The sequence below is a fragment of the Bicyclus anynana genome, chromosome 16 (genome assembly GCF_947172395.1).
Source record: "Bicyclus anynana chromosome 16, ilBicAnyn1.1, whole genome shotgun sequence".
Taxonomy (NCBI): domain Eukaryota; kingdom Metazoa; phylum Arthropoda; class Insecta; order Lepidoptera; family Nymphalidae; genus Bicyclus; species Bicyclus anynana.
Window position 1 is genome coordinate 3,691,859 of NC_069098.1, and position 144,179 is coordinate 3,836,037.

Sequence of the window (144,179 nt, forward strand, 5' to 3'; positions counted from 1 at the left end):
ATCAGTATTCGTTTTCCTAATGCGTAATTTCGATTTGGAATTCCTTGTGACTACCGCTGACTTTACGTTTTTCTTCATTTGGAACGTATATTTATTTACGCATTTGTTACGTATGCGCAGAATTTTTCCGTTCGGAAAAAAACGTAGGTACATTAATGTATTTCATATAGATTGGATTTGGAAAACGAATACGGAAAACGAGAGTGTGCGATCAGTCTAACAATGCTCCTTCCAGTAACACTCCCCAATGTCAGTATTGTTGCGAGCTGGTGGCGTTTTTTAATTTTGTCCAATTAACTTTATTCCCGTCCTTGGTAGCTTGCCGAGCCAATTATATTAGCTACACGAGTTGTGAAAATTGTAACGAACTGAAAAATAAAAATCATGTTCCCACAAAAAGTAACTCGGCGTGTTGCCTCGAAGCAAGCTCGGAGCTTTGAATACTCGACTACGACATGTTATTTTTAACCTACTTCGAAAAGGAGGTGTATCATACACTATGTATTTATAAAATTGATGGACCAAGCGGCCAGTGAACAACTATCTATACAAATATTATAAAGAGGTAAAGTGTTATATGGAGTAATCTCTGGATCTACTAAACTGATTTTAAAAATTCTGTTACCGCTAGAAACTACGATAATTGTGAGTACCATAGGCTATGTTTTATCCCTGTATTCTAATGGGAACGGACACTACGCGGCGGGGCGCTTATAGTAGGGCAGCCGAAGATGGGGTTCTTGCAGTTACTCGATATAAATCCTTGCATGTTGTTCAGTATCTCCACAATGTATGGCCCTTCATATTGGTGGGTACGTTTAGGGCAACCAACAAAACAAACTAACTTCAAAAATACTCAACCAGCACGTCAGATTAAGATAAGGTAGGCGAGTTGATAGCTAAAAGGTGTGCATTTTGAAAATCTGACGATTTGAGCGTAACGTAATGGAATAATTCCGTCAATTATGGACCGATTTTGAAAATTCTTTTTTTGTTTTGAAGGGTTTACTTCCAGGGTGGTCCCATTTTTTTCATGTCAGGATCTGATGATGGCATCCTGGAGAAATTGAGGGGAACTTTTGAAAGTTGTAGAGACGGCTAGTGCGTTTGTTAGTGTTTCCATAAGGTATTTTAAACCACTACAACTTTATGAAGGTTTGGAGTTGGTCTGATGATGGAGCCGAAACGCAGCCGATGGAACTCGTCAAGGATTTACAGCAGTCACCTTTTGTTTGGGCTTGATTAATTTGTATTGATGAGTACTTTGCACCTATATGTGTTGTGACTGTATTAAGGGTCTGGTGATGAAGACGAGGGACAGTGAAGAGAACTCCTCGACGGTTCACAGTAGCTACCTTGTGTTTGGACTTGATAAATTTGTATTGATGAGAACTTTCCACCTAGATGGATTGTGACTGTATGAAGGGTGTGGTGATGAAGACGAGGGACAGTGAAGAGAACTCCTCGACGGTTCACAGTAGCTACCTTGTGTTGGGACTTGATAAATTTGTATTGATGAGAACTTTCCACCTAGATGGATTGTGACTGTATTAAGGGTCTGGTGATGAAGACGAGGGACAGTGAAGAGAACTCCTCGACGGTTCACAGTAGCTACCTTGTGTTTGGACTTGATAAATTTGTATTGATGAGAACTTTCCACCTAGATGGATTGTGACTGTATGAAGAGTCTGGTGATGAAGACGAGGGACAGTGAAGAGAACTCCTCGACGGTTCACAGTAGCTACCTTGTGTTTGGACTCGATAAATTTGTATTGATGAGAACTTTCCACCTAGATGGATTGTGACTGTATTAAGGGTCTGGTGCTGAAGACGAAGCACAGTGAAGAGAACTCCTCGACGGCTCACAGTAGCTACCTTGTGTTTGGACTTGATAATTTTGTATTATTAAGAACTTTCCACTTAGATAGGTTGTGACTGTACACACGCAGTAGGTATGCTAACACTAAAAATAAAAAAATAAAAATTTTAATAAAAAAAATTCAACCGACTTCCAACTCTAAAAATAACTTTAACTAAAAAGCAAAAAATAACATCTTCTGATCAGTTTGAAGGCGGTGCCAAGCCAGTGTCGTGTTTTAATTAAAGCTGTTTCTGAAAGAACCACATAAATGTTGTAGTTTAAACGTGTTTAATTAAAACATCACTGGCTTGGCACCGCCTTCAAACTGATCAGAAGGTAGCACATAGGATGTTATTTTTTGCTTTTTAGTTAAAGTTATTTTTAGAGTTGGAAGTCGGTTGAATTTTTTTTATTAAAATTTTTATTTTAAACTAAAATAAAATATCATTAACACTTTACGTATTAAATGAAGGGTCTTATGTCTACTCTTAGCCGTGTTGTTCTATATCTGACTCCTACAAAGTTATAATAGAGCCACTTATTATATTAAATTTAAGATCTAATCTAGCCGCAGAAATTATTTAAGTAGGGATACCCTCTTGACTTTTTTTGTAGAACATAAATAACACGGGATGAAAAATATTCTCGGGAAGTTAAACTTAATTATAAACGCGGCAGTATACTTGATTTAATTTAATATTATCTTGCTTGTGATTTTATTTCAATATTATATATAAATATTTAAAAAAAATGTGTTTGTTATCAAAGTCCTCCGAAGCGACTGGACCGATTTTTATGAAATTTTGTGTGCGAATCGGGTAGGTCTGAGAATCTCCCAACATCTTTTGAACATCTACATGTTAGGGGTGTTTACCCCAAATAAATGATTCCTAGAAATAATGTGTACCTACTAGCGGATGCCCGCGACTTTCTCAGTTTCTCTAAAAAAGGATTTTCCGGGATGAAAAGTATGTATTAATGCAGAGTATAATCTATTTCCATTCCAAATTTCAGCCAAATCGCTTTAGTACACACAAATTTTCTCTTTAATCTCGCCAACCCGCATAGAAGCAGCGTGGTAAATTTAAAGTCAATATCTCTATAAGAAGGGAGGCCTGATGGTATTTTTCATAACCTCAATCGGCCCAGCCGGGGATCGAACCCAGGACGTTCTTCTTGTAAATCCACCGCGCATACCACTGCGCCACGGAGGCCGTCAGGGTAGGCTGATAATATATTTAATAAAATCATAAAGTATGAACAAGTTCACCTCAACACCAAGATATGCCGAGCCTTGGGGGAAATCAGAGTCGCGATTCATCGGACAAAAGTGATCCGATCCCTTTATGTATTACGACTATGTTCCGTAATTGTGTAATTTAAGTTTCGTACCGTACAATCGAGTGGAAAAGTGCTATAATTTTACAAACTTAAACGTAACATGCTTTTGTTAAAATTAAATATTTTATTAATCATGAATTTAATTTTAATATTAGAACGAGAGGCTATGATAGCCGGATTTTATTTTATGAAGGCTAAATGTTTGAATAAAGGGTTTATTTTGTATTAAGGATTTATTTTTTAATCAAATTGAGACAACAAACTGTCTCCGATCAGGATTGTAAACAGTACAATAAAATAACAACTTGAATTCGCCATTATCTAATAAAATTTTACCTAACGTTTTGAAAGTGCTTGTAAACTAAGCCTAGTTGAGATAAATGAATTTTGACTTTGACTTTGTCATTGAAAGCCCATGCTCCTACTATAGGCAGGAATAGCCTTATATGCAGTTTGTGCCTTATATAGAGTATGGAGTAGCGTGTGTTAAGTATGAAAATAAAAGTCCAATTTAACCTTTAGAAAGTACTTCAAACTTAGCTTAGTTTGGAGTACTTTCTGTGTAATAAACACTCGTATTTCATTAATAATGGATTTGGAGAAAAAATATCCGATAGTAATAAAGTTTAGCGCTAAATTCCGAGCTTCCAGTAGATAGTTAACAAATTGTTTTATTATATTGTAAACAGAAAATTATAGAAGACCTAAATAATTTATTAGGCACCTTATTTATTGAAGTTCAGATCTGGCACATTGTTAATACTTAAGGGAGATCCAGTCTAGCTTACAGTGATTTATTACTCAGAATAGGCGAGCAATTTCTTTTCGGTGTCACGGTTTCGCTAACTTTTGATAAATTCTGTAATCGAGAATGATAAATATTCTATACAAATGAATACAATTGCAGTGTCTGTTTGTACTTTAAAATGCGCAGCTTTTCAGTTAATGCGTATGACAATATTTATTTTTTTGTTCAATGATAAAATATCCCTTGACTGCGATAACCAGACCTGAGCAAATTAAAAAAAATATAAGCCCGTAACCCAAGGTGGGAATCAAACCCAACTGTGCCAGAGAGGACGAAAATTAAGGTAAAACCTCTAAACCGGCTTTATCTGTAAGAGTCACAATGTTTACATATTATGCAATGATGTCGTTAACTGTAACAGTTTTCAACTCTTAAATCATGTTTTATTATGCACAAAATCCATATTTTGTAATGCCTCTAGCCAGTGTTTTATAGCACAAAATCTATAATTTGTAATGCCTCTACCCACCGATTGGTTAAAAAAACGTTGACAAAGTCTTCACAAATTATATAGAATCAGGACCCGCGATAACATAAGAGAAAATCCGAAATTAATTCGAAGATATTTCCTGTAATAAAACCATCTAACCTGTGCTATGAATACAAAACTATGGCCGGGATAACTTGCGATTTTCTAAATTTGACTCATGAGTCATGCACGGAGGCAATGTGAACGCGAAAATTCGCCAAACCTTAAGGGAAATCAAAGTCGCGATTCATCAGACAAAAGTGATTCAATCTCGTTGCGATAATATACAAGTGTTGTACTTATATCCAGTGATTGTGTAATTTAGGGTCGGCATTACTTGGTTACTTGTTAATGTAAGTACGTTACATAATTTCCAATTATCTACGACTATGATAATAGGCAGTTGTAATAATTGTAATGTTATCTAGGCTAATTTTTAATTTTTTTTATTTTGTTTTTTTTTTATATAAAAGGGGAATATTTGAAAAATTGTAATACCTGATTTATTTTAGTGTAGTAGGTAGTTGTTTATTACCTCTTTTTGGAAAATCTGTTCGCCAATCTGCAAAGATCTCTTCCTGCAAAGAACTTTTCAAGCAAGTATTTATCTAGACACTCTTTAGTCTTTTTTTGACGTCGCGCCTCTATTTGGCGAACCATTGATCCCCTGTTGAAGAGGCTCACGTTTGACGCGTTGACAAGTGAATATTTTATTTATTTATTTAATACACTTTATTTGTACACCACAAAAATAAAAGAAAACAAGCAAAACAGAAACACAAGAAAAAGTAGAATACAAAAGGCGGCCTTATCGCTTAGTAGCGATCTCTTCCAGGCAACCTTAGGCTTAGGAACTTATTAGGACAACTGTAGGTGGTGTGTACGTAATAATATTGTACATATACATACATACAAATAACTACACACTAATACATAAACCATAATACACAAATTATATAATAATTATAAATATCATAAAATAAACTATGACACTTATGTATATTGCATATCATAGACATTAAAAAAAGAGCATCTTCAAAAATCTTATTCCACTCCTATTGAAAGGCAAATCACACACTCAATTATAGAAACACGATAAAATAAATATAGATTTTTTCGTCTTATTCACCTGTATCCAAAAACCTTTAAGACAAAAATACCCTGAGAATTTCACTGTTTCTAGATACACTGAATTGTCATAATACGACAGCATTGCTATTGAAAAAAATAACATAAAATGTCATTAAATTTTTTATGACTTTTCTCGGCAATTGTACCACCAATGTGATTCCATACAAAATCGTCGAATGTGCAATGACAGTGTCCAATCTGACGAGGGTCATGCCCGGGGCCGCTGTAAGGAATCCCGGTTAATATGCCCGTTATTCCTGATGAGAATCCGATCTTAAACTGAACGGCCCAGTCAGTGTGGACTAGTAATAAACTTTATACATTAACTCTAGTATTGAGTGGGAAAGTAATAAAGTTTCTACGTTAACTCTATAGTATTGAAATTATAATTTTGATTTGAATGAGTTATTGGGAATATTGATGGGATCATGTAAATGGAAGGTAATATCTGGATTAATCAAACCCAAATTTAATAGACTATCGATTTCAATGGATAGGACGTAGAAGCTATATTTCTATATATTTTGTATAATGTAGGTACATGAGATGTTATACAAATAGGTGCTAAATTAACTGTGAGTAATTTTTGCCGTTATATTCCGGATGGTTTAGGTTCGAATAAGGTCCGGAGCATGCACGTCCAACTATTCAGTAGTGTGCATTTTAAGAAATTAAATATCTCGTGTGAAGGAAAAACATCGTGAGGAAACGTGCATATCTGAGAATTTTCTTAATTATCTGCGTGTGTGAAGTCTGCCAATTCGCATTGGGTCAGCGTGGTAGACTATTGGCCTAACCCCTGTCAATCTGAGAGGAGACTTGAGCTTAGCAGTGACTGAATATGGGTTGGTAACGATACGAATGATACGATCTGTAAATGATGTTAAAAAAGAAAAACTACCTAGGAATTTGCTTCATTCTTAGTATATTCTACTAACCGAACAAATAGTAGTTCATAACCCAGAATCAGGACTCAAACCTCTTTTTCTTTTTTTATTCTTTACAAGTTACTCGTTGACTACAATCTCACATAATGGTAAGTGATGATGCAACCTAAGACAACGGGCTAACTTGGTAGGAGTAGGATGAAAATCCTACATACATCGTACCGGAACGCTTAATCGTCTTTGCCGGTAGGGTAACTAGTCACGGCCGAAGCCTTCCACCAGCCAGAACCTGGGATTTTACGATAGCTTTATAACTCAATAAGTTAACAACTGGACTCACGAACGTAGCAAATGAACGTAAGGCTGTCACTTAACTACTTTAATTTAAAACGTAGCACAAAATTAGAATTGCGATGTAATTATCCTTTTCGCATTTAAAACAGGTTGTATTTTTCTTTTAGGATTTGCTTAGAGTTTTGTACTTTTACATTCGCTCGTGGGAGCGTAAAAAAATAATTGTAATTATCTCTGTGCTTTTGATTTTCCGGAAAGAACATTTTTATATTTGCAAAATGACTTTCTGGAGACAATTTTGAAATTATTTTTTGATGAACAGTTTGTACAAGGCTATTTTTATTGGTGTTGCTAAACTTTTGACGAACAGAAATTTTTGAACAGATTTAGATTTTTATCGAAGGAGGTTTTGTGCGTAAAATACATACCTTGTGTTTCCAAGTATTTTACCTCGTTGTATTTTTAAAGGAGTTGAGAAGTTTTGCTTCCTAATAGGCCTTAGTTTTTCTCTTTCCATGTTAACATGCTCGATACATGCTCGATCGATATGTTACATGCCTACAAAATCACCGCAACAAGTGATCATTCAGCTACTCGCCTTCGCACTTGAAAGGACAGTATTACTCGACCCCACCAGGTGGACTGACGACATCAAACGACTCGCAGGGATTCGCTGGATGCAGGCGGCTCAGGATTGTGATGTTTGGAAGTCCCTATAAAAGGCCTATGCCCTGCAGTGAACCTCCATCCGCTGATATGATGATTGTAGTGTTTGTGTATATTAAATAGATACCTACAATACTACATACACTATCTCATGTACATTGGTAGTGGGGACAATGAGTCAGTCTATCACGGGCGTTCGACCTGAGTGGTCGTGCGCGGTCTGCTTGCCTTACCAGTGTAGAGATGAGCCAGTGTTTAGCTTCTCTTATAGTAAGGACACTACTACACACACTTCCACGCAATGATCTGATAGATTTAGTTTCAATCTTAAACCTTGATAGAATAAACGCAGGCTCTTTTTATAATATAAACGTACAGCGAAATTAATCCCCCTTCATCTGGTCCCCTTCTAATAAAATGGCCTGTAATAATAATTTGCTATCTCAGATTAATCGGCAGCGCTGACTCAAGGGCCACGTAATAATAAACAAGTGTGCTCGAGATGTCGGCCGATCGAATATTCATGGCGATATATTTCGAGCAGATCCGACCAAACTTGGGAGAAGAAAAAAACAAATTTGTCAGTTCTAAGAGGTGTCAGCTCGTTCAATGAAGAATATTGATTACGGTATATATTTTAAACTGCTTTGGTGGTCTAAACTAAGCTCTAAGTTAGTTTCAAATATACGTATATTTTGCGGTTACAAATATACTTTCTTAATTTAGAGGTGCAAAATATGATTATACAAGATTTTTAATAGATGACGTCACAACTAGACAATGTATATAATTTTTAAACTTCTAATTAATGAAACCACAGCCCTACGAGTAAATTCAAATCCGTAAGAGAGTAAGTTAAGTTACTTAAAAAAATTTGCTTAGACAAAGTCACTTTAAGCCCCAAATCTTCTTTCCTACAAATCAAGACCTGAATGTTTATGATATGACCTGAAATAGTTGCATTATACAGGCCTAACTACTTCTTCGCTAACTATGGGCCTCATGTTTTCATTGTCCCAAAGTGCTTGAATGGTGACCCCGTACTAGTAAGCGCAGGGTTGATGGACTCCCAACCAGGCAGGACTAACGACATCAAGCGAGTCGCAGGGATTCGCAGGATGCAGGGGGCTCAGTATCGTGATGTTTGTAAGTCCCTACAAAAGACCTATGTCTTGCAGTGGACGTCCATCGGCTGATATGATGATGATGATGATGATGACTATAGGCCATCAGCAACAGTAGTTACGCCAAGGCCTTAACCCCTAAGCTCCAAATTTTCTTCCCTTTAAAGAGTTTAAAGTACCCTGACCTTGGAGTGAGCTATTAAAAATGACTGATTATGATGCTGATGACATAAAGAAGACATTGTATTTGCACCACGTAAATTCTATCAATGCCTACGCTGAAGATACCTGTGGGCCTAGTGCCTGTTTGATACTGTTACTGTCACGTAATGTAAACGCGAATTTCTAAGGAATTGAAACAGCGCCATCTAGTGGCACTACTGCACAACTGTTTCAATTCCATATAAATTTGCGTTTACGTCCCTCCCTCCCACTCCCACTAGGCACACTGTACTTTACACACCATTTACTCAGAGTCAAACTTACAGCGTGTAAGTCACAAAATACATCCGAATGTTTACAAAAACGCTAATGCAAATAAAATAACGGTGTCGTGCAAATCAGGAATGACGGTAAATACATCTGAGGGGTGAAATCGAAAACCTTTTCACGAACAAGGGAGCGGAGTTAAATGAAATTAGGTACTTAGTTGCCAGGTCGCTAGTTGATTGATTGAATACACTAAGTACTTGTTTTTAGCTAAAACTTAGAGGCTTAAAAAATTAAGCCAGCTGTAACTTTTTAGACTTAATCTTTATTATTTGTATTTTTTAAGTTAAGGAGTTGGGGTCTCAAGGTGCTGGAAAAAACCCCGAACCGGAAAGCGCAGTGTTAGTCGATTCCCCACCAGGTGGACTGACCAACACTTCACTTTCTAGTGCGGGGTCACCCTTCCAGCAGTAATTGTATTGTCAGTCAATCTAGAGATCACATTCACAAAGTCATATGTCATTGTCATCAACTCGCGAGTCAAAAACGATTGATTTGAAATTAATTGGAAATAGAAAGCTATTTTTATTTTGTGATGTAATCTGTAAACCCAATTTCGCCGTATTTCAATTCGAATTGCAATTGACGTGCGCATTGTAGTTTAAATATTATGGTTTTATTTTCACGAGGACCGGTGTTAATTAAAACCCTTTTAACCGAAGAATAATAAACAGTTTCCACTGCATGCACCAGGTAATGAAAATGTTAAGGTTAGTCTACTTTCGAATAGTACAAGATCCGGCATAAGAAATATATACCCTCATCTGTTATTTATTTGGAATAAGAAATAAATGTTAAAAAATATTCACATTCACACATTGCAAAAAGGTTTGACACTCAATTAATCAATCAATTTATTTATTTGCAGATACATGCATGATATATATACAGGTGGTCGGTATATGTAGATGTTAAATGTATCTTGCCAATTTGGCATGCAAATTATTTATTAAGTATGTGTAAATTCATTTATAACAATTTCATCATTTAAAATTTACATCTTTACAATAATTTTATAAGTAAGCATTTTATAAACTGAAGTAAGATTTACCGTATGTACGATTATAAATTACAGTCAGTAAAATGACATTTCAGTGACAGTTGCACTTGTCATTTTAGTGACTGGAATTATTAATCGTACTATAAATGTTTTTTTTTATTAAATTTGTTTAATCTACTTCTCTCATTAGTAATTTAAAAAAGTAATATTATTTATATATACAGTCATCAGTTATGTAATATGTCAAATGACAGTTTATTTTATGTTTAAAGCAAGAAAACTCACAGGTATGCAGGTTTCTTCACGATATTTTTCTTCACCGTTCAAGACAAGTGGCATTTAATTTCTTAAAATGTCTAACTACATACTATTCTACTACTAAATTAGCTTAATCACAAACAAACTTATTTCCACATTTATAATATAAGTATTGAATGCATTTAACTGACGAACTACACCGGAAGCAATAGGTGTTCGCGTTAATTATTTCGCGAGCGCATACGTTTCAATACAAACAGTGCTTGTAGATTGCAATCTAGCACATGTGGATTGTAATTTACGTGAACATTATTTACTGAATTCATATACCGTTTTACATGTATACCAAGCGTTTGCAATTCCATTAATATCGCCTTTATATTGTAACGTTTTTGGTAGTAGTGAATGGTGATAGTTTTCGAATGAAAGCGGCAGTTTAATTTAATACAAACCGACGCCACGCGATTTTACTGGCGTAGTTTCCGTTCCCATGAGAAAACGGTGATAAAATATAGCCTATGACATTCACAAATAACGTGGCTTTCTAGTGGTAGAATTATTTTTAAAATCGTTTTAGTAGATCCAGAGATTACTCCCTAAAACATCATACACTTTATCTCTTAATATTATTTAATAAATGGCTTTATTAGGCTCGTAGTTCATATCTATCTTATTAAAATTAGTATTTAAGTGTTTATCTGTGACTTTAAAATATAATTCCAATACTAAAATTTAATCGACAAATTCATAAAATAAAAACGGGAACCGTGAGCTTTTCTGTATAAATACTCGTATATACAGAAAATCTATACTAATATTATAAAGCTGAAGAGTTTGTTTGTTTGGTTGAACGCGCTAATCTCAGGAACTACTGGTCCGATTTGGAAATTTCTTTCACTGTTAGATAGCCCATTTATCGAGAAAGGCTAAAAGTTATATATTGTCTCCGTATTCTTACGGGAACGAGAACCACGCGGGTGAAACGGGCGTCAGCTAGTATAAAATATTGTGTGAAGTTTTGTAATACAAGCAATAATGTTTGTAAAGATTATTGCACCAGTACCTTAATTATTGCCTATTGTATGTACATTAAAATAATGGAAAATCATTAATTTTATGCAAACAAAATCAAGGTCGGTAGCAAGTAGTACCTACTGAATAATAATTGCCAAAGTTGCTAAAAATTTCGCAAGTAATCTAGATTTTTAAATCTAGATTACGTGCGAAAACAATTTCGTTTTTCAAGCCTTAGGTATATTTACCTAGTTTGGTGTATTTGGATTATCCTAGTCTACAAAATTATTTTCCAAATCTAAAATCTCGGGAAAAGAAAAAAATATATAAGATTTTTTTCTAATTAAAAGCAAACAAAATTGAAAGTGGCTTTTTATGTTTTTAACTTTATTCAAGAAGCAGAGGGAACATAAACACCTGCGCCATTAAAATTCTGAGATAAAAAGTTTAGGGCATCATCACGTGGATCTTTGGGATATTGTTATTTCATAAATCTTGAAAGCTTTAACTTGATATCTTCTTAAAGGAGAACATTTTTAGTCATAATTGTCTTAACAAAACACTCTTCCTTTATCAAATCGTTACATTCACATTCAAAGTCATTCTTTTCAGTTAATATAGACCCATGGGTAAACAATTAGGTTATTTAGCGATTTTTGTAAGTGTTTCAAATTTGATTTTTATATTTTGTAAAAAAAAAATGTGTAACTTAAACTAGACAATTACCTAAAATAAAATATTGAACAAAGAAATAGCAATGTTATATGTAATAATAATAAGAATGGGATTCTCAAATATCTGACCGATATCAATTGCTTACCTAGTAAATAAATTGATACTAAGTTATCTTGAAATACTGAGTTTGTAAGCGCATTAGAACCCTCGTAACTATAATTTTATGTTTTCGACTTTAATTTTCACCATTATATAATAACAATAACCTGACGTTTATATAGTGCTTTTAAATTAAACCTAATTGAAATAAAAAAAAGAAATTTTGGCTTGTGACTTTGACTTTTGATGATGATCTTGTACTTATGTACTAAATTTCCCTTAGTAATAAATAAATTATTATTTATAATATTAGGGCGAAGGTTTGAATCCTGTCCGAGGCATGCACCTCCAACTTTTCAGTTGCAAACATTTTAAGAAATTAAATATCACGTGTCTTAAACGGTAGAGGAAAAAAAAGTTTCGTTAGGAAACCCGCATACCAGAGAATTTTCTCAATTCTCTGCATATGTGAAGTCTGCGAATCCGCATTGGGTCAGCGTGGTGGACTATTGGCCTAACCCCTCTCATTCTGAGAGGAGACTCGAGCTCAGCAGTGCGCTGAATATGGGTTTATAATGATAATGATGAAACTTCAACTTGACCCACACTTATTAATAAAATAGGAACAAGCAATAATGTAGTCTTATAATATTCACCGCACCAATCCAAGCAGGTATTGTCAAGAAGGTAGATAACGATTTTATTTTTAGGGTTTTGCCGCGTTGTACCAGCGCGGGTAGTGGATACCCTATTACGTAATTTGCTGAGTTGATCCCTCCGGCCTCGACACTAGTAAATAGATTGGATTGTGGTTCTTTGTGTTTATGTGTATGGGGAATTATCATGGGATAATATTATTATGTTGTAACCGAACCTTTGAATGTTTATCAGTATATTTTACTTTTGCTGACCATTTTTATAATCTGAACTAGATTTTAGATTTCCCTGTTAGATCTATTCAGCTGGCTTATCACTATCTTCGACGTATGCTAGTTGACATATACGAAATTGAGATTATTTGTAAAAAATGTCATCCGGTGCATACTGGTGGATACCACATATTAGGTAAATGACATATTGTCAATTGTTTTATAGTTTATTTTAATAGATTGACAATAAAGACCAAAATAGTGAATAGGCCAGCCGGAAAGATTTAGATTCTTCATACGTTGAATTATATGGGTATGTTATACAAAATCCTAACTTGACACTATAAATCTGTAAATTTTTAGGCATTTTGTAAACACATATAAAAGCATATTTTATATAATAGGTATATGTTTGGGGTGCTTTATTGCATCATAACTTTTCACGTCTCCAATTTTAAACATAGTTGTTTCCAAGTAATAACCAAGTAGTAAACTCATTATTCAGATTCAGATTTAATAGAAAGGTAAAGACATTTTTAGATAAAATTCAAACTGGCTACCTTTTCATAAATAAATAAAATGTTTCAAAGCAAAGAAACATAATCCAGGAAAGCGAATATTAGGAAATGATTAAATCCGATGTTCGCTCTTGCAAAGAGACGTAGGTGTCTGTAATGCTTATAAAGCATTATGGCGTTAAAGATTTTCTCGGAAATTATATAAAGCTTTTTATATAAAACGTTTTCAATTCGAACATCCTGATGTATATACTCTAAGGTATAATATCACATACGTAATAGTATGATCATACGTGTTATAAGCTACTTGCTAGAAAATCGCTGCAGAAGTAATTCACTATAATATTTTTATATCAAACAGTATAAGCATAATATGGTCCTCCAGTCTTAGAGGTGCTAAATAGGTACCTTAAGTTTTAACTCCGCAGTTATAACTGTACAGTTTTATATAATCGAAATTTCAATCAAAATCATCAGCCAAAACTGACGGACACTATACACGGACGATTTAAGTGAACATTTCAACTGTTTAGTTAACACTGCGGGTTGAAACTAGCACGGGTTGAATGGAAACCATTGCATATAACAGAGGTTTTCAAAAAAACGACAGAAATACAATATTGCTCTGCACCCGGCATAGTGTGTCTATTTATAAAGAAAATATATACCTATTTAATATTGTTACTTCCTCTATGATTTTAAAATGCATGGGATGAATAAATGTATTTGAATTTCAATATGAATAATCATTATGCCTTTCTTATGACTTCAAACATTTGATTTTAAATGACGGTCTTTGTACAAATATTGAAGCAACTTACATCCAGACTACTTTGCAACTAGGTACATTTTTCTACAGAGACTTTAACCGTTTTTAACACGCTAAAAAGTGACACCATTGGCAATGTACATTTTTTTGCGCACTTATTTAAACAAAGTCCTGTGTTAGACATTATTCAATTCAAATGATTGAAGCTAAGTGTAGGCATAAGACATAACTCGTTCCTATTCCATCGTGACTAATGAATAAGATCCATTAAATGCCTTATATTACTTTATTTAATATAGTTAATTAATATTAAGTATCACATGAGTTTTGGCCGTGTTTGAACGGCTAAAACTCACTAATTGTAGCCGTTTCATAATAAATTCATATGAATAACACTTACCATAATTTAATTTAATTAAAAAAAATCGGTTGTCTGTAAAGTCGGTTTACTGACGATAGTTGAACGTGAAAAAATACTGATGAAATGGTTGCATTAAAAGAAAATGTTCGTTAGTTTAAATACTGTTTAATAATCTTCATAGACCAGAATTTATTTCTTGTAAAAAAAGTTGGCAACCCTAGAGCGAGGGAACGACGCATGACGTCATCTTTTTCGAGTGTGGAGCTGGGTCCATTAAATTATAAGACATTGTCTCGTCAATAATATAAAACAGGTATATTATTCGTTATGAGAAACGACATAAATAGTAATTACAGCTTATAACTGTCACAGTCAATCGTTCGGCTCACGGAAGATTTTGCTAAAGTGTGTCAGTTACTTGTTCCCCAATCAGCATTTGGAACAAATTTTGTGCGCCATTCATAAGTAATGTAAATGCAATCTACGCATATGTCGCTGGTTATTAAGAAACGTCATTTATAGTAAAGTAAACAATTTTTATTGTCATCAAAAACGTACAATTTACCGAATAAACCACAATTCGGAAAAAAAATCCTATGTATGACAATTGTACTTCCTAGTTTAGTATTTTTATCAGCTCTGCCGCTGGAGATTCAAGAAATTTTTCATGTAAATTTTATGCAAACGCTATTCAACATTTTTGTGAAAGACCTCTTCATAGGCGGACGCAAATGTAATTCCTCTTTAGTTGGCCCAAATTCTTGGAATATGATTTGTGTGAACAGAATTTTTACCCGTTACCTACTTTGTGGGTTTGATTGAAATTTTTCGCTAAATTAAGTCTTTGTTACTTTTCAAAGAATCTTTTATTAGAACCAATATTGCTTGAGCGTATTATGAATGAAATTTTTGGTAAATTAAAGCATTTTCTACGTGTGTGAAGTCTGCCAATCCGCATTGCGTGGTGGACTATTATGAGAGGAGACTCGAGCTCAGCAGTGGGCATAATATGCGTTGATAATGAATATTCCAATATAAATAATATTATAAAGCGAAATGAAATGAAAAGACGCTATCAAGTCAATGAGTAATACAAGTTGTCGTTTTAAGCAACGAAAGCCTTCGGCCGGAGTGAAATTAAACAATGTTACGTGAGACAAAGGGTGGAGTGGTTAGACCTCAAAAGGTCTTTGTTCCTCAACCCCATCGTACCGGGGTTGCCGAACAAAAAATATACCAAGTCATAAGCGGAAGTAGTATTCTTGCATCTCATATCAAATCCCGCGGGAACCATGGATTTTCCCGGGATGAAAAGCCTTTGTGTTAATCTAGAGTAATCTATTTCCATTCCAAATTTCAGTTAAATCGGTTCAGTAGCCCACTTTCAACCCCCACAATTTTTAAACGGCTTAACCGATTTTCATCAAATATGTCTAAGTCTTGTCCGTAAGTCATCTTTGATACAAAATAAACTAAATTGAAATCGCTTCATCCGTTCGGGAGCTATGGTGCCACAGACAGACTGACAGACAGACACGTCAAGCTTATAACACCTCTCTTTTCGCGTCGGGTTTAAAAATGTTACCAAAAGGGTTTAGTGTGAACACACCCGTCAATCGACTTATATCGTTTCTTGACACTTTTAGTCGTTCCGAATACCAAAACATGAGCCAGTGGATATGACCTCTGCCTCCGATTCCGGAGGGCGTGGGTTCGAATCCGGTCCGGGAGTGCACCTCCAACTTTTCAGTTTTAAGAAATTAAACATCACGTGTCTCAAACGGTAAAAGAAAAACATCGTGAGAAAACCTGCATACCAGAGAATTTTCTCAATTCTCTGCGTGTGTGAAGTCTGCCAATTCGCATTGGGCCATCGTGGTAACCCCTCTCATTCTGAGAGGAGACTCGAGCTCAGCAGTGAGCCGAATATGGGTTGATAATGATGAATACCAATACATTATCGGACAGTTGCCTTAAATAGCTAAATTTCTTATCAATGCTAATTTATAATTTTCTCCTCTAACTTGGACCATATCATATGCCTATTCAAGGGAGGTAAGAACCGCTCTCTTCTTTTAACAACAGTATAAGATTTCTACAACGTATATAACGATCGTACGACGTAGACATCGCTTAAACAACGCTCTTCAATTTCGCCATGTTTTATTAAGTACAAAGTGAGAGGGAGATGGTAAAGATGATGAAAAGGTTGCTTTGCGCAATAATTATTACGAACTAGCATATACCCCCGGTTTTACGCGTTCCATCTTAGATTGCATCATCACTTACCATCAGGTGAGATTGTAGTCAGGAGCTAACAATATGTAAATAATAAAAAAGTGTAGTTTTTGAATTAATAACAAACAAACAAATAAAGAAACAAAAAATCAAATCTAACGCACGCCTTTGTTTGGAAGTTAAGATATTATTTTCAATTATCAAATAATTTACGTTTGTTATAATCACAGTCATCAGTTTATTCTTTATGAATAAAATCTTTAAAGTGGGAAAATTAACAGACTCCGTAATCTTCAAAATACAACAAAATAGGTAGGTAGTTTTCAAACCTAAGTTCTACCAAATTGCTTTTCCAAAAACTCTGACTAGCACACGTCCGCACCTCCACGTGAAAATCTGTTAATCACAAATTCCGCAGGAATCAAAGATTTTGTACCAACTTATCCAACTTGTCAATGTACCTCAATTATCAAAATTCAGCGGCTTGTGAAAAAGGTAACAGACAGACAGACATACAAAGTTACTTTCACGTTTATATAATTGGTAATTAGTATTATATTAGTAAGAATGAGATGCAATTTTTAACCGACTTTTAAAAAGGAGGAGGTTAACAATTCGTTATCAATACTCGAAGATTACTGAACCGATTTGAAAAATTCTTTTTTTGTTTGAGAGGGTATGCTTACCAGTTGGTCCAATAGTAATCATTAGGTTTATAATTTACCTATTAAAGGTATTAATAATATTGTATTTAATACTTTTTCATTCATCTATTTTGCCGTAAATAATATTATTATTACAAAATCTTAAATACAGTCTACTTATACATTCAAAGATTCCCTCTTTACTTTAAGATTGTTATATTTCTAAAGAGCTTAGTCAATGTAGAAGAAATAATAAGGCTTTTGAAAGACTCTGCTTCTTTCTATTGTAGCTTTTAAAAGTCAAGCGCAAAAAGATACAGTCTTAAGAAAGTCCTAATTAACTGATTGCAGCAATTACTTGATCGAGCGACCGGTTTCTCCAACGTAAGTCATTGATCAGATTAGAGAAGTAGATTACAATGGCGTACCTTAATTGACGTTTATAAATTTTAGCAAGGTTGACTAATTCTGTCATAAGGCCCGCTAATCATCGCAGTAAAAAAGCATTCTTAAAAAAATTTTAACAAAAATACTGAGAATGTGACGTTGACGCAGGGCTCTATTGCGTTCTAATGCTAAATAGATAATGTCTTCTCCAATACAGGTCCATAATGAGTTCAAAGGGTAAGCAGTTCATTTACGCATCTACATAGTGCACACCACTGAATAGTGTCTATAGTTACTATAAGACTTGATTACAGTGCTAATGAACGTAGTATGAAATATAAATAGACTTAGTTATTTACTACTTCATAGATATCGATTTTTAAGTTATTGCCGATCATTACGACTTTGTAATATGTAGCATTTAGTTTATTGTAATTAAATAAAACTACAGTTAAACAAAGTATTTAAATTACTAAAAATTTAACTAAACAGTTAACCAGTGATTTGATTACGCACTTAAATAAAAGATTCTTTGAACTAAGAAATGCTATTCTTTGTTTAAATCGTCCGGATTGTAACACGTTTAGAGAACGTTTTGTTTTTTTAACTGTTTATACGCTTTTAGTATCAAACTTTAATACTATTTTTAACTAGTACTCAAAAAAAAAAAAATATTTACGTAAATGAATATAATTTAGCAATAATTCAAAACTGCTTTTATATATTAACTATAAAATTATTAGCTATTAATATTAAAAAATATTATGTATATAAAAATTGATAAAAACTTCAAAATTATTCTGGGTCCACCTTTGATGAAATTATTGTTTTCTCTTTATAGCTAAACTTTCTTAGTTTTTTTGCTCATTGTTGTGGATGACGTTAAAATTATAATCGGAAATAGGATTTTTTAAGAATAGCTTATTAGTTCATTTAGAGTTCTACGATAAAGCTACGAGATTTCGTAGCCATTTCTCGTAGCTAGCTCGTAGCTTGAATATGAATGTCACATTCCTAGTTCGTAGCGCACTTGTACAGTAGTTTATTGTTGTACTCGTAACATTTGTTGGTAATTAGTTACTTCAAAGTTCAAGTTGTAAAACTTATGCGTGCTGCGGTTTTGTGACCAGTTGAAAGACCTCAACCTCCTGTGATTTTAAACATTTTTCGAAAGAATGAATTTTTGAGACGAGCTTCAAGTTGTTATTATTATTTATTATTTAAATATAAATATACATTTTTATAACTATTCTTAAATAACATAGCAGTGTGACATAAACTCGATCGAGTTTCTCTGCACACTGGCAAACGTCGTCAGCACTCTGAGTTCTCAATCAATAAGCAACATATAAAACAACAGCATACACAACACACATAAAAAATAATATACATACCCGAAAAAACCAATTAGATTTATCAAGTGAGGGTATGTGCGCGCATTGGATAAATACCACATATTATACAGGTTGCTCCGATTCTGTACCTTGTAAAGATCAGTTATTATTAGATACTGAAGGAAGTATGTCTTGAGTTTCTCCTTTATGTTTCTGGGGCTGATCTTCTGCTTCAGCCTGCAGGGCATGCCGTTTAGTAATGTTGGTATAACATACTCTAGCGTTTGCCTACCATACAAATTGTTACATTGTGGTGTGCTGAGTTTGCCTTTTGATACACTACGAGTTATTTTTGGAAGTTCCAAGCTAGTTGACTTTTTTTTTATTCATTACAAGTTAGCCCTTGACTACAATCTCACCTGATGGTAAGTGATGATACAATCTAGGATGGACGCGGGCTAACTTGTTAGGAGGATGAAAATCCACACCCCTTTCGGTTTCTAAACGATATCATACCGGAACGCTAAATAGCTTGGCGGTACGTCTTTGTCGGTAGGGTGGTAACTAGCCACGGCCCAAACCTCCCACAAGCCAAAACTTGCTTGGAACCCTCGTAACTATAGTTTTAAGTTTTCGACTTGTGCACTTCATAATTCAGCTTGGTAAACTAAGCCTAATTAATATATTGAAATTAATGAATTTTGAATTATACTATAACATTAATCTCAATTATATTTTTCCTCAATACTACTAATACAATATGCTAACTACAAAATGTAAATGGATTCTTGACTTTGTTTGCGTTGAGTTTAGATCAACCTCTAACTATATGTCCCCGTTAAAACTGTATAAATTTTTCAACACAAAAACCAAAGTCCGTAATGTGCAAATTTTCATTATAACATTTATCAGTTTAGGATCTCATAGGATCAACAAAGTGGATAGGATACGAATTTTGTTTTTCCATTAACATATTATCATAACACGAGTATATTTTTTAATTCTTGTGATATATGACCCATATGTTATCCACCTCTGTTCAGTGTTTTTGTATTAATAGGTGACAAACATACAAATATATTATTATATCTACTAATGTTATAAGCAGTTAAAGTATGTCTAAGTGGTATATAAAGAGTAATCTCTGAATCTACTAAACCGATTTTGAAATTTTTTTTACCACTAGAATGCCACGTTATTTATGAGTAAAATTTATTTTATTAGATTTATCATTATTAATATAATAACATCGAGCATAGAGAATAATGGCTGGAATGAGAAAGACTTTACTTTACACACTTTGGACAGATATGTACAAGTACAGAAGATTCACTCCGCAAGGTCATTAACATAAATAGCGACTCTATCTACGACACAATACGGCGCAATTCAGTTCGAACAAAATTATTAGACTACCGTTTTACTCACCTACAGCTATTTATTATTACATCTATACAAACAATGTAAGGGTTGTCTTCAAATACAAAATACTTAATACTAGAGTTAACACGCGGCTATGTTCGCGTACTTTGTTGATAAAAAAAAAGTAGTGTGTGTCATTGATTGGATAAACCATACATCTACATATAGCTTTTAATAATAATATTCATCCACATTACGTAATGCAGAAAAAATTAAATATTTTACATTGTTTGCCCTACTCTACGAATTATCGTAGAAACAATTCCTACCTACAACATACGGTAATATGTTATCCCTGGATTCTAACGGTAACGCGGGTGAAACCGCGGGGCGTCGGCTAACTATGTATAGACATAGTATAAGCTCTCGTATTTATTAGTAGAAAAGTAGTGCCTTTTAGCACCTAGTGTATAAAATTGCTTCATCACTTGCATTTATATTTCAGATTGCAATCAACCGCTATTTTGTCGTACATTCTACGAGTATTTCTAATGTTATTAATCTCGAGCGATGCCACTAGAAAATATAGTTATAAGGTATTTCGCAATTTTATTCACAGCAATATATTTATAGCACATGAATAAAGTTGTTAGAGTTTTCTGTTTTCTTTCACTCACGATGATATAGGGGTTTCATCGCAGCATATTAAACAATATATCACTGAATATTTATGTGGGAGTAGTAGTAAATTTTATCGGAGAGCCGTGATATCCCAGTGGATATGCCTTCGATTCCGGAAGGTGCAGGTTCGAATCTCGGTACGAGGCATGCACCTCCAACTTTTCGGTTGTGTGCATTTTAAGAAATTAAATATGACGTTTCTCAAACATTGAAGGAAAACATCGTGAGGAATACCAGAGCATTATCTGCATGTGTGAAGTCTGCGAGGTGGACTATTGGCCTGACCCCTCTTATTCTGAGAGAGGACTCGAGCTCAGCTGTGAGTCGAATACGGGTTGATAATGATGATGATGAGTAGTAAATATCTGTCTCGTTAGTTAAAAGGGTAACTGCACTCATGACATCCTGGCTTTGAGTCGTTGGTTTCCTTTCTACCAAGAAATTTTCAGTAAACTGCCAGAGTAAGATGATGATGGTATTACATATTGATGCCTCACATAATACGCCAAGCTATCACTCCTGGATACTATCGGTAATAAACTACAAGCCCTTGAATAAAATTACCTGTGAAATGAACCAACGTGAATAACGCTTAGAAGGCTGTTACTATATCAGAAAATATCTCTGAGCACTATGCCGTCACTTCTGAGTGGTAAAGGTGGTTTTTTCAAGGGTTGTAGTCTATAAAATCAGGTAGTGATTACAAAGTCAAACATTACTACCATAAGCCCATCAACTCTTATTAAAGCTGCATGGTGGTTTACGTTTCAAATCTTCTCTTCTCCAAAGTATCACGAATTAATACATTCAGACAAAATACTTCCACAAAATAGAATTTGTAATATCCTGTTATTTCAAAACAGCTCAAATGGCATCAACAACACGCAACAGTGAGGAGTCTAAACAATCCAATGCCTAGCGGCTTACTTTTTAAAAATCCATACATAATCATAATTATAATTTATTTTATATGCTCGAAATATTTATTAATATTACCTACCAAATCATTTTTACAATCTTTACAATAAACGCCTGCGCGAAAAACAACACACGATCGGGTTACCTTTTACAAAATTTCAGCTTTCGCTACTGGTGTGTTAGTATGTTTATTACACCATAACCCCTAAAAGCTTGAACTGACATTTATGCTGTATCGTTAAAATCCTTCCATCATTTCGTGTGACACCGGCTATAAATTTCAGAGTTATAATATTTGTGGAATTCTTGTTTGTTAGTTGATAGTCTTGTGAATATGGTCAAGTTATTGTTTTGTAATCTTATGTTTTAAGGATCATTAACAACCCATATTCGGCTTACTATTAAGCATGAGTCTCCTCTCAGAATGAAAAGGGTTAAGCCTTAGTCCACCACGCTGACCCAATGCGGATTGGCAGACTTTACACACGTAGAGAATTAAGAAAATTCCAAGGTAAGGTTTCCTCACCATGTTTTTCCTTCACCATTTTTGACGGCCTCCGTGGTGCATTGGTGTGCGCAGTGGATTTACCAGACGTAGGTACTGGGGTCGATCCCCGGCTGGGCTGATTGAGGTTTTCTTAATTGGTCCAGGTCTGGCTGGCGGGAGGCTTCGGCCGTGGCTAGTTACCACCCTACCGACAAAGACGTACCGCCAAGCGATTTGGCGTTCCGATACGATGCCCGCTGCCATCTAAGATTGTATCATCACTTACCATCAGGTGAAATTATGGTCAAGGGCTAACTTGTAAATAATAAAATAAAACCATTTGTGACAAGTTATATTTAATTTCTTAAAATGCACATAACTGGAAATTTGGAGGTCATCCGTTGGGATCAGATTCGAACCTATGCCCTCCGAATCGAAAACAGTCTTATCCACTTGGCTATCACGTCTCTGTTTTTAGCCATCCTCTTTGACTGAGAGTTACATGTTTGTTCCTTTTGCAGTGGACACCTCTGGGTCATGGAGTTATAGCCAAAGGAATTCTCCGAATAATTTCACCGCGATTAGATGCATCTAAAATATGCTGTTACCATCTAAAGATGTTTTATTCTACGTTCAAATTAATTGAATATTTAAACAAATGACTATTCGTTTTCATTAATACAAGCACTTCATGAATATACAGGCCGTAATTTAATTTTTTTCAAAATATTGTTTACACGAAATTTGTAAGAGGAAAAGTGACATATGGATCTAAACCGTTTGAATATGTCTAATATGACGTTTTAGTTGTAGTTCTATTAGTCCTGCTAATATTATAAACGCGGAAATGTATATGAATGTATGTTTATTTGTTACTCTTTAACGCCGCAAATTGAACAAATTTGGCTGAAATTTCGAATACAAATAGATTTTACTCTGAATTAACACATAGCCTATGTGTTAATCCAGAGTAGAATCTATTTCATTCCTTAAAAATCCATGGTTCCTGAGAGATATGTGAATATCTAAATTCCACGCAGACGAAGTCGCGGGAGTCCGATAGTTTTGTTTATAGTTCTTTACTGTACAAGAAAACGTGGCATTGCCTTGAGGCATTTTCTACCATGTAGATGTAATTTAATCAATGAAAAATATGTATAGAAACCGATCACTATGAAATCTGTCTTTATTTCATAACGTAACCCATATCCGAAGTCAAGAGGAGAGCGTCCAACAATAACGGAGATGCCTTTGTAGTGGCGACCTAAATATTGATAATAATAAGCGTTCTACTACAAGACCTTGCTCGTGTACATCCAGTTTTATGGAGATAAAATAACACAAAAGTTAGGCTGTTGTCTCACTGGCCAACGCCATTAAACAAATAAAAACACATTTTGTAGAAAATATTTTGATTGTGTTTATTTTTCAATTAATTTTTATTATGAAAACTCAGCTTTTCTCTTAAAGCCCGGGATTCGTGGAACAAATTTATAAGTGATTACTATCAAGTTAATTTTCCGTGAGTAAACGGAATTTAATCTAGTCTAAGTAATCTGTCTAAGTAACTTCATCATAATGAGACGCTTAATTTTTTTATTTATGAAAATTCTTGATTCTGGTAGCTAACTGGGTTACCAGGTGATACCAATTTCTGAGCGTCGGCAGGAGACAATGTACCACTCAATTTGTAGGACATTGTGGTTGTTAAGTTGTATAACTACCTACCTAGATCTATGAATTTCTCGTGTAGCGGTGTTTGTTACTCTACTAAAAACTCCACCGAAACGACTGGACCGATTTTTATGAAATTTTATGTGCATATGATTTGAGAATCAGGTGATATTACTTTTGGTACCTCTAAATGAATAATTCATAGGGCAAAACAACGTTTGATGGGTCAGCTAGATTTTTATTTATGCATATAGCATAGAATCTTTGAAATTACTTGGAAGTGTGATAAGTTTTATACTAATTTACAAACATCGATAGATGTATAAGATTTAAAGGTTATGGTCCACTATAGTGTCATATATTTTTTTAATGATTTTTTATAATAAACATTAATAAAGATGAAAACCGATCCAATCTATACTAATATTATAAAGCTGAAGAGTTTGTTTGTTTGATTGAACGCGCTAATCTCAGAAACTACTGGTCCGTTTTGAAAAATTCTTTCAGTGTTAGATAGCCTATTTATCGAGGAAGGTCATAGATAAATATTATCCTCATATTTTTACGGGAACGGGAACCACGCGGGTGAAACTGCGCGGCGTCAGCTAGTGTAATATATTGCGCATAGAAATAGTCATATATGTAGTATTTTTTATTTTATTAAAATTATCTTAGAATTTTCTTACTAAAATTTATACTAACGTTCAGCAGTGTACTTTAGCCTTAAACGAAGCGTCAATAAATATCGTACGAGTTTGAAAATTTCAGGTAAATCGCATGCAATACGCCAGATTCTCGGGCGCAAATCGTGCTTCTCCTTAGTTAGTCCAGTTTCAAGTCCAATTCAATCCAACTTTACGAGCGAGTGCGCAACTGACTGAACCCGCTCTCAAAGTTTTCTATAAATGCCCAAAGGTGTTTATTATCCAGAAAAGTATATTTAATAGTTATTTTATATTTTTAATTTATAATAGTACTATAAAGAGAAAAGATTTGATTGTTTGTTTAATTGCATTGAAAAGGCTTTCAAACTATTGGACCCTATGAAAAATTCTTTCAGCATTGGAATCTTCCAGTATCACGAATGAACATGGACTATATTTTATCAACGTATTCCTACGGAATCGGGTAATACGTGGGTGAATCCGCGTGACGTCTGCTAGTATATAATATACTCAGAGGCACAATTATTCGCCTACTTTAATATGACACAAGTGGGCGGATAATTGTGCCTCCGAGTATATTTTAATGACCTCTTTGGCGCACTTAGTAATGATTTCTTAGGTTTATCCATAGAAAAGTCCTGGTAACCTGTCAGCTAGGGAGTAGTACCAGATTTTATATTTTTTAAATTGACTCAAGTCTAGTCTGGTAGCTTTATACCCTACCAGCAAATATGTATCTATCGTTAAGCTGTCTACGATCCAGCGTTACCGTAGGTTTTCTATTGCATTCTCTTAAATCTATGCTAATATTATAAAGAGGTAAAAATAAAATGGGCGGATAATTGTGCCTCTTAGTGTATATTTAAAACATTTGCTGGCATATAAGTAGCTATAGACGAACCACAAATACTTTTCCAGTAATGAATTCTCCACATACGCGGATGTATGTACAAACAATTCCTTTTAGCTTTTACGTCTTCACGAATCAAGCTTTCCCTTTACCGTTCCGATCAAGTGACAAATCTCTACGTTTACTCTGAGCAAGGTCGAAAGTCGAGCGAGTGTGAACAGCCTTAAAGGTTCACATTTGCAAGTTTTTCAAGTTAGCGAAACTACTTATTTTATATAAAAAAAATAGTATTACCAATAGTCGAAAAACCTAGACCTTTCCAAAAAAATATCATCATCATTAGCAACCCATATTCGACCCACTGCTGAGCTCGAGTCTCCTCTCAGAATGATAGGGGTTAGGCCAATTAGTCCACTACGCTGGCTCAATGCGGATTAGCAGACTTCATACACGCAGAGAATTAAGAAAATTTTCTGGTATGCAGGTTTCCTCACGACGTTTTCCTTCGCCATTTGAGACACGTGCTATGTATTTTTTGCGAAAAATGCACACAACTGAAAAGTTGGAGGTGCAAGCCCCGGACAGGATTTGAACCGTCACCCTCCGGAATCGGTCATATCCACTGGGCTATCCGAAAAAATATGAAAATATTATCCATGTTCAAAATGTGCAGATAAATAGCAAATGTAATGTAATGTACAAATAATTAGCTTCGTCTAATTCGTTTGACAATTCGACAATATAGGTCTCGAGTTTGTATTTATATATCTCTCTTTCTAACACGATACTATAGATAGGGAGAAATAGATACAAATATAATCCTCATCACACTGCTGAGTTATAAGAATAATGATGCATTTAAACTTAAACCCTGATGTTAAAGAAACATAATTCCTAAGACGACTTTTAAGAGTTTAAGTATGGCATTTATAGTATGAAAATTGTTTCTGAAAATTGACTTTTAAGAGTGGCATGTTTTGGATGTAGTACAATTTTCATATTGGAAATATTATTTACAAGTATTTTAATCTCTAAAAGATTCCTTGAAGAACAAAGACGCTTAGGTTTTGCATAACTTTTAATTAAATTTATATATGTTACATTAGTGCAGACAGCTCAAGACCGTGTTGTTTGGAAATCCATCCTATCTATGTTCAGCAGTGGACGTCCATTGGCTGTTGATGATGATGTGATGATGATGATGATGATGATGACGATGATGATGATGATGATGATGATGATCATGATCATGATCATGATGATATATTAATTACTGCCTTGCGTAATGTGTGTGTCTCGCACACAATCTATGTTTAAATATTAAAGAGTTAAAGTTTGTAAGATTGTAGGAGGTAATCTCTGGATGTACTGAACTGAAACTTTTATCAATAAAAATCCACATTATAAGTGTCATAGTGTTCATACGAGAACAAGAACTAAAGGGGGAAACCGCGGGGCGTCTGCTATTTTATATACATTACATTACGTTACATACTACTACTACTACTATTTTACTACTTTTTCCAGCGTTACGTTCGTTCGTCATCAACCCATATTCGGCTCACTGCTGAGCTCGAGTCTTCTCTCAGAATGAGAGGGGTTAGGCCAATAGTCCACCACGCTGGCCCAATGCGGATTGGCAGACTTCACACACGCAGATAATTAAGATAATTCTCTGGTATGCAGGTTTCCTCACGATGTTTTACTTCACCGATTGAGACACGTGTTATTTTATTTCTTAAAATGCACACAACTGTAAAGTTGGAGCCGTGCCGTGATAGCCCAGTGGATATAACCTCTGCCTCCGATTCGAACAGAGGGTGTGGGTTCGAATCCGGTCAGGGGCATGCACGTCCAACTTTACAGTTATGTGCACGTTATTACATATCTTTATTCTAATTTATTGTTTACATTGATTTGATATAAGTATCTTGCTTTATTTCTGTACGTGAACCGTTTTATCCAAGTTTCAAAATAACATAATCATGCTCCTTTATTACTAAAGTTTCCAACAAATTACTATCTGTTACTTTAGCGAACTTCAAGCGTTCGTACAATACATCTCATGTTCACGATATTATGAGATTAACCCCGAGTTTCATCACTGATCAGTGATCAATGATCAAATTATCAAACTGGTACTTTAATCATTGTTTATGACACATTTGCTCGTAAAGTATCTCTTATTTCATATAATATTGTAATGTATCTCATTACGCACATGTGCTGTAATGTAAAGTAAAACGTACAGGTGCTGTAATGTCATCTAAAACGTTTATCATCCGGCAAACAAACGAACGGTACTTTATAAATCTTAACAAAGAGTTTTTATGGCAGAAAAGTGCTCAACATTTTATGAATAAAATTAACTTTGTAAGATAAAATATATTAAAAAACATTGAATCTTTTCAATTTAATAACTTTCATAATAAATGACAACCATGTATCTGTAACAGAAACACGAAAATATTAATTTACTTTATTAGTAATACTGGCAGTTTTTGGTGTATTTAAAAAAAAAGTAAAGCTCTAAAGCTCTCGCCTACGGCTTGTGTTTGAAATATCGACTCGGCTATAATTTTCAACTTACCGAACTTATACTCGTATCATAATGTACTTCATACATTACATTATATTATGTGAACTTTACAAAAATGCTAATGACACTTGCTACTAAAGTTAAATACAACATTTTGATTTTAATTTTATAATAAAGCAATTGAATAATGTATTACCCAATATAATGTTTTATGTCGAGCTAAATCAATGCACAATAAAACTAAGCTAAATAGGTACAGATAAATTTCATTATAAATTTTAATGAGCTTCTATTGTAATAAATTTTCAATTACTTCGTTAGTAGATATAGAAATTATATTTTCGGAAGACATTTCGGCTTTGGATGTAGTAGTAAGGTGACAACTGAAAGTACAAACGAGTGTGTGTGTCTTAGCACTGGGAAGCGTCTGTTACCTGATAATGTGCAACTGTTGCTTCATTACTGATCTCAGACGAGCTATATAGGGACCTGCCTCGCTAGACATTACCCCTATGTCAAAGTTTAAGATCAATGCGTTCATAAAAAGTGTTTCTATAGAATCGATGTTTCATTGTTGTGATCGGTTTCATTATGTAAAGAAATTCCTAAAAATGCCGGTTTGTGCACATAAAACGGTCAACAACTTCTAGTTTACTAAAAAATTAAGTTATGTTTCATTTGTAAGTATGTCTAACTTAATTTCTAATGTGTAATAAAAATTATATGTAAAAAATCGATTCTACAACCGGAACCGCGAAACATCGATCAATTTGTAATCGAATAATCTGTGTAACGCGTTTTAAGCGACATATAATTTTAACACAGACGAACAATCGTCTGTGTTAAAATTATACGTGTGTGTATTGAGAATCAAATATATAGTAGTGTGTAGTATAAGGACACAAAATATATTTATTGGTGTTAAATATCTTCGATGTGTGAGTTTATCTCGTTTCCTTAAAAAAATACAGACAATTTTGTAGGTGTATTTGGGTTAGATGCATCTCCATAGTTAATTACTCTATGTTACTAACAAACAAAATTAAAAAAAAAATGTTTTACTGACGCTCCTTCAGTTTCATAAACCACTACAACCAAAACTAAAACATCTTTGCGAAATAGAATATCCTTACTGCAAAATAAAACAAACTGTTTTCCAATTCAAATCTTCGAATAACGATAATATTGTTAGCTGGAGTAATAATTGCTTAAATTATACCAAATGAAAAACAAGGTAAGGCATTATCAATTTACCGATGCAGTACTAACGGCTGATCTATTTATAGCAGTAACCTACATTTGAAGTCAAGAGGAAAGCATTCGATATCACCCGAGAAGCAGGAAAAGGAATTTTCCATACAAACATTTAAATCATTTCACTCCTTCAGGCGACGACGATATTGGGAGTACGTGAGAATCGCGTGTGTGAGTTTCGTTATTATTCTGAAATTCATCATCATCATATCAGCCGATGGACGTCCACTGCAGGACATAGGCCTTTTGTAGGGACTTCCAAACATCACGATACTGAGCCGCCTGCATCCAGCGAATCCCTGCGACTCGCTTGATGTCGTCAGTCCACCTGGTGGGGGGTCGGCCAACACTGCGCTTACTAGTGCGGGGTCGCCATTCCAGCACTTTGGGACCCCAACGTCCATCGGCTCTTCGAATTATGTGCCCCGCCCATTGCCACTTCAGCTTCGCAACTCGTTGAGCTATATCGGTGACTTTGGTTCTTCTGCGGATCTCCTCATTTCTGATTCGATCACGCAGAGATACTCCTAACATAGCTCGTTCCATCGCCCGCTGTGTGACTCTGAGCCTTCTTATGAGGCCCATATTCTGAAATTAAAATAACGATAAACTATACTTTTCAATGCTTGTGAGACTGTTTTAAAATAAGAATAGTTAGGATTATTTTTTAAATATATTCAACATATAGAGGAAGAAAGATATCGAGGATAGGAGTTCAAGTGATGTGAGTCATCATCTTATCATCATCATCATCATATAAGCCGATTGACGTCCACTGCAGGACGTAGGCTTTTTGTAGGGAATTCCATACGCCACGATCCTGAGCTGCCTGCGAATGCCTATGACTCGTTTGATGTCGTCAATTCACATGGTCGGGGTTCAACACTGCGCTTTCCAGTGCGGAATCGCTAACCCAGCACCCTGGGACTCCACAACGGAGTATGAAAATATATAAATAATAATATTAAAGGAAATATTAATAAAAGTAAACTCTTCAACTACATTAAAACAGCGTGGTGTTTCTAAGCTTCAGCGTGATCCAGAAATCTCAACCTCTCGATTCTTAGCCATATTAGCGGTGATATTGGGGTAAATAATATCCTACGAGTAACGGCGTATTAGAATATCGGCTCGCGTTACTAACTAGAACATTTGTAACGAAAGTCCTAATTTATGGAAACGGTCGCCGGGTTCAAGCAGAAAAGTCTTGAAGGAGCTAATGCGGGCCTTTCATCAAACTCTGAAAGCCTACACCCGCGTAGAATTACAGGTAGTGTTTAAGGGCTGCTATAAACGACGCTTTCAACGCGATTGACGCCGTAAACGAAATACATATAAAGAAAAGAAAACAGAAATAAAAGTTTGGCCTTGCCGGCCTTGATTATTAAATCCTATGAGGTCGTTAATACGCACGAAATATACGAGTACTTTATGTTTTTTGGTGAGAGAAATAGACAGTTCAATCGATGATAAGTGGAAAGCTTATAACTAAGCAAAACCACTAGAAACTTATACGTATTTTGAAACAACTGCCTTTTTGATGCAGTTTTTAGACTTTGTGGACTCGGATAATGAGTCCTTGGATTCAAGTCCTGGTTCAGGATAAAAAATTTCGTAGGTTTTTTTAGAAATTCTCTTAAGCAGGCCTGAGTTAGGAAGTTGGTCGTGTGCTTCACCTCGGAGATCACGTTAAGCCGAGCCCAATATAATTGAGCTCTAAGTTCTCTATATTATAAAATATGAGACCTGTAGTACGCTATTAATTTAGGCTTCGAGTATTAAATTTTAGGGCGTCTAAAACGCCTAGTCTGTTGAGGTTTAATTTAAATAAATTGCCATCACTATTAAATTACATTTTAGAGTGGGTTTATTATGAATTTCTCGGAAGTAAAATATTCATACACCATCTAATTGAATAAGACGTTTTAATGGGAACTCGTTAAGATCTTCAAATTACGACATTAAACAGTCATGTAGATCTTGTTTCCCGTCGTTTCCCCGAAAATGAGATTACTGTTAGTTTACAAGTAAACAAACGCTCTAGCTTCTATTTTCCTTTAGTTCCTTAATTGTTAATTGGTTAAGGGTTATAGCACACATATCGACTCGGAAAGGGATCATCAACAACTCATTAACAACAACAAAATTTGTATGAAACTCCTTACTAATAATAATGACTGAAATGAATTTTAGCCTCCGTGGCGCAGTGGTATGTGCGGTGGATTTACAAGACGGAGGTCCTGTGTTTATTCCCGGCTGGGCAGATTGAGGATTTTCTAATTCGACAGGTCTGATTGGTGGGAGGCTAAGGCCGTGGTTAGTTACCATCCTACCTACAAAGACGTACTGATAAGCGATATAGCGTTTCATCATCCATCCGATAGGATTTTCATCATCCTCCTAACAAGTTAGCCAGCTTCTATCTTAGATTGCATCATCACTTACTATTACGTGAGATTGTAGACGAGACACGGGGATGTGAAACCAGCAACGTTCTAGCTCCAGGCTGCTACTGTAAATAGGTATTTTAGAAGAAAAAAAAAATTAATAACCAGAATCAGGACTCTTAACTTAGCACGTTATAATCTGTAGCCCGATAGGGTAACTCAAACAACTGGCCAAGACTGCTACTCCTGTACAGGTTCTTGCAGAACTTCTGTTATCCTGCTCGTAAGGTAAAGACTTATAATAAAAATAACTTAAAAAAAAAATCAACCGTCTCCAAAATCACAAAAATGTGCTACCTTCTGATCCCTTTGAAGGCGGCGCCAAGCCAGTGGCGTATAATTCAAAGCCGTTTCTGAAAGTACCACGGTAAAGAACCGTCTAAAAATCCTGAAATTTTATGATTTAAACGGGTTGAGATAATGCATCACTGTTTTGCACCGCCTTCAAAGTAATCAGAAGGTAGTACATATGAAAAAAGGTCCAAGAGAGATCTAAGGAAAGACGAAGTTGGCAAGCGATAAATTAAAAGTGGTAGAAGAAGTTAATTAATTATTAAATGCACATTTTACTTTCAGTATTTTCGGTTCGTCGCAATCACGAAATATTTTCCCCGGCAAAAAGCGAGACCTAAAAACGGAGAGCGTCGAAAAAAAAGGCCCAAAAATTAAAGTGCTTCAATAACATTTTGTACGTAATTTCAAAAAGATTCCGCGGCACTAAACACACAGCGCGCTACGAATCCGGGACCATTTAAAAGCAACGTCTGTAAAATTTAAACACGGAAAGTATTTTCGAGAACATTTTATAATTAAATACAGAGGATCTACCCTCACACCTCGACTGGAGTACTTTTTGCTCGACGAGCTGGTTTTCCACCGACATAACTATGCGAATTGGTTTTTCTTTCCATAAAGAACTAATAAAAAATACGCAATACTATATTTTGCTTTTTTAAATTAAGTACACATTTTTATAAATATGTAACAAGTCATCATTGTCAACCCATATTCGGCTCACTGCTAAGCTCGAGTCTCTTCTTAGAATGAGAGGGGTTAGGCCAATAGTCCATCACGCTGGCCCAATGCGGATTGGCAGACTTCACACACGCAGAAAATTATGTAACAAGTACCTACCGTCTATTGAATGCCAAAAACGCTATCCCATAAAAATTAAAAAAATATAATTTTTAAAATAATTTAACTAAATGGTACAAATTAATACTTTTCTTTAATAAAAAAAGTGTTTTCATAAAGTATTTTTTTGTTAAACGTATTAAAATTAAAAAAAAAATAATTTTGTAAAAAAGCATTTTAGAAAAACCAAGCATTACAACTATACTAAACTAAAAATTACCTAATCTTTCGATATATAAGCCCAAAGCTGCTAATTTCAAAAGATTAGCGTGTTAGAGTGATATTTTAAATAAAGTTAACCAATACTTTATTAAAAAAAAATATATAGTATCAAGTATAAAAAATCTGCCTTTCGAATTGGTGGTATAGTTGATTTATCAAAAGCGCTATTTGACATAACAAGTACAGTTTAAAAGTGTTTTTGAAATTCCAACTTAACGCAATTAAATTTAAAGTTAATATCGAACTTAAACAATATTTTATCTATCGCGTTGTAGTGGAACATGGCCCGCATACTTCTTCATGCTGTTCGGAAACACAGAGTAAAAATAAACTCAACAGCATGTTAGCATAAAAATAAAATAGGTATACGCAGACAAAAAACCTCTATTTTGTTTTATAGAACCCATTGTACACCTTGTATTTACCACGGAATTATATCTTCTCAAGAACGATGGAAGTATCTACGAAATATCCAAATAACACAGATATTTGTAAGCAAGGAAGAGTATAGTCAACTAAGTCCCTAATAGGCCAGGATCCGTGGAACATTTTTACAATTGATTACTATCATGTTAACTTTCCGTGAGTAGCTTCATCTTGGTAAGACGCTCAACTTTTTTATTTCCGAATTTTATTGATTCTGGTACATAACTCCCATATTCGGCTCACTGCTGAGCTCGAGTCTCCACTCAGAATGAGAGGGTTTAGGCCAATAGTCTACCACGCTGGCCCAATGCGGTTTGGCAGACTTCACACACGCAGAGAATTAAGAAAATTCTCTGGTATGCAGGTTTCCTCACGATGTTTTCCTTCACCGTTTGAGTCACGTGATATCTAATTTCTTAAAATGCACACAACTGAAAAGTTGGAGGTTCATGCCCCGGACCGGATTCAAACCCACACCCTCCGGAATCGGAAGCAGGGGTCATATCCACTGGGCTATCACGGATAACTGGGTTACTAGGTAATAAAAAAATCTAAACGTCGGAACGAGATAATGTACCACGCAATTTGGAGAACATTGTGGCTGTTAAGTTATATAACTATGAATTATTCAGCAGTATGGATATCATCAGGTTACTAAGAACTTAATAACCTCGTTATTGATACAAGTTGGGAGGAGGCTACGCCCTCCGAATCGAAGGCAGCAGTCGTATCCACTAGGCTATCACGTCTCTCTACGTGCCTAGTATTAAATGGAAAACTAAAATTTTCATACTTGTCACTTTCAGTGTAACAATATCCTTGTTCAATTACAAGTTAAGTCGTTAAAGCGATGATTTTAAAATTTTGAAAAACAGTCAAAGTTACGAGTAGCTAGAATAACGACATTTTTTATAGAAAAATCCCGATTTGAGTGCTGTACTCGTATAGTGTGAACTGCATCAATGAAAAGTTTTCACACATCCTGATGACAAATCTACATTAGAAGAAATACAAAGAATACAAATGAAGATAGATAGTTACGGAAAACCCTATTACTACAGAATAGGGTTCATAATCGCTCGCTCCTTCGAGATGTTTTGATCGCATATCTATTGTTATTGTTGTGATTTGGCGAACTCCGTGGAATAAACAACACGCGTGTAGGCGGTCCCAGAATTATCTGACTATAATAAAAAAAACAGCATCCAATTATGTTCAACCATTTCAGAGCTATGGTGCCACAAACATTCACAAATACACATGGCGGTACAAATTATAGCACCCTTTTTTTGGAAGTTATAAGTTAAGTCAGAATAAACATAATGAAGCAGTTGACCCTATCCGCTTCAACTTCCCAAATTGCCGCCTAAGAGGATTAAATGCCACCCTAATGTTAATAACTCCGGATTTCGGACCTAAAAATTTATTGTCCCCGCAGATTTTCCCCATATAAGGGTAATTTTTGTAATGAATTCATTGAGTGCGTTAAATATGTTATTATCCAGGGGGGGAATTCAAATAGGTATAAGAATCTTCTATATAAAGCGTAGTGTTTAGTTACCCTGCTTTCTGTAGAATTTCTGTAGAAGAATGTCTTTGTGTGAGACGAGTATGTGTGTTTTTCAGTATCTGGGTGTGTTTTAACCCGACTGCTAAAAAGGGTTATATTCTTCACGCGTATCTTGTATGTAAAATAGGTAAAAATAATATTCTTTGTTACCTCATATTCCCTTCCCCTTAACAGATTAACGTACTAAAGATGTCGTTAGATTTTTTCTGATAACCCAAGTGTTCTTAGACAGGCGAAATGAAAAAAAATTTACAGGATGACTGTGAGACTCTATATAATATGAGAACTCTATAAAAAAAAAATAATACTGCAATATGGGTATTAAATTAAAGAGCTCATCGTGAGGACTTTGTTAAAAAAATAAAATTAGAAAAACGTTATTTTTGTATCATACTAACTAGGCAAACAGTGTTTTGATTTATCGTTTTAAAAAAATAGGGATTAATGGTATAAGGATCAAAATCACTAACTACCTACCCCCGCAACACCACTACCCTACCCTATGATACTTCTACCCTACCCCTACCATATACGTAACCTATCCCTTCGATAATTCTACTCCTAACCCTACTCTACCACTACCATAATAATATCAGTTTTATCTATCATAAATGAAGTTTCATACTTCTAATAAAACTAAAAATATACTGCATCGCTAAAGTTTTTAACAATAATTGAAAGCTTGCAAATTAAAAGAGCGTCCGTCAAGCCATTTGCATAAATCCAAACTTCAATATCAAATAAAGATTGGCGGGAAGCGAACGCAATTATTGAAATTAACAATTTGAAAACCCCGTAACTGGTGGTTGTCATAAAAACGTCACTGCTTTTTGCCATACTCCCGCCAGTTTCAATTAACCAATCAAACGTCCGAACCTACTTAATACTGCGTTTATTTATTAGACCTTATTTTATGGGGATTAAAGTTCAAAATAGATATCATGAGACATTTTTTCGAGAATCGCGTGCAGTCATAAAATCATTTTGGTTACCGCCTCAACAGTTAGACGTTGTTTTTGTTCTCCACAAGTTAGCTCTTGACTACAATCTCACCTGATGGTAAGCGATGATGAAAATCTATGGCGGAAGCGTGTTAACTTGTTAGGAGTAGGATGAAAATCCACACCCCTTTCGGTTTCTACACGACATCGTACGGAAACGCTAAATCGCCTAGCGGTACGTCTTTGCCTTTAGGGTGGTAACCAGCCACGGCCGCAGCCTTCCAAAAGCCAGACTGGACTTATTAAGAAAACCTCAATCGGCCCAGCCGGGGATCGAACCTAGGACCTCTTGTAAATCCACCGTACAAACCAGACTGCACCACGGAGGCCGTCAAAAGGTAATGTTGGAAAGATCCATCCATCCCATTCATTCGACTCGCATGAAACGTTTCGCATCGACGATTCTAATAAGAACAGCTGAATATATTTCCAGCTCATGTGTTTTACGACACGTATGATTTGTACCCCTTCAAAGCAAGAGTGAATAGGCATCTTCTATTGTTTTTTAGCAGGTATGATTGTACCTACATAGCACATTGTAGCACATACCTACTTAGTTGGATGTTTTTAATAGAAGATTTTCTTCCATCACCAAAAAAGTATAGTGGCTTTTATAATTATTAGGACATAATGCTTGTTGCTTACATAAATGCTCTTTAGTCATGCCATTTGTTTTCTGATTGTGTAATTGCAGTATGCTCCTTAATAGGAACTCAGCGGCGTCACCGGGGATTTGGGTGAACGCAGAATCATCGCCTGTCGGAGCCCGAAGCATCCTGCCTGATCGTATGCCATGCCATGCCTCAAGTCTAAAACCTTCATGTGTTATGTTACCGGTAACTATACTTTTTAGAGCGGAAATATACTGTTTGGCGAGACATAATAGCAGTAATACTTTTCCGAAAGAGCACTGTCATAGAAAGCTCTACTACTATCACTAATACTGAAAGTCACATGTTAGGAAGTATTTGAAATGATTTCCAAGTTAGTTTTCAGTTTCACTAACTTCAAAAGGCTCTACGCTTTTATGAAAAAGCTCTTCTTGAATAACTACCAAAAGTACCAAAAGCTTAATTTTCTCACCAAGTAATGTATTGTGAAAATTTTGCCCAGCACTGCGCATGTTTGAGGCACAATGCATACGAAGGTTCCAAGTTTAAATTCAGTTGCTTGCCAGCTTTCGTCGGTGACGGATGTGATATCTGTGTTGACTTGCGTAGTTCGGTGGGTAAACTTCGACTGTGCGTGATTGTTTGAACTATCGTGTAGTTATTGTTGTTTCTTTATGGATTGTAAAGGTGAGTTAACGTATTTTTCCTAATTAGTTTTTTTTTACAGTATTTTTATACTATTAGTAATGATATTGTAAAGCAGATTTTTATAATGACTTTGATATTTAATATTGAAATTAATTTTACTTAAACACTTTAATATTATTTTGAAGCCCAGTTACAAGCGTTGAATCGATAATTTTATTCATCTAAGTTGTTCAGTTATTTAATTAGGAAAAATTTTGTATTAATAACCCTTATTTCATTTACATAATTGGTACTCTCTTCAGATATTTTTTATTTTCTATTTTCAAGCAATGACATTTAAAAAAAAATTAACATGGATTTGTGATTACCTATACCTATACCTAATACCAATATATTTGAGACACCTTATACATAGCATTTTTCAAAGTTTACGATTTCTCGTTTTATTTTTATTATTAAGTGCTAATTTTGACTGAAATATGTACCATTTTGTAATCTTCTATAAGTATAAAATGAATGATTCCCAAAAACTTTGGTAAGTTTGGTTTTGGCAACATTTTCTAATGCTTTGATTCGGTAATTATAAAATTTCCCTAAACTATTTGCGCTAGAATAATGTCTCCACGGCTTAGAGTAAACAGCTTCCTAAAACACTTATAAGCGGCGTAACTATAAAATCCAACCGACAAAGCTGTTAAGCCGACCGGGCGTCCGTAATGCCTGTTACATAAACACTTAACTTTAGGTGTCTATGGTCAGTTGAACGTGCCATATTAAGTGAAAATCTTTGCCTCCATATTCAAACGGAATATTAATTAATATTTTCATTGTTCATACGCCTTATCGCCCAGTTGTTATTCCTTTGGTTTTCAATACATCTTGAGTTCGATGCCCAGTAAGGGTAATGGTGTGCACAAGGTTTGTAACTTTGGTAAAAATTGTACGTAACAGGTACGTAATGAATCCTCACGGTATGAATTGAGTTTGAGCATCTATGAAGTGCACACCACTTTATATTTTATACAAGTCATTCCCGTGAAAATACGGGAATATAATATATCCCATAACACTAACAAATAACGTAGCTATCTAGTGGTAAAAGAATTTTGAGAAATTGGTTTAGTATTTCCAGAGAATACCCCATACAAAACCACAAGCTTTACTTTTTTATAATATTAGTATAGATTTATTATTTTCTAAATTGTATCACATAACACAATATGGTGGTAAGGGGTGGTAACCATATTGACCGTGGTTACTCGTAGTTACCACCCTATCGCCAAAGACTTATTATAGTCTAAGATCCCACTATAAGACGACTTGAGGGTATGGGGCCATGAAACCTGACTGACGGGACAAACTACATATTTGCTTAGATCAAACCTCAAGGATCAACTAAACGTATGCGTCCACTTATCCGCGTCTTACGATCGTACGCATTGCATCAAAGGGATTCTTAATTTTACAGTGGATAAAATCCGTTCGATGCATTCCGTACGATGCGGATAAGTGCGTCCACTGTTATACTTGTGTAACTTTCAATATAAAGAATACTAAAATTGATTTGGTGCGATACATCCGATGCAGATCTGTGGACGCTTACCACAAAGGGTTACAAAGCTAAGTATCTGGCGACTGGGGACATTTACTTACCTACTGTCAAAAATTAAAAATAAAACTTTTAAATCTTTAGAGTATGCACTACTACTTGAAACTTGCTAACGGTCCTAACTTGCCTATTGCAGAAGACTCTTAGTTATTCACTAGTAGACGCCGCGCGGTTTCACCCGCGTGGTTCTCGGATAGGAAGACGGGGATAAAATATATCCTATAACTTTCCTCAATAAATTGGCTATTTAATACTGAAAAAATTTTTAAATTGGATTAGTAGTTCCTGAGATTAGCGCGTTCAATCAAACAAACTCTTCAGCTTTATTATATTATAGTATAGATGACAGGCTCTTAGATAATAATTCATTAGATTGAATAAACATTAATATATGATCTGATACGAACTAAAAAAATTAGACTCATACGAAATGAAAAAAAAATAAAGGTTAGTAAGTACTGTTCCATTAAAAAAACAGAGAATTTAAAAGCTTTCATTACATTAAAAACATGAAAGCTAAATATTATTTTCTTAGGTAGGTACTTCATATTATTAATTCAATTTCAGTATTTAAATGAACAGAAAGCTTTTTTAGCCGCCTATCAATAGCAGATCGTTTTCATTTAGTTTCAATTAATTAACCAAACGCCCAAAGGAATTTACGATTCCAGACCAAAAGCTTCGCCCGCTGACCTAATTGGTCTCGAGATCCTATCAAATATTGGAGGCTGTATGATAAATTACAGTCCTGTCAAACAGAGTAACTTGCGTAGATGATTATTGCGGTCTCTACCCTGCCAATAACAGAACGATTTGTATTAGTTTCGATTAATTAGGCACATATCGGGTGGTCATTATTTATGTTTTGGGGCGACTAAGGGCTAAACCATAAATAAAGCCTTAATAGCTCAATGGAAAAGGAACTGGATGGCCAAGAGGTTCTAAATATTGGATAGAAGCTGGCGTTACTTTGCGGAAGTTCATCATGAATCATATAATAATTTATTAATTTTGCTATTATCCGCGAAAAGCCGACGAACCCACTCGACAACGTCACCCAGGTCCGACAAAATACTTTGCAATTGCACGTTGTAGAGTCAACATCTCCTGAGGATGCTCCGATTTCGGGGTGAAACGTACGTAGAGAGCATTTCGTCGGACCTGGGTGACGCTGTCGCGTGGGTTCGTCGTCTTTTCGCGGATAATAGAAAATAAATAAATTATTATACATTCAAGATATTCTAAATTAAATTCCAGCCCTTTGGACTATTTTCGTACCCATTTGCAGGAGCATAGGTTTTTTATTGGTTGAAGAGTCAGTCAGAGTTGGTCATGTTTAAAAGACTCGTTGTCATTGTAGATCACATCTAAGGCTTAAACCACTAATAAAGCCTTCATAACTCCACGGGTAAGTCTGGATGGCCAATAGATCAGTCCTCCTACAACAGGCTTTTCACTTAGTTGAAACAGAAAGAGAATATTCGTTACTGTGCACCTGAACTGGGTCCTAATTGAAATTCAGTGCTGCATACTTTTTTGATAGAAAGTATGTGGCAAAATGCTGAGTTAAAGCCTTTTCTACGCTATGCCTTATAACGCTCCACTGATTAAATGGACAGTTAGGCCATAATATATTTTAGAATTAAATTTTATGAAATATAGCATTACTCATCGATCGTAGATCGTTAGATGGGCCTCAAAACGTCGCGGAATTGTCATTAGTTTCACATTTCATCACTCGTAATACATTATTCATGTTGTGACTTGTGTTTTTACACTTCCAAAATTAACACGAAGGCATAATTAAGGGATTAAAATAAAAAAAAACAGTAAATCTTTTTTTTAATTCCACGTCCACTCACAGCATGCGCTTGTTACTTACATAAGACTTGCGTGCACGTCTTTGGGTAATGACATAAAATTGTGCGTTCTTTAGTATGGAGAGGCTCATCTAACGATTTATACCGATGGCATTACTGAAAAATAACGACCTTTCTTTCTTTCTTACTCTTTAAAGCAAATACCATTTGATTTGTGTACTGACATACTTGTCAGTTACTTGTCCAATATTGTATTGGTTTTAGTACTATAATAACTCAGAATGAGTTTAAAAGTCGGTATTCTAGAATACCAATTCATACATTTAGTAAAATAACACCTCTATAACTATAGTAACACTTCTAAGATATAGTAAGCGTTGCTTTAATTATTAACACGTCCATCAAATCCAAGTAACTTGACCAATATTTCTAATTATAAGGACCGCTCATATCTGACCTGTCAATAACAGAATGCCGTGGATTAGTTGTAATTGATTAGATATTATTAATAATGCTCATTGCAGCGACCTGTTTAGTAAACTGACTTGATTGATTTTGAGTACTATGCATTGGTCTTTGTTGACAAGTGACTAGCTAACCACGGTAGAAAAGCTAATAAACTAAGCGGGAAATTTCATAGGGTTTGGTCAGTCATTCTCTATGAACAATATTTTTTAAATTGCTTGCCATTTTTGAAGATATACACATTATTTTTAAATAATATGTATGAATTAATACCTCGTAGCCTGATAGACTCGTAGCTACGGAGCCTTGTAGCCTTGGAGCCTCTTAGCCTCGGAGCCTTGTAGCATCCTACTAGCTATAGAGCCTCGTAGCCTTGGAGCCTCGTAGCCTCCTACTAGCCTAAGAGCCTCGTAGCCTTGGAACCTAGTAGCCTCGGAGTCTTATAGTCTCCTACTAGCCATAGAGCCTCGTAGCGTCGTAGCAATATCCGCATTGAAGCAGAGTGATGGGTCTAAGCTACCATATCCCCTGTCTTTTAAGGAGGGAGGCCTGGCCGGCCTTCAGTAGGAAGTTAAAATAGGGCTGATAAAAATAATAATTTTATGCTATAGATCGGTTACGTCCCTACAAAATCACCGCAAAAAGTGATCCGTACAATAAGGTACAAAACTGAACGCACTCGTGCACAATTTTGTCTTTAATTCCATTATTTATTTATTTACATATAGTTTTTACACTTCCTGAACGCACAACTGGACATTGTAGACGATATTTAGGTATTATTTTGTTTTTTTAGTTGTCAAGAATTTTATAATTTTTAATTTTAGTATTTAGTTTTTTTTATTTTGGCTATCAATATGGTAGAACATCTTTTGCCCAATCGGCTAGAATTTTACATTTCTATTGAAAATCTTCTAGATATTTTAAAATAAATACTTCTAGAAAGTGTTCTACAATTTGTCTTTATATTAAAGAGCAGGTACAATATAATCCTACCTATTTATTGTTTAAATGGATATTTACTGACAATCTATACTTGTTGTATAGATTGTCAGTTTGATTGAAAGCACGGAACTACTAGTCCTATTTGAAAAAGTCTTTCAGTGTTAGATAGCCCATTTATAGAGGAAGGCTATAGGCTATATTTTATCCCCGCATTCCTACGGGAACGGGAACCACGCGAGTGAAACCGTCTACTAGTGCAGTATAAAAACAGTAAAAATATAATCATAATAAGAATGAACTGAGCAACAAGCCACACTCAAAGAATTTAAAACAATTGGCGATTATTTCTCGTGCAAATTGCACATTCTCCATGCTTGCTGTTATAGGGAGCAATATTTCCCGCGACAGAAAACTTCTATTAGTCGAGATAAGGCGGCACTTACGTAAAGTCCTCGCAATTTCAGAGGCTGTAAATAAAGCGAGGAATACCAGCTGTCCTATCGACGTTTATCAGAGATTACCGCCCGCCCCGGGCCGCTGCAGTCGCAAACTTGACTTTACCTACACTGAATAAAATATTGTCGGCAAATATATATTATTATTTTTATGTTATATAGGTTTGCGCTTGATTATAATCAAGCCTGATGGAAAGTGATTATGAGGTCTACTCGTAAGATAGCGCGCTGGCCTCAAAGATGCCTTTTCTTTACTACAATCACACAGATACTACAATCATTTTCTTTATTACCACAGAACAGATATCGCTAAAAGCTAACCTGATAGTAAGTAATGATGATGATGATGATCACTTTATTGCCCATCTGCCTATCTCAAAAGCGTGTGGAAGTATCGACCTGAAATCAAAAACATATCTTACTCAATGGACCTCATTGAGTAAAATATGGTCCATTGAGTAAGATACTGTCCCTGGAAGCTGTGAAAAAATTAACTATCCTCGAAAAAGTTAATCGAATGGGGAAAATCTAATATTCGATCGAGATGTAAGCTCCAAGTTGCGGCAATCGCAAATATTTTCTCTGCACATTATAAAGTAGATAAAGTTGCCAATGAAAAAGATTGAACGTAAAGCTTATGCGGAAAAATCACCTGCATTTTGTCGTTAAATTAAATCGAGCTATCAATATCACTTACTAGCCGACGCCCCGCGGTTTCATCCGCGTAGTTCTGTTCCTGTGAGAGTACGGAGAAAAAATTATAGCCTATACTCACAAATGACGTGGCTATCTAGTGGTAAAAGAGTTTTTAAAATCGGTTCAGTAGATCAAGATATTAATCCCTACAATGTCACAAACTTTACCTCTTTGTGATATTAGTATACATTCATGAATGAAAAATTATTTATAATATATCTTTGTTAGCCACGTTTCATGGCCCATGGCTAAATAAGAAAGAGCTTAAAGCCATTGTAAGCCTTTGTCGACCTAATCACATTTTTATGTTGATTACAAAAAAATTGTAATCAACTTTAAAATACTGCATATTTTCAGCAGTTTTTAATATTAACACATTGATTTACAGACATACAGAAAATAATGAGCTGTGATAGCCCAGTGGATATGACCTCTGCCTCCGATTCCGGAGGGTGTGGGTTCGAATCCGGTCCGGGGCATGCACCTCCAACTTTTCAGTTGTGTGCAATCGGTGAAGGAAAACATCGTGAGGAAACCTGCATACCAGGGAATTATCTTAATTCTCTGCGTCTGTGAAGTCTGCCAATCCGCAATGGGCCAGCGTGGTGGACTATTGGCCTTACCTCTCTTTTTCTGAGAGGAGACTCGAGCTCAGCAGTAAGCCGAATATGTAAAAAACATTTTGTATAAATATTTTATACAAAATGTTTTTTTTAAAACAAAATACAATAGGAAACATAGGCTTATCCTAATAACTATACAAATCATGTCCATGCTTATCATTACGAATGATTCTTTTTCACCGCCGCATTTAAATTTTTAGTCATTTTAATCTACTATAGATAGATTTAAAGCCGGTTTCGTTCAGTATTCAGCCAGTATTGATTCTATGAATATTTTAAATGGAAGATAAATTGTTATTGAGGGAAATTTAGATAGATTTAGAGTGAAGCTTCCGAGAAAATCACCCTATTTTTAAAGTTAGTAAGTAAACCGAGCAAAGAATAGCAGCCGTCTAGATAGATACTTATCAGAGATGACTTGCTCCGTATCCCTGCAACGGTTAATAATTTTCTTCAAGGTATGCATGGCTGGAAAGTTCTATTGGAAAAGATAAAACGGAGTTTATACAAGTTATTTCTCTTGCAATTTGTTCTTTGCGATGTCCCGAGCGTATACTGCCGGGGTTTTGCGTGGATGTACCGACTTCTTATCTGGGGATATTTTATTTAGCATTTCACAATTTTCGAATTGTCTCTTGACTACTGTCTTACTGTTGAAGTAGTACGACTATTGATCATTTAAATTCTACCAAATTAATAATAATATTTGTAATTTGAAAAGCTTCGATCAATTAAGAAGCTTTCGCTTAACTGTTAGATCAAGAGTCGGATACAGAAGGCAGTGATTCTTGAGGCGGCGCGTATTGTGAGGAGGTTCCTCCCTCTGGAGCCCTGACCACTGGTTGCTTGGGCACTCAAATGACCCTCAGTGGGAGGGTTGAATTTTATTTTATAAATTATTAATAGTGTTTTGTATTTGTAACATTGTTAAAAATTAAAAAAAGAACAAATAAATAAATGAGAGAAAAAATAATATATGTAATATGAAGAAACTAAAATCACTATTATTAAACGAGTCGTTATCAACCCATATTCGTCTCACTGCTGAGCTCGAGTCTCCTATCAGAGTTAGGCCCTAGTCCACCACGCTAGCCCAATGCGGATTGGCAGACTTCACACACGTAGAGAATTAAGTAAATTCTCTGGCATGCAGGTTTCTTGACGATGTTTACCTAATTCATAATATCATTCCTTTTTAATTTTAAAAAAATTAAAAAATTTTATTTTTTAAAAATAATACGAGTATATCCACTTAATAAAAAATTTACAAATATGCTGTTATTATATTCAATGGCAAGTAAAAACATTGTTAACTGCAAAGTTTTAGCTATAAAGTTGGAATACTGCCCTAATATACCACTATAACCACTTTTTAAGACGTATTATAAAAAAATATCCATTTGGAACCTTCTCCATTTTCAAGAAGGTTAAAAATCCTTTCAACATTCATTCATTGCAAAAAGTAAATAAACTACAAAATCCAATAGTCTATAGACATAGTGTTTGCAAATTTGCCTGCAAGTTTTAACTCTCGATAACTTGTTCAGTGCAAGTATAGGGAAAACTACGATTTATCTCAAGATTTTAGTTTTTAATGAGAATTTAAAAGGTTAAGTTGAGTGTTACTTAAGTTCTGAAGTAGTTCTTATTCTGTTACGAAAATAGGATAACGAATGTATTTACAGTTTGTAATGTACTAAGTACGTAATATTTTCCGATGTAGGATTATTAATACTATTTACATAAATGAGATTATAAAAATATTTTATTTATTCTAATATTTATTAAAGTTACGAACTTCAACCTTTTTTTTACGATATCGTAATAAAATGCTGTCTATGAAAAATATGCAAATAACAGCCGAATGAGTATTTGAAAAATATGCGCGATGTCCCTAGGAGTACAATAATAATTATTTTTTACAGTTTTTTAAGATTTAAATGTTTTTTTTTGCATTTTATTAGGAAACATACGTAAAATTCTAACATTAAACTGTCAACAATACAAAGTTAAATTTCATTTTCGAAATTTAAAAATGTACAATATATACCTAGTATACAAAGATGGTCATACCAACAAGAATTGCTTCTTTAAATTATTATAATAGATATAAAATAGCTGTGTAAATTAGTGTAGTTACATGCAGTGTAAATCCTAGCTTACAGAACTAACTCGGGATACAGAATGATATAAATGCTTGGATACTTTTATTAAATAAATAAAGAAACGGGGACACTCAAGGAAAAGTCTCGTGCTTTAGACGGTAAATATAGCGAGCGTGAAATACCAGCTTTCCAACGGACATTTGTCAGAGATTACTCTCAAACCATTCCAGTGGAAAATGGCGGAAGGCACCAGTGTGGAGGAATCTCGTGACGTCACAGTATTGGCTATGAATTCTCTCTGAGACACTTAACTAATATTGCACCGCCGGATGTTTTATTTATAGAGTCGATATATCACCGGCGTGCTACGACACTATTATGTTGCATTATTGTAGCATTAAAGGGACGTTTGTTGAAGATTACAGTTTTATGGGACAATAGCTGACTCTGTGACCTTCGTACCATATAGTAAAACTAGCGTTTTCATACAAAATAACCGTTTTAGTTTAGTTTAGTTATAAGACTATAATCTCACCTGATGGTAAGTGATAAGCTGTTAATCTGAAATGGAAGCGGGTTAACATTTTAGGAGGTGGATGAAAATCCGCACCCCTTTCGGTTTCTACACTACATCGTACCGGAACGCTAAATCGCTTGGCGGTACGTCTTTGCCGGTAGGGTGGTAACTAGCCACGGCTGAAGTCTCGTACCAGACTTGGACCGACTGTTTCGGCTGTTTCTTTGTGTTCTACTTTTTCTTGATTTTGCCCATAAACCTACCTACATATATTATTATAGTAGGTATACTTATAGTTGCTATAGTACTTTGTTGTGGGCTTCTTCTTAACATTGGGCGTGTTTGAAATGTACTAGTAGCTTTAATTTCGAATTTACGACTACAATTTATCACTATTACCCTGAAACTACAAAAAAAAACATTTAATAAATTTAATACTGATTTAAGAAATTAAAATCACGTGTCTCAAAACGGTGAAGGTAAAACATCGTGAGGAAACCTGCATACCAGAGAATTTTCATAATTCTCTGCGTGTGTGAAGTCTGCCAATCCGCATTGGGCCAGCGTGGTAGACTATTGGCCTAACCCCTCTCATTCTGAGAGGAGACTCGAGCTCAGCAGTGAGCCGAATATGGGTTGATAATGATGATGATGATGATGACCGATTTAAAAATAAATTTTTATTATAATTTTTTTTCTGTAAACAGAAACATAAATGGTAAAAAAAAAAAATAGTAGCTCCAACGGGATCTGTGAAAAACTGAAAATCACCCGGACGAAGTCACAAGTGTCAGCTAGTCTATACTAATATATAAAGCTGAAGAGTTTGTTTGTATTTTTGATTGAACGCATTAATCTCAGGAACTACTACTATTTATCGAGGAAGGCTATAGGCTATATATTATCCCCGTACTACTACGGGAACGAAAACCACGCGGGTGAAACCGCGCGGCGTCAGCTAGTATTATAATAAGTATAAATTCAACAAACCTTTCGTGCTGCAAGTAGTTTCTTTGCATTGTTTGACCTAATTAAGCTAAGTTTCATTAATTGACCTCATATTTCAAACATACACAACACTATAATTATTATTATCGACCACATGATTACCTACTTGGTTACTACAACCTTCGTGATAGAGTGATTATCAGATAATAAGTAACATAATCTTTTTATCATGAAAATGGAACCGACTTCAAAGACGTATATTAGTCATTTTGATGTTAACACAAAGTGACTATACCGATTGTCATGAGAATGAAATGGGACTAATCTGTAAGTAAATTCTTTCAAAGAAAAAAAGAATTTTCAAAATTTTTTAATAAATGACTAAGTTATGAGGTAACAAAAATTAAAAAAAAAACATTCGCATCGAATTGAGAACCTTCTCCTTTTTTTAAATTTTTTTGTTATAACTAGTAAGTATGATGTAAAAGACTCATTTTTAACCAAATTTATAAATTCCATGTCCGCCTCTGGGATTTTTTTATTCCTTTCTATTTGACGTGTGAAGATTGTCTTAGTGAATTAGTTACATATTAATCTTTTTAGTTTATTACTACTTAGTATTAGATAAACAAACAGATCTTGTACCTACTTGATGTTAAGTGGAGACCTATCGCCATCTAAACAACACAATGAAAATCATTACAAAAAACTGTACACCACCACATTTTTACGATCGGAACACGCCAATGCTGCGTCGCTACAGATATAAGCATGACGATATTACCTCAAAATAGGGTAAAAAGCTTTTCTCTTGACAGCGGTCAAGGTAGTCTGGCTCAAACCTTTCTATTTCATAAGCATTAGCGAAGTTAGTAGTGTCATTCCGTGTGAGACAAGGGTCAAATGTGAAAATCACATATATACTTAATATCTATACTAATATTATAAAGCTGAAGAGTTTGTTTGTTTGGTTAAACGCGCTAATCTAAGAAACAACTAGTCCGATTTGAAAAATTATTTCAGTGTTAGATAGCCCATTTATCGAAGTCTATATTTTTATATCCGTATTCTTACGGAAACGGGAACCACGCGGGTGAAACGGCGCGGCATCAGCTAGTTGTAAGTAAGTCTGTCTATCTGATTATTACCTTTTCACAGTTAAAACGCTAAACTGATTTGAAATGGCATGGCATAGCTGTAAATTGGACCTTGGAGCAAAATTAAGGCTACTTTTATTTCGGAAAAATAGTTCCTACGGTATTTGTAAAATACATAATTTCATGATTATATAATGATTTATTTATTTTGCCTGAGGATGCTCCGGTTTCGGGGTGAAACGTACGTAGAGAGTATTTTGTCGGACCTGGGTGACGTTGTCGCATGGGTTCGCCGAATTTTCGCGGATGATAGCAAAATAAATAAATCATTATATAATCATGATGAACTTCCGCAAAGTAACGCCTGCTTCTATCCAATACATAATTTCACGCTAAATAAAATCATCACGCTGATAGAAATTCATAAGACCTATAATATATCCTAAGGATTACGACATTTAATATTTTTCATTTTTGCGTCTTTTATGTGAATTTATCTCAGTAATATATTCTCATGCAGATAAATTTAAAATACTAACTTTACCTAAATACTTGTGGTCACAATATTTCATTTAGAAATAGCGACTTCGACATATCTTTGAAATTAAAAAAAAAACATTTAGAATCGAACTGAGAAGTTTTTCTGGAAATACGGTAGAAAACATATTTTTTCTCTTAGAAATGGTCAAGGAATTCCATTTACGTAACATCGGGGAAGTTAGTAGATGTCATTTTGTGGAAGACGAGGGTTGATGCAGGGTCAGGAGTGAAACAGTGCCGGCCCATTTCACCCTATAAAACCAATTATGATAATGTATTCGTATATACATATAGTACCTACTTATAGTTTTTTTTTATTTAAATAATAATATTCTAAAGAAGTAAAATGGTATTACAGGGGTTATATCTCTGGATCCACTGAATCGATTTTGGAAATTCTTTTACCACTAGAAAGCCACGCTATTTGTGAATGTTATATGTTATTTTTACCCCCGTATTCTTACGGGAACGGGAACTACGCGGGTGAAACTGCTGGGCGTCGGCTGGTTATGTATAAGCAAGCGCTTAGCTGCAATCACGCCTGGTAAGCGATGATGCAGCCTATGGTGGAACGTGCTTGCCTAGAAGATGCCTTTTCACCCTTAATATGAAGATATCCATATTAAAGGTAGTGGGAAAAACGTCAAAAATATTAAAAAAAATGTGCAGATATTGTTCGAAACGAGATTTTACAGTGCACATAACAGAAAAGGAAATTAACACCAAAGAAATATTGCATAGATTTTATAACACCATGGAATACATTAAGCCAGTTTGGTGGCTTTGAACTTCTGAAAGTGACCGAGTTAGCGAATACTTTGGAGTTTCACTATGGTAGTTCACGTTCCTGTGAGAATACGGGAATAAAATATTGCCTCTATCACTCACAAATGAGTTGTTAGTAAAACGTGTAGAAATAAGCAAACTAATCATCATTATCGACATCACAGCGTATTTTAATGGCGCTAGACCGTCTTTAGGTTATATAGAGCTCGATTTGTATAAACTCACCACACTGCTCCGAGACGGGTTGGCGGGCTTAGTGATTTTGTCTCTATATCTAATGTCTACGACCATAAATTCTTAAAGTTTCTTCCAAAGCAGAAGAGTGTAATACCGACGACTTCCTAATTCCAAGCTAGGTACTTCTTGGACGAATTAAAAACGCAATATTCCATCCAGGACTCGAATCTAGGACTATATGATCCGAAACCCCTAAAACTAACCACTGAGCTAACGAGAATATAATAATATTAGTTAGGTTTACCCTGTTGTAACCGCCAAAACTTTTACGTGCATTTTCCGTTTTCTTTTTTCTGCACCACTAACTTTGTGTTTTAATGTCTCGGGAGCACTAAGCCGAGGAATAGCGGCGTGTGGTAGATCTTTTTTGCAAGCAACTGCAGGTTAAATGGTAGTTAGGTTAAATCTGCAGTGTTTGTAAAAGGTCGCTTACTTGTACCACTGTATTTAACTAGGGTTGCATGTAATACAGTTTGCCCGGAGTAGCATAAGCCCTCATTCACACGAGATTTTTTTAACATACATTAAAAAAGCATTCAAATACAACAAATGTATTCCCAAAAACAATTCACACGACAGCGTTTTAAAAAAAAAGACGACGCTTTTTTATCGAGCTTTGTTTGCATTAACAATTTTGGGCGTTGAAAATAGACCATATACAACTTCATACTACGCTACGCCCGCCAACGCTGGCTTTTAACGCATCGCTTTTTAACTCTCGTGCGAATGAGGCCTTATAATTATTTTTGCTGTTATTCAGAAGTTATAGCAATGTAAGACATGATAGCCCAGTGGATATAACCTCTGCCTACGATTTGGAGGGCGTAGGTTGTAAACCGGTCCATTGCTTGCACCTCCAAATTTTTAAGTAATGTGAAAGATATTAAATATCACGTGTCTTAAACGGTGAAGGCAAAACTTTGCGAGGAAACCTGCAAACCTGTCAATTTTCTTATTTCTTTACGTGTGTGAAGTCTGCCAATCCGCATTGGGTTAGCGTGGTGGACTGTAACCCCTCTCATTCTGAGAGTATAGACTTACTCAAGAGCTCCCCTAGGAATACGGGGATAAGATAGCTTATGACACTCACAAATAACGTAGTTTTATATTGGTAAAAGAATTTTCAAAAGCGATTTAGTAGATCCAGAGATTATAACACCACAAATTCTACCTCTTTATAACATTAGTGTAGATTAAAATTAAAGAGAATCTAAAAACTATTGAAACTTATTGATAAACGAAGTTTCCATTGTAACTCACCCCGAGGGTAGAACTAAAGTGTTTTATGATAGTTCTTTGTTCGTATACGCTTCGCTAATTAAGCTGAACATGCTTGAAACTTAAATTTGAATCTTACAACGAATTTAAGAGGCGTGCGGAGCAGTTTCCCGGAGTTCATAGTCCCGCGAGATCAAAGTAAAACCTGTTTGTGAGTTACTGGATTGTCTAGTGTGTTATGTGCTCTGTATTTGTACTGCATATCTTCCAATTCAACCGAAGCTCAAAAACTTACAACACAAAGCAAACAAGTGTCTTAATAATTAAACTCAATACATAAATCATTATTCATCATCATCATTAACGAACCATTTTCGGCTCACTGTAGAGTTCGAGTCTCCTCTTAGAAAAAGAGGGATTAGGCTTTAGTCCAACACGCTGCCTGGCGTAGGTTTGAATCAGGTCCGGGGCATGCACCTCCAACTTTTCAGTTATGTGCATTTTAAGAAATTAAATATCACGTGTCACAGATGGACAAACATCGTGAGAAAACCTGCATACCTGAGAATTTTATCAATTCTCTGTGTGTGTAAAGTTTGCCAATCTGCATTGGGTCAGTATGGTGGACTATTATCCTAACCCGTCTCATTCTGAGAGGAGACTCATGCTCAACAGTAAGCCGAATATGGGTTGTTAAAGAAGAAGAAGCTTATCCTCAATACATTGCTTAGGGATTTTCAACTTTGGATCCTCAATAGCTCAACGGTAAAACGGTCGAACTTAACACCGAGGATTTGTGATTCGATTTTCGCCCCATTAGACTATTGTCGTAACCACTAATAATAAATAAAGGATTCTAGTAAAGGATCCTAATAAAGGATTTCCGGACTAATGGGAGGAGATTGGGAATATTGGAATGTTCTTTTTAAAAAAAAAATCTTTCATGTGTATAGTGGTACCGCAAAACCGCACAACAAAGAACATAACGCCGTTACCTACAACCCTTTGGGGACGCATTAAAAGAGCCAAGTAGTGTCGCAGATGTCAAGTGGCAAACAAAATAGAAAGAACTAAAAGTGTTCTCAAGTTTTGGGGTTGAGAAATGGAAGCTCCATGTCTACGAATAACACTGACATTTATCTTGTGGCAATGCGGACTTTTATATACATTGTGAACATGAAACAGTAATAACCATTGCTACAGATAAAGCTGTTCCCATCAATTCAGATATTTTTAGAATGTGTTCACCTTTTTTTAAAAAAAAAAAAAAAAGAATACTTGCCATATCTTTTATAATATGGCCAATATTCCCCGTTCCCCTCCAAATAGTCGAGAAAGACTGTGCTAGGAGTGGGTACGACAATAGTCCAACGGGGTGGGGATCGAACCACCACTCCTCAGTGATGAGTCCGACCGCTGTAACCGTGGAGCTATTGAGGCTAAAGGCTTTGAAGTATTAATTATTTCATTACACTAATATTTTTTTTATTTATATACTTTCTTAACTCGTACTATAAAAATGATACTAATATGTAAAATACAAACGTATTTGGTGTACCTAAGTGTACTTATTTGACTTTTTGGTTTATATAAAAATATTTTCATTTTTGGTTACTTGACGACCTCCTTGGCGGAATTACTAGTAATTTGAAGAGAGGTCGGTTTGACGGAGGGGTTCTGAGTTCGTTGCCCAGCACGGTAAATCTTCGATTTAGGAAATATTTTCTGAATTGGCTCAGTGGCAAGCTTCGGCCGTGGCTAGTTAACACCCTACCCAAGCCGAGCGATTTAGTGTTACAGTACGATGTAGAAAGATCCTCCTCCTAATAAGTTAACCCTCGTCCATCTTACATAGCATCATCACTTACCATCAGATGATTGTGGTCAAGGGCTAACTTGTAAACATTAAAAAAAAGATTAAAAAAATTTGTATCTCCAAGTTAGCCAACTTCCATCTAAGAATGTATCCTCACTGAACATCAGGTGAGATCGCACTCAAGGGTTAACTTTTCATATAATAAAACGAAAACTTCAATTTTAGCATTACACTGTAAGTGGTCGTACTTTGCTGGACTAAAGCAAATGTATATCTTTGTTTCAAAGTAATAAACTAATTTAAGCGCCTCACGTTCGTACGAAATACGAACAATACATTTAAGCAAGTAACAATGTTAAATTATACGACATCAAACAATATCAAAGCGTTCTCCCCCAAAACCTTATATACCTCATATGTATTACATTGTACGTCATAATCACCTCATATAACTAGTAATGGCGAAACTTTATCCCATTGTAGCCACAAAACAAAAACAATAGCCACCGAGGGTACTTGCGAAATTTCAACAATCGTATCCAAACGCAAACAAAGAAAGGCGTCGGGCTATGCGCACTAAGTTGATTTATTACCCTTGGAAGGAAGAAACGGGAATTAAACACAATTGCGAGGAGATAAATGGAAGGGAGAGGGGGGTGTAACAGCGAGTTTGATGCAAACCCAGCCTCTCCTAAGATTTATTTTTGATCCGGACTTAATCTCTTTTAATCCGTATCGCTCAGTCGGAATGTTTAATCAAGTAGTTTGGGGGCGGAAAACGAGAACTAACTAACGAACTGAAATGCTTACCATTTACACTAGTTGGATAGGATTTCGTTGGTTCTATTTTCGACAAATACTGTTTGTTAACACAACTTGGTAAAAGCTCAAATACTTTACAACGAGAGCGTAAGATGGCAAGACTTGACTTTACTTACTTACTTACTTATGTGCTACTCGTACAACCCTTTGAAGGTCTTGGTTCCTCTACCACTTTTCTCTATTAATCTCTTTTTTTCACGTTTTTTTCCACACAGACAATTTTCTCATTTTGCTAAGTCTTCTTACCAAATACTAGAGGCGAATTACAACGAGAGCGTATGATGGCAAGACTTGACTTTACTTACCTAGGCGCTACTCGTATAACCCTTTGAAGGTCTTGGTTCTCCTCTACCACTTTTCTCTATCAATTTCTTTTTTTTTCACGTTTATTTCCACACTGACAATTTTCCCATTTTCCTAAGTCTTCTTTCACACAATAGAGCCTTCTTTAGGTCCTTTTAATCTTTACCTGTGGTCTCCATTTTGTCATCTGATTGTGAAATTATAAGGGTTTCTTGTGGACTACGAAACCCTAAAAAGGACAAATAAATAAATGAGAGAAGAAACAGCTACTTCTATTCAATATAAACAAATAATAATTGTTTAACGAAGTTTACATTTCATATAGTGCTGGTACCTACTAATAAGTACTAGACCTGCTTGTGAAAGTCCCATAAATATCTTGAATCAAATTTAAACTCCTTTCTTTAAAGTAGGCTTAGTTTACAAGCACATTTGAAACGTCAACTATTTGTAAAGACTACTGAAAAGTTACCTACGTTTTATTACCCGGAAATTGCTTTACATCCGCGAAATTTTCTTTTACGACATGCAAAATTTCAGAAGTAATAAACACTTTTATGTCTACGTTTTCTTATTTTAAAAACTCATATGCACATGGACGGAGAAAATATACCTTATTTCTCAAAATATTTCTCCGTAACGTGAAGGAAAATTATTTTTATTCAATATTCACGCTCAGTTGATCTAATCTCACGCTCACATAATGTAGGAGAAGCACAGGTAGCTGGTAACATCTGGGCTTCAGATGCAGTCGCGTCCAACCTAGCGACACTAACGTATTATACTAGCCATGATTTTAAAGCTAAGAATTTCTGTTACAAAGGAGTTTTCTGTTACAAATAAGTTCTTACTTGGAAAAGAGTTATATGAACTACTAGTCGGGAACCATGGATTTTTACACAAAAAGTGTTATCCAGACTATAATATATCTTTACTTAAATTTTCAGGTGATTCGGTTCAGTAGCCGAGGCGTGAATGAGTGACAAACATTCATACCATCAAAATCATCAGGTTTTCGAAAATTTCGGGAATCCATGGTGTTCCAATCCATTCCATTCCAAATTTCAGCCAAATCGCTTATGTAGTAGCCGCGTTAAAGGGTAACAAACACGTTAACAACCCAAACACTACCTTTTTAACCGACTTCAAAAAGGAGGAGGTTCTCAAGTTGATTGGTATTTTTTTTGACGACCTTTCTGGAGCAGTTGGTAGAACGGTGGTTCTCAACGGAGGTCCTGGGCTCGATTTGCCGCTGGGGTTGGTTTAGGATTTGATTATTTCTAAATTGACTCAGATCTGGTCTATCGATAGTTGGCATCGGCCGTGACTAGTTACCACCCTACCGGCAAAGGCATTGAAACTATTAGAGGTATCGGTATAATAAACATGAACCCCTTCCAAAAAGCCCGTTTTCATCTAAGACTGCATCGTCACTTAACATCAGGTGAAATAGCAGTCTAGGTTAACTTGTAATAGAAAAAAAAAGTTAAGATACTGTAATGTTTGCACACACTCTCTAGTGATCGGTTGATCACTCGATTAACCACTTCCTATTGGAACACAGTATCCTGTACTGTACCCAAGTGCAACTAACTCCATCTTGTCCGAGGCTTGTATTTATAGACTAATCTATTGACAGCCTAGGCTGTTGACATATACTACAGATACCATAACCGGTACTTCATATTCGAACAACTCTTTGCACTTTCAGTATACAAAAGAAAATCTATGCGCAATTAATATTTATTAAAATGTACTAGCCGGTACTAAGTCTACCAACTAAAGCAGAAATAACAATGCCCATACAAAATTAATAATTTCCGTTTTTCAGTTTTTCGTTTGAAAATTTCCTATTTTTTTCTCTACGCCACGCTAACAAAACAAAAAATCCTTATATCCGTCAAAACGTTTTTGAATTTCAACGAGACGGACAGCAATTCAATTTTATACACAAAAACTTTATTCGTATAACAAAGGAAGAGCTTTTTAGAAATAACATTGATGCAGTAAATAAGACAAATATTTTCTAATTCCAAGTTAAAACAGTTATTTCTAATGAACGGAAACATTTTCTTTTTTCTCTTTCATTTGTATATATTATACAATGAGAAAAAACGAGACAGAGCACGCAATCTGTTGCTTGTTTAAATTCAAGTGTCAATTAGCTGCTTTATTAGGTCCGCATTTACATAGAAACGATGCAAATGGCGTCAGTTTGTTTACGACTTCCATTATATCACATTACCCTCGAGCTTAATTAAAACGTAGGGCCTGAGAGTTCGTTGCGTTGCAGATGTGGTTGTTTAAACGTAATTTTGTTTTAAACGATGAAATAACTATGATTATTTAAAGTTGGGTTTAAGTTGAATGGATCATTTCAAAGGGGTTCGAAGATTAGAGGCTATTTAGAAGTTTTATGAAAAGGCTGCCGCGTGTTGAGACATTTATATGTCACTAGCAGACGCCCATGACTTTGCCTGCCCTTCTTAGACGTCCTTTTCGTCCTAGAGGACGTCTACAAACTATAAAATACATATTTACAAGCTTTGTTGATGAGTGAACTTTCGCTTTTATATAAATAGAGGCGTAATAAAAAATGGCGTCACTGCCCATGATTATAAATATGTTCGAAATTCAAATAGCCAAGTTAGTTCGCTGCCATCTTAGACTTCATCGTCATTTAACATTAAAAGAGATCGCATTCAAGAGCTAACTTGTCATTACAGAGTAAAAATCATACAGAGTGTGTCTTTACACGCAGCGTGGTGAAGCCGCTAAAACACATAAAAAAAAGAAACGTCACGCGTCTCCTTGACATCCGCATATACAAACTAATCTCTTAATTTGTATTTCAAAATTAAACACTAACAACTGACGCGATGCTTCGTGTCGCACTGACTCGAGAATGTATTCGTTTTTGAATTTTGTATTTAGCGGGGCTACGACACCGCCGTGTTCCGTGCACTCCATCTGCCTATTATTGACTAATCTGTGCTTATCATAAAATAAAAAAATAAAGAAAAATCTAGATAGAATACTACACAAAGTTAATAAGCGGTGCGTAAGCAACGATATTGTTATAAGTTAGGCACTGTTTATGTTAATCTTGAAAATTTAAGCCCAAGCACGCTCCAATCTTAATGAAGCTTATTCTGTTTTAAAAATATTAGACTTTCGAGATGGTTTTTAGCCGCACTTGATGGCGGTTTATAGTTTATTAAAATTGCTCGCTTAAATTTATTCTTTTCAACAATTTCAATATTCAAATAACGGTATTTTCATGATCATATCTTATTATTATTTTTCTCTCATTTATTTATTTCTCCTGTTTTTTTAATTTTTAACATTCAAAATATACAAAACTTTTAAAAATTTATGAAACAAAAATTCACCCTCCCGCTGCGGGACATTTGAGTGCGCAAGCAACCGGTGGTCAAAGCTCCAGAGTGAGGAACCTCCTCACAATACGCGCCGTCTTAAAAATCACTACCTTCTGTATCTGACTCTTGATCCAACAGTTAAGGCGAAAGCTTCTTAATGTTGATCGAAGCTTTTCAAATTACAAATATTATTATTAATTTTGTAGTTACTTTTTTAATTGTTAGCTAGACTAAGATTGTTTTTTTTATTCTGGGCATTCATTTAAAATTGTTTTTACATCTTTCAACCACAGTTTATCCAGTTGAATCCCTATATAAATATCCTTAAAATATTAGTATAGATTGACTTTCCTTTTCTGTATCAAATCCTGACGAGGTGAATGCAAAACATTCAAACGAACATAATAAAATATGAATCAATATTAAATGTGCATGCTACGTAAAGATATCGGTACTTCAATACTCTAAGATACGACATTCCTAGAGCATTATTTAACAAAAATATTTTTTTACAAAAAATATCGCATGCAGCTCATTCGCTAAATAATTTACTATTTATACGAAAAAACTTTACGAGCTATCTACTTAAAGATACAACAGAAAAGTATTGTATATTCTATTTGTAACTACTTGTACTCCGAAAGAATAATAAAATATAGGTGTTCTTGTTGCTAGGAGTTGATATTAATATTATATTCTCCGTATTCTGGAAGTGGATCAACAATAAAAGTACTTTAGCATCATTTCCTATTCTATTCATTTCTACTCACTCTCCCATTTCCTCTACTTACATGCTTATTTTTTTCTATCTACCCGTCCATTTTATTATTACTTCGCCTCGTATATTCCGCGAAATGCCCAAAAAAAGAAGCAAATATGACCCGTTATCTCCTTTATTATTATATAAAGTTCCCAGGACCGCATAAAAAGGATACGGGGAACAAATAACTTTTCATTATCTAAGAGACACGATGAAGACATTGTACTGAATACAAAGCATGTAAACAATATACCCTCTAATAAATTTACGGTTAAGGATTAAAATCGCTTGGCTTGTTCATCCTAAACTAGATTTAGGTCAAGACATGACAGGGGTATGTAAAACAATGTATGACAAAGATTAGTTTTGTGTCCCTATTACCATAATATTTAGGTAATTGTGCTTTGTAATTAATGTTTTAGAAATTCATTGTAAACCACATCGCTGACTGGCTTATTTGTCCGGTGATATACAAAGTAACTTAATCTTGCTTTCTTGTTTATTTCTACCGCTAAACAGCATTGCTGTGTATTAATTGATTATGAAATAACGGCTAAAACTCACGTGATATTAGGTCCGAGTATGCCTGACTAGTTTCGTAGTTTGGTGCCGCGATGCAAGAACCAGCTCTTGACTAAGGGCCCCGTATGGGTTCGAAACCAGTTGGGCATACTCCGACCTAATATCACGTGAGTTTATTAATATAAATAACACTCATGATAGTTTAAATTCTAAAATAGCATTGCTGTGTCGCTGTCTGAAGAGATGTCTGTAAGATGACGAAGCATATTATGGCTTGTACTAGAAGATATTATATACTTTGATAAACAACAGGCATTAATTACTAATATATAAAACACTAGCGGACGCCCGCGACTTTGTACGCGTGGAATTCACTTTTCACAAATACCGTGGGAACCATGGATTTTTTCGGGATGAAAAGTAGCCTATGTGTTAGTTCAGGGCATTGTCTATCTTCGGTTTAAAATTCAACCAAATCGATTAAGTAGTTGCGGCGTTAAAGAGTAACATATATCCATACAAACATTCGGGTTTATATTTTTGGTGAGATATACATATTTTACACAAGAAAGATAGGCACACCTCTTTTTAGCGTCGGGTCTAAAACATTTTCTAACGATCTGTCAAACAGTATAGTACTAGACTAGACTAGACTAGATAGACTTCCCGCACTTTTGGAGATACTCGTAGAGAAGTCGTTGAGAAGCAGTGGAGAAAGTGAGCTTAGCAAATTCGTTCATAACACTCTCGATGGTCAGCGGGGGCCGGGAGGTTGTAGCGATGCCCCGTGCGCACGACTTCATACCCACGCAGTCCTTCCCCTCCCGCATATCATAGAAGTGGCATTAACGAACTTGAAAAGCTTATAGCTGTAAGTCAACAGACAGTAAAAATTCTTATGGCTGGCAAGATTGTTCAAATGCACACAATTTTCACCGTTTCCGAGTGAATTCCGCATGGAAATCATACGTTTTCATCTTATTTGCATTAAACTAACTCAAACATTTGTGTCTGTGGATTTTACGGTCAGTTAAATCGGAATACATACTCGTCTATTTGTGTATGTATGAATAAACAACTTACATATAAGTAATATTTTTATTATAATGTGTTTTTGCACGTGTATTCTTTGTAATGTAAAGATGAAAGATGTGGGTTGTATGCCATCTTATGCTTTAGAGAAAGTGGCATCGTTTCAATTATAGGTTCTCAATTTTATTTTTCGCCCTGCTTTAAGGATATTTCTAAGTGATTTTTCTCTCATTTATTTATTCCTCCTTCTTTTAAAATTTTTAACAATTTTATACATACAAAATATGCAAAACACTATTAAAAATTTATAAAAAAATAACCCTCTCGCTGCGGGACATTTGAGTGCCCAAGCAACCGGTGGTCAGGGCTCCAGAGTGAGGAACCTCTTCACAATACGCACCGTCTCAAGAATCATAAAGTTATTTTTAATTAATTACTAACATTACTTTGGTAATGAGAAAATACAAAGCGGAACCTTTTGTATTTTCTCCTCCTAACTCTTAGCTCCTAAATTCCCTTGATTCCATAACTACTAATCAACCAATGTTTCAGATTTACTTTTCTTTGTGTGTTTGTAACTCTAGATGAAACACCACAGAGCTCAATTTTGTTTTGTCTATAAGTGTTTTTAAAAGTTATCCTTCAGTATTACCCTGGACGTTGGTATTTTGTTTTGTTTGGGCATAACAGTATTCAGTGAAGTGGCTAATCTCAAACACCCACAAGTTTTATAGTTTATTGATTAACATGTAAATACATGAAAACATTTAACATAGATCTCTAATTTCCACTTTAGGATTTCCTGTGTTCTGGTAAACTTTCTTCCACAGTTGTAAAACAAAATTAAGTTGTAGTATACTGTCTAAAAAGTATGTGACAAGGTTAAGTTAGGTACGTAGATATATTCTTGTATCTGAGAATTTATGGTTTAAGCTGTATTCATCATAATCACCATGAACAACCCCTATTCGGCTCACTGTTGAGCACAAGTCTCCTCTCAGAATGAGAGGGGTTAGGCACGCAGAGAATTGAGAAAATTCTCAGGTGTGCAGGTTTAGTCACGATGTTTTTCTTTCAACGTTTGAGACACGTGATAATTAATTTCGTAAAATGCACATAACTGGAAAGTTGGAGCTGCATGCCTAGGACAGGATTAAAACCTACGCCCTCCGAATTGAGGGCAGAAGTCATATGCAATGGGCTGTTACGTCTCTTAAACTCTACTCAACTGTTCAACGACATTTAATTAACATGAAGATGTGAATGTATTATGGTAAAGAGTAAGTTAATATCCATCCTTCATCCCGCACATCTCCAATAGAGTTGTATACGTCAGTAAACCGTAATACGTAATACGTCGTCGTTACGTCATACGTAAACACTTTCTTCCACAGTCGTGAAATAAAATTAAGTTATAGTATACCTAATCTCGTAAATCGAGAGTCGTGATAGCCCAGTGGATATGACCTCTGCCTCCGATTCCGGAGGGTGTGGGTTCGAATCCGGTACGGGGCATGCACCTCCAACTTTTCAGTTGTGTGCATTTTAAGAAATTAAATATCACGTGTCTCAAACGGTGAAGTAAAACATCGTGAGGAAACCTGCATACCATAGAATTTCTTAATTCTCTGCGTGTGTGAAGTCTGCCAATCCGCATTGGGCCAGCGTGGTGAACTATTGGCCTAACCCCTCTCATTCTGAGAGGAGACTCGAGCTCAGCAGTGAGCCGCATATGGGTTGATAACGTATACCTAATCTGAAAAGTATGCGACAAAGTTAAATTAGGTAAGTAGCTATTCTTGCAGTTGCAGTTTGAACCATAAGATATCAACTACTACAGTAAGTTAATATCCATCGCCTATTCCGCGAAAAGTTTGTAAACTTTGCAATTTCACGTCGTAGGGTCAACATCTCCTGAGGATGCACCGGTTTCGGGGTGAAACATACGTAGAGAGTATTTTGTCGGACCTGGGTGACGTTGTCGCATGGGTTCGTCAGCTTTTCGCGGATAATAGCAAAATAAATAAATTATTATGTATTCATGACTCAGACCAATTATTGTATAGGACCTGCCTCGTTAGACGTTAATTTTCTGTCAAAGTATATGATCAACGATCTAATGCGATTATAAAAACTGCCTCTATAGAATCGATGTTAAATAGTTGTAATCGTGTTCGTCGGTTAAAGAGCTCTGTAAAAATACCTTTTTGTGTAATTGAATTGTGTAAAAAACGGGCAAAAACTTCTAGTTTAGTATAAGATATATACCAAATCCAAGCTCGTTTTCTTCTGAAAATGACAGATAATTTTGTTCGTGACTATGAGTGCGATACAGGTCCTTCTATAATTGATCTGAGATTCATGATGAACTTTCGCAAAGTATCGCCTGCGTCTATCCAATATTGAAAAGTATGTGACAAAGTTAGATTAGGTAAGTAGCTATATTCTTTTAGTTGATATCTTATGGTTCAAACTGTACCTACTACCAAATTTAATTACCAAGAAGATGCGAATGTATAATGGTATCCATCCTTATTCAGCGCATCTCCAATAGAGTTGTATACGTCAGTGTTCAATGTGGCCGAGCTAACCATTAGTTAGGTTAAGCAATGCAGTTGTTTTATCACCGACACTGTCTGCCGCGGCATTGCGGCCGTATATTGGACACTATGTCTGCATAAACGATCGTTTTAAACCAATCCAAAACTGTACACTGCACAGAACATGCACTTAAATTTAACGACTGCCACTCGTAAAGTGAAGCTGCAGTATTATTAAAGTTTAATACGTTCAAACTTATTGCTACGAAGGTTTATTTAACTGTGTTTGTATAAGGATGCGTGAAATTCAACGAATTTTCCTTTTTGTATGCAACCATCTGACGCTTGGTTTTAACCACGTAGTGATCCTGTGAGAGTAGGTACGATTAAAAAACCCTGTGACACTCTTTTTTTTAACTCTTTACAAGTTTGCCCTTGATTAAAATCTCACCTGTTAGTAAGTGATGATGCAATCTAGATGAAAGTGGGCTAACTTGTTAGGAGGAGGATGAAAATCAACACCCCTTTTGGTTTCCCATTCGCTTGGCGGTAGGTACGTCTTTGTCGGTAGGGTAGTAACTAGCCACTGCCGAAGTCTCAGCCAAAACTCACAAATAACGTGCGTTTCTAGTGTTAAAAGAATTTTCGAAATCGGTTCAGTAGACCCATAGTAAAATACTAGTCTTTTAAATCTATTAAAGATTTTAGCGCAATTGCCGTTTCAACCTATATTTGTATGAAAAATGTTTAAAGCTCAATTTTTATAATTTTACTTTTAATTAGTAAAGATGACAAGTTACTTGACTGCAATCTCATCAGATGTTAAGTGACGATGCAGTCTAAGAAGGAAGCGGTATAAATACTTGAAAGAGGTATAAATTAATTTTACGGTTTTTTACGCGGAACGCTTTTCAATTTAGTTTTTCGCGAACCTGTGTTACCAATGGGTGGGGCACATAATTTGAGCTGACGATCATCGGCGTCCTAACGTGGTGAAATGGTGACCCCGCATCGGAAAGTGCAAAGTTCGATTCCTACTAGGTACCGGAAAGTGCAATGTTGATCGCTTAGGTGGACCGATGACATCAAATGAGCTAGGGGAAGCTTATCGATAACAGGCAGCACAAAACTTCAGACTTGATGCAATGGCGACCCCGCACTAGAGAGCGAAGTGTTGGTCGATCCCCCACCAGATGGACTAACGACATCAAGCGAGCTGGGATTCGCTGGTTGCAGGTGGCTCAGTATCGTGATGTTTGGAAGTCCCTACAAAAGGCCTATGTCCTGCAATGGACGTCCATCGGCTGATGATGTTGATGACAAAACCCTTGTGTTTGAAGGTTTATGTCCAGCAGTGAATATATATCGACTAAAACTTATAACGAAACTAGCTGACGGGTTTTGTGAAATTTAGTTTTTCAAAAATTCCTCGGGAATCATCGATTTTTCCGGGATAAAAAGTAGCCAAATGTGTTAATCCAGAGTAAATCTATTTCTATTCCAAATTTCAGCCAAATCGGTTCAGTAGTTGCGGCGTTAAAGAGTAACAAACATCCATACAAACTTTCGCGTTCATAATATTAGTAAGATAAATAAATGAGACAAAAATTTTGAAAATCTGCTTTGATATCTCAAACTATTATTGCAAAGCAGCAGACAAACGGTAATACTTAACAAAGCTGTAGATATTTTATGAGCCGAACATAATTGCTAAGAATTAATTATAGACATTCAACCAAAACTTCGTTCTGGCGAGATTCCAGTGAGGCTAAAGTGGGACACTCCCTTTAATTATGTGAATTAGCTGGGAAATTTTAGTTGGAATTAATTTGGTTAGACATTTTGTCATTATGTCCTTCAAGTCCAATACTAGCTGGTGTGAACTGCGTTATTAGTTCAATAGTTAACTCGTCTCTGTACTCTGAATTCGAGCCATAAAAAGGGGAATGAAAATTACTTTATTGTATTTTTAACCGACTTCCAAAAAGGAGGAGGTTCTACGTTCGGCTGTATGTATGTTTTTTTTTATGTATGTCCAGCGATAATTCCGTTTTTTTGTTTTGAAGGGTTTGATTCCAGGGTGGTTCCATTTTTTTCATGTCAGGATTTTTCATGGCATCCCGGAGAAATTGAGGGGAACTTTCGAAAATTGTAGAGACAGCTAGTGCGTTTGTTAGTGTTTTCATAAAGTATTTTAAGCCACTACAATTTTATGAAGGTCTGGAGTTGGTCTGATGATGGAGCCGAAACACAAACGATGGAACTCGTCAACGATTTACAGCAGTTACCTTTTGTTTGGGCTTGATTAATTTGTATTGATGAGAACTTTCCAGCTACATGGGTTGTGACTGTATTAAGGGTCTGGTGACGAAGACGAAGGATAGTGAAGAGAACTCCTCGACGGTTCACAGTAGCAACCTTGTGTTTGGACTTGATTAATTTTATATTGATGAGAACTTTCCACCCATATGGGTTGTGACTGCAAAAGGGGTCTGGTGATGAAGACGGAAGACAGTTAAGACAATTGGTTATATTCATATTAAGTGTGGATAGAGGGGGAGTTAAATTTTGTATATGAGTTAAGGAGTATATTTAAAATTGGGATTGTAGGTACCTTTCATAAGAAAATAACGTTTTAGCTAATTGCTTGAGTTTTGTTCACACGCAGTAGGTATGCTAACACTAAAAATAAAAAAATAAAAATTTTAATAAAAAAAATTCAACCGACTTCCAACTCAAAAATTAACAACTAAAAGCAAAAAATAACATCTTGCCTATATGCTACCTTCTGATCAGTTTGAAGTCGGTGCCAATCCAGTGTCGTGTTTTAATTAAAGCTGTTTGTGAAAGAAGCACATAAATTGTGTAGTTTAAACGGGTTTAATTAAAACATCACTGGCTTGGCACCGCCTTCAAACTGATCAGAAGGTAGCACACATGCAAGATGTTATTTTTTGCTTTTTAGTTTAAGTTAATTTTTGAGTTGGAAGTCGGTTGAATATTTTTATTAAAATTTTCAATCCGAAGATTCGTCAATGATTTTTATGAAATAAGCCTCATCTTAAGAAAAGCTACTTGGTGGTCTTAACGCTGGAAATCGAGTCCCTTTTCAGGTCGTTCTTAATAAGAACAATTTTAAATTATATGAGTAGGTAAACAAAAAATGTAGATTAGTATTACAAAAAAGCTCAGTAAAGCCTAAATTCGATACGCACACAATATGGGATACATTTTTTTATTAAAAGTATTTCTGAATGTTACTAAATTTCAAAATAAAATAAAAAACCTAAATTCACAAATACTTTATCAGGAGCTACAAAATAGTAACAAAAATGTATTTGAAATTCTTCACAGATTAATCAATAATATACAGATGGAGCGTACGGAACACGAAGGTGTCAGCACACAGTTTGTAAAGACTCACTGTGGTTACTCTGTGAAATTCTTACATATTTTTCATATTATCCTTCCTAAGTTAATCAAACTCTCAATCAATTTGGTTCTCATACTGATTTTCTCTTCACGATTTGTCACGTTCATTTCTTTACTTCGTTTGAACAACAAACGTCTGGAGTATGTGTTCAGACTTGTTCAGACACGTTCCGCTGACGCATCTTTACAGGTTAAACACAAAGACCGTAGGAGTAGCGATTTCCTTTGTTAGCTGCAATACGTTTTCTATTGCCTTCCCAGAATTTGCAGTTCAAACTAGAGTGGTTTTTATTAATCTGAAAAGTATTTAACTTTTTTTTTATTTATCTTGCGATCTTATTTGCCACAGACACAGATTAATCAAATATACAGATGGGGGCGTACGGAACACAACGGTGTCACAGCCGTTCCAAATACAAAATTCAAAAAGTAATACATTCTCGAGTCAGTACGACACGAACCGTCGCATCAGTAACATTCAATATTATTCAAGAAAAATGGCGTCTTATGTTTTTAAATATTTTAAAAATTGTTTACAAAAACTAAAGAAATAAGATGGAGTATTTTTTATTGCTAATTATTGATTATTATATTGATTTACGTAATTGTTGTTAGTGTTAAATTTTGAAATACAAAATATGAAAAAAGTTTGTATCTACGCAGTCAAGGAGACGTTTGTTTTATTTAATGGGTTTAACCGGCTTCAGTACGTTGCTTGCAAAGACTCACTATGGTTACTCTGTGGCCACAGACAACATAATCAACATAGTCCAGTTCCAGAACTAGGTATAGCCGCATTCCGGGTATTCATCATAAACAACCCATATTCGGCTCACTGCTGAGCTCAAGTCTCCTCTCACAATGAGAGGGGTTAGGACAATAGTCCACCACGCTGGCCCAATGCGGATTAGCAGACTTCACACACGAAACCTGCATACCAGAGAATTAAGAAAATTCTCTGGTATGCAGGTTTCCTCACGATGTTTTTGGTTCACCGTTTGAGACGCGTGATATTTAATTTCTTAAAATGGACACAACTGAAAAGTTGGAGGTGCATGCCCCGGACCGGATTCGAATCCACACCTCTGCCTCTGCCGGAATCGGAGGCAGAGGGCTTTCACGATTTCGGGTATTAACCGTAACATATCTATCAAAATATAAATTTATAAGCTTTGTTAAGATATATCCGTTTCACAGTACCGTGTAATAGATGAAATTTTAACGTCGTACCCAAAAATTAAAGCTTGTAACGTTGATCCCTTGAGAAAATGCAAAATAAACAGTGACATTTCTGCGTCGACAACTTGGCCGAATTCATAAATCAAGTCCCGGTGTTCTAGTTACGTGACATTTTCCAAAATGGCCCCCGTTTTGCGGCGGTGTCGAATTTTAGATGTCTCGAGTTTTGCTTCTTTACCCACCCTACAACTAATTATGCATATCACACATGAGGGTATTATGTAAAATATTTTCAGTGCTAATTTGTTAACAGGAACTTTACTATATATTACATTTTCGTATACCTTGAAAGCGATAAATTACTGGAGTAACGCTTTTACGATGATTTTTTTACATCTTTTAAAAATGACTAACATTCCTCTTTCGCCTTCCAAATAAGGTAAAATAATCAAGAAAATCCAATCTTAGGAGTTGGCATAACAAAGTCGCTTAAGCGGGCCTCGAACCCAGGACTTCTTCACTTGTTTCATAAATCATTCTTCACATCAATTTTTTATTTACATACTCGTATATGTATCTTTATTTCTAAATTCTTTAATTAATGTCCTAACTAGTAAATATTCAACTACGAACACATAATTACTAGATATGGGATTGTATGAATTATTAAAAAATACCAAAATATCCATGCAAATATGCACTAAAAAGGACGAAGCATGCATTATATAATATAACCCGTTCGTTTGGATTACAATGCATTATTTAGCAGAGTGACCTTTTAACTCAATGGAATGTGGTGGACTTTAGAAGATTACGCAATTGTTTTCTTATGCACATGTATATATATCTATATACTCGTATTTATTATCTATATATTTATTAAACATAACGACCTTTGAACGCCGTGGCCCGCGCAATAGTTGTTAAACATTACGTAGGGTCGACCAAAGGCCATTACGATGCCCGCATCGATTTAACAAACTACCTTCAAGGAGATAAGTCAGTAGGGTAGCTCCTAGTAATAAAGTGCTCTATGATTACTTAACAGAAGTGGAATTGTTTGCCCTTATCGAGGCAGAAAATTCCATTTTTGTTAAGCTCATCAAAACGAGTGGTTAGTACTTCTGCAACGAGCTATGAAGTACAAAAATTTGACACCCGGATTAGACCATCAAAAAGTTGGTAATACTTTAAAGGTTGTTTTAAACTAAACGGAGAAACAATTTGATGAAGAAGAACATTCTTTAATATATATTGTAAATAAAAACGGATTGTTGAATTTATAAGATTGTGTATATTTATACATTATATAAGTATTTATATGTAGCATATAAATGTATATTAATATTATAATATCAACTATCTTAGCGCTCATAACACAAGCTACTCTGTATGCTTACTTTGGGGCTAGATAGTGATGTGTATTGTTTAAGTATATTAACCTATAGTATAGGTCTAAGGTGATAATATAGTTAGTTAGTCTATATAAGCACTCAGGGATAGTGTTACTTCCCAACTATGAATAAATTCTTCAAATCGGCTTAGTAGCTACAGAGCCTATTCAATGCAAACAAACAATCAATCAAATCCTTTCAATTTATAATATATGTTTAGATTTAGATCAATTTCAAAACAACCTTTTTCTCTCAGTAACACAACCACCGCAAACAGAACCACGACATTGCTCTATCTCTGCTTGCATTGAAAAAAATTGAGGGACAGAATGAGAGATAGAATAACACCACAAATCACTAGAAATACTCCATAATAAGTAGTTTAACGACCTCCGTGGCACAGTGGTATGCGCGGTGGATTTGCAAGACGGAGGTTCGACCCCCGGCTGGACCGATTGAGATTTTCTTAATTAATTCAGGTCTGGCTGATGGAAGGCTTCGGCCGTGGTTAGTGGCGGTACCGACAAAGACGTACCGCCAAGTGATTTAGCGTTCCGGTACGATGTCGTGTAGAAACCGAAAGGGGTGTGGATTTTCATCCTCCTCCTAACAAGTTAGCCCGCTTCCATCTTAGATTGCATCATCACTTACCACCAGGTGAGATTGTAGTCAAGGACTAACATGTAAAGAATAAAAAAAAATAAGTTAATAGTGTAATCGTTTAGTGGAAATGCGCCTTTACGTGAACGCGTGCTTCGTCAAAATGGTAGCGGAAGTTCTGACACAAAGTAACCTTTGATCTTTTAGTTTATGAGTCACCACTACTCAAGAGGTGGTGAGTGGTTCTAGAGAGCCATAGAGACGTTTGTTCTCTTTGTATATATCGTATGTATACAATGGTGAGTGTTCTGAAGAGGTGTTTGAACTTATAACACCCTCCGGTTTCTTGGACCGAACCATGCGCCATGGAAATATTCTAACAACAATATATATATATAGTTTTACCCGACTGCGTCAGAAGGAGGGTAATGTTTTTAATTTTTGGGAATAGATTTATTTACCCACAACGCAAAGAGGGGTGTTATAGGCTTTGTGTGTCTGTCCTTGGTAATCTAGCACTTAAACGTGTCAACCGATTTGGATGTTTATTAACACGCTTATATTAGTTTTACTCGTAACTATGTATGTAATAAAATCTTGGAAGCTTAATTTGACCCACTTGGTCTTCGATTAGGATTAAATTTTGGACACGCTCTGAAGTCTGATGACAATATATGTCTAGCTATGAAAAGTCATTACAAATCCAATATGGCGGCCTCCCCAAGATGGCGGACTGACTGTTTGCAATCTACCCCCATTATATGGATATCAAATGAAAAGGTTTGTTGTCAGAAATACGAAATAATGGTCACGTGACTTAAATCCAATATGGTGGACGTCCAAGATGGCGGACAGGCTATTTGAAATGCACCCCCATGATATGGGTATCAAATGAAAGGGTTTGCTGTCAATACGAAAAAGCTCTGTGTAACGCGGCAAACTCAATATTTTTGGTCGCGTCAATATGATAATATATCCCTCAGTACCTACTTACCTATCCCTGCCGAATGATTCCGAACACACGAGACGCGGGACGCGAGAGGGGTAAGAGCCCGATCTTAAAATCGAAGTAAAGTCCAATTCAGTGCGCCTGCGACCGCTCTAAACGCTACCCGCGCATTCGTGAGGCTCAATGCTCCGAACGTATATTAAAATGTACCTACCTATGTTAATGTACGAATGTTAAGTGCCATCAGTAAATCGTCTATGTCCCATCAAAAGTTGTTTAATTTACAATAACAATCCGTAAGGGTGAGTGCTCGTAGAAGACCCCCTTACATCTGTTTTTATTTTTATTTGAAGGCTGGATTTTCAGCAATGATTTTATAAAATCTGCTAAGCCGTTTACCAAGATATATAGGGAGTGTAGAAGAACAATTTATTTTTTCAAATAAATGGAGAGGGAGGACTGCATGAAAGAGTACAAAATTTATAACTAGTCATATCATTTTATTCATTGAAAAATTGTTAATTTATAAAGTAAACAATAATCACTCCTGCCCTTAACTTAGTATACTTTATAACTGAACATTGTAGAATTAACAGCTAGAGATGACCTAAATTACAGTGAAATCCATGAATCGCAGAGGATTTATATCGAGTCTTGTAAGCAAAGTTTGCTTCAACGACACGTTAAGAGGAAAAGAATTGTCGACCAATAGCTGTCCCATTCCAGCTCTTTTACCCTAACGCGATGCATTTGTTGTATTTGAATGATTTTTTAACGTCCGTTGAAAAAGCTAACGTTGTCACTTGGATTTGCTTGTCTGTCTTTCACAGTAAGTAGACAGTTGCGTGGCGCAGTGGGTAGGGACCCTGCTTTCTGCATCCACGGCCGTGGGTTATCTGATAATATCCGGTATGACCTACCCTTAACACATGCTATAGGTACGCTCACTTAGGGGCTAAGTAGTGATGTGTGTGTATGGCTTTGTTTATTTATTTAATCACTAGCAGACGCCCGCGACTTCGTCCGCGTGGAATTTAATTTTTCACAAATCCCTCGGGAACCATGGTTTTTTCCGGGATAAAAAGTAGCCTATGTGTTAATCCAAGCTATAATATATCTCAATACCAAATTTCAGCCAATTCGGTTAAGTAGTCGAGGCGTGAAAGAGTAACAAACAATCATATCATTAAAATCAGTTTTCGCAAATCTCGGGAAGCCATGGATTTTTTCGGGATAAAAAGTAGCCTATGTGTAATCCAGAGTAAAATCATTATCATAAAGAGTAATAAACATCCTAACATACATCCAAACATCCATACAAACTTTCGCGTTTATAATATTAGTAGGATTAGTAGGATTTGTACATTATTATTTATCATAAATCGTACAACCGTAGCAAAATAACGCATGTTATTTAATTTAATCACTATTAAACATTTAAAGTACAACGTTGAGTATTGTATCCTCCATAATGAAAACGCAAAGTTCCTAACACACCTTTGACATCTCCTTGCGTGTAACTAAATTTCCTCGAAAAGCAGAGACCTTGTTCCGTGCGCTAGTGAGATAACTTGTCGAAAACTTGACTATTACGTTAACTTACTTAGAACATAGTATAATCTTTACCTATTAATTACAAGTATATCGTACTTGTAAATTTGACCTTTTGTCACTTGCCTGAACTACAAAGTTTGAAGTAATCTATTATTAATTAAACTATACTTGATAAGAACGTCCGGCTAATGGATGATAGAGTGAAATACAGTAGAACCCGCTTAAGACGATTACGCTTAAAATTTCCCGCATATTTCATTTTACGCCAGTCCCTACAACTTTTTATAATATTTTCATACGTTTCCTAACGCTTAATACGATTTATCATCCCGTTTAATACGCCTACAGCAGGTCACACGCGTGTAATTCCAAAATAAATTACAACAGACAGATCAGGACATCATAAAGGCCCTTAAACAAGGTTGCAGGACAAAACTAATAGGTAATATCATAAAGAACTGAAAGACAGCAAACGGTCATAGGTTATATTTTATTCCCGTATTTTCATGGGAGCAGTAAATACGCGATGAAAACCGCAGGGCATCGGCTATAATATACAAAACAAAGTTGATAAAAAACTATACAAATACATACATACGGGTCGCATATGCTCCTTTTTTATTTCAAAAATTCTATAAATTATGTAGGTACCTAAGTAAAACGTAAACGAAGGATATGTATGTTTCTAACTTAGTCAGAAACTAAATTTAAAGTAACTATTATATTGACGTCACTTCAATATACTTCCCACAAATGTGAGTAAGGTTCGAACAAGCGAGGAGTAGGTATTAGGTAGGTATCTAAATCTTATGCTTGATTCAACGTTGACGCAACGACGAGTTATCCTATATGAAATTTAACGAAGTTCTATGTTTTGAAATGCAAACTGTTGAATGTTATGGCTAAAAAAAATAATTATAATGTCTATTATTTTGATGATGTATCTAACTGTGAGATTTCACGAAAAAGTTGTTAAAAATAGCAATAAATAGCAATTGCTACTTAGCTGTTGTAGTTTTCCTTGTAACTTCATTATATATTCTACTCTCGTCAATTTTTTCACATATCCTTAAACAACAGTTCAGCCGATAGAGGGTGAGGACACTTGACTCTAACAAAAATTAGCTCTTAAAAGCTTCATATTTTACAAACGGGTCCCTAAATCGAAAAATGTTGGAAGATTATCCCTCAAAGACCTATCCAATGATATACCTACACTATAAAAAAAACAACCTTATAACAACCCTAAAAAAATATTTTTCAAGATTTTATTTTACGACTTAGTACATATTTTTAATGTATATGCTCATGCTAATTTACAGCTTTCTAGTAGTCTCTGCGGTAAACCGCAGACGGACAGACAAACGGACATGGCGAAACTATAAGTGTTCCTTGTTTACCTAATTTAAAAATACCTATTTTTTATTTTAGTAACAGTTTGATTAATACTAAATTAAACTACAATAAAAATTTAAAAAAATATTTAAGATTTTAATTTAAAGATTAATTCGTCGATGTTCATTTTTTTTATAGAATATCACGACAGAACAAACTTACCCCAGATTAATAGTAGTAGATGAATGATCGATGGATATTATGAGAACCTCATATAATGGATATTAAACTTATAATGATGGGCCCATTCTACGCTGCTAAGGAGAAGGCTCTATATTTCACTGTTGGCATACATTTTCATTACGATAAAGATGCACTGGAACATTTCATTTAGGTGATTCGCAGGGGAAATATTTTGAAGTTATAGAAATTTTCGTCTTGAATATTAATTCTACACCTGGGCATGCGATAAAATATTAAAAATTACAAGTTTAGATGTCTGTCCATATCATTGTGAAAGTAAATTAAGTTTTATTTTCTCTCCTGATTTAGTTATGTTAGTAATTTTTATTAATGAAAGAAAAATTACTCTTATATTATCTTATATTATATTATAGAGTTGATATTTGGTAGATTTTTGTAGCACACACACTAAAATACTGACATTTATTTCGTAACATTCAATTGAAGTCAAGCAAATCTACACAGTCAGCTACCATGCTGCTACATTGCAGTATTTTTAGGGTTCCATATCTCAAAAGGGACAAACAGAAAACATTTAAGATACCTAGGTATTCTGTCTGTCACAGACATTGTGACAGACGTTCTGTTATTACGTATGCAGTTAGTAAAAACTAGAAGTGTTGACGATTTTCAGCAGCTCCATCACGAAATTTTGAAAACCGTTTGACGTACAAAGATAAAATTTGCCAGTGAGGTAGCTTATAATTAGTAGGTATGTCTGCTAAGGAAGGATTTTGCGATAGGACCGGATTAAGGAGGTCACGCTAAGACTTGAAGTAAGCACAGTGAGAGAATGTATTCAGGTGCCAAGTAAAAATAATTTACATAGGTAGTATGCCCTATTAGTTTATGAACAGAACTCTTTATGTGCAACTACGACTCACACTTGGCACGTTTTGTCACTGCGCCGTGCTATTTTACGTGCTCGTATTGTATTAGTATCGTATTAGTGGTATCTGAACTACTGTCAGAAGTTTAGGTCGTTACGTATGCAGTTAGTAAAAACAAGAAGCAATAAACGTTGACATTTTCAGTAGGTACATAATTACACAGAATCTAAACATGCACAATATGAGTTTACCTAATATAAACAGATGTCAAATTATTATTGATCTGAGAAGCCTTATTCGTTTTTTGTTTGTACAGAACCCTTTATGTGCAAGTTTGATTCACACCTGGTCGGTTTTTTGCTGCGCCTTGCTATTCCATGGCTCGTATTTCCAGTGGTATCTACTGTCAGAAGTTTAGGTCGTTACGTATGCAGTTAGTAAAAACAAGAAGCGTTCAGAATGAGAAGGGTTAGGCCAATAGTCCACCACGCTGGCCCAATGCGGATTGGCAGACTTCCCACACGTAGAGAATTAAGAAATTCTCTGGTATGCAGGTTTCCTCACGATGTTTTCGTACCGTTTGAGACACGTAATATTTAATTTCTTAAAATGCACACAACTGAAAAGTTGGAGGTGCATGCCACGTACCGGATTCGAACCCACACCCTCCGGAATCGGAGGCAGAGGTCATATCCACTGGGCTATCACGACTCAAGCACAGTGTGAGAATGTATTCAGGTGCCAAGTAAAAATAATTTGCGTATGTATATGGAATAGTATGCTCTATTATTTTAAAAAAAATCAAAATTCATTTATTTCAATTAGGTTTAGTTTACAAGCACTTATGAAAGGTCAAGATTATGTCATAATTTAATTTAATCTAATGGTGGTAATAATAGTCGAAAACTAAAAATTAAAGTTACGAGGGTTCTAAACGCGCCTTGGTCTGAAAAGAGCCCACAGCAAACTCAGCCAAGGTTTATTTTTTTTGTTTACCACCATATTACAAATTTATTTAATTTAATTTATGAACAGAACCCTTTGTTTACAAGTACGACTTACACCTGACCGGTTTTTTGCTGCGCCTTGCTATTCCATGTGCTCGTATTTTCAGTGGTATCTACTGTCAGAAGTTTAGGTCGTTACGTATGCAGTTAGTAAAAACAAGAAGCGTTGACGTTTTCCAGCGGCTCCATATATAACAGTGCATTTTTCCGCGCTAAAATGTAGTTTTAACAATGCAAATCCCAACTGAACTTTTAATCCGCTTGCGAACTGCCAGCACCAACTTCGGGTTCCGAATCCTTTAAGCCGACAGTGAAATATATTAGTTTGTCACGGCATAACGTTAAACAAATTAGCTTTTGGAACTTAATTAGGTTAATTATCGCTGATGAAAGATTATGATGATAAATAAACATGTATGGATATTCATACGCTGTATATCGCGTGAATATTAATATTAATAACACCTCATGAATGTTCAACGTGAGTTATGTTTATTTACTAATTACTTGTAAGCCTCTGTTATATAGGTAAAGTGTGTTCTGTCATGCCAACTTGCAATAAATAAGCGGAATTACGTTTTCAAGTTGGTAACTTTAAAAAGTTTGCTGACATTTTAGGATCAATGCCTAATGTTTGTGGCATATTTAAAATAACAGTCTAACTTACGAGTAGTTAAGTAAGTTTATTACTAGAAAGTTGACTGTACAAGCATTCTGCAAAGACAAATTTCAAAAGATTTATAATCCCAAGAAATGCCGTCTACAAGATAAAATTGCGTTTTTTAAAGAACTAGCTGACGCCGCGCATTTTTGCCCGCGTGGTTCCCGTTCCCGTAGGAATACGGGGATATTATATAGCCTATTCTTTAACCTTCCTCAATAAATAAGTTATCTAACATAGAAATAATTTTTCAAATCAGACCAGTAGTTCCTTCAATCAAACAAACAAACTCTTCAGCTTTATAATATTAGTATAGATAATATTTTATTTGGTATATTATGATACTGTGTGTATAATTATTATTTTAATACATTTATTTTTCGTTTTTTTAGATGAATTTTAAGTTGCAATTTTTCGATTTAGGTTTTTATATTTTCTACATTGGCTAAGGTCTGATCTGGTGATATGCTTACAAGTGATCAGTGACAGCTCTACCGGCACACTCGTACCGTCAAGTGACAAAGTGGTCGTGTACTAAACCATTGGTATAAGTTGATTAACTCCTTTGAAGTGAAAATGATGAACCATTAATAATAATACGAACTTACACAAGACGGAATCAACCGTTTAGAATCCTTCAGTTCATCAATAAGTAAAAATGATTCCCGGCCTTTGACCGTAAATGAGTTACTATCAAGAAAATTTCTATTACACGAACATTAGACAACTTTTCTCATTACATTCTCCTACACTTATAAAACTTTATATTAACTTAATAAATTTTTCTGCACTCAGCAATTTTTAACAGAAAACTTTTTCCATTGTTCCAGATTAAATTGTAATAACATGGAAGAGATTACCAAGTACATCGTAATCATAGCATCGCTAATGACCGCTAAGCTGACAGTCACGGAGAGTAAAAACGAGACGAAGCCCAAAATTGATAGACGACACTACCAAATGCCAATCTTCATCAATGTCTGCGACATCGTCGATAGGCGGTCGAAAGTCCATTGCTACTGTGACAATAATAAGCCTAAACTAGCAACTAGAGCTGACTGTTGGATTTTCGATGGAGGATTAACTGAGGACGATGCGATTTGGCCGAGTTTTACATCGCAATCCGAAATAGAACATCTCATGTTCAACGTCCGCGTTGACGATGCGTTAAAATTCATCCCAGCTAAAGCTATAGTGAGACTCGACAGACTCAAACATCTAACAATACAATTCGGAACAATCAAAACTATTTATCCATACGCTTTCACTAATTCATCCACAATTAGGCAGCTAGTTTTGAAATCTAACAAGATCACGAATTTGGAGAAACATTCGTTCGCTCAAATGATGATGCTATCGAACCTGAGCTTGGACGACAACCAAATATCTGAACTGAAGATGGACGTGTTTTTCAACCTACCGAATCTCCACATCCTGCATATATCCAATAACAATATAAGTTTAATCCACGAAGGATGTTTCAAGCACCTGAACAATTTGATCGAACTCAAGTTGGACAATAACTACATATCAGTAATAATACGGGAAATGTTGGCCGGGTTGGAAAATCTTTCTCGATTGAACTTGAAAAACAATAAGTTGGAAATGATCGGAAACTTGGCGTTCACAGAGCTGTGGGGCTTGAAAGAACTGATGCTAGATAACAATGCTATAGAATTTATATCTGAGAGAGCGTTTGGGGGACTCACGCAGTTAAGAAAGTTGACCCTATCTGGGAATAAATTAACGACTTTCTACGAGTACATTCTCGAAGATATTAGAAGTCTTGTCATGTTAGATCTGAGGGACAATCTCCTGACTACGATATCTTATGAGACAATACGAACCGTCGTGGAAAATGATAAGTCGCTTTCATCTGTAGTATATCTAGATGGTAAGTACGAGAAAGGTACCACTAATATCACATTAATTACATTTTACATGATTAAAAAAGTTGTGGAATATTATGGTTACATGGTATTTTTTTGATAAATATTTAAATACTATACATTTTTTTTTCATAAGTAGAAATCATAAGATACTTCAGTTGTTTTTGAAAACGTTTTCGTTCTATTATCAGCATCATCATCATCATAACAGCCGATAGACGTCTACTGCAGACCTTTTGTAGGGACTTCGAAACATCATGATCCTGAGCTGCCTGCATCCAGCGAATCCCTGCAACTCGTTAGACGTTATCAGTCCACCTGGTGGGGGTCAACCAACACTGCGCTTTCTAGTGCGGGGTCGCCATTCCAGCACCTTGGGACCCCCATGTTCATCGGCTTTTCGAACTACGTACCCCGCCCATTGCGACTTCAGCTTCGCGACACGTTGAGCTATGTCTGTGACTTTGGTTCTTCTGCGGATCTTCTCATTTCCGATTCGATCACGCAGAGATAGCATGGCTCGTTCCGTCCCTCTGCAGAAGCTGTAGGTGATTATTACGTCACTACAGGCTGCGTCTTAAATTGATTCTCGGCTTCTGACCTAGTTCATTGCGGCATCCTTTAGGTCTATACACATTTATGTTTAGTAAACTTCGATAACAATTGACGTCATATCCTGAACTAGATAATTATATGTGTATAAATATGAAAGTTCGAAGTATATAGTAAAATAATTACAAAATTCATGGACGTACTCTTGAAACTTTTTTACAAATGGTCATAAACTGAAAAATAAACTAGAATCAAATTTATTTTTCATAAAAACCCATTGATAAAAAAATGTTTACTTTATTTTTTTAAGTATACGACTGTATATTTATCATCATAAAGCATCATAAATTCTACAAACACTCAACGTTAACCGATTGCTTATAATTTAAATATGTTACCAAAAAAAAGAAAAGACGATTGAAAATTACTAAAAAAGGTCGCGATGCAGCAGACTCTCCTTGTCTATACTAATATTGAAAAGTTTGTGGTTTTGTAGGTGGTAATTTATGGATATACTAAACTGATTTTACCGCTAGTAAGCCACGTTATTTGTAAGTGACAAAGGCTATATTTTATCCCCGTGTTTCAACGGGAACGGGAGCTACGCAGGTAAAACCGCGGAGCATCGGCTAGTATGATATAATTTTTTTTTAATAATTCTTAATTCATTTATTGCAATTTGGCTTAATTTACGAGAACTTTTGAAACGACAAGCCATGTCATGATTTAATGGTATAGTCGAAAATTTAAAATTAACGTTACTAGGGTTCCAAACAAGCCTTGGTCCGAGAAGAGTCCACAACAAACTCAGCCAAGGTTAATTTTTTTTTGTTTACCACCATTTTACAAACTTATCTAGAACTAAGTATACAGTCGTAGAGTGCAGATCAACACCAAGCTTTTTTATCATTTAAATAATCATTAATACTATAATAAGACTTTTATAAAAGCTTGCGTTTAAAACGAGTATGTATTAAACTATCTCTAATACAACAGTACTAGTAATAACTAACTTTAAAGTTTTCTAACGTCAGCATTTGATAAGTCGTGAGCTATTTACGAAGCCCCTGCTATGGCAAGAAATGCGATTAATGTCACAATACCATTCCACTCGGGTACTTCTCATAAAACTTATTCTCTTTAGTGGAAGTAGGTTACACAAGTTACAGATAAACGCGTTTATAAGCAAAAAAAAAAATACTTAGAAGTCATAACCTACAAGTTGTATGTACCTTACTACTTCTATATAAATGGCAAATAGGTTGTTTGTTGTTGGAAGCTAAGCTTTATTATAGTGAAAATGTTCTAAAATTTAAGAGTATTTTATGTAAAGTACTTATGCATTTTTTCAGACATGCTTTGCTGATGAAAATAATTAAAATAACGTTTATTGCTTTGTCCCATTCTAAAGAGTATCATCATCAGCATTAGCAACCCATTTTCGGCTCACTGTTGAGGAAGAGTCTCCTCTCAGAATGAGAGGGGTTAGGCCAATAACCCACCACACTGGCCCAATGTGGATTGGCAGACTTCCTCACAATGTTTCTTCTTCATAGTTTGAGACACTTAGTATTTAATTTCTTAAAATGCACATAAAAGTCGAAGTTGCCCACCCCGGGCCGGATTCGAGCTTACGCCCTCCGAACCGAAGGTAGAGGTCTTATCCACTGGGCTAACTAACACTAGGCTCTCTAAACTCGAAAGGGTATTATAGTTGCAGGTAGATCAGGTCAACGGACATTGTAAGACGTGTTCCTTATATTTATGACCTGCGAGATGTTCCTCTATTATAGTTAATGATTTTTCCTTTAACTTCTAATATTTAGCTAAAGAACTATCGGATTGTTAAATCTATTCAATGATGTTAAATACTGTGTTATGTGTTACTAGCGCATGAAAAATGAGGCGCTCAAAAATTTATACACAACTCAATGTTAGTTGTGGTCAATGAAAGTTATTTAAACAAATAATACCTAAGTATCGTCTACGTCGTGTGTTGAGGAAGTGTAATACTATATATACACATAAATGATGCAATGATGAATACAAATAAATATTTTATGCACTACTAAAACTTTTGGTATCATAAACATTGATGACTCGTAATGAGTTGAGATGTTTTCTTCCATTCTTTATTTATTCTGTCTTTATATACATATACAATATAAACTTACTAATTTAATAACTTGAGCATCGCTAACTTTAGCTTTTATGCAACCTAAGTTTAAAATTATAACATTTTAATTTGAAAGTGTACTATTTATCTTGAACCGTATTAAAATAATCTCCATTAATAAAGCGAGTTATTCCATTAGCCTCGTTTAAAATAGGATTAAAACTTTAGAACGTTCGAGTTTGTTCTAAATTCAGTTCCACTGGCAGGTGTAAAGGTAATCTCCCATTGGCCTTCCCGATCTACATATTTTCACTGAAGTATTGTCAATATTGAAAGTCAAAATCAAAATAAAAGTTCAAAATTTATTAAACGCAAGGTTATGGAAAAGTCGTATTATGGTGTTAATGATTATGATTTTAACGATAGGTACATAAAAAAGCTATTGTTTTAAGGTAATAAACTAAAAAAGAAAAACCCTGGCTGAGTTTGTTGTGGGCTCTTCTAGGACCAAGGTGCGTTTGGATAATAATGAGTCGAAAACTATATATTAAATATATAGTTTTCGACTCATTATTATCACCATTATCTGGCGTTTCATAAGTGCTTGAATTAACTGAAATAAACGAATTGACTTTGAATCATCGAAAATTAAAACATTTATAATTTATTCTTGAACCTTTGAGGATCTGGACTTTTCCACCACCAGATTAACCCACCAAATTTTAGACTCCATAATAGGCTACCGCACTTATAGTAAGAGTATATGCTGACAAACTTTCGGCCTTTATAAAATGAAGTTATATTAGTCTATCGCAGTTGTTACTGTAAAGTTTTATCTAATCGAAATATCAATCAACATCATTAAAATAACTGTACAGTTAAAAATACGGACGGACAAACGGGCATTACACACGGACGATTTACCTAACAGTTCGAATGTTCAGTTAATCCCCATTTTTAAATGGCTCATCTGATTTTCATCGAACATGTCTAAGAACACTCACACATAAGTCACCTTTCATCCAAAAATAAATTAAAATGACACAGACAGACAGACAGACACGTCAAAATTATTACACCCCTCTTTTTGTGTCGGGGTTTATTATTGTCAGAGTGCCTAGTGAGAGTTTTCAATATTTTCATACTATTACTATCGCGTTGACGTAAACACGAATTTATATGGAATTGGAGCAATTGTGCAGTAGTGCCACTAGATGGCACTGTTTCAATTCCTTAGAAATTCGCGTTTACGTTAACGCGATAGTATCAGTATCAAACTGCCACTAGGCCCTCAGATGCGCTGTCAAACGCCAACTTGTCGTAGAATAAAAAAATAAAGTTTGTTTTAATTTTTTTTTTCAAAAAGTCATTTTATTTTTCCCTATTAAACAGCAGTCCATTGTTAGCGAGCTGGGTTATGAAAATGCAGATTGCTTTGTCTTTTTTCTCCGAAGTGTTGAAAGCTTGAAAACTTGAAATGAATAGGTGTTAAGGCCACTTTTTTACAGTTTTCAATTTCGCTGCTTGTGAAGTAATTCCAACTTGTACATTTCGCTTGAAAATTTTCTATGAAATTGTGTAACTGGTATTTTGAACGGATTTGGGGTTTTTCTTTATTTGTACGGAATCGATTACATTACTAAAAACTTTACATTACATACATAAAATTCACGCGGACGAAGTTCTGAGTTTAGGAAATAATAATTGTAGTGTTTGTGTATATTAAATAGATACCTACAATACTACATACACTATCTCATGTACATTGGTAGTGGGGGCAATGAGTCAGTCTGTCACTGGCGTTCGACTTGAGTGGTCGTGCTCGGTCCAAAGATTATAGTGTATTATGCTCGGTCCGCTTACCAGTGTAGGGATGAGCCAGTGTTTAGCTTATTTTATAGAAAGTACGAGGGTTTTTTCATAAATATAATGAACTGCCTTTAATTGAATTATTAAAAGCTTCCCTGAATACCATGCATTGTAGTAACCAAAACTCCATCCAAATCGGATGAGCGATTAGTAATGTTAAAGTAATGTAACTACCAACAAAAACCGTACAATTTCTTGCAAACTTCTCAGCAGAATCTACCTAAAAACAGTGGTTTTTAACAGTCTGGTGTTTTAAATTCAATTTCATTTATTTCAAGTAGGTTCAGTTTACAAGCACTTTTGATGCGTCAGTTGACTATTAGTAAAGATTCTACCACCGGTTTGGAAGGCAGGTTCTGCTGAGGAGAAACCGGCAAGAAACTCAACAGTTGCTCTTTTAAAAAACAAACAAAAGTGCCTGTTAACTATGACCTTTTAAAATTAACGAATTTAGTGTTATCATATATCTCCCTTCTCATCTCGCAATCTAATCCCGGTTTACCAAATACCAATTTCATAAATCAAATAGATAGCACACATACAACATCAATACTCCCATGTATTGGTTCCCACAGAATGATATAACGCCACTCAGTTGTTCTTTACCCTGGCATTAACTTAATAAGGCTGCCTACACATACTCCTTTGTGATACGCTCCCGCTTCTTAACCGTTTTTAGGATGCCATGGTCCACGAGGAAACCCTTATAGTTTCACCATGTCTGTCTGTCTGTCCGCCCGTCCATTTGTCCATCCGTCAATCCGCGGTTCAGCGCAGAGGCTATATTAGAAAGCTTATTAAAAGAATTAGCATAAGTATATACCTACATTAAAATTGAACAAAGTCTATTTTATTTAGGGTACCGCCCCTACATGTAAAGTGAGGATGAGTTTTTTTACTCATTTGTTTCATAGATAGGTCTTTGAAAGATATGACGGGTTTTTTACCAACATTTTTCGATTTAGTGATCCGTTTGTAAAATATTAAGGTAATAAATAAAGAGCTAATTATTGTTAGTCACATGTCACCCTCTACCGGCTAAACGGTTTTTTATGGTTACGTGAAAAAATTCGCGTAAGGATTGAATTAAAACAGACTGGGAAGCCTTCCGAGACTACATAGACGACAAGGTTAACTTACGAATTTCATTAAAAACAGCAAAAGAGATCGATGACGCAGTTTTGTACGCTACTAACCTAATACAAGAGGCGGCGTGGTTGTCTACTCCATACCTAGAATCTACACCTCAGAGCCTGTATTACCCTGCAGAAATCCGGCAAAAAATAGCTGACAAGAGGAGCCTTAGGAGACGATGGCACGCAAGCAGGAGCAGTCATGATAAGCGGTTACTCAACAAGGCGAAAAAAGAAATTAAAGTTATGATGGATGAAAATGAAAATATGACCCTACAAGATCAACTACAGACACTTTCTCCTTATAAATCAGAAGACTACTCTCTTTATAAAATGACCAAACCTCTCAAAAAGTCAACAGATTATGTGCCACCTCTTAAAAAATCTGATGGTAACTGGGCTAGAACCCCTACAGAAAAAGCCGAGCTATTTGCTCAATTCCTGCAGGAGGTATTTAAACCAAATGATCCCGATCCTTCAGAAACAGAAGATGAAATCAACAAAGTTACTGAGAGTGACCAGCAATTATCGATTCCAATGAGACCAGTTAACCCAAAAGAAATTCTTAAAGAAATAAACCAGCTAAAACTAAAGAAAGCACCCAGCTATGACCTCATCACAGCTGAAGTCTTAAAACAGTTGCCAAAAAAAGGAGTCATACTACTAACAGTATTGTTCAATGCAATATTGAGAACACAACATTTCCCGTCACTCTGGAAAGTCTCCATAATAAATATGATAGCCAAGCCAGGAAAGTCTCCTACAAATGTGTCTTCATACAGACCAATAAGTCTTCTCCCAGTACTATCAAAACTGTTTGAGAAACTATTCCTTAAACGATTAGAACCTGTCTTAGAAGACCAAAAAATATTACCAGATCACCAGTTTGGCTTCCGGGCCCATCATGGAACAACAGAGCAGATTCACAGAGTGGCACACACTATTCGTCAGACACTAGAACGAAAAGAATACTGTTCAGCTGCTTTTCTAGACATCCAACAGGCTTTTGATCGTGTTTGGCATAAAGGCCTTATATATAAAGTAAAACAGTGCATGCCAAACACAGCATATATGCTCATAAAATCGTATCTCTCCGAACGCATATTCCAAGTCAAATGTAATGACCAATTGTCTAATTTCTACAAAATCGAAGCTGGAGTACCACAGGGGTCGGTGCTGGGCCCCGTCCTATATACTATCTATACAGCTGACATGCCTTTGTCCCAAAATGTGATAACAGCGACTTATGCAGATGATACTGCTCTGCTCTCACGCAATGTAGATCCCAACATAGCTTCTCTAAATCTACAAGAACACCTAAATAAAACTTGTTCCTGGCTCAAAAAATGGAGAATCAAAGCTAGTGCAACCAAATCAAGCCACATAACATTTACGTTAAGAAGGGGAGATTGTCCTGCTGTGAAACTAGACGAGATTACCTTACCCCACCAAACAACCGTAAAATATTTAGGTGTACATCTGGATAGAAGATTGACTTGGAGAGATCACATTAAGGTGAAACGAGATCAGGCCAATATGAAATTTCGAGAACTGTATTGGTTGATTGGGAGAAAATCCACACTAAGCCTGGAAAACAAGCTGCTGATATATAAATGTGTTATAAAACCAGTATGGACTTACGGTATTCAACTCTGGGGCTCTGCTAGCCACTCAAACATTGAAATACTTCAGCGCTTCCAAAACAATGTATTGAATGTAATATGCAATGCACCATGGTTCGTCAAGACTGCAGAAACACACAGCCATCTTAACATTTCACCTGTTAAGGAGGAAATAGACAGGTCACTAGAGGCCTACAAACAGAGGCTTGAGCGCCATAAAAACAACCTGGCTGTCAAATTGTTAGACGTCAGCGACTGCAAATTCCGCCTGAAACGAACACGACTGGCCAACATAGTATAGTAGTATATACTCATTCCTGGAGGGACGCTACATCAGTGGATGTGCAGAGCCCGAAACGACATACTAAAAAGTCATTTGATCGGATTATGGTCTAGAGACTGATCTCCGATAGACCAACAAACAAGAGAAAAAAAAAAAAAAAAAAAAAGGATTGAATTGTTGATTGAAAATTGTTGAAATTATAAGAATAACTTTAACAACTAAGTAGAAATTGTTATTTAAAGAGTAATAGTCCAACGCCTAAAAAACCGTACTCGTAATTTGAAAATTGTATACTAATTCCGTTGTTAATCAAAAAGATAAAGTTTTCAGTAGATAACTCTGAGTGTGTTAAAACTAGTAAGCTGAAGTTTGGTATGGATATGTATATTAATTACGTCTACAAAGTGATAAAAAGAAAATTTGCGATTTTCCTCCTTGGAATATGCTGCAGAACTTCCATTGTCTTTCCCATTCTAGAACACAGTAGTATTGCGAACGCTACCCCTCCATCCTCCTCCATATTCGCAGCATCCCTCTATGCACACATATATCCACATCTTGAACGCCTCAAGCTTGCACACTTTACATTGCTTCCGTCAAGTCGTAAGTAAACGTACCTACCACAATCTTCCGGTGGGATATTTATAATTTGCGGTCACAGACAATTTTTTTTAGCTTCAGATCCATCATCCATCCATCCATCAGCATCATTATTATCATATCAACCAATGATATGATGACTTCCAAACATCACGATACTGATCATCGTCAGCCCACCTGGTGAGGGGTCGACCAACACTGCGCTTTCTAGTGCTGAGTGGCACTCCAGCACGTTGGGACCCAAACGACCATCAGCTCTTCAAACTTTTGCCCAGCCCATTGCCTTTCTTCGTGACTCGTTTGCAAAGAGTATATATCTATTATACGAATGGTACAGATTAGCAAAGTCCTTGCAACGTGTAGGAGCCCTTACACTTTGATGTTCGGAATATATCAACAAGAATACACAAGAGCGTCGTGATACGAGATGTAATCCTTTTATTTTCCCCTTCATACTTCGTTCGTAAATCACGTTCCTCACTCGAGCATGAAACCGTATATGTGTTGTGTGAAGGGCCAATAAATTTCAGCCCTCCTACTCTGAAATAAGTACGTCTTTATTTCCAAATTCATGCCTCTTTATTAGATGCTAAAGATTTCATGTAATATGAGTAGGTACTGAGAGCCGTGAAAGCCCAGTGGGTATGACCTCTGCCTCCGATCCCGGAATGATGTAAGTTCGAATCTGGTCCGGGGCATGCACCTCCAACTCTTCAGGTGTGTGCATTTTAAGTAATTAAATATCACGTGTCTCAAACGATGAAGGAAAAACATCGTAAGGATTTTCTTAATTCTCTGCGTGTGGGAAGTCTGCCAATCCGCATTGGGCCAGCCGTGGTAGACTATTGGCCTAACCCCTCTCATTCTTAGAGGAGAATTGAGCTCAGCAGTGAGCCGAATATGGGTTGATAACGAACGAACGAAACACCCACTATGTATGGACATGTTCTTAGGTTGTGGAACTAACCCGCCATCGACGCATATATGTCTATAAAAATACGAATAACTTTTGCTACCGCCAACGATTTTCGTTGGGATTTCGAGTAGCTACTCGAATAACCCTTCCTCCATCGTCTACTCCACCTGCAAAGTAAAAGTTCTGAAGTTTTTTGAATCTATGATTTATCTATATTATTATTGAGCTTAAAAGTTGACAAGCTTTCAGCTCATATAAAAGCACTAAGATTTGTCTATCACAAGGTTACAACCTATTTACTCTCGTTTCGTGTATCAGGTATGATTATAGTTAAGAGCCAGCATATAGAAAATATATATTTATTACTACATTATGCCACACACCACAATTATTTAAGAATAATACCCTGCGATATGTGGCATAACCTAGAAAAAGGTCCTAGCTCAGCATATTGCTGTATGCTCCCCATAAACAAAGAACATACAGCGCTGATTTTCAGCTAGGACCCAGTTCTAAGTGCCACCATGAAAACAGGCAACATAAACCTATATTTAAAGCAAAACCAAATTAAAACTTATAACTAGTTTAAAACATATAAAAAAGAACAAAAAGAAAAATTATATAACATTAAAGTACCTACAGTATTAAAACTAACAATCAAATTTATTCCCAAGTTTAAATTTACCTACTATACTATTATTATTATATTTACTTACTATAACTACATAATAAATAAAAAAAGAAAAAGAATATTTATATAAAAATGTAATATGAATGAATAATTACTAAATTTGTACATTATTAAATATAATATTGATTACATATATAAGTTACACATAGTATAATATATAAATATTTGCTATAAAAAAGAAAACTCCGCCACATGATGCTGGAATTCCATCTGTTTGTCGAGGAGAAATCGGTTCAATAATTTTTTAAATTTAAATTTAGACTTGATTTTTTTTATTAATATCTAAAAAGTCTTTTTAAAAATTGGGAAGTTGGGGAGTTGGGAAATTGAGGAATTAGCAAATCGGGGAATTAGGAAATTGGGGAGTTGGGAAGTTGAGGAATTGGGAAGTTGGTGGTGTTACAACCACGTGCCTTGAAGAGCACGAGCCGTCGCTCAGTCCCGATCATTATCATTAATATCTGATAATGGTCGTTAATAAATTGAACATTATCACCCTAAGTGGTGGGTCTAAGCTCCATATCTCTCCAGTAAAGATCAGATCGTAAAATATCACGTCTAAACCAGTTGTTTTATCACCAATATCACCTCAGTTGTTTTATCTTGAGCAAAATAATCACACATTTCAGCGTTTATTTCGTAGGAAAGGAAAGCAAACTCCTAACACATTTGTCCTTTAGAACCGTCTGAAGCTTAAACGGTTCCTTCATTTATAAATTTTAATCCTACACCGCCCAAGGGCGTCGCACAAACTAATATTTATGGTCACGAAGGACCGCCTTGAGCTAGATTAACTAATTACGCTACAATCTGCGGATATGTTGGTTCCTTTCAAATAAATTTACGTAAATGCTTAAATAGCGGTAAGTTTTTTAATATAAAATTCCGTTGATTAGTCGTTGTACTTATTAACACGATACTAGCAGACGCCACGTGGTTTCACCCTTGTATTTCACGTTGCCGTAAGAATACGGGTATATAAAGAAAGAAAGAAAGAAAATAAGTTTATTCACTTTTTAGTGTCACAAACAGTACATCCTATCTTAGATATTATATGACTGTCTGTGACACCAAACAGAAAGGGTTTACAGCTCAGCATTAGCCGCATTATAGCTCAGCATAGCTCAGCATTATATAAATCACACTCTCATCAGCCTATGGCACTCACAAATAAAGTAGCTTTCTAGTGGTAAAAGAATTTTCAAATTCAGTTCTGTAGATCTAGAGATTACCTACAACACCACAATCTTTACCTCTTTATATGTAGTACAAATGAACATTATTGTATAACGTAAGTCGATGTTAAAATGAGTAATGTACAACAGTGATTGCACAGTTTTAGATTTTTTGTTTTGTGTGCATATTTTTATAATATTTGTACAGATAGATTGCATATTTTTATGATATTTGTACAAATGAACATAATTTCATACGTTACTCTAAGTTAAACGATGGCAATGTGGACCGAGACGTAAAAAGTAGAATGAATGCGGGATGGATGAAATGGCGACAGGTCTCAGGTGTACTATGTGACCCGCGAATGCCTCTTAGACTTAAGGGTAAAATATACAAAACGGTTGTAAGACCTGTCGTGCTGTATGGATCAGAATGTTGGGCGGTGAAAGGGATGGATAGTAAACGAATGCATGTGAACGAAATGCGTATGTTGAGATGGATGTGTGGTGTGACAAGAATAGATAAAATAAGGAATGAGTATATAAGAGGAAGTCTGAAGGTGGCGCCAGTGACAGAAAAATTGAGGAGTAGAAGATTAGCTTGATATGGACATGTAATGCGTAGAGAGGAAAGTCATATTACTAGAAAAATGTTGAATGTGCAAGTGGAAGGTCATAAGAGGAGAGGAAGGCCAAAGAAGAGATGGTTGGATTGTGTAAAAGAGAACATGTGTGTAAAAGGAGTGGATGATGAGTTGACGAGTAATAGAAACGAATGGAAAAGATTGACATATTTTTCCGACCCCACTTAAGTGGGATAAGGGTAAGGAGATGATGATGACTCTAAGTTAAACGAGTAACGTACAAAAGCGATTGTACAATTTTAGATTATGTGGACTTGTCAACACCTTGAATAATAATAAATACTCCCTAGCACACTGTATATTATTTATTATTGACAAAAGTAATCTTAATCTTGTTGCAAAAAGAACGATATTACATTATTGTTGTGAAAGCCCTGTTAGTCAATTACAGGAATACTGAAATAAAATAACAAAAATACCTTTCCGACAAATTCTTAGTTGTCGGCGATTTACAAATAAATTGTTCAGCGCTTAATTCAATTAATCAGTCGCCTTGGACAATACTGGGTCTATTTCAAAGCTTTTATACATTTAAATAAAAGGGTATATTTTTAGCTAGACTTCAAATTCAATTATTGAACCAACCAGCTGTGGCGTTTTTAGAGTGTAAGATTTATATTTTGCGAGTTAGTAAAAAGGCCCGAATATAACAAAATGGTTTTTTTCTAAACAGCCTCTAACTACAATGCTATATCGTATGGATGTACGTGTTTGCTGATTCATACACAGTGACCATGGCTGAAGGCCTCTCCAGACCAGAGTATTTATTTATTTATTTATCTATTTGGTATAGAAAACATTAAAATATTAAAGGTTAGTATAATTAAGTTACCTTGCAAATTGCTGTATATTACACTAGCGGTTTCACCCGCGTAGTTCCAGTTCCAATGAGAATAGCCATACCCTATGACAATCACAAATATCGTGGCTTTTTATAGGTAAAAGAATTTTCAAAATTTGTATAGTAGATCCAGAGATTACCCCGTATAACCTAACAAACTTTACTTCTTTCTTAATAATAATATAGAAGTAAGACTTTCCCCCTGTCGCCCACATATCATAGGAGTGTTATCAATTTGCCAGACTATTATAGTCATGGTTCGTTTGTATTTTAAATGATTTTTGCGTGGAATAAAGTTGTATGTGAAAGAAAATGATAAATACCTACTTGTAAAATAATGCCCTCATATTGTACGCCTTTTAGCGCGATAAAACCGTGACGCCATCATGAATACGTCCCCAAGGACGCATCATACCATTAATATGTTCGTGTTTCATATTTTATAACTCCCGCGTATAGTACATTATACGTTTGTGGAAACTTTAATGGCTTCATTAAAATATGTTTGCTTAAGGACAGTTGGATATTTTTTATTCAAATGTGGATGTGTTGTGTGGTCCGGTTGTTAACCAGTGTGACATCGGATCACGAGGTTCTGGGATCGATTCCTGTAAGTTTTCTTATCATCAATATCTATGTTAACGGTTATGGCTGGGAACTTATTAGAAATACTAGCGGACGCCCGTGACTTCGTCGTGAAGGTAGATGTAAACTTTTAAATACCCCTACCCTACCCTTCCCCTACCCTACCCATTAAGGCTGCACACGCGACTGAAGCTTAAAAAATTGAGTAACATCTCCCGTTTTCCCAACATTTCCCTTCACTGCTCTGCTCCTATTCATTGTAGCGTGATGAAAAGTATACTATAACCTGCCCAGGAGTATGAAGAATAATTGTACCAAGTTTCGTTAAAATCCGTCAAGTAGTTTTTGTTTCTATAAAGAACATACAGACAGACAGACAGACAGACAAAAATTTTACTGATTACATTTTTGGCATCAGTATCGACCACTAATCACCCCCTGATAGTTATTTAGGAAATATATATTTCATGTACAGAATTGACCTCTCTACAGATTTATTACCTATAAGTATAGATAGATTAGAGATTATAAAAATAATTATTTATCTATTTAATACCCGTTAAATTTCGTCAAAACACAAACTTGCTGGGGTAGGCCGCTAGATGCTGGCCCGAAACCAATTCTTTTTTTTTAAATACGTATCATCATCATTATTTTACCTTTACGTCCACTGCCGGACCAACGAGTATCAAACCAAATCAAAATATTGATAAACGTGATGACATAAAAATGTTTTTTTTTTTAATTCTTTTTATAATTGTAAACGGATTTTAATATTACGGAAATAAGCATGCAGTATCTACTTAAAGATTGTACAGAGCCTTATGTTTGTATTTTTTAGATTGTAATTGTGTAAATACTGTAACAATCACTAGTGGACCAAATAAATAAATTGTTAAATATATCAAACTAAGTACAACAAGTAAGTGTACATTATTTAAGCTAACACGCCCATATAAATTCGTAACCAACTACAAACGTCGGAACGGACCGGGGCAAATATTTGTCCGATGTAAGACGTAATAGATTTCTCTACAATATGCAATATTTCACTGTCAACTCGGTTCAACACTGTTGTACCTACTAGCAACATCGGAATAGGCACGAACAAATAGAAAGCCATTCGCTTTTCAACAGACGCGTTATATGTTCCATTTTAGATGCAATTTGTTCTGGAATGAGATCTTTTTATAGTCATTGAAATCATTTTACGTGTAATCTTAACCTTGACTCTACAAACTCTGAATAGAATACAAACTTATGACGGCCGCGTGGCGCAGAGGGTAGTGGCCCTGCTTTCTGCATCCACGGCCGTGGGTTCGATTCCCACAACTGGAAAATATTTGTGTGATGAACATGGGCGTTTTCCAGTGTCTGTGTGTATTTATACATTATATAAGTATTTATATGTAGTATATAATTGTATATTAATATTATAATATCAACTATCTTAGCACCCATAACACAAGCTACTCTGTATGCTTACTCTGTATGCTTACAGTGACGTGTATTGTTTAAGTATATTTATTTATTATTATTTATAAATTGAATTGATACAAGAATACAATCGACAGCCTCCGTAGCGCTACTGCACTGCACTGCACTGGTATGCGCGGTGGATTTGCAAGACGGAGGTCCTGGGTTCGATACCCAGCTGGGCCTATTGAGGTTTTCATTTTTGGTTCGGGTCTGGCTGGTAGGAGGTTTCAGCCGTGGCTAGTTACCGCCCTACCGACAAAAACGTACCGCCAAGTGATTTGGTGTTTCGGTACGATGTCGTGTAGAAACCGAAAGGGTGTGGATTTTCATCCTCCTCCTAACAAGTTAGCCTGCTTCAATCTTAGATTCAAAAGTTCCTGTAAGAGAGAAAATATCTTTCGATAATTGGCTTTAGCAAAACAATTCAGTTTATCTCATATTTCGCGGGACCCATGGATTTTTCCGAGACTAAAGGTCATCATCATCATAATTATCAACTCATATTTGGCTCACTGCTGAGCTCGAGTCTCCTCTCAGAATGAGAGGGGTTAGGCCATTAGTCCACCACACTGGCCCAATGCGGATTGGCAGACTTCACACACGCAGAGAATTAAGAAAATTTTCCGGAGAGCAGGTTTCCTCACGATGTTCTTCCTTCACCGTTTGAGACACGTGATATTTAATTTCTTAAAATGCACACAACTGAAAAGTTGGAGGTGCATGCCCCGGACCGGATTCAAACCCACGCCCTCCGGAATCGGAGTCAGAGGTCATATCCACTGGGCTATCAGGGCTCTTTTCCAGTGAATGTCCCATTAAAATAGGTTCAGCCAGTGATTAGCCCGTTTTATTACAAAATAAAATACAGACTGAGAGACAAAACAATTAAAAAAGCTTGGTTTTTGTTTGGTAGCGTGTACAATGTAACTAAGTACATATCTCTGTTGCAAAATAAAAAACACATATCTATTCATTTTCAAGTACCTACCCATCTTGCCATCTTGAACTATCAAATCGCCATACGTGAATTACTATATTATAATTACACATACTAGTTTTGATGAAATTTGAAGCTGAAATTGCAAAAGCAAACTCAAATAAGGTTATTAAAGTGTTTAGAATCTAATATTTGAAACCAGAGCTTCAAAAGCATTAATTTTCAACATTTCACCGGCAACCCGAAACTTTATCACCACTGCAATTTAGATAAATAATTATTACATGACTATCATCATCAATATACATTTAAATACTGGAGATATTGTGATGTATGTCATAATTTCGAAGTAAACGCATTTTTTTTTCTTTCTTTTATTTGAAATATAAAGTGTACGTCTATGACTTCAAAATAACCGTTGTCTCAATTGCTTAGAGATATGTACATTGTACACAAGCAAACCACAACCAAGCTTTTTTGATTTATTTGTCTCTCAGTCTGTATTTTAGTTTGTCCGGGCTAATCTCTGGCTGAGCCTTTTTAATGGAACATTCACTGGAAGACAGAGGGGGTTATCGAGAATTATATAGAAGAAAGAAAGAAAGAAAGAAAGAAAAACATTTATTTAAAAAATTGTGCCATACACCAAACTATCTTTAGTCTCGGAAAAATCCATGGGTCCCGCGGGATTTGTGATAAACTGAATTACACGTGGACAATGCCAAGCCAAGCGATTTAGCGTTCCGGTACGATGCCGTATAGAAACCATCACAGATATTCGTAAAATAAACCTGTACCTCTCACCCTTTTAAACGCTTCCCCTGAAAACCAGCGCTGCAGCTAGCTGCAACTTTAAGCTGAGTGGGAGACCTTTATTTGGTCAGTGCGCTTTTACTTTCACTTTTGTTGTTCTTTGTAAAATATGAAAGCTTAGTTTTAAGTTTACTGACCAAATAAAAATATTATTTTTCTTTCTTCTTTCTTTCTTTCTAACAAGTCAGCCCGCTTAAAGTTAAGACTGAATGATAATCACTTAACATCAGGTCAAATCGAAATCAAGGGCTAACTTAATAAATGAATATAAAATGAAAAGACAAACAGCTAATAACTTAAGGTTAATAAATAAATTAATAATACATGTAACCTAACTAACTAACACACCAACTAACCAATGTGCAGCAAACAACAAATTCACGTCTGAATTTCCGTAAAGTAAATGTAATGTTATATAACATGCGATATTTCAATACCGAGTTGCTACAATGTTGAGAAATTCTCGGGAAGAGAAGCGATCCTCCGATAAAAGTGATTTCTCCGTGCCGTGACCGAAGGACGCATCCGTTTGCAGGTTCCCATCTCACCGAGTTTGGTAGATAATTTTACATCGCTCTACACGGCTCCCTGAATGCAAATCGACCGTTTTACGCTGATGTCCACGATATATTTTCTTTATAGTCTGGCATATATTTTGCAGGTCTCAGAAAAGGCTTAATGTCAAATACATTAACCTCTTTTAGCTATTTATGTACTGTGTATAAACCGTAGTTTCTACATTCAGTGGAATTGAACCGTCTCTATCCATCAGTACATATGAATAAATTTGAAGTGTCTGTTTCTGATTTCAAGATACCAAAACAGAAACAAGCATTTTTACCATTTTTGTCTGTCTGTCTTTCTATTTATCCAGGTTAATCTTTGGAACGGTTGAACGGATATTAATGTGGCTTTCTCTGAAAGATAAAGGATTATTTTTTTGCTCAAATAAATCAATGATTCCCGCGGGATTTCTGATAAAGTAAATTTCATGCGTAGAAAGTCGCGACCGTTAATAGAATAGCGTCTAATAATATTCTCTGTTCTTGGCAGTTTCCACAGTAGAATTTAACTGTATCTATTCATTTATGACGATGTTATTAAGCAAATGACGTAAGCGCTTAACGCGTATAATTATACCTCGGGGGTAGGTGAGATACTTTACTCTTTGTCTGATAATGGCTCTTCGAAGTAACTTTGGAAATAATAAGTCCTTTAGGCGTAATGGATGCTGGAATATACGTAAAGTGGAAAAGTGCATTCTCAGCTTGAGGTGGCAAAAAACTCGCATAAAATTTTAATTGGCCACATTAGAATTAATGAACGCCAAGATCTCCCGCTAGATTAGAAAAAAACTATTTGAATTTCAAAAGAGCCATCTCTACTCCCGCTGTGCATATTAAGGAAGGATTTTAAGGTTAACGACACTACAGCGTTAATTACTGAAAGGAGGAAGCGGAGTTCAAACTTATTTGCAATTAGTCTGGAAGTTAAATCTTATATAGATACTCTTTTGTTCCAGGTAATCCACTTAGCTGTAATTGCCGTCTATCCTGGATATACGTGCTTCGGAACGAGACTCAAGACAATACAATGAAACATGCTCTTGAAAAAATCTCATGCGTACCAGAACCTACTAACGAAAGACGAGTAAGTGAACCCACGGATGAAGAAGTCGACAACAGCAATGTTCTTGCTGACGATAATTACGAATACTACGACAAAGGCGAAGATTTCAATGACAAAGAAAAAAATACTAAAGTAAGTAAAGCAGTGAAGCTCACAGACATTCCATTAGAGGAACTTCCCTGCCCTAAAGAATTAATGCAATCGATAGAGGAAACTTACGGGCATCCCGTTCAAAATGAAATTAGATTAAAAGGAGTCTCACAAGTCGGAAGAGATTTACCCAGTTTTCTTTTCATTGTAACCTTAATAGTTGTATTTTAACTTTTAAAACGTTTATGCGAAAAAGAAAACAATGTTTGTGATATTAGAAATAATGATTCGCATATCTCCCCTTAGTTAAAGACTACGTTATTTATTATTGTAAAAATTGTAGTTAATTAAGTGTTAAATAGGCTAAGCCTTTTTTCTATTTGTTTAATTTTAGTTATTTAAATAAATATATGGTTTTTTGAAATACTTATAAAAGTAAATCGAAATTTATTGTAAATAAATAAAATAATTATCAAGTATACTTGCAATTGAAATAATTAAATAATGTATATTTTTTCGCTTCCAGATTATAAGAAAGAATGTATATTATTGTGTAAGATATTTGAATACATTATAGGAGTAATTGAAATTGTACAAAGATCTTCCTTTACTTTTTCTTGTAAAGTAACTGTTGTTTATAATATCTATAAGATGTTTATAAATTAATTATAAAGTTAAAGGAAATACTCTAATTATTGCCAAAACACCTTACTTTTACTGATATAAGATATTCGTGTTTCTTTGTGAACTTAATTTGTAAATCGTGTATATTAGAGTAAGTAAGCATTCGATTATTATAAATCATAAAGTTAATATTTTCTTTATTACAATAATTATGTGTTATATAAGTGAAACTTAATTTAGTATAATGTAATTTATGATGTAATATCCAATTTCCAAGTAACATAGAAGTGGAGTTTATATAAAAGTAAAGATACTGTATGAAATAATATTCATTATAAATAATTTTCTCCAATATATTTCGTTAGTTTAGTTTAAATGAAAGAAGATTCCAAGCGCTTGTTTACAGTGTTAGTACGAGCGTTTTTTAACGGGCATTAAAAAAGTGTTCAAATGTAGTATGAAGTTAAGTGAAGATCTATTTCCACCGCCTAAAGTTGAAAATGCAACGCAGCCCGAAAAAAAGCGCCGCGTTTTTAAAACGCTGACGCATTTGTTCCATTTGAACACTTATTTAACGTCCGTTAATAAAATGCTCGTGCGAATGGGGGCTTAAGCGTTAACGATCACCACCATCTCGACTGCGTAGAAGTCCGCATTTTTGATACGACAAATTATTGTAAAAGTTATTGCACACCAATATAATTTTTCCTCTAAATAACACGCCCATGACCAAGTTTCGTACTGACCAAGTTTTACAGGCCATACAACTTGGTAGCCAACGAGTTTAATAATAGATGAAATGTGAAAACTTTTGTCGCGAACCCCGCGTTTAAGTGAAAATATGAAAATATGGACCCTTGTTGCTAATATTTTAAAGGCTAACAAAATTGTACGCCCCATATAAAAAACCCTGTAACTTTAGCTCTCCGCGGAATTTTCTCTACGCATTTTTTCGCTCGTTTTTTTAATATATGCTCTTGTGACAGCCATTCCATTATCGTGGATTTGTGTTCTCAATATATTTTGTTAATGAAAAGGAATAAAACCTCTCCATTGAAACGGTTTAAACGATGTCGAATTACGTTTTACAATCAATTTGATTCCAGGGCTAATATTTCAAAATAACTCTTCTACATTTATTTTTTCTTATTATATGTTCATCATGCCTAAGAGATTATAAATATCTACCAGTAAAGTTAGTTTCTATTCTTTGTTGGTTAATGTGAAAAACCATGTCACAAAAATGTGCGATCGTAAACGATCTTCTTTCTTTTCGATTCTTCGACATTTAACCAAAATTTGGAACTGTAGGTATTTGAATCAAGCCTTACTTGTAGCTTGTTACGAAGGTCTACAGTATTTACCTTGGTCAGTTTCTCGCGTGTATTCTGTTTATAGATAATTAATAAAGACATTTGGATTTAGCAGTTGGCTGTCAACAGGGGGATCCACTTGGTCCCGTCCTTTTCAACCTCGTGATAAATCCAATTATTTCGTCGATAATGACATGAAAAACTAAAAGTCGCAATTTAGCACAAGACTAAAACCCTGCGATAAGTACAGATATCAGCCTGATAATCAGCGTTGTATGTCCAACATTTGCTTGGTACTTGCACAATGCTGAGCTGGAACCTTTTTCATGGACTACTTTTGATTTTCAATTGCCTTAGTGGTCGAGGTATTGGGCTCTACAATAGTAATGTGTTAGGTGTGGTACAATTTTAAAATAAAATGATATTTATGAAATTTGGACTGTGGTGGTATTGGATGGTAGCAGGTTTCACGGGAAAGTCCAAGAATAAAGAATATTTCCTCAAAGTCCAAGAATAAAGAATATTTTTTAAATTATTTTCCTCAGAGTATATAAATGAAATAGTATGAAAAATTATAATATGAAAAATCTTGTATTTGCTTCGTGGCAACCCTTCAAAAAACAGCGTTTTAAATTGAACTTTAAAGCTCTAAATCGAAAGGTTGGAAAGCGAAGCTAAGGGTATGACGACATGATTCCTAATGATCCCGTAGAAATTAAAGAAAAAATACGTTTTATACTTGGACTATAGAGGATCTGGGGCCTTGAAACCTGCTATTTTCGGAAGCTATCAGGATGCAAACTCAGCCTCAATTTACAAAATTAAAGATATCTGGCTAGCATAGGCAAGAGCCTATAATTCTTCATGTTAAACGACGGTGTTCAGCGTTGTTCTCGCCTTCAGAAGGGTTATTATAGAAAAGGAAAGGAAATGACATTATTATCGTCCTTTTACAGAACGTGGCATGTACGAGTAGATATAGTTGTGCAGTTATATTAATGTAGTAAAGTTATTTTAACAAAAAACCGTTATTTACATAACTTTGTTGTACCACTTATTTTATAATGACGAAGTAAAGGTCATTTCGGTGAAATAACTAACTAATCAAAACGAAAATACGTTGAAAAACAATGTAAGGGACTCATCATTTCAATGGTACACTCCATCCATAGTAACCCTGCAGTTTGCAGTTGTTTTTGCAGTATGAGGTTGCATTGAAAGACTAAACGCGACTGTACAAAAGTTCGCTCAGTGTTAAACGTCTTAAGCTCAGTGCTGCATACTTGCATTCAACGCCGTGGTAGTCCCGCCTAGCTGAGTACGGTCGCGTTCCAAGTGTTTTGCGAACAACTTCAACGCTGTACAGTCGCGTTCAGAGTTAGTTTTACCGTTTTCAGTCGCTGTACAGTCGCGTTTAGCTATGGTTTTGCCGTGTTTTGACGCTATGCGGATACGTTTAACATTAAAGCGCTTTTTTATAGCGTTAGCAAGTTATGACGGTAATTTTTTAATCTAATGATAGTCTACATGCTTGCATTGCATATAAACTGTAATCAAAATGATTCAGCGTAAAACGTAACGTACAGTGTAACTGTACAGTACACGAATAACTGTTGTTGGCTTGTAATATGTTACAATTCAGAAGTTTCTTCATCAATTCTCTTTATTCCTCTCCTATACACATTATTGTTACGTTTGGTTGATGCAACGAATTGTACAAAATGTATTAATTTATTTGTAAAAACATAGATTTCTTGTAACAACATTATAATATCGTCGTGAATAGTTCTCACTTCAGTTATAATAAATATTTCTACCCGTGCATTGTTGTTTTTTATTTCAAACCAGCCGATGTTCCGCGGTTTCACTCGCGTAGTGCCCGTTCCTGTAGGAATACGAAGATAAAATATAGCCTATGACACTCTCATATCATAAGTGGTGTTTTAGTGGTAAAAGAATTTTCAAAATCAGTTTTTAGGACCCAAAGATTACCCACACAACCTCAAAAACTCATATACTTTACCTCATTTTAATTATTAGTAGCAGAAGAACCCGCGTAGTTCCGCGTAATTAATATGAGGATAAAATATAGCCTATGACACTTACAAATAATGTGACCTTCTATTAGTAAAAGAATTTTCAAAATTGCCTTAGAAGAATCAGAGATTACTCCTTAGTACAAACTTTACCTCTATAATAATAATATAGATTATTTTTTGTTTCCTATTAAACTTCTCTCATAAGGTCATTATCTCGGTATATTCTTGTCTTTCTGGCTAATTATTCTTTTTCAAAAATAATAAAATCATCTTATTAGGTATACAACTAAAAAAGGTAACCAATATATTATTACCAAAGCCTTAGACAGTCGTACCTGGGTATTTTTACTCGCACTTTGAGTAACTAAGTCTTGGCAAAGCTTCAAATGGATGGACTAGGCTAAGGTGTGGAATACTCTTCCGGTAGCCGTGTTTCCTGCTACGTTGGAGCACTTTCATAGCACGAATAGGCATTTTTTAATTTACGGTAATATCAGTCCCAGGAAGTAGGTACTGTCATCATATAACTTTTTTAACGGCCTAGGCCTTAATAGGTGCAGGCCTCTCTCCTTATAGGAGATGTGATATGGAGTTTACACTCACCGCGCTGCTCTAATGCTGGTATACGATACGTATAATGTTTAATTATTTTACGGTTCAGTGGTAGATCCTATCCTAATAATATTATAAACGCGAAAGTTTGTATGGATGTTTGTATGGATGTTTGGTTGTTTGTTACTCTATAACGCCGCTACTACTGAAGCAATTTAGCTGAAATTTGGAATGGAAATAGATTTTACTCTGGATTAACACATAGACTACTTTTTATCCCGAAAAAATGGAAATTTAATGGTTTCCCGAGATTTAAAACTGATGATTTTGATGATATGAATGTTTGTTACTCTTTCACTCTTCAACTACTGAACCGAATTAGCTGAAATTTGGTATTAAGATATATTGTAGCCTGGATTAACACATAGACTACTTTTTATCCCGGAAAAATCCATGGTTTCCGATGGATTTGTGAAAAACTAAATTCCACGCGGACGAAGTCACGGGCGTCCGCTAGTTTGATCATAAGATGTTAATAATAATGACCGGGACCTAACACTACCAACTTCTAAGTGTGAGAAACAAAATAAGGCGTTAAACTGCTTTAGGCGATGATGTTCCACTTAATAATTTGGGTATTGCATCCAAAAGCACCAAAGAGAGCCGTGATAGCCCAGTGGATATGACCTCTGCCTCCGATTCCGGAGGGTGTGGGTTAGAATCCGGTCCGGGCATGCACCTCCAACTTTTCAGTTGTGTGCATTTTAAGAAATTAATAGACACGTGATCCCGAACGGTGAAGGAAAAACATCGTGATGAAACCTGCATACCAAAAAATTTTCTTAATTCTCTGCGTGTGTGAAGTCTGTCAATCCACATTAGGCCAGCGTGCTGGAATATTAGCCTAACACAGGTTAATAGCGAGCTGAATATGGGTGGATAAAGATGATGTTGATACACTCGAAATTGTAGACGAATACATATACCTAGGACATATGATTCAATTAGTTAGGTCCAATTTCGAGAAAGAGGTGAACCGCCGAATCCAACTCGGCTCTGGGCTACATTCGGGAAAATTCGCAACATCTTTTCGTCCGAAATTCCTCAATGCCTGAATACTAAAAAGTCTTCGAACAGTGCGTGTTGCCAGTGATGACCTATGGTTCCGAGACTTGTTCGCTAACTATGGGCCTCATAAGAAGACCCCGCACTAATAAGCGCAGTGTTGGTCGACTCCCCACCAGGTGGACTGACGACATCAAGCGAGTCACAGGGATTCGCTGGATGCAGGTGGCTCAGTATCGTGATGTTTGGAAGTCCCTACAAAAGGCCTATGTCCTGCAGTGGACGTCCATCGGCTGATATGATGATGATGATTATGATGGTGATTCAAAAGCAGTGTTTCCAAAAAAAAATATTCCCGGATTTTTCAGATAGATTGCCCACAACATTCTTCAAACATTCTTCTATTAAACATTACGTTTTCTGTAGGTAGGTATGTAAAATGCGTAACTCGACACTTGCTGATTATCGTGAAATGCGATAATCATTAGATGGTAAATTATATTTAAAAGTCTTCAAATCATACAATTAAGGTTTATTTCATTGTGACTCAATAAAGTTGATACCAATACAAATCTTCATAGTCACTTGGTCAATGACCTTTAATTTGAAAAAATAAACTTTTAAAATAGTAGTAAAAAAAGGTTTTTAGGTAAATTCACGTGAAGGCTAACAACTTTGACCGCATCTTGTCATGCCAGATGAAGCACCGTTCTTCTTGTTCTTGGCCTAGTACGTAAGTCCATTGGTACAGGTCCCCGTTGGAGTTAGGTAATCCAGCCAGTCGAACTCGCTCCAGAAGCTTAGCAGCCCACCCGGTTCATCGAATGTCTTATAGATTGTTGCGTGAGCCAATATAGGCTAAACTTATGTAGTGACACTTCGCTGCTTTTAACAATAAGAAAGAAAAGTTTATTTAGAAAGAAAAGTTTATTTAGAATACACATCATACAAAGAAAAGAGAGAAAAAAAAAAACAATAAATTAAAATACATTGCAACTTGCATGATGTGATCCTAAAAGGGTCACCACTCAGCATATTGCAGTGTCCGTAAGGATACCGCGCTGATCTTCCGTGGAGCCGTTAAGGTGACGTTTGGACGGTATCGAGACGTGCGGAGCGCCTCTAACAAACATCGACAAATATTAAATAACATGTGACGGTGTTTTTTTTTTCTCCATGCATGCTTACAGACAGACAAAAAATTAAAAAAAATCAGTATCTATACTTATAATAAAACTGTAACAGGTCAAGTTGTGTACATTGAACATATTTAGAATTTTTTAAAATAAGTCCGCGACAGTTCCCGCGGGATTTGTGAAAAACTGAAATCCACGCGGACGAAGTCGCGGGCGCCTGCTAGTATTAAATAAACACACAAATGCAATTATACTAAGTATTCCTGCTATTTATGTAAGTAGGTCTTTCATAATACTATTGTACTGTGACATTGGCTTAATATCCTTAATACTATAATCCAAAGCGTTGCGAATTACACACTTAAGTTAATACTAAGGCGGCACGAAGGTGATCCGATTAACTTTTTCCCACCTTTCGTGACAAGACATTTATGAAAATTGGCTTAATGTGGGGCTTCGTGGAGTATTCAGGAACTGTGCGTGACAGAATGTGATAACTAATATGTGTCATATACCAAATGTTAGGTAGTTTTGAAGGTCGGTGTGGTTTTACTAAGTTTCGGTAGGGTTAATAAATAAATATACTTTTACAATACGTATATCAGTACATAACCCTAACGTAAGCGTATAGAATGTGTTATGAGTAGTAAGATAGCGGATTTTATCATATATATTTTTAAACTGAATATGAGTAGTGGGAGACCGAGTGCTAGCGATATAAGAGTCTAGCTCATTCTTGTCGAGGCGTTCGATCCGTCCACACCTTTTTTGGATATTAATCCTGGGTTGTTATAGGATAGGCGGGGAGAGTGACTTGAGTGGAAAAGGAGAGTGTTTGTTAACAGTCAAAGGCGCCTTTAACCCTACACACATCGTTCACAAGTGCGTGACTCCACTCAAGGTTATTCTCTGCCACTCAACTCTTTCGACGGCCTCCGTGGCGCAGTGGTATGCGCGGTGGATTTACAAGACGGAGGTCCTGGGTTCGATCCCCGGCTGGGCAGACTGAGATTTTCTTAATTTGTCCAGGTCTGGCTGGTGGCAGCTGGAGCAAGTACCGGGTTCGCCCTCCCTCGATTCGGCCCAAATTACCGAGAGGTTGAAAGGGCCATGGGAGGTGGTGGGTTGCAAGGTCTGGCTGGTGGGAGGCTTCGGCCGTGGCTAGTTACCACCCTACCGGCAAAGACGTACCACCAAGCGATTTCTCAATAATAAATTGATACACTCTTTAATGATCATCACATAGCGTCGCAGCACATCGCTTGCCATCGCTAAAGATATAAACTTTAAGGTAGCCATGCGTCATTCCTCTTTGTGTAGAGTGTGAGTAGCGTTGTAGCCAAGTTGTAGCTCTAAGTGTTTTCAGATAGCATGGGTACGGTGACAGTTGCCTTATGACGTTCATAATACGTACTATTATCGTGAATCGCGGCAAACTTTCAAGTTTGAAATGAACTGTCACCGTACCCATGCTATCTGAATAACACTTTAAATGTCATATTTCTGTCTGTACTAAGCTAATGTTGATTACGATGAAATGTATTTTAATATTCATAATATATTCATATTCATAATTCATAATATTTTCTAAAAAGAAGGAGTTGATATTTCAATAGGTAATTATAATATGCTAACTACTCGTACAGCGTAGTGCATAACTGTAATTATTCTAACTTTGTCTGCTGGTTGGATATCAACAAAATGCTATTTCATAAGTACAACACAATGAATGTCATCAACGTTTAATTATCTAAACCATGCTTATTATTATATCCATAAAAAATACTCACAATAGATAAAAAAAAAAAAACATACATACAGCTGAACGTAGAACCTCCTCCTTTTTGGAAGTCGGTTAAAATAGACAAATTCTTTATTTTATAAAAAAATAACTGACGCCGCGCAGTTTCACTCGCGTGGTTCTCGTTCCCGTATCAATATGAGGATAATATATAGCCTATAGCCTTTCTGGATAAATGGGCTATCTAACACTGAAAGAATTTTTCAAATCAGACCAGTAGCTCCTGAGATTAGCGCGTTCAATCAAACAAACAAACAAACGAACTCTTTAGCTATATGTCGTAAAAATCGTAGAGTCATTAATAAAAATATGGACAGAACCGCTGACCTAACCTTGGTCATCGGCTCTGCCAATTACAATAGGTATGCTACGCTTAACCTCACTAATCGCTTACACAATACTACTCTTAATTTTACTATTTTACCCTGGTAGTTGTGGTAGAGGAAGTACATCGAGCAAGTCCCAGGACTTGTGACCATTGGGTGTGGTTTAAAGGCGCCTTTTAATACTAGTAAACACTCACCAACCCTGCCCGACGTGCTCTCCATGCCCACAGTAAACAATTTAAGATCAATAATTACTTCATCACGAAACATTATCGAACAAAATCACTAACGCGACAAGCAGCATGACGCCTCAAGCTGCTCAACAAAGAATTGAACCAATTAATAGCCCAAGTCACTAATTACTTTCCTTTTCTTAATAACACTACTTAACACTTCACTATTTCACTATACTTAACAAGTAGATTGTAGAAGACGATTATTCCATCTTAAAAACGCGATTAGAACTGAATTACTAAATCAGCAGACTACGGAGGCAGGATGCCTCACTAGAGTGAATACACAGTGACGGTACACGCGTACGCGCCATTTGGGACGCGATGCCATTGGATGAGAGTTACGTGATCATTTCCTATTGGTCGATCGCCGCCACGTACGTTATGGTGGTAACGTTTTACAATCTTAATTACTTCTAGAGTAAATAATCAAAACCTAATTACATGAAAACTTGATTCTAAATTTATTAAATTAATTAACGTAGATTTTGCTGAGCATTACGACAGCAAAATCTCAACACAGAACCTAAAGAGTTTCTTTTCTACTGCTGTCACCTGTCATCATTACTTGAGAGACTAATTATTAATTAAATCAAAACGGAATAGTATTTTGACTGCAAAATGATCAGACCACTAGATAACAAGTCGATTCGAAATAACCACAGAGCAAACATGACAACTATTAGGTCTGAGGCCATAGAGCCCTCAGTGAGCCAAGCTTCCCCGGCGACACGGCCATACTGACGTGCGGTGCGTGCTCTGCAGCGCCTCCAGTTCTTTTCTGTAAATAAAAAAAAAAAATTCTGAAGCTAGGTACTTTCACAATTAACCTAGGCTTTGTTTGAATCTAGAAACTTGTGTTTTTCGAATAGTTAGTTACCTTAAACAAGGCTGAACTTTAGTATCTAAAATTAAAATGTTTAATTATCTTGGCTGAACGTGACAAGGCTGAACTATAAGACGTGTGACAACACAAACTTGCTATGAATGTTGAGAAAGAGAATATTTATAAGTTCATATTGACACTGCTTGCTACACGCGACAACAGCTAATGATTCATATGTACACTGCTCGCTCCACGCGACAACAGATAATAATAATTTATATTGACACTGCTCGCTCCACGCGACAACAGATAAATATTATAATTATAAAATAAGTAAGTATGTTGTGTTTTGTGTACACGTAGACACTGCTCATAATTTTCATATGAATACAGTTATAACGTGGTGTGTAGTATAGGTAGGGAATCAGGTGAGATAGATCCACGTAGAAGGCTATAGGGGAGTTTGGGAAGGTCGATGCTGTGTCCTTTGACTGCCACATGGCATCTTTTATTAGTTATAAACGACTCCACGCCGCCAATAAGTAAAATTATAAGTATTCTCATTACTCTTTCTTTTAAAGTGTTTGTGATGATGTTTGTGTAAATGTTAAAATAATTGAAACTATATTCACCGGGAATAAATAGTCCACGCAGTGGTCGATGTAGTAGACGACACAGGCAGCACGCCAGCTCCAGCGGTCGCAATAGCCGCAGGCTGCAACGACTGCAGAAGTAGTAGCGGGCTGCGTGGCTGTAGTGGCGTTAGACGTTTGACACCGTTGATACCAGAGGCGGTACGGCCGCCAGAAGATCACCAGGGCGAGCAGGTCGCCTCAATTGGATATCTGTGACCCTGCAAGGCCTCCAATGACGACCAGATACCGCTCTTGAGCACTCTGTGTACTTCACTATAAGGATTGCTAAACAAAGGTGAAGCGACGTTTGGTTGTTTTTAATTAAAACCAAGTAGTCTACTTACTAATAGTGTTTTTTTTTTACCACCGCCTCGGCCATTCTACTTTGGATGTAAACATGCAGGGCTTCTATATCGATGACCCTACTGTCAAAGTCAACTAGATTAAGAAGTTTAGGTACTACACAATTTTGACTACATACAAGAAGTGTTAACGAAGCTATACCAAATATTGTATGTACTTTACAGTAAAAAGAGCATTGCAAATAACCAAAGATAGTATTTCGTTACCTGGAGTCACTATGTGTAGTTCGTTGCAATGCCTGTCATAATAAGTCTTGGAAGCTTCTGAGGAATTGTCTTTCATCATCAATAATTTATTTTGGGGATGTAAAGAGGCGGAGAAGTTTTTAAAGTAAACCCTTGGTACAATCTGAATTAAATGAAAAGTAAGAGACGCAATCTAACTAAGGAAAATGCCGTACGCCACGTAAACGCAATATCTATTTTGAAATTATCGGTAAAAGATTCGCACACTCGGCTCAAACCGTCGCGGTTTTTAACTAAAAGTACTCGACTCGCAAACGCATAACGTTTGCAAACGATAAATCTTAAAAGTAATACAGATTGCAACGTAATGAACATTTCTCAATGTTTTTTTTTTTTTTTTTTTTTTCTCTTTTTCTTTTTCTTTTTTATTTTTCTCTTTGTCTTTTACGTTATTACATTATTTATTTGGATGCGATATGGCGACACGGGCATCACGGCAACCATTGCCGATTCAATTCAATGACGCATCAATATTAAATTGTCAAAACTATTTTACGGTTTTAAGTCCAACTTAGTTACCACAAGAAAAACCGTTAAGCGGTAACTGAGGGTAGTTATCAAATAAAATTAATTTCATCAGGGATTTCACAAATTTCAAATTAAGTTGCACTTTCATTGTCAATGTCAGGATTTGGTACAGATTGACCGGCAGAAAGGGATCGCTGGAGCGATACCACTTCTGATGTCGTAAAAAGCGTAGAGTCATTAATAAAAATATGGACAGAACCGCTGACCTAACCTTGGTCATCGGCTCTGCCAATTACAATAGGTATGCTACGCTTAACCTCACTAATCGCTTACACAATACTACTCTTAATTTTACTATTTTACCCTGGTAGTTGTGGTAGAGGAAGTACATCGAGCAAGTCCCAGGACTTGTGACCATTGGGTGTGGTTTAAAGGCGCCTTTTAATACTAGTAAACACTCACCAACCCTGCCCGACGTGCTCTCCATGCCCACAGTAAACAATTTAAGATCAATAATTACTTCATCACGAAACATTATCGAACAAAATCACTAACGCGACAAGCAGCATGACGCCTCAAGCTGCTCAACAAAGAATTGAACCAATTAATAGCCCAAGTCACTAATTACTTTCCTTTTCTTAATAACACTACTTAACACTTCACTATTTCACTATACTTAACAAGTAGATTGTAGAAGACGATTATTCCATCTTAAAAACGCGATTAGAACTGAATTACTAAATCAGCAGACTACGGAGACAGACGGAGGCAGGATGCCTCACTAGAGTGAATACACAGTGACGGTACACGCGTACGCGCCATTTGGGACGCGATGCCATTGGATGAGAGTTACGTGATCATTTCCTATTGGTCGATCGCCGCCACGTACGTTATGGTGGTAACGTTTTACAATCTTAATTACTTCTAGAGTAAATAATCAAAACCTAATTACATGAAAACTTGATTCTAAATTTATTAAATTAATTAACGTAGATTTTGCTGAGCATTACGACAGCAAAATCTCAACACAGAACCTAAAGAGTTTCTTTTCTACTGCTGTCACCTGTCATCATTACTTGAGAGACTAATTATTAATTAAATCAAAACGGAATAGTATTTTGACTGCAAAATGATCAGACCACTAGATAACAAGTCGATTCGAAATAACCACAGAGCAAACATGACAACTATTAGGTCTGAGGCCATAGAGCCCTCAGTGAGCCAAGCTTCCCCGGCGACATATATATAGTAGTATAGAGTATAGATGAGGCTTTGGGCTATTTTGTAATTGGAATCCCAGCTGGGGAAAATGAGAATTCTTACATACCTGATTAAATGAACATCACACACGATTGAGAAGATTTGACAAATACACAGGTCAAGTTAAAATCTCTCTTTGAATAGAACTAATATAGCTTCAACTATAACATATAGTAAAATAAAGTTGATTGCTATCAGACTGATAGTGACATATCACCATTTCAAATCAGAGGTCGTAAACCTTTCGATATTAGGGCGATAAACACAAACAACATTAATTCAATACCCCTGACACGTTATATTATTGTCACGGAAGCCCCGCATTAAGCCAATTTTCCTAAGTGTCCTGTCATGTAAGACGGTAAAAAATAATCAGCATACTTTTATGATGAATGTCCTTCGTAATGTTGGTAATGAGAGAGATTACGAAGTTATGCGACGCGCTGGGAACGTCATCTAATAGATGCCTGCTGTCCTATTCACTATTTTGGTCTTTATTAAGAACCTATTGTTAGGTTCTGTTAAAGATGGCCACAAATCCCACAGTCGATACTCCGTAAATTTGGAAGTAGATAAATTAATTAAGCTAATCTCTTTCAACTATTTAAATGTGATTAATTATTTGTTAGATTTTTAGACGTAAGTTTACTGTAATCAGCCAATAGCGTCGACGCAGAGACACATTGACCAATCAGAGCAAAGAGAATGACGTAGTCGGTCGACGAGTTGGAGGGAGAGGATATATGGTACAGAGAGGACAAAAGAGAGATCGGTGTGAGGTATAAGTCAATAATTATATGTAAAAGGGCAAAAATACCCATGTATTATCATTGATTATTCTTATGTATTATAAATATTATATGCGATAATTCTGGTGAAAAAGGCAGTTGTGTTTTTATTTCCGCTGACTCGGCTTATACTATTAAAATGAACATCAAATCAATTGACTAAATGTCATCTACATACCTACTGTATGATGTCCACCAGTAAGCACCGGATGACATTACTAACAGAATACCTACCTATATATTGTTGCGAAATATTATAGAAGATGTGAAATTTGCATAAAAGCGAAACTCATCGCGAAATATCGAAAATTTACAAAGACAAAGGTTAAACTTGGCAGGGACGTAGTTTATAGTTCGTAGCTACGTCATCTAGGAATGGATTTTGCGACAGAGCCGGAATAAGGAGGTCTAGGTGAATGAAGTCGCTGGTGGCCGTTAGTAATTAAAATATACTTAAAAGAAGGGATTAAAGAGATTTGCGATCAGTTTTCATGAAAGTCATTTATCAATTTTTATATTATTGGTGTCATCGACTAATTGATTTAAAAGAGAATGAAAATTGTATACTATTTATTTATTTAGGGGACGAAGTCAGAGGTGTCTGCTAGTCACACTAATATTGTAAAAGTGAAACTTAGTATGTGTGTGTGTGTTTGTATGTGTAAGTGTGTATGTTTGTTCCTCCTTTACGCTGCGGCTACTGAAGCAATTTGACTGAAATTTGGAATAGAAATAGATTTTACTCTGGATTAAAACATAGGCTACTTTAATCCCAGAAAAAATCATGGTTCCCGCAGGATTTATAATAACTGAAATCCACGCGGACGAAGTCGCGACCGTCCGCTAATATGTGATATAACGCATTTGCCTTATATAAAAGGTTTTTCTTAATACATTGAATCAAATATTCATCCCCTTGGAACCGTTGGCTCTCCGTGGAGAATAGCTAAATAAATTAATTATTCATTTACCACTCAACTTCCCAACTCCGGACTGAAACTAATAATTTCTTGGAAAGAAGGAAAAGCCAATATATACAATACTAGCTGACACCGCGCGGTTTCACCCGCGTGGTTCCCGTTCCCGTAGAAATACGGGGATAATATATAGCATATTCCCTTCCTCAATAAATGGGCTATCTAACACAGAAATAATTTTTTAAATCGGACCAGTAGTTCCTGAGATTAGCGCGTTCAATCAAACAAACAAACTCTTCAGCTTTATAATATTAGTATAGATTAGCCCGAGCCAGGTAAACCACCCATTTCACGGTCATTTGATGACCAAGCTAATGGTTAGTCCAACGAAGCAATAGAATTCACTCCATTTTATGCCAATATGGGGCAATGAACAATTTTAAGAGTATTTAAGAGCGAGAATGCCAAAAATACCTTTCAAACATTAATTATTGTACTTTTTGAAACAGTGTAACCGACTGTGGTAGATTTTTAAATTTTAGAAGTATACTGACGGGAATCGAACCCGAAATTATGGTAATCGTGGGCAGCGATTCCATACAACTGCACAGTCACAGCCAAAGAGGAACAGCTCCATTATCTCTAACCAGTTCCACGGTACATAGAAGAGCCGTTGTGTTTTGACATTTCTGGCGCAGTTGGTAGTGCTATGGATCTCAACTGATACTAACTGGGTTCGATTCCCAGGTCAGCTTTGAATTTTATATTTTCTAAATTAGCTCAGGTCTTCTCTGGTGTTGCGGTCGCATAAGCAACCATTCCCGCGGCCCATTCATTAAGTGACGAGTTTTAACACCGTGGGGTTTTAGTCGGTTGAAGTCCGACATAACCTTCTCGCCTTCTCTCGGCGAGAAGGTATCCATGAGGATTTCCACACGTTAAAAAAAGTGTGGTGGCAGGTTTCGGCCGTGGCTAGTTATTAACCTACCGACAAAGACGACGTACATCCGATTAGTTACATTAGCATTTTGGTATACGATGCCTTAAAGACCGTTTAGAACAAACTTGTGCCTCTCCCAAATAAGACCGCTTCCATCTTAGTTTGCACGGGATCACTGGGATCAGGTAACAACATCGCAGTCAAGGGTTATGATAATAGAAAAAAAGAAAAAAAAAGTGTGTGTCAGCTCGAACGAATGGAGTTTACTCTTTCAGATACCGACAAAGACGTACCGCCAAGCGATTCCGGTACGAAGTCGCGTAGAAACCGAAAGGATCTGGATTTTCATCCTCCTCCTAACAGGTTAGCCCGCTTCCATCTTAGATTGCATCATCACTTACCATCAGGTGCGATTGTAATCAAGGGCTAACTTGTAAAGAATAAAAAAAAATTAACTGTCTAAATATATGTATGTTACCCCGCAGCATACACTACGTACGTCTTAATGCTACGCCTGAAAAGTGAAAGGTGCGCAAGCGAGGAGCAGCAGGCCGTGGCGTGCGCGCCCGAACGCATGTCCACGCTGGCGGCAGCGGTGAAAGGTGCGCAGAATAGGTTCAGCACAAAAAACGTAACGCTGTCATTCGTTCATCGAATTTTACTGCTCATATTTTTTTCATACCGGGGGCTATATATGAAAAATCGATTTTGAAGGAATAAACTCCAAAAATAGTGCCGCTGTGTAAATAAAAGAAAATAAAGTATTGCGTTATGGCCGCTCCAATATATCACGCGTACAATATAACACGTGACTCCAAAGAAACTTTTAATATTCAGCCGTTGCCTCGATGTTGGCCTTTTACATTTTCCTTTGATGTGTATCATGTATTGTATTGGTGGTATACGTGAATTATTTGTATCAAGTAAGTAAAAATGTGGAGAAGTAGAATTTGGACTTGACATTGTAGCAATGGCGGATTCAGATGTTTCGTCGTTTGGAAGGACTTGACCCTATTGGTGCTGAGGATAAGTAAGAGTATGTAGTAAGATAGCTCATTTTTAACCCCCTACGCAAAAAGAGGGGTGTTATAAGTACGCCTGTCCGTCTGTCTGTGGCACCATTCTCCTGAACGGATAAAGCGATTTCAATTTAGTTGTTTTTATATTAAAGGTGACTTATAGGCAAGTGTTTTTAGACATGTTTGACGAAAATCGTTTGAGCAGTTTAAAAGTTGTGCGATGTGAAAGTGGCGAAGAATAAATGTCTGCAAATATACTCGGTTATTGATGACTTGATCGAGATTGTAAATAATAATTTCATGACCTTCGGGGGTTTCGCGAAATTTTCAATTTTATTGGTAAATAATAATTGAGGACAATCATGATACATTTATCAAGTTTACTTGTCAGTGTAAACTAAATTTATTTTGAAGTGCCCATAGAAACCGCTGGGTTTTACACATTTCCCGGGCCCACTCTATCGGGTTTACTGTATACGTGTGGATAGAACGAGCAACACAATCAATCTTAACACTTCAACTTTCATTCGACGTTTTCTTCCAGTATAAAGCGCAAAGCACGTACTCTATTCGCCAACTTCCGAGAATACGGAAAGTATTTTTCTACTTCAAGTACTTAAATTAGCGGCGATTGTAAAGACCGTAGCTCATTGCACCCACTCGGCGCCTGATACGCACCGCCTCGCTAGTACGCTAAATATGTCAAAATTTCTTTATTTATTTGACTATTTTGTAGAGTCTCCAACAGTTCAAAAGGCATGTCCTTCTATAAAGAGGCCGAAATTCTATAAAACACCCTGCTTCGATATCATCATCCTTTGGCAATATTTATTATGTCATTACTTATGAATAATATTATACGTCTTGTTTGAGATGAAGGCCATTCCAATTGACTGTAAGCAATGATTAATTCATCAATTGTTTATTGCTTGGAATAATAATTTTGTATAAACTTATGCATTGGCAGGTGCATACATATCTTGAGAATGTTTTGTTTATAAGATTTTGCCCAACCTTATACTAAACTCTGAAGCGCCTCGCCCGCGGGCTGACTACGCGATGAAGTCGAGTGAATACTCGGTGACCATTTGTTTGCTTTGCCTTGACTTGTCCACGCACGTTTCCAGAATGGATTTCGCGCTGTCCGCGAGTGTATAACGCACAAGGACGTTGTATTGTAGGTACTCATGCACCACATGTGATAAAGAATGAAGGACACCGGGCGACTTGGTGGTGCTGATCAGGATGGGTCCAATGAGCTATGACCTTAAATGAACTTACGAGAGTTGTGAGCTGGATTTATATCTAAAGTTTCTGCGAACCCTGTATGCCATTAGAGCTTTATTACTTTGCTATAAAAACAATATTGTTTTAGTGTACCTTATTGAAGTGTTCGATAACTAATGCATTTGTGTTGCCACTTCACCACGTAATTCCTTAAGCCCGCAATATTGCTTCTTAAATTGCAATCTTAATGATCATAAGAAAGTAACGCACGCGACATTATCCGATTGAAACTTGTTTTCTTTCTTAAAAGTTAACGCAATAAGTAAGATACCCATGCACTATAACCTACCCGATGGTAGGTGGAAGATCTATAACCTTGAAAAAATTCATGCATGCAGCCTATCCTGCTTTCATCAACCTACGGCATGAAGTTTCATGTGCCAATCATTTCATATATCAAATAACAGACCAGAATAGACACAGCAATGCTTATTGGGGACAGAAATAAGAATGGCGGTATTTCTTCCCCAATTAATGAGCTCTGTCATAAAGATACCACATATATTCTAGTAGTAAATTATACAGTTTGGTGCGTCAGTGAGTATTAAAACTAAATGAGTGTCAGCAAAACAATACATGTTTATAAATTATAATCTCTCAGAGTGGTTGCTAAGTGAAGTTTTAATATCCCACCCTCCCATTTTTAATTACAATGTTTTTTATTTATATTATAAATTGAGAATACAATGGTAGCCTAAGCTAAGTTATTCTAATCACTATACAAATCATGTCCGTGGAATGGTAGCACGAATACTTACTGACTGCATTCTTACGTTGGACAGCCAGGCTGATCCTTTCCGCAAAAAGTTAGTCGACTGTTCTATCATCAGTCAAGGCAACTGACCGCGGTGAAATAGTTCGGAGAATTTTTATGGGACTACGACTGAGTTAGTAAAGTACTGTAGTTTGCCTAACAATAATATTGTTATCGCCGCGTTGGCCGCTTTTAAATTTACATGTTTTTAATAAGTAGTGTAGGAAATAGTAGTCTGTGACGGATATGACGTCGCTTTATCTCGTGTTGGCTTCAGTGTGCTCGTGGCGTTCGAGCCGTCCACATCTCTTGTTGTGTATTTTTTTTATGGGTTACTTGGGATAGGCGGGGAGAGTAACTTGAGTGGAAAAGGGGAGTGTTAGATATCTGTCAAATGATCCTTAAACCCTACACACATCGTTCACAAGTGCGTGACTCCACTCATGGTCATTCTCTGCCATTCTAGAGTCTTATTTTGGTTACAGTTTGATTTGTTAATTAAGTTGTTCTGACAAGTGTTGTGAATCATAACCTTTGTTCGACATTAGTTTTCTTATATTTGTAATCATTTTGTATCCTATAATAATAAATTATCGTTGACATCCAAAGCAAAAAAAACTAATATAGAATACTTATACTAACAAATCACATAGCACTGAATTAAAAAAACAAAGATTTGGCTTCGTTATGATTTTATTATAACGTATAGATTTGAAAGATGGCCCTGGCACCAAGTGACATGAATGATGAAATTACGGTGAACTCAGAAACGCGTAATGAAATACCTGGGGTAAGGAATGTCAAAGGAGACCCACCGCGCCGCGACAAAGGTGATTAAAGGATAAGAGAGAATAAAATATGTTTCCCGGCAAATCTGCGAATATCAGACGAATTCGTAATTTTATGTGTAAATTACGGAACGTGACTGCCGCTTGGGTGCGGAGGTGGAAACGTATTAGATACCTATTTGATATTCATCATATACCAGACTAGACAACGCCCTGCGGATTCACTCGCGTTATATATACGGCGACAAATATAGCCTATGACAGTCACAAATAATAGTTAACATTATTAAAAGGTCGTCGGTTTATGTTGAACTGTGTACGTGGCGGCACCTGAACTGGGTCCTAACTGAAAATCAGTGCTGCATACTTTTTTTGGATAGGAAGTATGTAGCAAAAGCTTTTTCTAGGTTATGCCACATATTGCAGGGCGTTCTTCTTTTTTTGCTCTAGCTAAAAGCTATATATTTAAAATTTATTATTGTAATGTGTGGCACTGCCTACAAATAAAGATATTTCTTTCTTTTCTTTTCTTTAAATAACGTGGCTTTCTAGTAGTAAAATAATTTAATCTCTTTATAATATTAGTATAGATAAAACGAATACTTTGCTACTTGAGTTTTGCTATTTCTGCTACTTTAGTTTTGGTCTTGCCTTGCTCAGGTGGTTGAAGCATCGGATGCTGCATCGGTGCTTCGGCATTGTGGTTTGTGGATTAAAAAAAAAATCGGTTGTCTGTAAATCGGTTTACTAACGATAGTTGAACGTGACAACGACATAAGAAAATACTGATGGAATGGTCGTATTTTTCAAAAGAAAATGTTCATTTTTTTAAAATACTGTTTAATAATCTTCATGGAATAGAATATACTTTATTTCTTGTAAAAAAATTTGGTAACCCTAGAGCGAGGGAACGACGCATGACGTCATTATTTTCCCCATTGAATTATAAGACGTCAATGAACGTTTAGTTTCTTTCTTTCGAACACAACAAAATATCTGAAACTATTTTATGATGTTTATTATACGTTTTTCTTCTATCAATGTCTTTACCCTGTATTCTTAAGAAGCTGAGGCCCTATTGTTTATTTATTTAAAGTTCTTCATTGCATAGCTTTGCAATGAGAAATCAGCGGCAACACCGGGGGTTTGGGCGAGCACATAAGCATCGCTTGATGGGGCTTGAAGGCAGAAGCAGATGTGGCGAAACGACTCACTAAGGGCGTCTCCTCTGACAACTAGACCTTGGCTTAGAGGGCCGTTCTAATGCATTTTTTTTGTTCTATGATAGTATATTCAAAACAACACATAAAAAAGCGATTTCTTCCAGATAAACTTTGGTGAGGAGAAATGCAACATAAACGGCGACATTAATTTATGTTTTTTTTATTTTGTTTTTCATTTATAAACAGCAATTTCGGTTTGGCATAAAAAATACGCCTTTCTCTGAACTTTAGTCTGCGTTGAATATACTATCGATTATTCGCACGTTTCTCAATTCTCTACTAGACTATCCTGTCAGCGTAAAATATCTAAAAAATATTAAATGGTTTTGTGTTCATCTTTTGTTCGAAGTGGAAAACGCAGTAAAGCGGTATTTATTTTGCCACTAAACCGTTTTTATATTTTCTTGGAACGTTTTCATTTTTATCTCCCACTCATGCTCTTTTATAATCCCTTTCGCAGATATTGGTATTAATATTTTATTAGAATAACAGTGAGCCATGAAATTGCAAAGCGTCATTATTAGGGCTGACATCGATTTGAAAGCTCGAAAACAATTTCAAGGTGTCCATTTTTTTTTTAATTTAAAACACATGGCGGTTCGGGAGTTTATGATCAATTCATTGTTGCGTGTAAATTAAAAATATTCGTGATAGACACTATTTTATAAGTTATGAGATAGAAGCTATCAATACTTTTTTTACTGTTAGTTCCATAGTTTTTCAGCATAGAAGTACTGCAACGGAAAGTTGTTATATTATAATACGGAGGTCCTGGGTTCGATCCCCGGCTGTGCGGTGTGGATTTTCATCATCCTCCTAAAAAGTTAGCCCGCTTCCATCTTCGATGGCATCATCACTTACCATTAGGTAAAATTGTAGTCAAGGGCTATTTTGTAAAGAATTAAAGAAAAAAAAATCTCTGGAGAACCGATTACAAAAATTCTTTTACTAGTTATCCACATAGCTCAGTTAATAAATAAATAAAGCTAAGTTCGAAGTCAGAACCTAGGCGTAGCAGCCCTTATCACTGGCTGCTACGAATAAAATCGATGAAATCGAACATTTAAAAGGTCAGACAAGATGTTTTCATGTCGCTTTCGCGAAAAGAAAATATTTATTGAATGAAAAATTCTACCGTCTAAGTTATTCTTTTAGTTTTAAATGTTAGGTACCGGTAATATGTTTCATCGGGTATTCTATATAATTTCTAGGCAATGTATAAAATACCTAAAACGTGTAGGCAGTGCGTAAAATATTTTTGATTTTACACATTTCCTAGGCATTCTGTACCTATAATGTCTGATGTTTAGCCAGTAATGTATTTATGACGAGCACAACCAAGGAGGTTATTGGGTAGACAGAACGAATGCATTAAATTGCGCTGCGTGTAAAACGCAAATGCGCGCAGTGTGTAATAAGTAATTACATTAAAATACATGAATTAAACATTGCCGGTAACATAAAATATTTTCTCACACTAGTTTTACAAGTTACGGTAAGTGCGCCATTAGCAAGTAACGTTCTCTAGCATTGTAAATAAAAAAACAACTTCACCAGCTTAATAACTTCTTAGTCTCAGAGGAGACGCCCTTAAAGAGACGTCCCGCCCATCACTTCTGCTTCTAGCTTCTTCATCGCAGAAGCGTCGCTCAAACGGAAGAAACCAAACGCCTATTAAGAAGCACTTACACAATCTGAAAAAAAACCTTAACAATTGATGCAGAACAGTGCAAAAAAAAAGAGAGCCGTGGTAGCCCAGTGGATATAACCTCTACCTCCGATTCCGGAGGGTGTGGGTTCGAATCCAGTCCGGGGCATGCACCTCCAACATTTCAGTTGTATGCATTTTAAGAAATTAAATATCACGTGTCTCAAACGGTGAAGGAAAATATCGTGAAGGAACCTGCATACCAGAGAATTTTCTTGATTCTCTGTGTGTGTGATCTGTGTGTGAGTCTGCCAATCCGCATTGGGCCAGCGTGGTGGACTATTGGCCTAACCCCTCTCATTCTAAGAGGAGACTCGAGCTCAGCAGTGAGCCGAATATGGGTTGATAATGATGATGATGAGTGTCAAAAAAAGCTGTTATTAATTTTTTTGCAACACAATAAGAAAGTAAAATTAAAAAGCTGGCCTTTCCTTCTTCTGGCATCTCCTTTGTGGTTACCAACCTTTAAGGCTTTCTAACTTCAGACGTAACAATTTATAACAATTCTTATGCTCATTCCGTACCATTCACGGCGGATTTTGAGCCAGGAGGTGCGTTGTCTGCCAGGCCTTCAGCTTTCTTGGATCTTGCTTTGTAAGATTATCATTATTTTTTTACATTATATAGGCGAGCACTTGGCTACAATTATGCTTGACAGTAAGCGATGTTGCAGCCTCTGATGGAACTCGCTTGCTTAAAAGATGCCTATTCACTCTTGACTTACCCATGTTGTAGATGGTCGAGAAAACAGAAGCTGGAAGGGCATTCCATAACTTCGCAGAGTGGATCAGGAACCGAAACACTTATACGCGTCTACTACGTATTCATGCAGAACATCGCAGAGGTCAGAGGTCAAGGGACGTACGTAGTTGATGCCTGACAGTTCTGTGGTAAAAAGGTGAAGAGGGAACTAGATCGATCAGATACTTATTATGACGTAAGTGTCCTAAATACTGGAGTTTTCTACATTTAATTTCAGATGAGGTTTTTCCTTAAATATATGAATGCTTGTGTTCAAATATATTGTTCATAATATCAGCTCTCACCAGTTAATGATAAACCTAACAAATGGAATCAGCGTTGTCAGACGCACGCCTACAATAAGAACGGGAATAAATAAGAGAAATAAATAAGCAGTCGTGACGTGCATATTATTTATTGTTTTTTGCATTTACTTTGTACGTTCCCGGTGGCACTAAGATATAAATATATCAAGGAGTTAAGGGATGACAAGTTTCAAAGGATTTTTATTAAAGAGTAAAGAACAAAAATGGCAAATAAATAACTTCGAGTACCTGCGTTTTTATTTCTATGTGTTCCGTAGACTTCCTAATTTTATAGTGTCATCACAAGTATAGACAATGTATAGAATCTTGTTTGACATAAATCAGGAAATTTGTTCGGACTTCTTCTCACGTCACAAGCTGTCAGCTGTCAGCTGTCGCTTGTCAGTATTGATTTAGTAGAAAGCCTATTTCTTCTTCTTCAAATGCTTAACGCGGCAAGTCGGCGTTCTTCATAATATCATTACATTCTAAATAAGAACAGTGATTCAAATATTCCATTCGTCAATCGTATCTTGCCAGCCATTATTTGAAATTGCCAAGCCTGCAGCTATCTACTAACAGAGGGGTACCCCGGAAAGACGACAGCGCCAGCAATACAAGGCACGTCCAACATTTTTCCTGATTTCTCCTACACTATGTAATATATTATGTACAGTATAACTAATGTGTTTCTGAAAGTAGCAAAAGTTTTTTTCAATGAAGTGGGAATTTTTAAACTCTCCCTGATTTTAACCATTCCACACAGAATGACCAACTTGTTATTTAGAATCTGGACCCTTGAAACCTACCTTCCAAAGCCAAAGGTCCAAGCTGTCCGTCCGTGGTTTGTAGTTGGTTGCTTACTTATAATATGAGATAGTTTGACAAACTTTCAGGCTTCAAGTAAGGTATATATAGCACAGAATCTCTACATTTAAGATTCAAAAGTATGTATGTATGTTGTCCCAAATAAAGGGTCATGTTAGTTTTCGTATTAGAGATTATTTGTAGGAACTTTTTCTTCGGGAGCCGAAAGGGATTTTCAGTTATCCGACGCGGGTATTCGATTTAACTTGTCCAATCAGGAGTTGACAGCGACTTGCTTGATTGGCTGCGAACATGCCAACGAAACTTTCGTTCACAGATTAAAGTTGTGTTTACGGGGAGCGATGAGGGACTCGATCTGGTTGTGAACTCTAGACCTATTTGAGGTTACCTATTGAAAAGACTTTTTATTGATAAATTAGCCTTCTGAGCATTTAGGCGAGTCAATAGAACTGAATGTAACTGTATTTTTAAGTTTTTTTTTTATATAAATAGCATAGATATTTTATAACAATATAAATAATTTCTGATTTTAAATAACATAAAAAACATGACTTTTAAAAAAAAGTCATAAAAATCGGAGCTGTTTCTGAGCACTTCCTGAAACACTTACTTTATGTATTATTTGACTCCATTAATTGAGGGGCGAGAAGTTCTCGCCCCCTTAATCCTTATCAAAAAACGTTTGAGGAGTTACTATTTATGAAAAACGAATGTGCTTATTCATCATTATCAGCACAATGAAATGGTAACCGGGATCAGAGGGACTAGCCAAGTTACACATCTATTCTCTTTCTATAAACGCTAACGAAAATTAAGTAATATATGGGGGTGACATTCAATAACTAATTATCAACGTGATCAACCCATCAGTCGGACATGTCATACCTTTTTTTTTTGTCATAAAAATATGACATTTATATTTGTCATATAAATACCTAGGGAGCGGTTGGCCAACACTGAGCTTTACGGTGTATGGTCACAATGCAGCACCTTTTTCTGCCTTTCTCTGGGCAGTTATTGAGAGTTTACTCATCATCTATTAGATTCAGACTACTCATGCTCGGTTCACTATTAAGCACGAGTCTCCTTTTATAATAAAAGGGATTAGGCTAATAGTCCGCCACGCTGGCCCAATGTGGATTGGCAGACTTCAGAATTAAGGAATTTCTAAAGTATGCAGGTTTCCTTACGACGAACACAACTGAAAAGTTAGAGGTGCATGCGCCGGACCGGATTCGAACCTATGCCCTCCGAATCCGAATTGACGGCCTCCGTGGCGCAGTGGTATGCGCGGTGGATTTACAAAACGGAGGTCCTGGGTTCGATCCCCGGCTGGGCATATTGAGATTTTCTTTATTTGTCCAGGTCTGGCTGGTAGGAGGCTTCGGCCGTGGCTAGTTAACACCCTACCGGCAAAGATGTACCGTAGCGTTCCGGTACGATGCCGTGTAGAAACCGAAAGGGGTGTGGATTTTCATCCTCCTCCTAACAAGCTAGCCCGTTTCCATCTTAGACTGCATCATCACTTACCAAGGTGAGATTGTAGTCAAGGGCTAACTTGTAGACAATAAAAAAAAATCGAACGTAGAGGAGAATTTAATAGAAGAAAAAAAAACTCATTTTGTACGGCCTGACTCGAATCCAGGACCGATAATGATCACTAGAATCAACGTAGCAGTAATTTTTTTTGGCCAAATTAATATTTTAATTATTTCTTTCTACAATAATCGTTAAATTAAACTTCGGTAAATCTTATACACCTTGTTTTGAAGCTCCTTTCAAATTAATTCGGCCAAAAGTAGAAAGGTCTGCTAAACACGCCGCCCGGAAAATATCTGAAGGGCTTGCTTCCTTCCCTCAGATTAAAGGACTTTACAAAATGAAAACTCGTCCAAAATTTTACGCTACAATTTAAATAATACAAAAGAGCGATCGTTTTCATGTTCCTCGGAAGACTGAGTTTGAATTGTAAGAAACACCTTTGTAGATCGTAGTTTTCGTTATTTTATTTAGGTGATTTATAATGGATTTGACAAAAGGAGTCGTTTAAAGTTTGTATGGTATCTTGGCTAGGTATATGTACAGTAATTCAATTTAAAAGTCACAAAATAACTGTTTTTTTATTTATAGTTTAATTCTTATAAAATAGTTTTATTTTAATTGTACAAAATTATTTTTGCAAGATGACGACGGTAATACAATGACCTAAACAATGATGGAGCATTGACAATTGACATTGACACTTGACGTTTAGATGTGTTCCGAAAGACATAATATTTTTTACTCTTTCACATTTCAGTAATAACTACTCGCAAATCCAGTCAAATTAATTAAACATAAATATCACATTTTGCTCTATGTTAAAATAGTAGTGTGATAGAACATTCAGATGATCAATAAAAGCACAGATTACTATTTTTTGAGCAAGTTATTTCCTTTGAAATAATTGAAAAATATAATTTATTCGTATTTCTGTAATTTTTTCAAGTTTTTTACATACCGTGCAAGACCTAGCCATAAATGAAACAACCCCATTGACCGAAACATTGTTTTCTAAGGAATAAATAGTTAATAATTAATTTTCATAGCCACAGAATTTGAACCAAAGACCTTACAATCCAGCCCTACATCGCGCTAGAATAACAAGACAGATACATTTGAGATTAGATAATATCCTAATCCCAAATATTTTTCTAAATGACGTATCAAATTCGATACGGGAATCCAACTAGCTCCCAGGCATTATGTAACAACAGACCAGGGTTTAACTTAATACCATGTTAGATCTCTACCCATAGCCCGAATCCACTTTCAATCCTCCAGAGGGCTTAACTTTATCCGGGCCTCAAAGTCAGGACCTTTCCTATCGGGTGTTAAGGTTTGTTTACAATATTAATAAGCTGAGTTTTAATGTTATACGTACTGATATGATATTTCTATGTAATTATTTTTTGTTTTCTTTACAATCGTTTATTCCACTTATCACTTATCACTTAATAGCTGACGCCGCGCGGTTTTACCCATGTGGTTCCCGTCCCCGTAAGAAAACGGAGAAACAATTTTTCAAATCGGATAAGTAGTTCGTGTGATTAGAGCGTTCAATCAAACAAACAAACTCTTCAGCTTTTTATATTAGTATAGATACTAATAATAATAATAATATAAAGAGGAAGACACCATAAAACTGGGGCGTAGAAGAATGGTAGACAAAAAGAGCCCTGTAACAAAAAGCTCTATTTATCATCTAACTCACTATTGTCTCACTGTTGCGCACGGGTCTCCTCTCAGAATGAAAGGGGTTAGACCTTAGTCCACCACGCTGGATTGGCAGACTACACAGACGTAGAGAATTAAGAAAATTCTCAAGTATGCAGGTTTCCTTACGATGTATCCTTCACCGTTTGAGGCACATGATATTCAGTTTCTTAAAATTCTCATAACTAAAAAGTTAGAAGCCCATGCCACGGACCGGAATCGAAGGCAAACGTTATATCAACTGAGCTATCACGTTTCTATACCTACTAATATTATAAAGAGGGAAACATGATCATAATTCTGAGGCTTAGAAGAATGGCAGCAGACCCACTCTATAACAAAAAGTTCTACTTATCATCATTAAAAATCCTTATTTGGCTCACTGTTGAGCACGGGTCTCCTCTCAGAATGAGCCGTCTCATTCTGCCTAACCCGTGTTAGGGTAATGGTCCACCAGCGTTGCCCAATGCGGATTGGCAGACTTCACACACGCAGAGAATTAAGAAAATTCTCAAGCATGCAGGTATTCTTACGATGTATCCTTCACCGTTTGAGGCACATGATATTCAGTTTCTTAAAATGCTCATAACGTAAAAGTTGGAGGTCCATGCCACAGACCGGATTCGAACCTACCTCGGAATCAAAGGCAGAGCTATCCACTGGGCTATCACACTCTACTATTCGTACTACTAAATAATACAGCTACTTCATTATTTCACCATTATTCAAACAACACGGCTTTGAAAATAATCACTTCTCCATCAGACTAGTATGTTAATCAGACGATTCTCAGAATGCGTGGGTGCCTACCGAACGAAATAGTCCGGAAATGGAATGCCAAATGAAGGCAAACCAAGGGCCCGCTACGCAAAGGCAAAGGTCAAATGACATGAGAAGGAATAAATGATGGTCCTCTCTGTCTTAGAACATAATAATTTAAGTGAATTTATATTTTAACTAACTAAGAAGATAGGTTATTACTGCAGATATTAAAGTTTGAAATGTATTAAGCAATTTTAAGTGTCAAATTAAGTCTATTTGCTCATAATTACTTAACTAATTTGTTATAACGAGTAGGTATTAATGCAATGGTGCAATTCCCCACCATAATTCCCCAATTTTTGTTAGTAATATCACAGAAAACATATGGTAATATCAGAGTAAAAGTGGTAATATGTAGCCAATGTAAAAATTAATTTTACCTCAAAGTTTGCGTGTCATTTATAAAAACTAATTAATATTTTATGTGCTAAATTTAATTCGTGTAAATATAATCTTACTTAATATACGAGTAGATACATATCATTTACTTCTGAATTCTCAAATTTACACTAATATTATAAAGCTAAAGAGTTTGTTTGTTTGTTTGATTGAACGCACTAATCTCAAGAACTGGTCCGATTTGAAAAAAAAACGTTATAGGCTATATATTATCCCCGTATTTCTACAAGAACAGGTACCACGCGGGTGACACCGCGCGGTGTCAGCTAGTCTTAATATATAAATGAGAAATGTCATTCATCACAAAATCTCGAAAACCGCTACATATAAAAAGATGAAATTTGGCAAGGAGGTAGTTTATAGCTAGTGTGTGCACTAAGAACGGATTTTGCGATAGGGCTGGATTAAGGAGGTCTAAGGGTGGACGAAGTCGCGTGCGACCGTTAGTTATAAAAAAGAAAAAGGAAAGTATCTGTAATATAGGTATCGTAATATTTGCGATGTAACGCGCCTACAAAATAATACACGCCCTCAAAAGAAACTTTTAATATTCTGCAGTCGGCTGGCGAGAAATTTTCCATTCCTTTGATATATTGCCCCGTGTTATTTGTTAAACTTTTGATATTCACACTTTTATATTGTACTGATACGTCTATAAAGTGCTAGCAGGGGTGATGTGTATATTTTCATGTATCTAATAACTTCTTTTTAATGATTTTTTTTATTCTTTACAAGTTACCCCTTGACTACAATCTCAAGGTCATCTGGTGGCAAGTGACGATGCAGTCTAAGATGGAAGCGGGCTAACTTGTTAGGAGGATGAAAATCCACACACCTTTCGGTTTCTACACGACATCGTACCGCTAAATCGCTTGGCGGTACGTCTTTGCCGGTAGCGTGGTAACTAGCCAAGGCCGAAGCCTCCCACCAGCCAGACCTGGACCAATGAAAAAAATTTCAAACTGCCCAGCCAGGGATCGAACTCCGTTTTATAAATCCACCACCCATATCACTACGCTACGGAGGCCATTAAAGAAAAAGATCCATGGAATCAGTTCCACTTTTTTCCTGCAAAAAAGACAAAATACTATGTTGGTAGAGATTCAGATCCCCCCAGATTCAGAGACCCCCGCCCCCAATTTACAATCGTAATTTTGGTACTTTAGCAGCCTAAAATGTTCCTTTCTGTCTAATTTTGCGTTTTATAACCCCTAACACAAAAAGAGGGGTATTATAAGTTTGACGTCGATGTATGTCTGTCTGTGTGTGTGCCTGTCCGTGGCATCATAGCTCTCAATGCAAATACTCCGACTTCGTCGCGGGGTTTTCTCATAAAACGACAGTAAATAGCGCGCGGTAATCGAGTAGGAGCGCCATCTAGGGTTCGTAACACAAGTAAATAATTTTCTTTGATCCGCTTCAAATATTGCAACACCATTTGAACTTTTCTGTTATGATGCAAAGAATTTCTGGCATAAAAGTCGTTATTATAGTTTATTTCATAATCTTCGGGTCTTTTTTTTACCCGGCTGCAAGAAGGGTTATGTTTTTCGCGCGTATCTTGTATGTATGTATGTATATATGTATGTATGTATGTATGTATGTATATATGTATGTATGTAAGTATGTAATATTCTTTATTACCTCATATCTTTCAAACCACTGAACGGATTTACGTAATTAGGATATCGTAAGATTTGTCTCAATTACCCAAGTGTTCATCTAAGAACACTTGGGTAATTAGGTGAAACTAAAAAAAAATAACAAGACGACTGTGAGACGCTGACTCAAGGTGAAAAAAAATTTTTTTTTCTAATATTGCAATATGGGTATCAAATTCAAGAGCTTCTTGTGAGGATTCTAAAATGGTATATCATGACCATGTAAAAAAAACTACAATTATAAAAACGTTATTTATTAGTTGTCTATACAAAATACGCGAGGCGGATGACTATAGGTGCAAGCAGGTTTGTGAAATGAAGTTATAAAATAGACTAAATTAAATAATCGGCTAAGTGCGAGTCTGAGCCGAGCGTTCCGTAGAATTTTTTGAATATTTGCTTAACCTCGGTTGGACGTATAAATTATCGTACTTTGTAATAAACGTAACAAATAAATCCGAAATTAACCATCTATCGTAACTAAAAAGTGTGAAATAAATAAATTAATTAAACAAATAAAAAACCCGACTGCATCAAGTATAAAAAAACTGAAAAGAAATAAAACAAGCTCAGTCCAGAAGTGTAGAAAGCAATTAGAAAACAGTCGGGACCTATTAAATAATGTAGAAGAAAATAATTCTATCCAATATCTAAGGTCCCGACTGTTTTCTAATTGCTTTCTACACTTCTGGACTGAGCTTGTTTTATTTCTTTTCAGTTTTTTTATACTTTATGCAGTCGGGTTTTTTTATTTGTTTAATTAATTTATTTATTAATTCTCAATTTTAGCTTGTTTTTCAATGTTGTTGCTTGATGCGTAAAGCCAATTGTATTCGTAGCGGCCCTCGGGTGTGGCGTGAATCAGTCAGACCGAAGCTCGGAGCAGAAATAAAGCTGTCGCGTCGTGATTGAACAAGTTAAATCGAATGACCGGCTCGGTGACGTACAACTACAAATCCCTTCCTGTTCCCAGAAGAAAAAGTTCCTCCAATTTTCTCTTCGAAATAAACTTTCCACCAATTATGTTGGTCTCAGTTTGTTCGGAGTTCTTAAAACAAACGGCCCTGTTTTACTTAGGGCTTCATCAGACTAGGACAAGTTATGTCGTTCCCTTTTTTCTTATATTGTCAATAGAATAAATTAAAACCTAACCTTCAACTGTGCCCACAGACATTTGTGTGCTTTTTATAAGCGAGTTTTTATGTTTGGAGCTTCAATTTGTGGAACGGGGTTGCGAGCGCCCGCTAGTGTCTACACACAACAATTAAGCTACTAAACCTTGAAAAAAGTTATACTAAATGGAAATTTCGAAAATCGAAAAAATGATCAGCCCTCACCACTACATAAATGACTTTTCATAGTTTTAACTTAGCGTATAAAGTGCGTTGATTCTTCAGCTATTTATGGTGTAATTACATTTTAGAAATATATAAAAGTTACGTACTCATACAAATAGCAAACTGTATCGGCTGGTGGGAGGCTTCGGCCGTGGCTAGTTACCACCCTACCGGCAAAGACGTACCGCCAAGCGATTTAGCGTTCCGGTACGATGCCGTGTAGAAACCTAAAAGGGGTGTGGATTTTCATCCTCCTCCTAAGAAATTAGCCCGCTTCCATCTTAGACTGCATCATCACTTACTATCAGGTCAGATTTTGGTCAAGGGCTAACTTGTAAAGAATAAAAAAAAAGTCTAAATATATCTCAGTTTTGAAATACTTAGGTAGGTTTCACAAAAAGATGTATCCAAATATCCTAAATGGATTTTGCGAAATATCTTTTAAAATATTAAGAGTAAATTTTAGTGAAATTAATGTACAATGTTTTATTTGAATCATTTGATCCAGAAAATTAATGAATACGTCCGTCCTGTTATTATGGATAGTTAAACCGGGCTGGCATCGACCAGTATAATCCCATAAAGGCATTATAAGTTACAAAGTAACGAAATATGAGCGTAAAAATGATATCACGTGAACTCATGGTGCAGACAACTTTATGGCAGTCTTTTATATCATTTTATTAAGCCCTTTTTCGTTACAAAGCCAAAAAGGCAGCGCAGACAGGCGATTTATTATGGGATAAGTCGTTAGCCTTTCTTTTTACCGTCGTGTCTGCCGGCAACGGATGTATTCAACATTAATCAACTTGCTCTGCCTGTTAACGGTAAATTTAAATTTACTGCCGTGTAACACTTGACACTAAATAATATTGTGGTGGTGGTGGTGGCAGAAATAATACCTGGCTGAGAGAGACTAGAGCGCATATTATAAAGTTACTAGAGGACGCCCGCGATTTCGTCCGCGTGGAATTCTGTTTTTCACAAATCCCGCGGGAACCATGGATTTTTCCGGGATGAAAAGTAAACTATGTGTTTTGACGGCCTCCGTGGCGCAGTGGTATGCGCGGTGGATTTACAAGACGGAGGTCCTGGGTTCGATCCCCGGCTGGGCAGATTGAGATTTTCTTAATTTGTCCAGGCTGGTGGGAGGCTTCGGCCGTGGCTAGTTACCACCCTACCGGCAAAGACGTACCGCCAAGCGTTCCGGTACGATGCCGTGTAGAAACCGAAAGGGGTGTGATTTTCACCCTCCTCCTAACAAGTTAGCCCGGTTCCATCTTAGACTACATCATCACTTACCATCAGGTGAGATTGTAGTCAAGGGCTAACTTGTGAAGAATAAAAAAAAAAAATGTGTTAATACAGAGCATAATCTATTTCAATTCCAAATTTCAGCTAAATCGCTTTAGTAGCTGCAGCGTAAAAGAGGAACAAACATGCTTACACACTTACACATTTTCACACTTACACACTTTCACACTTACACACAAACTTTCACCTTTAGTGTGATAGTGTGATTACATTTCCAAAACATGAAAAAATATAAAACTTTATTAACACGAGTAAGTTCATGAATACACTTGTCAACTACTTAAACCCGCCTACATATTTCGACTGAAAGTTATGGTTGCCGGTGTAATAACAGGCATTTGAGACTTAACACCTACGCTTCAGAGTAATGGATATTTTGTAAGACGAGGTCTTTGTAAGACCTATGAAGTGTTGCTTTTTATAGACGACTAGGTTATCAACTACATAAACCCGCCCACAGCTTCAGTCTGAAAGTCATGGTTGTTTTTTATTTTATTTTATTCTTTACAAGTTAGCCCTTGACTACAATCTCACCTGATAGTAAGTGATGATGTAATCTAAGATGGAAGCGGGCTAACTTGTTAGGAGGAGAATGAAAATCCACACTCCTTTCGGTTTCTACACGACATCGTACCGGAACGCTATATCACTTGGCGGAACGTCTTTGTCGGCAGGGTGGTAACTAGCCACGGCCGAAGCCTCCCACCAGTTAGACCTGGACCAATTAAGAAAACCTCAATCGGCCCAGCCGGGGATCGAACCCAGGACTTCCGTCATTAAATCCACCGCGCATACCACTGCGCCACGGAGGCCGTCAAGTCAAGTTGGTGTAATTACAGGTATGTGAAACTTAACACCTACGCTTCAGAGTAATAGACACTTTGTAAGACGAGTTCTTTTTAAGACCTATGAAGTGTCGCTCTTTTATAGGCGACAAGCCACGCTTTCGCCCGCGTAGTTCCCGTTGCCGTGAGAATGCGAGGGAATGAAATATAGCTTTTAACACTTGCAAATAATTTGGCTTTTTAGTGGTAAAATAATTTACTAAATCAAATCAGTAGATCCAGAGATTACCCTCTACAAAGCATTGGTATAGATGGCTTTCTACTTACTATAATATAAGTTAGGCCAGCTGTTTAGTCCGTCAATAATTACTATAAAAAACCTACTTAGATTATCTATAATATTTAATTCATTAAATCCGAAACTCGAAATCGGTCGCTGGTGTGAAAAACTTAAAATACTCGTTACATTTAAATTCAAGGTTTATTTAAAACTAGCGGACGCCCGCGACTTCGTCCGCCCTTAGACCTCTTTAATCCGGCCCTTAAATTAGTATCGCTGTAGAAATGGAATAACTTCTCCCGTTTTCCCAACATTTCCCTTCACTGCTCTGCTCCTATTGATCGTAACGTAGTGAGAAGTATACTATAACCTGCCCAGGAGTATGAAGAATAATTGTACCAAGTTTCGTCAAAATCCGTCGCGTAGTTTTTGTTTCTATAGCGAACATACAGACAAACAGACAGACAGACAGACAAAAATTTTTTTCATTGCAGTTTTGGCATCAGTATCGATCACTAATCACCCCCTGATAGTTATTTTGGAAATATATTTCATGTACAGAATTGACCTCTCTACAGATTTATTGTAAGTATAGATATGTAATGCTTAGACTTTATCATTTCTTACTCGTGAACAGGTGATGCTTCAACAGTTTTCAAGTATAACATTTCGTATTTAAGTAAAGATTTATTGATGTTATCAATACTTTTGAAATTACAAGTCGGTATACCCTTAAAAGCGTCTTGTAATTATTGAGAACTATAACCGAACGGCATTCATCCATCTGCTGAAATAAACAGCGCTCAAATGTACGATACGCAGAGCTAAGAGCTTTCCACCATTATTACATTCGTTCGTTCAGCGCATTCGTATAATGTGGGCTGGGATATAATAGCCGATAATGCGAAATGCTAAAGAGGCATAAATTACTGCCTATTGAACCAGACGCTTATTGGTGCAACGCCGTGTCGGGGACTTGTTCGATGTAGAACATTTTATATCGTGGTTTCTTCTTTTACTAAAGGTAAGCGTCAACATATCCTCATAGTAAGCATCGGACGAATTTATTAAACGGTAGATTCGTGCGATCTGTACGATGCGGATCAGTGGACGCGCTTGTATTATTTTCTATGCATAGAATCCATCGGTCCAAATAATGCTAGTAATACGTATTTCTAGGCTAGTAAGTAGGTAAATCCAGTAACACGTTGTTCTAGGCTAGTAAATAGGTAAGACTAGTAACACGTATTTCTAGGCAAATTTTGACGGCCTCCGTGGCGCAGTGGTATGCGCACTGGATTTACGAGACGGAGGTCCTGGGTTCGATCTCCGGCTGGGCCGATTGAGGTTTTCTTAATTGGTCCAGGTCTGGCTGGTGGGAGGTTTCGGTACGATGTCGTGTGGAAACCGAAAGTAGTGTGGATTTTCATCCTTCTCCTAACAAATTAGCCCGCTTCCATCTTAGATTTCATCAACACTTACCATTAGGTGAGATAACAAGTAGTCAAGGGCTAACTTGTAAAGAATAACAAAAAAAAAAGGTAAAGTAGTATCTCATATTTCGAGGCTTGTAGGCAATCACGTAGACACACGCAACACGTAGTTCTTGCCTAGTATCATGACGTGTTTCAAGGCTAGTAGGAAGGTAAAGCTAGTAACACATATTCCTAGGTTAGTACTCTAGGTAGTAGGCGAGGTAGGCGAGGGAACTCGTATCACGTGTTTAATTAACCGCAACCCGCGACTGGGTGATTAATTCGTAACACCGCCCGCTATTGCGCGTCACATAAATTCCTCAAGTTCATATGCCTACCGGAGTGTAGGGCGACCGTCATGTGACCGGCAGAAACCGGATTAGTCTCAAATATCTATTTTTTCAATATTTTTTTTTTTATTGAGAATTAATAATAAAGCTTAAGCTTAGTATACAAACTATACAACATGCCCACGGTGAATGGTGACAGGAATTGTCATTTTTTTACCAATTAACGCCACAATTCAATTTTGCGCAAAGACCACAACCTGAACGGCCAGGCTGGCAAGCACTTCTCTCACCAGTCGAGGCAACCAACCGTGGTGAAATTCAAAACTTATTTTATTATTCATTATAGGATTCAAGAAACATTTTTACAATAATGATTACCTACAAGGCAAGGATGAATTGTCATTATCTAGACATCAACAAGAAAAAGCAAAGCGAACCAACGACAAATGTAGCATTTTTATAATTTCTTAATTTTGAAAAAGAAACTGCAGTGTGCTGTTTATATATCAAAATAATTAAAAAAAACTGAACTTATACTAGTACTTACACTGAAGCAATTTAAAATCCGTACTGCAGAAAGACGCCTTATAGACGCCATTTAAAGTTTTAGACCAATATAAATGCCACAATATATCTTCTAAATAACGCGTTCCTCACGTTTGCGAGATGGAACTTTTAATTCCTTTTGTGAAGTTAGAAAGGGTACTAAGAACACTTTTTTAACGAGCTCCGTCACCTATCTAAGGACGCCTACATACAGTTAATTTCAGAAAACTCAATTGTATTTTAGGAAAAAGAAATATTCCTCATTATCAACCTATTTTTATTGGGCGGTCCAGGTCTTTTTTATAAGATAATATGAGGCGTGTGGGTCTAACACTCTAGTACAATTAACGGGCATAGATTCACAGATTTTGTCTTGAAACGATCACTTTCAAATATTTATGTTAATGACCAGCAGTGTAATCTTGTTGCTGTACGATTCAAAACTTTAGTGAAAAACATGTGACCTACTTATATAGTAACTTTAACGAAATAACTTTACTATATCGTCGTTTTGTTGAATTGACATTTGGATAACGAGTTTAGTTGTAACATGTTCCAAGTTAACTATTCCAGTATATATATTCCATTCTAATTATTTTTTTCCAATTGTGTTCTTGGATGCTGTAGGGTTAGAGGGAAGACACACGGTGCAGTGCGGCGCCGCGCCGGAGACGTTTTGCCGCATCGCTGTACACATGTGGTGTGTGGTGCCACGGCAGAGAGTGTGCCTGCGGTACTTTCGGTGCGGTGATATTTGTATGCGGGACGCCGCAGCGAAAACGCTCCGGCGCCGCGCCGCTACCGCACCGCACCGTGTGGCTTCTCCCTTACAATCCACTGCGCCAATTAATCTATATTCATGTTAAAGTTAAGCACATCTAAAATAATAAACTCTCTTAGCTGAGAATGCTAAATAAACATTATTTAATACTAAAGATAACTTCCAACAATATCGAAATTGGAAATTTGCAAGATTTTCAACCAGAAAGTTTCACTCGCAGCCGGTCACCCGGCAAACTTTTTGCGCCCAATTGAGGAATAACAGTTTAAGTTAACTTCAAACTATTCTTAATTGTTTGTTCAGTCACTAAAAAGTTTAACATTTTCTTGTTTATATTCCTATTAAAATTCACTCGCTATGTTAAAATGTCCTGCCTCGTTATATCTTAGAAACTTTTAAAGCACCTTTCAACTTGTTTTCAATACACAATAGGGTTCTTTTTAAACTGATTTCAAAAAAATATTTCTTACTAGCGGTCGCCCGTGACTTCATCTGCGTGGAATTAAGTTTTTTACATAATCCCGCAGGAACCGTGTATTTTATTTTATGTATTTAAGTAACTTTATCAATATTCCTTTTGGCTTTTTATATAAAGTTATTGTGTAAGAGGCCGTGAGAATAAATTTATAGATAATAATAATTAAAGTAATCACTATATCCGCAAAATTAATAATCTTTGGTCACCACAACCAACATCATCGTGTCCAAATTGTACATGCATTTCACGTTAATATTTTGTTAATATTTTCATCCCTAAAATGAGGGCAATAAAGTCTGTTTTCAAGTGTTCTTGAACCCGATGACGGCAGATTGTATTTCGTCATGCTACATTTGACATTCCTAGACGTTAATGACAGACGTGTCAACGGTTATGGGAAATGGGCCGCCTGCTCCGGGAAATTTTAAATAATTATTAGCCAACTTTGCGGAAATTAAATTGGCAAAGAGCCCATCCCTTTGCATACACGTGATTTGTAAAGTGTTTCTGACTGATCTTCTTCAATAACGTTGAAACCGTCGTGGGTTTTTCAGACTTTTTAATTTCGTTATTATCATCAGTTAATTTTGTTGAAGAGCTAAAAATTCATATCTGATCTCTTTTAAAGAGGAACTTCTGTCCCTGTAGTAAGATACGCTGATATTAATGATTGCCTCGTTGGACCCGTGGTTAACTAGTTCAGCTACGGACTATAAGGTCCAGGGTTCGAATCCCGGGTCAAGAAAAAAAATACGTTACTGGGATTTTAGCTCGGAGAGCACGTGTCGGTCATGCGCCTGATTTTTCACCAGTCGTGTCAACGAAATTAAATATTTTCTCCTCATCTCCAGAAAAATATAGCTATACCTACGTGGAAAGTACTTGTATAAATTGCTATAATATCTTCACGCGAACTTTTATTCATCATCATCATCATCATTATCAACCCATATTCGGCTCACTGCTGAGCTCGAGTCTCCTCTCAGAATGAGAGGGGTTAGGCCAATAGTCCACCACCCAATGCGGATTGGCAGACTTCACACACGCAGAGAATTAAGAAAATTCTCTGGTATGCAGGTTTCCTCACGATGTTTTCCTTCACCGTTTGAGACACGTGATATTTAATTTCTTAAAATGCACACAACTGAAAAGTTGGAGGTGCTTACCCCGGAACTGATTCGAACCCACACCCTCCGGAATCGGAGGCAGAGGTCATATCCACTGGGCTATCACGGCTCTCGGAACTTTTATTACAATTGGTCAATAATTATAACATTATTTTTTAACTAAATAACTTTGTGAACACCATATTTTTTTAAGTTACGAGTAGCCTAAAACAACACTGCCTACACAAAGAAAATTTAGATAAACTAACACAAAGAGATGGTTCCCCAAAATAATATGAGTAGGTACATCATAATTTTGTTCTAAGTAAAATTTATGTTTTAGTGTTACAAGTTTTTAATTTGCTTGTGTGGGTCAAAACTTTCAACTTCTGCCTAACTGTCTGAACATGTTAAAATAAAAATCGTATTTTTTTTTAATTTTCTACAAGTTAGCTCTTTACTACAATCTCACCTGATGGTAAGTGATGATGCAATCTAAGATAGAAGCGATATACTGATGAACTGGTGGTCGCGATTATATTTTTATTCTTTACAAGTTAGCCCTTGACTACAATCTAACCTGACGGTAAGTGATGATGCAATCTAAGATGGAAGCGGGCTAACTTGTTAGGAGGAGGATGAAATCCACACCCCTTTCGGTTTCTACACGACAACGTACCGGAACGCTAAATCGCTTGGCGGCACGTCTTTGTCAGTAGCGTTTCTAGCCACGGCCGAGGCCTACCACCAGCCAGACCTGGACCGATAAAGTAAAACCTCAATCAGCCCAGCTGGGGATCGAACCCAGGACCTCCGTCTTGTAAATCCGACGCGCATATCACTGTGCCACGAATAATTCTTTAAAAATGTAATAAGTGTAAATAAACGTGTTTTTCCGCTTATTTCCTAAAATACTATATTTTCTTTAAGCGTACTATATTTTTTTGTGGCTAAATCTGAAAAATACTATATTTTTCTTAAGAAATGTTGGCAACCCTTTTTTTTACGTGGGGAAATCCTCATGGATAACTTCTCGCCACGGGGAGGCAAGAAGGTTATGTCGGATTTCAACCGACTAAAACCCTACGGTGTTCCGACTCGCCGCCTGATGACTGAGTCACGGGAACATTTTGTAAACTACCGCAACCCAGCCAGCAAATGTCGGCAACCCTAGGGTAACGTCTAGCTAGTCAGGTCATTCTGTATTTGGTCTGAGAGTTTATATAAACATGTTAGATCATGATCATATACTTTTGACAGAGGGGTTACATCCAGCGAGACAGGTCCTGTAGTAATTGATCTGAGGCCCCGCCCTTATCTGAGAATAGTTGGGTTTAATTATTATTTATTGCGTAAACTGTTTATTGGAAGCAAAGCTCTGAAGCTTAATTTAACAATTAGGTGCTTAGTCCACGAGACTAAACTTGAGACGGGGAACCGTTTTTGATGAGGCAGGTTCCCAAATTCTCAACATGCACTTAAGTAAGCATAATCGTCGTCTGGCGAGTCAGGTAATTTTTTAATTGGTCTGAGAGTTTGTATAACCATGTTAGATCATGATCATATACTTTTGACAGAGGGTTTACATCTAGCGAGACAGGTGCTATAATAATTGGCCTTGGTGCTATAGTAAGGCCTCGCCCTTATCTGAGAATAGTTGGGTTTCATTATTATTTATTGCATAAACTGTTTATTGAAAGCAAAGCTCTGAAGCTTAATTTAACAATTAGGTGCTTAGTCCACTAGACTAAACTTGAGACAGGGAACCGTTTTTGATGAGGCAGGTTCCCAAATTCTCAACATGCACTTAAGTAAGCATAATCGTTTGTGAAGCTCGGAAACGTGCTACTGACATGAAGATTGATAGGTCCGAAACAAAGCGCGCGCCTCTCTGGATGAGATTTTATATTACACTAGCTGACGCCGCGCGGTTATACCCGCGTGGTTCCCGTTCCCTTAAGAATACGGGGATAATATATAGCCTATAGCCTTCCTCGATAAATGGGCTATTTAACACTAAAAGAATTTTTCAAATCGGACCAATAGTTCCTGAGATTAGCGCGTTTAATCAAACAAACAAACTCTTCAGCTTTATAATATTAGTATAGATTCGTAATATGAAATCTCGGAATCGAAGATACCCAGCTGAATATTTGTCTCAAAACATACATGTCTATCATCTATTATATACAGGGGGTCCCGTAATCATTGGATAAAACGCAAATGGTAGATACACCACCTAATTATGTTATACCAATTTGAATACTTTTCCAAAAATCCCTAGGGTGACCAAGTTATATATTTTTTTTGGATTGTTCAAAATATTCTATCTTGAATCAGTTTTTTCAATGCTGTAGCTGCTGTAATTATTTATTTTTTAAATTTTAATAATAAAAAATTTAAAGATCTGATTCTTGTCAAACATTACGGGATCAGTTACCAAAGTACTATATACTATTTGAGTTTTATCCATTAATTTCCTAAGAGTTTTACTATATATATATATATATATATATATATATATATAGTAAAACTCTATATATATATATTACCAACTTTGTTTCAAAATACTTTAACCGCGTGCTCTCCTCTCTCTAATACAATTATTATCTAAAAATTAGAAACGAGAGCTGTACAGAATTTAATTTTCTACAATACTGTTTCTTGTACTATTTTATATAACCGATGCGAAAAACCAATAGGAAATGAGATATTTGGAATAAATCTCCATTTTTGTCCACAAATTTTATACACATACATGCATACACCCTACCGTATGTAGTTTTGAGAATAATTTTAGACAGACAAAATTCAAGTTTATACAAAAATTCAGCTGCTTCTCAAATTCGGAAATTCTTATTTAACTTTGACTAATTTAAAACGGGGTTATATTCCAAAAATGTTTATTTTGACATTTTTTGTTTTTGAAGGACTTTAAAAAAGGTTTTTTTACAGACTTGTACCGGAATAATAACGAAACTTGTATTTTAATTGATTAACTTGAAGCTCATTATATTTTTGCTTTCTTCTGTATAATACATTTTTCAAGAATATAATTGTCTAATAACTAGAAGACGCCCTTCATCTGAGTAAAGTTAAGTTTTTATTAACAAATCCTATGGAAAGTTAATCCAAGGTCTAATTTATCTCGTTAGTTAATTTATTTCGTAAAAGTAGTTTTTGCATGAAAGAGTAGGTAACAAATATCCATACAAAGTTTGGCGTAAGATAGGATAAGTATTAATAATGCTTTTTTGTACTGTAATTATTGACCTGACTGCAGGAAGGGTTATATTTTTGTTTTATGTTGTAACTAGTAGACACCGTGCGGTTTCACCCGCTACCCGCCGCTCGATAAATGGGCTATCTAATACTGAAAGAATTTTTCAAATCGGATCAGTAGTTCCTGAGATTAGCGCGTTTAATCAAACAAACAAACAAACTCTTCAGCTTTATAATATTATATAAATTATCACACTAATATTATAAAGGCTAAAGTTTGTGTAAGTAAGTGTGTAAGTATGTTTGTTCCTCTTTTACGCTGCGGCTACTGAAGCGATTTGGCTGAAATTTGGAATGGAAATAGATTTTACTCTGGATTAACACATAGGCTACTTATAATGCCGGAAAAATCCATGGTTCCCGCGGAATTTGTGAAAAACTGAATTCCACGCGGAAGAAGTCGCGGGCGTCGCTAGTTGATCATAAATTGTTTAGCGTGGGCATGGCGAACATATCGGGCAGGGAAGGTGAGTGTTTATGTATTCTAAAGAGATCCCTTAAACCTACTCCCAAGGTCACAAGTCCTGGGACCTGCTTGAGGTGTTTCCTCTACCACATAATGATGATACAATCACTATCGCTGCTACTCGTCACGTCATTGGTAATAAAACAACTCTCAGTTTACCTTGAACCTATTTTTTATTATTACGTGGCGCATCTAGTACCCGTAAGTCCGTGACGATCCCACACAGCAGATTCCCTGAGCTCAGGAAATTAATCTTCGTACAAATTGAGACAATAGGAGACTATTAACAACATAATACAAATACTTGTCGGCGAAATTTTGTGCTTGCAAAATATTTCCGAGCTTTGCACAATACGATTATTTCACGGCGATATTTCAATGCGGATCCGTTCAAAGAAAGTTTTGTGTGAATTCTGTTCCGGATCTCGGATTCGGAACATTGACTTATAATTTGATTTGGAATCCGTGTTGAATATTTAATCAATCACTGTTGTTGCCAATTGTTAAACTTTAATGAGGTACTGCGTTCAAGAAAGACGTTGTTACTTTGTTGTATTGCTAAAAGTTTAATTTGTTTCCACCCACGACCTTCAAAACTGCCTCGTTGATCCGGTAATAGGCTAAATGAAACTTCTTTAAAAAGGGTATAAAATTGTTTATTATCGTTCTACTAAATTAATAATAAATTATCATATTTTTTTAAGACATAAAAATTTCAGTTTTTAAATATTGTTTTGACAATACGAGCCAAAACGCTATTGGCCAAATCGTGACGTCACGTACTCGTAAACCCGTAAACACAATACTGTATAATAGCTTAATTAGACATGCCTTAGTTTGACGTTTATTCCTCCAGTTAAGTGTGACGTCACAGAATAGACGATAGCGTTTTTGACAATTGTAATTTTTGAAAAATACCTAAATAATTAATTTTAAAATTGTATAAGAAATCCTTAACTTATATTACAGTTCGCGCGGCGAGAGTTTGGCTTTGACCGTTATTGCGCAGAAATCAGAAATTGGGTATCAACGGGCATTAGCGGGGTGCGGGGCGGGTGCGCGGTGCTCTGATTGGCGCTCCAGTCGTTACCTGCCTCTCGCACCGAAACGACGTACCGCGCACTCCTGTTGTACAATCACGTTCACAAATGAATTGCTATTTTCGTTAATTGTTGTCGATTGTTATTATTTGTTGAGTTTGTTTGTTTAAGTTTTTTTGTTAAATATTAATATTACCCCCTTTTGGTAGATTATCCAGTTGGCTTTTGCAGATTATCCAGGGACACACTGTATTTAATAATTATTTTAAGTTTTCTTTTGTTCTTATGTACCAATTTTACATGTATCTTGGAATAAATAATTTTATTAAAAACAATTATTTAGAATTTTCATTGCTGTCTCTGTATAAACATTTTAAATATGTAAAATAACTATCAATAGTTTTAATAAATGAAGAAGTTTATCTACTTCGTATTATTTTCTAGCATTATTATCACTATACATGAATTTTGACCCACTCAAATATCCAACCTGGTACATAAAAAAGGAAAAGTATTGTGTGCGTGACAGTACCCATGCGCAGTAATCCCCTCCATCCGAAGGTCAAAGCCAAACTCTCGCCGCGCGAACTGTATGTTAGGTATATATTTGGGACCCATATTCCAAGTATATACCTACACTATACGCAATTAACATTGTTTATATTAAATATTATATGAATCAACTACCCTATGACATTAACACCCTGAGCCTTCTAACCCACATTGGAGCATAAATCATTGATCAACTATTGATTTATTTATTAGTAAGACATTTTCCTTGAGCTGTAAATTTTGGAAATTGTCCGTCTTTGGATCTTTGTAATACCCATAAATTGGTGTCTCCAACATAATAAAGGGCCGAGCTTTTCATCGTAATATTTGCAGTCAAAGGAAAAAATATCCGAGGCAATCCTCCCTTTGTCCCAAAATCACTCACATAGGACATCTCTCGCGCTCGCATAAACATAAAAACTCATAAATCCGTGAAATATTTCGATTATTTGAAACTTACGGCCTTTATAAGCATTATGTTTGAGGAAATCACATTATTTATTAAGGATTTGATCAAAATGTAAATAAAACATCAGAATGGAATAGAAATACAAATTTTTGTTATTTTCACGGAGGTCTCTTTACTTTGGAAGCGTTTTATAATTTATCATTTAATATACATATTTTATCAACATTGATTCTTTTTTTATTTTACAAAAACTAGCAACGCCCGTGGTTTTTCCCTCTCAGATCTTGATTCTGTAGTAATATCACAGAAAACATATGTACAAGGTAATATCTGGATATAAATTTAATTACATTAATTCCTTTATCTAAAGGTTCCCTGGCAGATATTGCTATAAGCAATAAGACCGCCTTTGCACATACTTGTTTTCTATGTTGTCTTTTGTTTTCTCTGTTGTTGTTTTTGTTTTGTGCAATAAAGTATGAATAAATAAATAAAAATAAAATAAAGTATTCCCGTGGTTTACCAGGCAATAGTCTATCTGTGTGTCAAATTTAGAAAGAAAGATCTTTATTTTTAAGTTATGCCACATATAACATTAAATCTAAATTATATTATGGCTTAACAGTCCACTCAAAAAGTGGAGCATTAAAGAATTCCCGTCTTAAGTGGCATAACCTAGAAAAAGGCCCCAACTTAGCATTTTGCCGCATATTTTCAATAAAAAAAGGATGCAGCACTGTTTCCAGTTAGGACCCAGTTCAGGTACTGCCACGCACAAAGCTCAACATCCTATGTAAACTATTATAGATAATCATTATATATTATATGATATTATTTCAATTTGTTAAGCTGTGTTTTCATCATAATAGGTCTAGTCGTTCAAAAATCTTAGACACACACAGACACACTGCCAGACAAACTTACTTATATATCACTCGTTTTACGTCCTGATTTTAAAATAACTTACTTACTACTTTTAAAATATTAAAAAAAAACCTTTACTGTTTATACTGGCGTATCCGAAAACCCATCGCGTTATTATTTAAGCACGTTTGTAAACCTTGCGGAAAATTAGGATTCAAAGATTTATAACCTCATTATGTTATTCCCAAACGAAATTAATTCAGAAGTTATCCTTCATCCTGTACCTAAATTGTAGCGATAAATTCATGTTAATTGGTAAGGTTTACCAGGCTAGTTATCTCAAGAGGACTTTTTCTCAGTCTGTACCTAAGTCTGTACCTAAATTATAGTAAGTTATGTTTATTTTTATTCTCTACAAGTTAGCCCTTTACAATCTCGCCTGATGGTAAATGATGATGCAGTCTTAGATGGAAACGGGCTAACTTGTTAGGAGTAGGATGAATATCCACACTCCTTTCGGTTTCTACACGACATCGTTTCGGAACGTTAAATCGCTGGGCGGTATGTCTTTGGCAGTAGCGTAGTAACTAGCTACAGCCGAAGCCTTCCACCAGCCAGAATTGTACCAAATAAAGCCTCAATCGGCCCAGCCGGGTACGAACCCAGAACCTCCGATTTGTAAATGCACTGCGCATACAACTGCGCCACGGAGGCTGTCAAATGTAATAATATATTTGAATTTCTTTGAGTAAATAACTCCATTTCGATTTGAAAAGCGTTCAGCTTAAATTCGCAATAAAGTGTGATCTTCCCAATTAGTACAGCGTGAGCCTTGAATTACTATTATTGCAGCTATATAATGGCTATATAGCTCTTTTATAGCTTTTGAACACCATTATCTTCGAGAGACGAATATTATCGACGTTACCTTCCAGATAGTTTATTTAAACACTCACATTCTAGGAGAGTGTTATGTCATTTTGTTGGTGTGTGATATAAAAGCTGAAAGTTTGTAATGTGTTTCTTTTGTATTTTTCTCGATATGTGGAAACCAGTATGTAAGCTGTTAATAATCATAAATCACCATATGATTATTAACAGCTTACATACTTTAGAATAATCGTCATTATCATCTTCAGCTAATAGACTTCTACTTCTGAACAAATGTTTCTTTTAGACTACAAAACAACACGGTTTTAAGCCTGCTGCCTTTCGTTGTAACCTGCTTAGTATCGTCCTGGTCGACCAACACTGCAGTTTCCTGTGCGGGGTCGCCATTTAAGTACTTTAGACCCAACGTCCATCGACTTTCCGAACTATATACTACTAGATTTTGAAGTGTCAATGGCCCCGCCCATTGCCACTTCAAAATCTACATACTTCAGAATTGCGACTCTCAGCTACGGAAGTAATTTTGGTTCATCTCCCCCTTATTTTTGATTCAATCATGCAGAAATACTACGATATACTCTCCATCTCGCTTTGAGTGATTCTGAGCCTTCTGTGAGGTCTATAGTTAAGCTTACTCTAGATAAATAAAGATATATAAATACACTCATTATCAACCCATATTCGGCTCACTGCTGAGCTCGAGTCTCCTCTCAGAATGATAGGCGTTAAGATAATAGTCCATCACGCTGGCCCAATTGGCAAACTTCACACACGTAGACAATTAAAAAAATTCTGCAGATCTTCTCACGATGTTTTCCTTCACCGTTTGAGATACGTGTTATTTAATTTCTTAAAATGTACACAACTGAAAAGTTGGAGGTGCGTGCCCAGGCCCGGATTCGAACCCACACCCTCCGGAATCGGGGTCATATCCACTGGGCTATCACGGCTCGCCACGGCTATATAAATACACTATCAGCTTTAATTTAACACATTCAAAATTGACCCAGCCTTCTTCAGGACCGAAACAACATGACGTGTTTGCTTCAAGCCCACCAAAGGCACAGTAGAATAAATAGTGCGCTGAATAAATAAAGTTAAGTAAATAAACATTCATGCAGACGTCGATAAAAACGTTTCAGCGACTTCTACCGGAGTTTTTCGTTATTCCCTCGATAGCTATCTAGCCGTATTATGTACATTAGTAATTCTTACTTAGATATATAGTTATCCTATAGCATTTTTCCTTATGACATTCATGATGATTGTTGGATTGTTGTAATTTTCTACATTCATATGACATTCATGATGATTGTCAGCTAGTTGTAAAAATTTATAGTAACACTAGCAAGCCTCCCGTGGTTTCACCCGCGTGTCCGTACCCGTGAGAATATTATGGAGATAAAATATATATAATGTAGCTTTAGTGGTAAAACATCGGTAGACAGTATAATAAAGATATAAAACCGGTATGGAGCCTATTCGTAAAAAAAACAAATCTTTATAATATTAATTGTGATTAATAAAGAAGAAATAGAGTGTTTGTACTTACTAAAAAAATATATGAGACGTTAGAAATGATACCATCTTTATTAATATTACAAAAGTTTAAGTTTGTTGAAGGGGGAAATCTCTGGATCTTAAGAACCGTTTTAATTTTATTTTACCACTTAAAAGCTAAGTTATTTACGAGTGTTATAGGCTACATTTCATCCCCGTATTCTGGCGGGAACAGGATATACGCGGGTGAAACCGCGGGGTTTCAACTAGTAAATTATTTATGAGCTTCAAAAGGGCGTAGATTTTTTTAAGGGATTTTTAATGATAAATGTTTACAAATCATTATATAAAAGTAGATATATCCGTAGTATCTGGAATGCCTCCAATTTGGCGCGGGGAGTGGTTCCAGCAATTTATGGACACCAGTTTTTATCAAGCAATTTTCAGGGATTA

General features: G+C 36.0%; 1 protein-coding gene across 1 annotated transcript; it reads left to right on the forward strand.

The window, feature by feature from the left end:
• Positions 1-37,640: 37,640 nt before the first annotated feature.
• On the forward strand, positions 37,641-99,768 carry LOC112053570 (connectin-like). The gene is made up of 3 exons (XM_024093030.2): positions 37,641-37,764; positions 76,976-78,039; positions 95,813-99,768. Exons 2-3 carry the CDS (start codon positions 76,992-76,994, stop codon positions 96,238-96,240), a joined length of 1,476 nt encoding a protein of 491 aa, XP_023948798.2. The 5' UTR covers positions 37,641-37,764; positions 76,976-76,991; the 3' UTR covers positions 96,241-99,768.
• Positions 99,769-144,179: the final 44,411 nt, after the last annotated feature.

Excerpts from the sequence above, each read along its gene's own strand:
- LOC112053570 (XM_024093030.2), top strand. The coding sequence starts at position 76,992 with ATGGAAGAGATTACCAAGTACATCGTAATCATAGCATCGCTAATGACC. Across the intron at positions 78,040-95,812 it reads ATCTGTAGTATATCTAGATG|GTAATCCACTTAGCTGTAAT; the intron begins GTAAGTACGAGA and ends CTTTTGTTCCAG.